The sequence below is a fragment of the Mustela erminea genome, chromosome 15, assembly GCF_009829155.1.
Source record: "Mustela erminea isolate mMusErm1 chromosome 15, mMusErm1.Pri, whole genome shotgun sequence".
Lineage (NCBI taxonomy): Eukaryota > Metazoa > Chordata > Mammalia > Carnivora > Mustelidae > Mustela > Mustela erminea.
Window position 1 is genome coordinate 42,614,517 of NC_045628.1, and position 144,179 is coordinate 42,758,695.

General features: G+C 34.6%; 1 long non-coding RNA gene, 2 other non-coding genes and 1 pseudogene across 3 annotated transcripts; 1 reads left to right on the forward strand and 3 right to left on the reverse strand.

The window, feature by feature from the left end:
* Positions 1-9,177: 9,177 nt before the first annotated feature.
* LOC116574224 lies at positions 9,178-93,169 on the reverse strand. The gene is made up of 4 exons (XR_004279156.1): positions 93,141-93,169; positions 89,879-89,970; positions 16,021-16,147; positions 9,178-9,364 (listed from the first exon to the last, which is right to left on the reverse strand). It is a non-coding gene; the product is annotated as an uncharacterized LOC116574224 (long non-coding RNA).
* On the reverse strand, positions 34,291-34,394 carry LOC116574642. The gene has a single exon (XR_004279415.1). It is a non-coding gene; the product is annotated as a U6 spliceosomal RNA (small nuclear RNA).
* Positions 69,740-69,865, reverse strand: LOC116574662. Its single transcript, XR_004279432.1, has one exon. It is a non-coding gene; the product is annotated as a U6atac minor spliceosomal RNA (small nuclear RNA).
* On the forward strand, positions 80,836-81,596 carry LOC116574223 (annotated as a pseudogene).
* Positions 93,170-144,179: the final 51,010 nt, after the last annotated feature.

Genomic DNA, 144,179 nt, shown 5'->3' on the forward strand with positions numbered 1-144,179 from the left:
ACAGTGGATAAAACACCTGGTCAGATAATTAGAGTTAATGTCTCAGGGTCTGGAAAACAAAGCATGCAGCCCAATAGTAGGTCAGGAAAAGAAGTGGGCACTGGTGTAAAGGAGTGGAGGAACTGAACAGTATACCTCACTAGACACAGATCTAGTCTGCAGACTCTTGAATATCCAACTTCTCATGTATGGTATACATTTCTTTCTTTGTGGTCGATATACCCTTTTGGTAGCATCCAAGCTGGTTACAGTAGGATTGCTCTATCAATCTGCAAACTAGAGCTTCTTAATTTTTTTTTGAAATAATTGGTGAAAAAAATTCAACTGGAATCAAATTAATTTATTATTTCAACATTATATTAATGAAAAAAAAAGGGAAGAGACATTTTAAAATCTGAAGATCTAATTGGCTTTATTAAATTATTCATGAATCAGGCAGCATCCCATCTATCCAATAGAGGGATGTTCCTGAAACATGGATTTTAGTAATGTAATTTTAAGTATTGTTAAATTTGAATGGTTGTAAAAAATGTTTAATTTTCGTCAGCTACTCATGAGTGTAGTTATTCCTGATATCAAGAATTTGAAGAGATTGGAGCCTCTAAGGATGGCGGAGTAGGAGTAGCATAAGCTCACCACATCTGGAGATACAACAAGGTAAAAGCCACTCCATCCAATTAATCCAGAAAATGGACTGAAGATAGGTACTAAAGACTTTCATGGTAAATTGTAGAGAGGAGGCCACATCAAAAGTGATAGGAGGGGCAGAGATGCAGTTGGTAACCAAACTCCTGGTGAGACTAACCACAAAATAAAGGGTCACAACAAGCATGGAGAATGAATGGGAACCGAATCCACACCAGCATCCCAGACATGCGGAACCTACAATGAGAAGATGTGTCCCCATGACATTTAGCTTTGAAAACAGGTAGGAGTTAACTTCATGAATTTATACCATTAGTGAGATTTAAATCCACACACTTTAAAAATCAGCAAGCTCCTCTCTGGAATAGCTGGAGGGTGATAGGAAACTGAGTCCCTGCTCTTAAAGAGACAGTTAAAGAACTAACAACTTCACTGATGTACAGCACAGAAGCAGCAGTTTAAAAAGTTCCTGAAGTCAGCTAGTTTTATAAGATTTATTTACTAATCTTAAAAAATGTGTTGGAGAGGCAGGAGACAGATTTTCCAAGAATGAAAGAGCTGTAGGCACTGTTTCCTTGCCCCTATCTACCAGCCTTGATATCCAGACACTTACAGGAACTGGCTCCAACATTCTCCACCTAGTTTGCTAATACCACACACCTCACTCCACATTCTCGTTCAGACCTGCCCCATGTAATCCACCCCACTCTGCAGGATCCCTCCAAAGTGGCTCCTGACACATTTCATTCTGCAAGCAGCCCTGACAGTAACCAGTGCCATTCCAAAGTGACTCCTTTCCTGGGCAGAGGTGAAGATAACCAATAAGCACACATACCAGTTTCATTGCAGGCCCAGCAGTAGGCTGGAGGCAGACATTAATCTGCCTGCTGGCTCCACCCACTAACAAAAACCTCACAGGAGGCAGTACAAGGAGAGAACCGTGCCATTCCATCAGACTGTATCCCCAGCAAAAGTTCTGGGGGCAGACCCGGTCTTTAGCTATAATCTCAAGGCAGCCCCAGACTGACCTCTTTAGATTATAGGGACCGAACTCTGCTCACAACAGGCAAAGTGGGCCATTGCAGCCAGCATGACTAAAGGTAAAAGCAGCTCAGCCACTACAGTAGGGCACAAACAGTCCACACAGAAGACATCTTTTCTGTACCAGGTTCTGGTGAACAGGGGACATTGCACCTCAGGGCACCACAGGACCTCTTTTTCATAAAGCCACTACTTTCAAGATCAGGAAATAGACGACTTTCCAAATACATAGAAACAAACACAGACAGACAAAATGAGAAAGAGAAATGTGTTCCAAATGAAAAAATAGGATAAAAATACAGTAAAAGGGCTAAATGAGACAGACATTGAGAATTCAAATAAATGGTCATAAAGATACTTACTGGACTTAAGAAGGGAGGATCTCCCTGAGACCTTCAATAAAGATAGAAAATATTAAAAAGAACCAATTAGAGATGAAGAACTCAAAAACTAAAATAAAAATAAAGTAGAGGAATCAAAACTAGATTAGAAGTAGCAGGAGAATGGAGCAGTGAGTTGGAAGACAAAGAAATAAAAACCAACTAAGATGAACAGTAAAATAAGAATTAAAAAAAAAATACATGAAAATAAGTTAAGGAAACTCAGGGAGTTCATCAAGCATAATGTTTGCATTTTAGGCATCCCAGAGAAAGAGAGAGAGAAAAGGAAGCAGAAAATTTACTGAAGAAATAATAGCTGAGAAACTTCTCTAATCTAAGGAAGAAAACAGACATCCAGATTCAGGAAGCAGAGAGACACCCCCCCACCACCACCACCAGCAAAATCATCCAAAGGACATCCACATCAAGACCAGTAATAATTAAGATAGCAAAAAGTAGTGGAAAAGAGAAAAAAATTAAACCAGCAAGAGAAAAGAAAGCAGTTATATACAAAGGAAACCCCATACAGCTATCAGCAGATTTTTCAGCAGTAACTTTGCAGGCAAAAAGAAAGTGGCATGATTTATTCAAAGGAAAAACCTAGGACACTCTATCCAGTGAGGATATCATTCACAAATGAAGGAGAGATAGTTTCCCAGACAAAAGTAGGAGTTCATCATCACTAAACCAGCCTTACAAGAAATGTTAAAGGGAATTCTTCGAGTGGAAAGAAAAGCCATAATCAGGAGAAATAAAAGTCCATAACCAAGAGTAAGAAAATTAGGAAAGGAAAAAATTTCATAAGTAAATGCAAACAAATAAAAGTAAATTAATCACTTATAAAACCATTAGGGAGGTGAAAAGAAAAAAAAAACAGTGTGGAGGTTAAAGCACAAAAGCAGTAAAATAGTAAAATCAATTATATCTATAAAAACAGTCAAGGGATTCACAAAATAAAAGGATATAAAGTATGGCATAATATGTATAAAATGTGAGAGGTTGTCAAAAATTTAGTATTATTAGAATGGGTTCAATTTAAGCAATCATCAACATAATATAGACTGCTATATGCATATGTTACATATCAATCTAATGGTACAAACCAAAAACCTGTAAATAGATATACAAAAGATAAAGGGAAAGGTATACAACTATACCACTAAAAATCCATCAAACTACAAGGGAAAAGAGCAAGAAAAGAAAGGAACAGATAAGAACTATAAAAGCAACTATAAACAAGTAACAAAATGGTGGTACATACCTATCAATAATTGCTTTAAATGTAAATGGACTAAATGGTAACTGAATAGATAAAAAAAGCAAGACCCACTTATAGTCTCCCTATAAGAGACACTTCAGACCTAAAGACACATGCATATTGAAAGCAAAGAGCACAACATAAATAAGGAAATACAGCAACATGAAAATCTAACAACTAAGTATTTATGCCCCCAACATGGGAGCACTCAAATACATAAAGAAACATATGAACAGACATAAAAGAAGAAATCAATAGTAATACAAAAATAGTAGAGCCTAATTACATCAATGGCTGTATCAACCAGAGAGAAAATCAATAAGGCAACAGTGGTATGGAATGACTAGTTAGACACGATAGCTCTAACAGACATATTCAGAACATTCCATCCAAAAACAGAGGAATACACATTCTTTTCAAGTGCACATGGACATTCTCTAGAATAGATCACATATTATGCCACAAAACAAGTCTCAACAAATTCAAAAAGACTGAAATCATATCATGCATCTTTTGTGACCACAACAGTATAAATTAATGAAATAGTATAAGTTAATGAAACTAATGAAAAACAAATCTGGAGAGAACACAAACATATACTATTAACCAATGAAGAGGTTAAACAAAACAAAACAAAAAAATCAAAGAAGAAATACAAACTACAGGAAGATAAATGAAAATGAAAGCACATTGGTCCAAAATCTTTGGGATGTGACAAAAAAACTCTTCTATGAGGGATGATTATAGTGATACAGGCTTATCTCAAGAAACAAACAAATAAAAAAAACTCAAATAACTTAATCTTACAGCTGAAGGAGCTAAAAAAAGAAGAACAAAAAAACCTCAGAGCTAGTATAAAGAATGAAATAATACAGATTAGAGGAGAAATAATGAAATAGGGACCAAACAAAAACAAAAACAAAGAATAGACCAATGGAACAAAGAGTTAGTGCTTTGAAAAGATCAACAAAATTGACAAGCCTTTACCCAGACTCTTCAAAAAAAAGGAAAAAAAAAAAAAGAAAAAAAAAAAAAAAGGAAGGACTCAAATAATAAGCCAGAAGTGAGAAAGGAGAAATAACAACCCACATCACAGAAATAAAAAGGACACTAAGTGATTATGAAAAATGATATACTAGCAAATTGGAAATCTAGAAAAAATGGTTAAATTCCTAGAAACATATAATCTTCCAAAACTGAATCAGGAAGAAATAGAAAACCTTAACAGACTGATTGCTAGTGATGACATGAAATCAGTAAAGAAAAATCTTCCAGAAAGCTCTAGGACCAGATGGCTTCACGGGTGAAATCTAATGAACTTTAAAAGGAGAGATCTTGTCTATTCTTCCCAAACTATTCCAAAAAACAGAAGAGGAAGGAAAGATTCTAAATTCATTTTATGAAGCCAGGCCTACCCTGATAGCAAAACCAGATAGAGCTATTATAAGATATTATAAAACCCAACAAAAATGAAAACCACAGGCAAACATCTCAATGGACAAATGTAAAAATCCTCAATAAAGTATTAGTAAACTGAAACCAACAATATGTTAAAAAAAATCATTTACCATGATCAATAGGTATTTATCTTAGGAATGCAAGAGGGTTCAATAATCATGAATCAATCAACATGATACATTACATTAACAAGAAAAACAGTAAAAAGCTTGTGACCATCTCAATAAATGAAGAAAAAATATTTGATAAAGTACGACATACATTTATGTTAAAAAATCTCAACAAAGTAGGTTTAGAAAGAGCATACCTCATTTAGAGCTATGTTTAGAAACATTTAGAAAGAACATACCTCAATATAATATAGACCTCAATATACCTCAATATAATAAAGACCATATATGTAAAACCCTAACATCATATGGTAAATCATAAACATAACATTAATGATAAAAAACCAAGAACTTTTCTTCTAAGATCAGAAACAAGACAAGGATATCCACTCTGCTGGCTTTTAGTCAACAGTACTGGACATCTAAGTCACAGCAATCAAACGATAAAAAGGAAAAAATAACATCCAAATTCACTATTCACAGATGGCATGATCCTATATTTAGAAAATCCTAAAGACTCCATCATAATCTATTACAATTGATAAATGAATTCAGTAGAGTTTCAGGATACAAAATCAATGTACACAAATCTATTGTATGTCTACCAATTAATAATGAAACAACAGAAAAAGAAAGTAGTAAAACAATCCCATTTACCACTGCACCTAAAAGAATAAAATATCTAACCAAAGAAGTGAAAGAACTGTACTTCAAAAACTATAAAACATTGATGAAAGAAACTAAAGATTATACAAACAAATGGGAAGACATCACAAGCTCATGGATTGGTAGAATTAATATTGTAAAATGTCAGTAATATCCAAAAAAATCTATAGATATAATGTATTCCTATCAAAATACCAACAGCATTTTTCACAGAACTAGAAAAAAATGATTTAAAATTTGCAAAGAACAAGAAAAGACCCCAAATAGCCAAAACAATCTTGACACAGAGAAAGAAAACTGAAGGTATTATAATTCCAGATTTTAAGATATACAAAAAAATGTAGTAATCAAAACAGTATGGTATTGAAAGAAAAATAGACACACAGCTCAAGAGAACATAATAGAGAGCTCAGAAAAATATCCAAACTTCTGTGGTCAATTAATCTATGACAAAGGGGTAAAGAATGGGAAAAAGTCTCTTTAACAAGTGGTCTTGGGAAAACTGGACAGCTTACTCGCAAAGGAGTGAAACTGGACCACTTTTTATACTATACACAAAAAATAAACTCAAAATAAACTAAAATCTATATTTGTGACCCGAAACCATAAAATTCCTAGGATATAACATAGGTCCTAATTCCTCTGACATTAGCTGTAAAAACATTTTTTCAGATATGACTCCTCAGGCAAAGGAAACAAAACCAAAATTAAACTATTGGGTTTTCAAAGACATAGATGGAACTGTAGTGGATTATGCTAAGTGAAATAAGTCAGTTGAGGCAGAAAAGTCCCAAATGGTCACCTCACTGAGATGAGGAGCCAACCACCAAGGATGACTTGGCACTTCTCCACCAAGTCACTTCTTCATAGCTTTGAGAACTGCCACATGACCCCTGAGCCAATCAGCTGTGAGAAACCAGGAGAAATCCCTGGTTTGCCTATAAATATCTGTCCCAACAAAGGCTGGGTGCTCAGACTTTGGGAGTGATCCCGCTGTGTCTGCTGGTGATAATAAAGCCAAGTTTTCCCTGATTTCCTGTGTGCCGCCTTAGTTTTCTCAGCCGCTTCAGATTTTCCGCATTTGGTTCCCTGACTGGGGAGCCCAACCCCACTGGCCCATTGTGCCACCAGCATACGACAGAAGCCAGGCCATGCAGGGCAAACAGAGTACCTACCCTAGGGTTTAGGCATGCCCCACTGATTTCAGCGGACCCAAGGCTGGATTCTCTGGGACAGCTTGCCTACACCCCTGGAAATAAAAGGCTATCTTCTTGTGTGCGTGGGTGGTGGGGGAGTAGTTTTTTAAGTACAAAGGGCAGGGGAAGTGTATATTAGAAAGACTATATGGTGCACCAATGCCTCCTAGAGGCCAGAGAAACATAGCGCCATACATTGCTTTTGACTTATTACTGCAAAGAAACTAATAATATTTAAATCTGCTGGTAAACATGTTTTGTGCTTAACTGATTCATAACTTTGCCATCTAAAGAATTCTGTTGTAACCATTCACAATTGGTTAATACTTAGCAATCACTAGAGACTGAGGTGTTTCTAAGAGTACAAAATTATGCTAACTGTAACTATGACTGATGAAAATAAGGGAAACAACTCTGTATGTGGAAAAGTAAGAGATATATGAGAAAGATATAAGGAATGGGAATGCATTTTGTCGAAGGAAAAGAAGGTAATTTGGTCTTATATGTGATGGTTATTTGGAAGGAAATGGCTTGGGACAAAACCTAAACGCAAAGGAAAGCTGTAGAAGGTTTGTGAAGGGAAATATTCAGCAAAAGAATTTTAAGTGTGGTCACAACGGACTAAGATTGAAATGAAAAACAAAACAAAGCAAAAAAACAGACACTGGTATAGAAAGCTGGTTTTCGCTCTGTTTAAAATGACAAAGTTCTCTTAGGTTAATTGATCTGCTGCTAAGAACAAAATGTAAACAGTTGTTTCCTCTTTGCCTATCCAGAAAAACCATTTTCCACATTTTGCCTATATCGGGTGTTTAACATCCCTAATTATATTTAGGCATGCGCTTTAAAACTGTCTTGATTTTAGCAAATGTTGACAAGATTTAAATTGTAAATGAAATCTCTTTAACTCATTAGGCTTTTCCTTGGTATGATAAGTTACTCAGGAAGTACTGCTAAACAAATGATAAACGTTGGGTTACATTTGGGTAAATGCTATAACTATACTAGAGATTCTGTACATTTCTGTAAGGCTTTACAGGCGAGATACACACAACACCAGGCGAGATAGGCGCAAGACAAGGTTTATTAAAGGCATCCTCGGGTGAGGTTCTGAGACTCAGGAGAGGAGAGTCAGGGAAGTCATGAGTGGGAAGGGGTTGAGTGAGTTTTTATTGGGCCAAGGCAGGGCGGGGGCTCATAACCATATTTGGTAAGGTTAGAGGTTGGGGGTTGGAAAGTTCCAAAGTGGCTGGTTTCTGTTTCTTGCATAAGTTTGGGTTTACTCAAGGTGACAGGTCGTTGACAGATGTCCTTCTGGCGGGAAAGTCCTGGGTAGGGGGAAGATGGTGGGCTGGCAGCCATTTTATTGTGCCTTCTGCATTCCCAGGGCCGCTGACCTAAAATTCTGACCTTTTTGGTATAATAGGGGCAGCGACTCAGATCTGGCTACTTCCTGCTGGTGGGGGCATCGTCATAGGGTTCCTCAGATGTGGGCAGGTGGGAGTACGGCTGCAGGAGGAGCTGGTTGACAGTGACTCTGGAAACCTCACGTATGCAAGCCTGGGCCACTGAGGTAATCTGCCACTGTAGGAATGCCAAGGACTTGGCTGAGGCCTCGATGGCTGTCTGGAGCTGTTTGGATAAATCTCAGGTAGCATCTATGGAGTGGGCTAGGGACCTTTTTGTTGGGGGAGGAGAGTACTGAGGATGGCCATTTCCATTAGGGCTGGCACCCTCCAGGCTGGCAACCTGTGGTGACCAGGTGACTAGAACGTGTGATATCCCCATGGGTCCAAGTTTCTTCCAGGAAGAAGCACCACATGAACCCAGGGTCACTGGAGGGGCAGCTACGGGGGGTGGGGGAGTAGAAGGAGGAGGGTGAGGAGAAGTGGTGCCGGAAATCCCCAACCATGTGGGCCCCGGGTCTGGGAAGTCCAGCTTGCTTTAGGCTAGAGATGTGTACCCATGGGTGGTGCCCCAGAAGTTTTGCCATGGTGGGAGTTGTAAGAATAACAGTATGGGGGCCAGTCCACCTGGGCTGTAAGGACTTTGGGTGAAATTCTTGTAGGAGAACCTGGTCCCTGGGATTTAGGGCCTGGGGGAAGTCTCTGCCAGGGCTGTTCGAGGCAGGGATGGTCGCATCTGCATGAGACCCTAAAAGGGCCTGTAGGAGAGTCACATAGGGCATATAAGATAGGAAGAGTGGAGGAGAAGCAGAGAGTTTGTGATTGAGCAGGAAGGACTGGTGGTACAAGAGTTCAAAGGGGCTGAGTCCTGAAGGTCTGCAAGGAGAGGCCCTGAGTCGTGTGAGTGCTAGTGGGAGAAGGGTTGGCCAAGAGAGGCAAGTTTCAAGAGTGAGTTTAGTGAGTTGCTCCTTGAGGAAGCCATTGGCCCTCTCGATCTTACCAGAGGACTTGGGTTGATAGGGGATATGAAGTTTCCAGGTAATGTTGAGGCTCTCGGACACTTGTGTGATGCTGGAGATGAAGGCTGGTCCATTGTCTGATTGTAGGGTTCGAGGGAGTCCAAATATCGGGATGATGTGCTCAATGAGAATTATGGCGAACATGTCTGCAGTTTCCTTAGTGGTGGGGAATGCCTCGATCCAGCCTGTGAAGGTGTCCATGAGAGTCAGTAGGTATCTGAAGGTTTTGTGTCGAGGCATGTGAGTGAAATCAAGTTGCCAGTCCTTGCCTGGCTGATGCCTGCGGAGCTGATGGGTGGGTCCTGGTCTGTGGAGGCTGCCCTGGGCGTTGACCACAGAACAGGTTCTGTAGGCCTGGTGTACATCCTTAATGGTCTTTTGGAGGAGGGGGTGGTGAAATAGAGGTTGGAGAAAATGGTATAGGGCCTTTGGATGAATGTGGAGAGACTGGTGGATGTCAGTAATGAGGGTGTGGATTAGGCCATTCGGGAGGGCAATCTTGTCCTGGACATAATACTATCCCTTGTTGCCTAACCTGCCACCTAATGTCTCAAGGGCCCGAATCTCCTCATCAGTGTACGAGGGACTGTGGGGTGTGTTGAGGAATAGGAGGGGGGCTGGTGAGGAGTTTAAAGCCGTTTGTGGGGCAATAGAGTAGGCCTCATTGTTACCTAAAGAGATGGGGTCCTTGGAGGTCTTATGGCCATGACAGTAGACAATAGCCACCTCGGAAGGGTGATTGAGGGCCTCAGGATATTTGGCAATGAGGGGCCCATTGACTATGGCGGTTTCCTTGGTTGTGAGGACTCCCCTTTCTCGCCAAAGGACAGAGTGGGTGTGGGTAATGAGGAAAGCATATTTGGAGTGAGTATAGATGGTGACCCATTGGCCCTTAGATAAGTGAAAAACCCTGGTGAGAGCTATGAGTTCTGCCTTTTGAGTAGTCCCGATGGGAAGAGGGGCCACCTCTATGACCGCGTCTAGGGTGACTACTGCATAGGCAGTGTGTCACTGTCCATCCGGCACTTTAAGGGAGCTCCCATCCAGGAACAGAGTGAGATTGGGGAAAGGCAGTGGCCGATCCAAAAGTTTTGGATGGGAGGGAGTAAGTTCTTCCAGGAGTTGAGAGCAGAAGTGGAAAAGAGTGGGGGTAGAAGAGGGTTTTGGCAAGAGGGTGGTGGGATTTAGGCGAGGGGAGACAGAGAGTGTGACCTGGGGGTTTTCTATGAACATCAGGTGGTAGAGCTGAAGATGGGAAGGAGTGAGTTGTGCCAAGGACTTATGGCTGACTGAGTCTCCCAGTCGAGGGGGGAAGAAGACTGTAAGGGGCTGTCCTAAGGTAAGTTTGAGGGCCTCCTTTGTAAGAGAAGAGGCTGCTGCTAGGGCCTGAGGCAGGGCTGCCATCCCTGGGCGGTGAAGTCTAGCTGCTTGTGGAGATAGGCCACCGCCCAGTAGGTGGGACCAGTCAGTTGGGCCAGGAGGCTTTTCATCAGTGAAAAGATGGAAAGGCTTTGAAGGGTCGGGAAAGGTCAGACTTGGTCCCAAAATGAGGTGGCTCCTGAGCTGGTAGAACAGACGTCTGACAGAGCCTGGGTCAGTTAGAGGTCCCTGTGGTGTGTCTTTGGCAGCCCGGTATAAGGGCTGGGCCAGAATGGCAAAATTGGGAATACAATATCTAAAAAAGCCCCCCAGTCCTAGGAATGACACTATGTCTTCCACATTCTGGGGAGGTTGTAGGTCTTGTAGGAGGTGGATACGATCTCCTGTTAGGGATTTGGAAATGGGAGTTAGTAATATTCCCAAGTAGGTGGCTGAGGGGGTACAGAGTTGGGCCTTGGAAGGCATCACTTGGTATCCCTTGGTGTCCAGGAAATTGAGCAGAGTGGCAGTATCCTCCTGAAAGGAAGGGAGGGAAGGGCTGCAGAGGAGGAGATCATCTACATATTGGAGGAGAGTGCTGGCCTGGAGGGTGCACTATTGGAGGTCTTTGGCCAGGGCCTCACCAAAGGTATGGGGGCTATCACAGAAGCCCTGGGATAGGACCATCCAGAGATATTTTGGGGGGGTTCTCCCAGGTGAAGGTGAAGAGAAAATAGGAGTCTGGATGGAGGGGGATAGTAAAGAATGAGTCTTTGAGATCCAGGACCGAGAAGTGGGTAGTGTGTGGGGGGATGTTGGAAAGGAGGGTGTAGGGGTTGGGAACCACCAGATGGAGTGGGACTACTGCCTTGTTGATGAGTCTTAGGTCCTGTACCAGGCGATAGGTTCCTGAGGGTTTTTTAAGGGGAAGGATAAGAGTGTTGCATGAAGAGTTAATGGGGATAAGGAGACCCTGCTGCCAAAGGTGGTTGATGATAGGCTTAAGTCCTTGGCGGTGAGTCATTGAGATAGGGAATTGTGGGCAGGATGGAAATGTACACTCGTCCTTGAGTCGTATCTTGACTGGGGTGTGGTGGGTTGCTATTACAGGTCTGAAAATATCCAATACCTGTGGGTCTACAGAGGGGAGACAGTCAGGGATAGAGAGTGACTCAGAGGGGAGTAGAGGGAGGAGGAGGTGAGCAGAAGTTGAGGGAGAGGTAGAGGGAGATCTTGGCCATTCTGATAGTCGCATCTGGTTCTACAGCTGGGATGGACTGAGCACCAATGGGCATGGTGGCATCAGTGGGATGGACCTGATCAGCATGTTCTCGGCAGCAGACTGAATGTGCTCCCTCTCCTCATTGGTGAGGGTGGTGATTTGGACCACATGTAGGTCATGCCAGGTAAGGTCTTAGGCCTGGGCCAGATATTAGAATTCCTTTATATAGTTATCAGGGTTGGCTGAAAAGAGATGTGAGGGGAGAGTTGGTGGGGGCAACACCAGGATGGGAAGGGGCAAGTTTTTTCAGGAGTCGGGATTAGAGTGGGGAGGGGTAAGGGTTGATAAGGGTGCCAGTTCAGAAAGCCTGAACATAAGGAACCTCAGCCCATCTGCCTTGGTGTCTGCCAAGGTTATTTAGGTCTGTGAGAATTTGGTAATCAAAAGTGCCTTCCGGAGGCTATTGGGATTGGTTATCTAATTGGTATTGTGGCCATGTGATGGTACAGTAATGTATGAGATGTTGCTTTCATAGGTCCTGGTCCAGTTCCAGGGTCTTAAATTTAGCCAAAGACACCCTAGGGATGTTTTGGGGTTGAATTTGCATTGGGAGGTCCCCATGATTCCTTGTTGGGCAATCTGAGGTTTGGAGGAAGGTGTCCCCACGTCCAACACTGGGTTGCGGAAAGACAGTGTTGACTGCCACAAAATTAGGACATCTCCCACTTCCCAAAGTTGCAGAGGTCACCTGGTGACTGGCGGGGTAGGCCCAGACACAGCCATGATTAGAACAGATCTTTCTGGAGAGATGCAGAATTGGGGGAAATTCACCATAGCTTCAGAAGTGGCGTTCGGAGAGGCAGGTCCAGGTCCAAGTAGGGAGAGAAGAGAGCTTCCTCACCAGGGTCGGGGAATGATCTCCTCCTGCGTTTTGGCACCAAATGTAAGATTTTACAGGCGAGATACACAAGACACCAGGTGAGATAGGTGCAAGGCAAGATTTATTAAAGGTGCCCTCGGGCGAGGTTCCGCGACTCAGAAGAGGAGAGTTGGGGAAGTCACGTATGGGAAGGGGTTGAGTGAGTTTTTATTGGGCCAAGGCAGGGCAGGAGCTCATAACTATATTTCGTAAGGTTAGAGTTTGGGGGTTGGAAAGTCCCAAAGTGGCTGGTTTCTGTTTCTCACATACGTTTTGGTTTTCTCAAGGTGACGTGTCCTTGACAGATGTCTTTCTGGTGGGAAAGTCCTGGTAGGGAGAAGATGCAGTCTGGCAGCCATTTTATTGTTCCTTCTGCATTCCCAAGGCCGCTGACCTAACAATTTGCCAAGGTTTTAATGTTTTGATAAAGTATTTATCAAACTTGATATTTAATTATTGAAGTGTTATGTGTTACAGAAATAACCTGATTTCCTTGCTAGCTAAATTGTAAACTCTCATTGCTTCAGCTCTTTAACCATATCTGTTCTAAGTTTTTTCATTTATAATTGTTTTAATTCTCCTGTAAAATGAGTTTCACCTTGAAGGAGATTCATATGAAGGACTTTCAGGAGAAATACAGGTATTCAATATATTAAAAATCCTAAAACTGAAATGGGGAAGAATTTCCAGAACTAACTAAAGCTGTGTTCAAACTAAGCCAGAATTAGTAGCATGGGACAAAATGAACTGAAAGATTATAGTGTTGTGTCTCTTAGTGTTGTGACTTTTCTTTGAAACATTACTGGTTCTCTAATGTTTTCTCTTCCACACTAAGGAAAATTTTACTTTAGTTACCTGTGACTTACAGAAATGTAAAATATTAATTTGTAAACAAATCAAAGTGTTCAAATATTCTATCGGAACCCTCTAAAACTCAAAAGGTAAGTATTCTTTCTTCCATGACAATGAGTTATTTGCATAAGTTCAATAAGAATCTGTTCTCCTGGGGTGCCTGGGTGGCTCAGTGGGTTAAAGTCTCTGCCTTTGGCTCAGGTCATGATCCAGGGTCCTGGGATCAAGCCCCACATCAGGCTCTCTGCTCAGCAAGGAGCCTGCTTCCCCCACCCTCTCTCTCTGCCTGCCTCTCGCCTACTTGTGATCTCTGTCTCTCAAATAAATAAAATCTTAAAAAAAAAAATCTGTTCTCTTTGTAACAGGACACCATTGGAAACATGGGTTATTTTACCAGGCCTTTGACTGGAATATAATATTTGAGAAAGACATGCATAGTCTCAGATATGACCAGACAGCTTAAAGGAACTAAGGTTGACTTTATAAAACATGGAGCCATAAAATCCCTTGGAACTATTGGCCTGAAACCTTGCTTACAGAGTTCTCAGCAGCCTCACCAGGTGAGTAAAGAATGTCACTTCTTGGCAGGTGCAGGGACCTCAGAATGCTTTGGGGACCTCATGAAGAGGAATCTGCCCAAATCTACAGACATTATACAGGCATGTCTGATGGCAAGTAGTTGGTTTGGCTTCCAGCCTAGAGAGGCTACTTAAAAATCCAACCTAGAGGGTGCCTGGGTGGCTCAGTGGTTTAAGCCACTGCCTTCGGCTCAGGTCATGATCTCAGGGTCCTGGGATCGAGTCCCGCATCGGGCTCTCTGCTCAGCAGGGAGCCTGCTTCCTCCTCTCTCTCTCTGCCTGCCTCTCTGCCTACTTGTGATCTCTCTCTGTCAAATAAATAAAAATTAAAAAAAAAAATCCAACCTAGAGATTCCTTATGAGAAGTTCCAGTAAAGCAGATTCTAAAAGATCTATATGATCACTCACTGTTCTTGCTGAGCTCATGAAAATAGTTAGTCCAAATCTGTTAAAAACTGGACTTGTTCTTCAAATAAACTAGTCCTGATTTGGCTATCTCTGAAAATGAGGGTCATTTTAGACAGAAAAATTATGTTTCAATAACACAACTTGTGGGTTCTAGATTCAATTGCATTTTAATGTTGTTTATCTAACCTAGACAACTTGAGGTAAACTTCAGAGAAGTTACAAAATAGCTCATTTAGATGATCTTCTTGCTTAATATTCTGTGGGGATAATAACAGGACCCCATGGTATATGATTAAACAGCTGGAAAATGGGACCGATTGCCCAATAGTTGTGTAACTTATCACCTTGACCAGTTCTGTGTGGCTGGGATAATGAAATCACTCCCCAAAAGCCAGAAGCATACCCCACTCCAAAAGATTAACTGTGGACTTGTGGAGATAATAGATGACCCCACTTGCTTTATGATTAGTTGGGTAATGCACTTGGAGATAACCTTATCTCCTGAGACAAGTTTTCTCCCACTTGCTAGTGATCCCTTGTAATTAGAATGAATGTTAATGCCTCAAACAAAGAGCTTAACAGTATTTTTCAGTTATATTTATCCTAGAAACCACCTCTATTGAGATACAACTGTAAACAAAGGCTTTCTAAGCATACAACAGTACTCCTGATAAAAGGACCCTCAAAGCTCATTATGGGACAGCCGCTGACTAAAATAACTTAACATTAGGTCCAAAGTGTCTTTAAAAAAAAAAAAAAAAAAGGCCACCAGTGGATGATGGAGTCTTTACCAGTGTAGCTACTGGCACATCAGGCCTCAGGACTTCCTTTAACTTTTACTTCAAGATTTCACAGGAACTCAGCAATGATATGGAATGTATCACAGATTCATTAACATCCCTCCAGACACAACTCTCCAGTCTGGCAGCAATAGTCCTCTAGAATCCACGAGCCCTAGATCTCCTCACTGCTGAAAAGGGAGGAACCTGTCTCATCCTGTAGGAGGAATGCTTCTGCTACATCAACCAGTCTGGGATCGTCACCTCCAAGGTTCAAGAGCTTCAAGACTGCATTCAACAACACCGAGAAGAACTTTTTGCCTGGGGATTTAATCCCCAGAAGTGGACATCATGTTTACTTCCCCTCGCAGGCCTTCCCATCCCTGTTCCTCTTGATAACCCTAGGCCCCTGCATCCTCACTGACCTCATTTGCTTTATCAGGGAAACTGTCTCCCAACCCACGACTGTGCACATCCTCGCCCTCAGAGGATATCGGCCTCTAGATATAAATGATGATCTTTATGTTAACTCTATGGATCATCAAGAGGGGGAACATGAGGCAGAAAAGCCCAAAATGGCCACCTCACTGAGATGAGGAATCACCAAGGATGACTTGGCACTTCTCCACCAAGTCACTTCCGCATAGCTTTAATAACTGCCATGTGATCCCCAAGCCAATCAGCTATGAGAAATTGCAAAAATCCCTAATTTACCTATAAATACCCGTCCCAACAAAGGCTGGGTGCTCAGATTTTGGGAGTGATCCCGCTGGGCCCGCTGGTGATAATAAAGCTAAGTTTTCCCTGATTTTCCATGTGCTGCTTGAGTTTCCTCATTTGCTTCAGATTCTCTGCAACACAATCAGAGAAAGATAATTATTATAGGATCTCACTGATATGTAGAATTTGGGAAATAAGGGAGAGGATCATAGGGAAAAGAGGAAAAAAGTGAAACAAGACAAAACTAGAGAGGGAGACAAACTATAAGAGACTCTTAATCCTAGGGAAAAACAAAACAAAACAGGGTTGCTGGAGGTGAGGTTGCTGAGAAGATGGGGTACCTGGTAATGGACACTGGGGAGTGTATGTGTTGAAATGAGCACTTGGTATTATATAAGACTGATGAATCACAGATCTGTACCCCTGAGACAAATAAAACATTATGTTAATTAATTGAATTTAAATTTAAAATAATTAAATTAAAAAAATTCTTGGTGAAGGAAACCATCACAAAACCAAAAGGCAATCTACTGAATGGGAGAAGATATTTTTAAATGACATCTCAAATAAAGGGTTAGTAGAAAAAATTAATAGAAAACATACAACTTACTAGCCGAAAAAACATATAATCCAATTAAAAAATGGTCAGTGCAATTGATAGACATTTTTTTCAGAGAAGTCACACAAATGCCCAATAAACACATGAAAAGATGTTCAACATCATTTATCATCAGAAACCGAAATTCAAAGCAACAATGAGATAACATCTCACATTTGTCAGAATGTCAAAAATAACTTAAAAAAACAAAACAAAACATAAGAAATAACAAGTGTTGGTGAAGACATGGAAAAAAAGAACCCTCATATGCTATTGGAGGGAATACAAACTGGTGTATCCACTGTGGAAAGCAGTATGGAGGTTCCTCAAAAAAATTAAAATACAATTACCATATGTTCCAGTAATTCTACCACTGGCTATTTACACAAAGAAAAATCTGAAATTTACTCTAAAATATACACATATGCATATCTAGGTTATTGGTTCGCAACTTTGGAAGTGGATAATTAGCATTTGAAGGTCCCTATTAATAAGTACATACATACTACATAAATAGCTATGACCAACCATTATCTAAATTTGCACTGGGAGGTTTTTTGCTTGTTTTGTTATGTTTGTTTTTTAATTTGATCATAGGGATGCTAGAACTAATTTCCCTGGAGAAATGGATAATATTCAAAAAATGTGTTTAGCAAAAAAGATTACATAGGAATTACCATCTTTGCATGAATGAAATATAAAACTCGATAAACTCAGCAGCCAAGTGCTTAATGAAGAACTCTGTCACCTGACCCAATTAAAACATAAGAGTAAACACTTGACTGTAGGTGCTTCTCAAAATGCCTAATAATGGAGGTGGTGGGGATGGGGGGTCGTCTGCTAGCTTTATACTGACAATTTGTATGGCTTTTTTTTTTTTCCTTTTTGATATCAAATATTTTTATCTGTAGACAAGCTTTTAGTGTATTATCCCACTTGCTAGAGTGGTCCTAAAGGATGAAGAAAACATCAGTATTTATTCAAATAATCTGAAAGTTGTTTATTTTATTCAAATAATGCAATCGTAGTTCATTTACCTTTGTTTGTAAAACTGATATTTATGTCTGCTTTCTATTAACTGAAAAGAAAATTAGTTCCCAGTGATAGTTCAACACCAAACACATGTAATAGTCCTTTAAGGATAATTAGAGCCATGAGTAGGAAGGCCCCTTTATCATAATGGATGCCTCCGCATTCTTATTATCTGACCAGTTGTTACAATCTTTAGATAGAGAGTACAATTCTCAGAACAAAGTTCCTAATTTAAAATTCTAATTTTTATTCATTTGGGAATTAATTCATTAAATCATTTAATATTCTTGCCTGCTACTGTTTGCCAATGGCTGAAGATAGGAAAGCAGAAAAGAAATAGTCTCTTTTTCTGAAAGAGCTTATAAGCTGTGGAAAGAAAGAGACAAGGAATTATTACACAGTGTATAATGACATGAATACACAGACTGAAACCTTGAGATTCAGAAAGCATAATTCTTTCAAGAATTACAAGGTATTCAGCGGATTTGGAGCATAAGCAGGGAGGGAAAGCAAAGAAATGTGAGCTAAGGGTGGCTGATACCTGGAGGTCAGCTCTAGTTTGGATTTTTCCTGAGGGCAATAGTGTGAAATTGAAAAGTTTTTAAATGTGAAGTGACATTCTCTCCATACAGCCCTGCCCAACAGCTCCTTTTCATAGCTCAGGAGACAGCGAACGCCTGAGGCATATTCCAGGGTGAGACTATTGTGTCCTTTACAGAAGTCATTGTCACTGTCACCCCAGAGGCTGTATCCTTCCTGAGTCTCAGGAGTGCCAGAAGCTCTGCCTTTATTCTCAGTGAAAAGTTCTCCATAACAAGGTATCCTTCCCTGAACCTCTAAGTAGATAGTTTTTTTGATTGTTTGCTATCTTTTCTTTTGACAATAAGACCCCAAAAGCCTTTTGCTTGGTGGAATGCTCCTCCTCACATCATAAATGTCTGGAGGGGCTATGGGCAGGTGAAAAATGCAAAGCAGTTTCCTGTTCTAATTTTCGACCTTCCACTTTTTCTGAAGAAAAATGGAGGTGCTGATGGAGAGGATCCCCAAACAGAATAGAGTTGACAATGCAGGATCCAGAAGCTAAGGTTAGACAGGAAACCTAGATCCACGGTTACCTGAATGCTGAAAAGCTGCCTCAGAATCGAATCTGAATGTAGATTTGGGGACAATGGTTGAGTTCATTATAGACATTAAATGCTGCTTTATTTCTTTTGGGGCAAAAGTGCACCAAACAAAATTTGTTGTTAAGCAGAAAACCCTATTTTAGATACCTGAAATTTCAAAAATTTTGATGAAGCTTTGTATGTGCTACCTGAAAAGATATTTCTTTTTATATTTACCTATACAAAACCTGAAATATGTTCCATGTCATACAGGTGTGTGCATCACAGCATGTATTGCATTATTTGTTGTTTCCTGTTTTTCTTTTTTTTTATTAAATAGCTTCAGTTTTCATTTTGGTGCTAGTGAATTGATAAGGAGTCATTTAATTTACAGATAAATAGCACCTGTTTTATAATCTATTTCTCTCGTCAAAATAAGGTGCCTTTGTTCTTGTTTCTCCGTCTGTAAATTTTTCTCAGTTGTTTAAAATGAGTCACTCTTAAAAAGCAAGGTATAAAATATTAAAGTGTAGTTTTTAGGAAGGCAATTTTTAAACATCATGATTGACAAAAGAATGTAAAAATTATAAAATGTACCTCAATTTCAGTGACTCTTAGGATGTCGAGTTTTTCACTGATAATTCTTTTATAGAGACATAGTTTCATAAATTCTCACCAAGAATGGAAATACTTTGTTATTTTTTTCCATCTTTCTTATAAACTTCCTCTTTTGTTCTGTAGGTTGCTATTGTGAGAATAATAAAAGATAAGGCACCCAAAAATCAAGTGTTATTTTAGTGTTGAACTTTCATACCCATTGCTATAATCAAGATGCTTTAATTTCATTTCTCAAAAAAGAGATAAATGTTTTCTTGACTGAAACTTTTCTTTTCCACAAGAATTTAATCTATCATATATGTTTTACCTCTAAAGACTGTGTGCTAGCATTCCCTCAGTAAACAGGAGAGTACCAGGAAGTTCAAAATACATCCATCATTCTTAGAATGAGAAAATAAAATACTCCCCAAAACTACATCCTCTTTGATTTGATGAGAATGCAGAAAGGTAAAGAAAAAACATTAAATCATAAAAACCATGATAAAAAAATCCAATATTTAACAAAGTTGATTTTTCCAGAATATAATTTATGATAGTTGACCTTAACATCTTTAAATGTCTATGAAATCAAAAGGAAGAGTGCCAGGGTGGTTCAGTTGGTTAAGCATCTGACTTCAGCTCAGGTTAATGATCTCAGGATTTTGGGATCAAGCCCTGTGTGGAGACAGCCCCAACCCACCCCCTGACCTTGGGCTTCCAGCTCAGCAGAGAGTCTGATTCTCTCTCTCCCTCTGCCCCTCCCCCTGCTCATGCACTCTCTCTCTCTCTCTCTCTCTCTCTCTCTCTTAAATAAAGTCTTTTTAAAAAGCTTATTCTTTTTTAATCCCTAAAAACAGACAGTATTGGTGTTCTACATTATTTCCTAAGAAATGTGTATGGATCGATAAATTGGCATAATATAACATATTTACACACACACACATGCATACATGTTAAAATAAAACAAAAATATTTTAACAGATTTAGTATTTTCTCAAATAATCTTTGAATAAAAGTATCCAAATGTTGGGAGACGATTCTCCATGGACTTTCTTCATAACTAAAATCACCATTTTCCAGGTATCATTTCAAGGATGTTTGTAAAGAGAACAGCCGTGGAAGATAGATATCCTGTCTCTACTCAGGGTAGAGAATAGATGCATTTCCTTAACAAAATAATACACTCCCTCTTTGCAGGTAATATGGGGGCAAGTTTGCTAGCAGCCTGCTTAGAAACTTGAGGGTTCCCTAGGCTTATGTTTCCTTAGCTCTGATACAAACCCAGGGCATTTTTGCAGCATCTACCTGGGCCCCTCCACATTCCTTTTATGGGACTTGGGGAGCAAAGAGAACTGATGCACACATACAGGTCATCCTGCCTCTTATACCATAAGTAATATGGGAATTTGACCCAAACCTAGAAATCTTGATTCTTCTGCCACCATCCGTAAAACTGGGAGGCAAACTTGTCCAGTTACAAATAGGCTGAAATCTCAAAATGTTTATAGTTCTTAAGACCTTACTACATAAAACTCCACAAGCACATAATATAAAATGACACATGTTGATATATGATGACTTGAGTAAACTACACAGTTCTGGAATGTAGTAATTTGTGAGCTTTCACTAATGTATACCTACCACATCCTCCACAAAATACAGATAAGTTCTATCACTTTGGCAATTTCTCTCGTATCTTTTTCAACCAGACTCTACTGTAAACATTATCAATAATTGTTCTTCTTTCCCCATAAATTAGTTTTGCCCGTTCTCTCTCTTGCTCTCTCTCTCTCTCTCTCTCTTTTTTTTTTTTTTTTTAAGATTTACTTATGTGTGAGAGAGAGTGTGAGCACAAGCAGGAAGAAGAGGGGGGAGATAATCTCAAGCTGAGATCCACAGAGCATGGAGCCTGAAATGAGACTTGATCTCAGGACACTGAGGTTATGCCCTGAGCTAAATAGTGAGATGCTTAACAGACTGAGACACCCAGGAGTCCCTTATTTTGCCTGTTCTTAAAGTTCATTTGTATTAAAACATTTCGTGTGGGTTCTTTGCAGTCTACTGCTTCTTCTCAAAATAATGGTTCCCAAAGTCATCCATATTGCTGTGTAAATTATATTTTGCTATTAATTGGTAAGTAGAATTTCATTACATTTATTTGCACAATTTGTTACCCGTTCTTATCTGTTGATAGGTGCCTGTATTTTTTCCAGTTTTTAGTTCTTATGAATAAAACTACACCAAATATTCATGCATAAGTTTCTTTATGAACATATGTTGGGTAAATATCTAAAAGTGTAATGAATAGATCACATGGAGTATTATAAAATGGGTATATGGCATTCATTTAGATTTTAAAGAAATCGTCAACTAGATTGCCAAAGTGGCTCTACCACTTTTTCTCCTACCAGCAAAATATGAAAGTTCTAGTTACTCTTCATTGTCTCCAACATTTTGGCTTTTCAGTTATAGCCATCTTAGTGGAAGTGCTACCTCACTGTGGTTTTATTTTACATTTCCCTGATAAACAATGTTGAGTAACTTTTCATGTGCCTACTAGTTATTGATACATACTCTTTTATGAAGTGTCTGACTGAATTTTGCCTGTTAAAAAATAAAACCTGTGCTATTTATTATTGATTTGTAGAAATCTTTTATACTTCATTTTTCAGATCCATATGCATATACACATATACATATATGTTATACATAAATATATAGATGTATATTATATATATAATGTATAGATGTAAATTTACAGATGTTAAATACTTTCATATGCATATATTATATGTATATATATGTGTATTAAATACTTCTAATCTATAGCTTTCATTTTTATGTTCTTAATGGTAAATTCTGATAAATGGGTTTAATATTTTAGAAAGTTCTATTTATCTTTTTTTTAATTTTTTTTCAAAGATTTTATTTATTTATTTGATAGAGAGATCACAAGTAGGCAGAGAGGCAGGCAGAGAGAGAGGAGGCAGCAGGATCCTTGCTGAGCAGAGAGCTGCATGTGGGGCTCAATCCCAGAGTTCTGCGGTCATCACCTGAGCTGAAGACAGAGACTTAACCCTTTGAGCCACTCAGGCGCCCCTCTATTTATTTTTTAAAAATTTCTTGATAAGGACACTATAGGTGTTTAATCCATTCCAAACTATTTTTTTTTTTTAGGGTTTGATGTATGAGTTAAAGTACATTGTTTTTCTTTACATACTGTTTTTCTTAAAAGATACCCAGTTGTTCTAATACATTTATTAAAGACTTGCCATTCTCCATTGAATTGTATTGGTGCAATTCAACTGTCTATGTATGTGTGTATCCTAACATATTACAGGTCTGTGATATCCCAAAATTGAACTCAGCAGTATATCCCAGATATGTTGACATTTATTTGGTGTTTGTGATTTTGATTAAGAATTTAGTTAAAATTTTGTCTGTATCTGAATATAGTATCTATATATATCAATCCAAGAACTATTTCTGCATGAAACAAGCAAGTTGATGATGGGTACTAAGGAGGGCACAGATTGCATGGAGCAATGGGTTATACAGAGACAATGAGCCATGGAACACTATATCAAAAACTAATGATGTACTGTATGGTGACTAACATAATGCAATTAAAAAAAAAAGAAAGAAAAAAGTTTTCCAAATGAAAATTTCAGTTTTGGTCTAACATGTCATGTTCAGATAAGTATCTTGATTGCCTCAAAATATAATGAATATTTTATAAAAGCTGTATATAGACAGCTTCAAAAAGGTGTTTATGATTTATGGACTATTTTTTAGCCCATATAAGAAATTAACATTAAGACTCATACTTATTGGCTTACTAATTCTCATAGCTCTTATTTTTAGTCAAATTTTCACAGGTTCACAGTGCTCCTCAATATAAAACATATTTTTATATACATGTGATATAAAAAAACATTGCAAATGTGAAGTAATAAGATTTTCTATTTCTGTATATATATATTTGCCAAAAGAAACACAATTTATAATTCTTCAAAGAACTACAGAGAGCTTTTAAGACACATTTTCGTACAGCATAGTAATTACTTCCTGAATTAAACCTTTAGTGGGTAATGGATTTTTAAAATTGTCTTTTCTCAAACCATTTAGTCCAAAACTTCCTGAAATTTGCAAAATCCTAGAAATATTACTAACGCTAAGGTGTTCCTGAAGTTTCATATGTAAAGTGCCTAATAGATACATTTCTATACCTCTCTAATAGAAAATTTCCACTACATTTTAGTAATCTACACAACACCACAGGAGATGATAATAGACATGGAAGCCAAACTTCATGTTAATGAACTTTCTATGTTTATTAGACACTTTGGGTAGAGTTTTTGCATGGTGTGCAAGGGAGTGGAAGTACAACTCTAATTGGCCTTAATTGGAGATGCATAATTAATTCTTTTCATACTGTGCTAAAAATCCCAGTGTCTGTTGTTTCAATTGGCCTCTAAATATGAAGATAAAAAAATTGTGGTACGGTAATAAAGTTTATTGAAATAAACTTTGTAATATAAAATATTTCTTATAAAATAATCATGGATCTTTTTATATTAATATGTGAATTATTTTTCCTTTCATATGAGACTAACAAATTAATATTTAAGGGTATGTGTTGGAAGGATGATTGCATCAGTTCTCCTTATACAAATAGCATTTTTAAAAGGCACTTATAGGAGTATAGTATTGTGGAACTTATAAATAAATAAAGTAAAATTAAGAATTGAGATTAAACTTTTAAAAAAATATTAAAATAAACCCATATTAGGGAGAATATTGAAGTAATATAAATTACTTCAGGATTGATTGCCAATCTTAAATAAATTCATAGAATAATAACTTGGATCCTCTATATTATTTTTGCCCACAAACATTAAATCATGAAAATTTATATTACTTTCATAATGAAATGAGAGAATTTATAAATGCAAAGAAGAAAGTATGATTATGGAAAAGAAACAAAAACAAAACATGATGTTGCAGCTATGAAATCATTTTAATCTTATTTAAAATCCATTTAAATGCATTTTTAAATCAATAAGAAACTGACTATTATCAGATCACATTATGCTGTAATTGACTCATTGAGTTTAATGTGACTAGAGGTTGTTAAGAGTCATGTCTTGTATATTATTAATTTGAAAGACCAATTTTTGGATGATCTTACTGATGCCGACAGATAAGCTGATGATGCAAAGAAGAGTTGGGGGTAGTGTTTTTTTTTCCCCTTTGACACTAGTTGTAATTAACATCTTTGTCTTTACCTTAAAACAATTATATATCTGTTATATTATTAAAATTATATATATTACATATAATATACATATACATTTTTATCTTAACCAAATTCATCTGTACTTTACCATTAGTTCTCCTTGAAATTTAAATATAATCGAATTACTGAAGGCAAAAATGCAATTTCCTCTCGTGCCGAATGTTTATCAATAATTGCGTATGTCCTTTGTTTTATCAAATACATTTATTAACATATGATATCAATTTATCAGTACAATAACAGAAAAGGTTGAAAAATTGCCCAGTATGTTTTATCAATAGAGAGGAACATTTTCATTGATTCAGTCAAAAATGTTTTAATGTTTTGACTATTCTCAATTTCTCACATATGGAAGGATGGTTATTTTTTTTTTCCTTGCCCAAATTTTCTGGTTAAATGCTTTAACATTATTTAACCTACCAAAAGGAAATAACGATAATTACAAAGTTTAGAGAAAATATGTCCACCATTCTAATTTTTTATGTGAAAATAGTTCACCCATATGGCTTCTGATGAAATGAGATTAGAAACTGAATTCATTGAGATACAAAGTGTACCTATATCATTCCACATACAATATGAAATATTTCAGTATTAAAAAAAAATGAGAAGACCCTCATTTTTAATATTGGAAAGAAGTGGGGTAAAAACCTAACAGAGTGAAATTTTGTTCCATCTAAGGGAGGATGGCGGTTTTACTCACCATTGTGTATGGCGTGTATTATGGTGCTGCCTCTTACAATGTGCTCACTATATATTTGTTGAACGAATGGATGGATGAGTAATGGTTAACAGCTAAATCAAGTCAGTCAGCTTTAGATCTGTATGTTTCAGTGAATACCAGTTTACTTGAATGTATTTATGAAACAATAGCAGTTTCTTTGTTGTTGTTAAAATCAATGCAATCATTTTCTAAATATTTTAAGGAAATTCAATGCAGATTGAGTAGAAAGTGCCAAGCAAATGGTGCTGTTCCTACTTTCACAAAAGATTTCAGAACAATCTGGTTTTAAATCATGTCCACCTACAATAATAAAGAATATTTGACCTTTCTTGGCCAGGGAAAACAATTGAACTCTCGAGCTAATGGATGAAACAGATGTTTATACACAATCACAAGACTTTTTTGAGGCCATTTCCACTACTCTGCACTGCAGCTTGTAGTAGATATTGACATTTGACCAGTACAAACAAATATAAAGATCGATTTGCCCTGAGTACATTAGAAAAAAAGTTAAATCTACAGTAGATATTATAGCTAAATTAGGATATTTATATGTAATTGGGTCTGATTCCCTTATATACATATTGTTTAATCCTATTTTACTAGCCCTCATGCCCATGATCTTTTTTGATCTATTATCATTCTCAGATCATTCTGTAAGTGCTTTTTACACTAACAATTTAAAAATGAACTTTCCTCAATATATTTTTTAACTGATGTGAATTATTTAGTATTTATCTACTACCACATAGACATGCAAATAAAAACATAGAACCCAACAGTTGTGGAATCACTAAGTAGTCATTTAGGTCTGAGAAATATTGAAAATACTGGAAGTTTTATCCTCAGAGAATAAAAGATCAGCTTCTTATCTTTTATTAATTTTTAAAAGATTTTATTTATTTATTTGTCAGAAAGAGAGAGAGAGAAAGCACACAAGCAGGCAAAGAGGTGGGCAGAGGCAGAGAGAGAGGCAGGCTCCCCACCAAGCAAGGAGCTCGATGCGGGATTCGATCCCAGAACCCTGGGATGGTGACCCAAGCCAAAGGCAGTGGCTTAACCCACTGAGCCACCCAGGCGTCCCAAAGCTCATCTTTTTAAAGTTTAGGCATTGAGAGTCAAAACCCTCTGTTATGTTGATGGTTTAATTCAATTTCCTCCATATATATATATATATATATATATATATATATATATACACACACACACACACACACACATATGTATATATATGTGTGTGTGTGTGTGTGTGTATATATATTCAGACTATATATAGATAAATATTTATATAAACTATATATATTATATAGTTTTCTTGGATGATTAGACTTTATGTCTTTCTAACCTAAGTAAATATACCCAAATATTCAAGAGTCCAATAATGAGATCAAATAATGCATGCATATGTCGCTTCACAGTTCTTTTCCTGGGCACAGTATCTGAGGCTGTGCTACTCTTCTATGATACTTATTTTCATTATTTCTTTAGCTACCATTCCAGACTGAATTAAGCCACAGTTTGAGCTTTCAGTTTATGCGATGATGATGACACTATTCTGCATATAATGGCCCCTTGTCTCTTTTTTTAGTTGTCTATTACTGATAGAGTATGAATAACAAGATCATAAACACTCCTAATTAAGCCATAAGACATGACAGGTTGTGAATTGTGTTGTAATATTTCACACCTAGTGTGTTGCTAAGCATGAGACTGAAGGCTCTGAGCCATCAATGCACCTGAGCGTGAATTAACACTGTGCAATTCGTACCCTGGAGTATCTGACTTAGATTATGAAATAGTGAATTTGTTTGGTAATTAAAGAAATAACTTTGTTTTGTGTTTTGTCCTAATTTAATTTTATGCATGCAGGTTAGACAATATCAATTTATTTTGGAAAAAGATTTTTCAAATAATTTAAGATAAACTATGGACTATAATACTCTGAAACCAAAGAGAAACACTACTGAAATTTCTTGAATACACTATGGTAAGCTTCTCACTTGTTATATCAATATATTTGTTTTGACAATGACTGACACAATTTTGTGAAAATGGTTTTAAAACCTCTGAGGGTTAGTAACTCTTACCTGATGCCCATTATAATGAAATGCAGTTTGAATGGTTCTGTCTCACCCAACTATTACCTTAATGCTATATGTATGGCAGGTTTAAAAAAAAAAAAAAAAAAAGGAAGGTCATGGATGAAAGGAAACACCACAGAAACAGGTGACTTCTCACATATAACAGAGCTGGCATTTGAAAAATAATACAATAGTATATTTTGTGCTACTCAGTACCCCTTATTATGTATGCATGTACTTTGAAATAAAATCACTGAAGATAAAATTACAGCTATAACATAGAGTTAAGCACCTTATTTTCTAAGTTACTAGGTTTTATATAAATATATAATCTATAAATGTTGATAAAGTGAACACTTTATCAAAGTGTTTATTTGAACACTATTTAATATCATCTTGCTTTTCCTAATAGTCCCATGGTCACAATAGAATCATAAAAAGTGTACCAAAAATTGTCCTAGATTCCAAAGAATATGATATTAAAAATATCTCATTATTTTTAACAACATAGGTTTTGGTGTGAGATAAAACTCAGTCTGTTTTCATGAATCAGAATCTTTACTTTAGCATAAATGACTTCCTTTAGCATTTCTTTTAAGGCAGATCTAGGGGTGATGAACTCCCTCAGCTTTTGTTTGTTGAAGTTTTTATCTGTCCGGTATTTCTGCAGGACAGCTTTAGTGGTTAAACTGTTCTTGTTTGATAGTTTTTTCTTTCAGTGCTTTGAACCTATCAGCCCACTTTTTCCTGGCCTGCAAGGCTGTTGCTGAGAAATCGGCTGACAGCCTTCATGGGCTTACTTGTATGAGTTTCTTTTCTCTTTTTGCTTTGCTTGTCTTTGATTTTTGAGGTCTATTATGTGTTTGGTTAGTCATTTTGGGACTGAATTTGCATGGAAACCTGTAAGCTTCATGTACCTGTACGTCAATATCTATCTCCAGCTTTAGATAGTTTTCAGCCATTATTTCTTTAAATAGGCTTTCTGTCTCTTTCTTTTTCCTCCTTTTGGCATTCTCATATTGCAAAAATTGTATGGTTGTTGATATCCTATAATCCACATAGGTTTTACCTATGGGGATCACCTAGAGATAATTATTGTATTCATTTGGTGGTGCCCTGTCTCCCTGATTATTTGTGTTTTCTACAGTCTTGTGTAGATGGCACCACATTTGATGGAGCAGTTACCTCTTCTGGACTTTACATACTGGTTTTGGTGGGGAGAGAATCTTCACCCGTGGGAGGTGGGGAGTGCCAGCAGCGTGGATGTGGGAATTCCGGCGGCAGTGAAGGTCCAGGGTGTAGGTGTCATGCAGCTCCATTACCAAAGTCAGCAGTAGCGAGGAATGAGGAGATTCTCAGTGGTCAAGACTGCTGGTATCAGCGATGATGGCTGAGAAGACAGAGTCTTCTCTGTCAAAGACTGGAGGGGGCCTGTTGATCTCTTTTATCCCACAGGGATATTGTGTCTGACGGAGCCCCCGTGGCAGCAGGTCTGGCTTGCGGGCTCATGAGCAGTGGTAGGAGCACTGTGTCTGATGCATGGTGTCTGTTAGGCAGCCGCAGTCCTGGCAGCTGGAGCACAGGGGCTCACAGAAGGAAAGCAGCTCCAGGGTCCAGGACACTGGCTTGCTCCCCATGTAGTGGCTCAGGTGTCCGAGCAGCTGTATAGCAGAGTGATAGAGCCATGGTTCTGAGGTGTGGGGTGTGCGCATGGTTTGGAGAAAGACTGGCTGCAGTGATCCCGAATAGAGCAATAGCACTCCTTCTGAGGGGCCACAGCAGCTCTCCCTCTTCTACAGCAGCAAAGGTTGCTGGTTACCTCCGTGGCAAAAACTGCCGGAGTCCTCTGTGGAGCAGGCTGCAGGGATCCACCATAAACACTGTGGGTCCTCCACTCTGACAGCTGTGGGGTGGGTGGCTTATTTTTGTCCATAGATTGAGACAGAATATATTGCCTATATATCAGGAAACCTTACACACACAAGCGACAGTACATGTATTAGAGCCATGACTCGAGGAATAGAAATAGAAAGTATAATTTTATTTGAGTAGTAGAATCAACAGAATTAGTCATTTATAAATGTATCAAATAGTAAAATTAAACTAAATTTTGAGAAAACTCTTTTCCTTAGGTTATTGTGGGTCTATTACCAAAAATAATTGTCAGAAGGTAGACCTAGCTTGTAGGTGTGTGAATAATTTTATTATTTTGATTTTGACCTAACAGAACTCAGGTGAACCTATCAAGCAGTCAGGTAGAAAATTAAGTATTTGTAATTGTTACTATTATTGTTATTGTATAGTATTATATATTGTATATATTGTATAGTATTCTGTGTATATATTACATACATTATATATAATATATTATATATAATATATACATTATATACAATAACATTGTGTGTATATATATACAATATAAATTGTATATATTGTATAGTATTGTAATTGTTACTATTATTACTAGAACAGAATGCTGAGTATGAAGAGCCTGTATTTTATGTCTGAGGTCACATGACCAGTGAGTCATGTATTAAACCATATCCTAACTCTAAAACTCAAAGTTTTCCCCATAAAGTCTTCGAATATTCCCTATCTGAAAGATCAGCTAGAGGGATAACTTTTATTTTGTTGTCTAAGACACAAAACTAAAGATCATCCCTGATCTTAGCTTGAGAATATCCAAAATATAAGTATTTAACTATTTTATTAATTCTAATATTATTTCTATCCTTTACACTTCTAGTTATAATAAAACACATTAGTCTTTCTCAACTGCACAATTGCAAAAACAGTGTAGTCACTTACCAGCCACCTGGCTGGATCCCCTATTACCCAAAAGTGAGGGCCACGGACTAATTTAAATTGTTAATTTAGAATAAAGTTAAATTTCCAGTCCAGAAATTTTTTGTTATGTGTCTACACTAGATAATTACTTAAATTGAAGATGTAAAATTTGAAATTTTATAGTAATCTGATAGAATGATCCTATGTCCATTGACTCTAATAATAAAAATTAAGGGCTTATAGTTTATTATCACTTCAATTTCACTTTTCTAGTAACTTCACTTCTATTGTATTTTATACAAGTATTAGTCCGTGACAAATTGGGAGAAAAACACTGATTCTTCATTACAATAGTTTCAGAAGCACCAACCTTATACTCAATGATTCTTGTGCTCTTATCTGAGACTCAGTTATTTCTAAAAGGAAGCCTGATAATCCATTATGTCCACGCTTATGTCTGTCTCTTTTTTTTGTATTATATTATATTACATTATATATTATGACATTTTTTATATTATGACATTTTGATATTATAAAATTTTATATTATGACATCTTTAGGAATTAGAGTGACATAACTCATAACTTTAACACCAGCCCACTTAGAATTTCCACTATAAACCTCTACATTTATGTTATTTATGCTAGCTCTGTTATTTGAATGTCCTTTCTCCAAAATGCCTACCCCAACACTAATGCAATTGGTTTACTTTCTCCAACTCAATATGTGGGCAGTGACACTTGTTCTTATAGCCCTATCATGACTCTGCTCATTAATTGTATTAATTAATTAATCTGTATTAATTGTGATTTGTATTTCCTCCCAAATACCTTTGTTTAATTTTAAAATTGACTTAATCCATTTTGTTGTTATATTTGCCCTTTTTTCCCCAAATAAAACATTTATTTTCCAAATAAGACATAAGGGAAGAGATTGTATCTTACTGATGTTAATGTGTCTACTACCTAATGTAATTATTTAGAATACAAGGTTTGAAGGTAAAAACAACACATCAGGAGGAGGATGAGATGAGAATAGAAAATTATTGGAAGTTAATAGTTAATATTTTTGCACAATAAACCACTTCAAATTTAATGAGTTACATTTAAATCATTATTTTTAAAGATTCTGTGGATCAGAAGTATGGGCAGGTTTTGACATGAAAACAATTTATTTAAAATAAATGCAGAAGATTTTGCTTCTCAATCACTATCTGAGGTTGGTCATTGGTATTCCATTGGTGGTTGGGTTAATTTGAATGGTGTAACATGGGTTTGCTGACCTGTTTCATGCATAAGCAGAGATGACTAAAAGGTTGAAAATATTATACCTGGAAATATTAAACCCAGTGGTAGTTTCAGGATAGTTGGACTTCTTACATGTCAACTAAATTTGCTCAGAGTGATGTTCCAACAGAACAAAGTTAAAGCTGATAGCCTCTTTTGACCTAGCCTTGGAAGATATATAGCTTTCTTCCCACATACTCTGTTGGTCAAAACAGTTATAAGCTTGTCTAGATTGAAAGAGGAGGAAATTAAATTCTACCTCCCGATGGTGAAATAAATGACAGGTTCATACTGAAAAAAGAACACTGGGATGGGAGATGTTGGTATCTCTTGAAAATACAATCTGTTAACCTGGAAATATGTGAGATTGCCAAAGTAAACTAGGAAAAATAGAAGGCTGATGTCTTAATTTTGAAAATGCGTTCACTTATCAAATAGTAAGAAAAGGGGAACCCATGAGTCAGACATAAGAAAAGTGAGTAAGTTAGGAAGAAAATTAGGAAATTCAATGAAATGGAAAATGAGAGAGGCCACTAAGAGTAAACAATTATGCAGAGGTATCTAGGAGGAGAAAACTATCATGATTATTTAATTAAGGGGACCAGACATCTGATAATAACCTCATGGTAGGTATGGTAATAGAGTCTTGAAAGAGAGAAAATCTCAATTTTATTGACAACAGTAAGAATCCCTCCCCAAATGCCAGATTCTATTCTCAATTACTCCTCTTACCAGCTATATGATATTGGGCAAAATACTTTCATGTCTGTGCAATGTGCTCTCATCCCTCATTGGCCTGTTATGAACATTAACATATGACATACATGCTTCAAACAGTGCCTGGAAAATCTTGTGCTTGTTAAATTAATCTATTTTAGAAGATTTTTAGTTCAGGCAGTTGTATTCACTTCTTGGACCCAACCGTCAGAGTAGGAGTTTGGATGTAACAACATAAGATTTTTAATCCCCAGGAGTCCAAGGAGTTCCTATGCTCTTACTTCAATAGTATCTCAAGAAAACCTCTGTCCCCATCTCTGAAAACGAATCATGTATATATCACAATGGTATAATACAGCCTATTGGGAAAATGGTTGACTTTTCTATGATATGAAGGTAAAGGGAGTAAGTAAGCTTTTTTTTTTTTTTTTAGTGCTCATTCATAGCTCAAAGAGCACGTCACCTCCATCAATCCATCAAGTAGTTTTCAGACATCTGCTTTTTTGGGGGGGCGTCAATTATACCTTGTTACCTAACACGAGAGCGAATTTATCCTATACCTAAACATACCCTCTTCTCTATCCCATACACAGCTATGTTCTTCACTGTTTCAACAAGTTATTGTTTATTTGCTACAACAAATGCGTTAGTCGAAAATTTGGCACAATCACCCAGGTTGTACTTTTCATTAATACTAATCTTTCATGAACCCTTCCACCTAAGAAGGCTGAGTCACAATGACCAGATCAAATTTAGGAAAACACATTTGCATAAAAGAAGGCCAGGATTTCTCTGGGTGTATCTCATACATTATGATTTAATTTAACTGCCACTCAACAGTGCAACGGCAAAAATAAAAGCGATATTGGTTTATTTCTCTTGCGTTTGATTATTAAGCAGGATAGAGAAAATAGTGGACGTGACAAAAACACTGGAGGTTTTGACTAAAGCAAAAGCCATACAGTATGGTTATGTATAGTAAGGTGAGGGTTGCTCAAGTGTAGAGGTTCAGACTGGCAACATCAGCATCACCTGGAAATTTGTTAAAAATGCAAATTCTCAGTCTCCACCCTGGGGCTCCAGCAATTTGTGTTTTACTAAAAAGCCCTTCAGGTGATACTGATTAAATGTAGGAAGTTTTGACTTGACTAAGGAGCTACCTACAGACATTTTCACAACATATTACAAATTTCAAGTGCATGAAATTTACACTTCTTTGAATCAGGTATGTATAGAAAGACATATCTTTGCATCTCTTTAGGTACAGATGATAGGACCAAGTTTTAATTGATTGCAGGACAGTTACTATTCTCCATTAAAGAAAGATAAACCTTGTGTTATTCCATTCGGAACTGAGTTACTTTTGTCATAACTCCTTGTTCAATCAAGCCCCTCAAATTTCTCTCCCTTCATCTTTATATTTGATTCCTCCTTAGAGTTTGTGGGCTTACATATGTTCTTTAATTCCAGGATGAAAGGAGAGAGAAGCCTCATAGCTCTTCTCTGTCTATACTGACCCCTGAGTGGGGGGATCTTCAAAGCTGTGTACGTCAATCATTATCGATACCTTGGACTTGCTGTGTTCTCAGATTGCCAGGTCCACATACTCTACCTTGACCTTACCTTTCTTCCAGAGTACTTAAGGGGCTCTTTTTAATCTAACCCACATTTTTATCCCTCAGAGGAGATGGAAGATTTAGAGAGGCTTCTTTACTGCACTTTGGTGTGCGGGACTCTGCAGGTTGTCCAAAGGGGTGAGATCTGTCTGAGCAATTCTGTTATTCTTCCTCTCTGACAATATGCAGAATGAAGCACTATTCTTGGTAGTACACAACCGTAGCCCTTAAAAACTGACTGTTTTTTTTTTTATTGCTTCCTTTTGGTTAGGAGGGATTTAGCTCAAGGGCTAAAACATTGCAGCCCTTCTCAAGAATATACCTCACATAGATTCCTTGGGTCTTCCTCCTGCCAGCTCCTGGACTAGGGAAGGGATAAACTCCAAAATCAATTTGGGTAATTCCCCTGTCCTTTGTCTACAGCATAACCTCTGTGTACCTGATCCTTAACAAATGTGTGTGCCAACCTTGCACAAGAGCCATGCTAATCTCTGTACCCTTCCAACTTTAGTATATGTGCTACCGAATGGAGCACTACACCTGATCCTTCAACTTACAATATTTAACAGGTGTACCTAAGCTTTTGGAACTGCCTAGCCTTATCTTTGAAGATTTTTAGACTTAACAATTGCAGCTTTTTTATTTTTATTTTTATTTTTTTAAAGGATTTTATTTATTTATTTGACAGACAGAGATCACAAGTAGGCAGAGAGGCAGGCAGAGAGAGAGAGAGAGGAGAAAGCAGGCTCCCTGGTGAGCAGAGAGCCCAATGTGGGTTTCGATCCCAGGACCCTGGGATCATGACCTGAGCCAAAGGCAAAGGCTTTAACCCGCTGAGCCACCCAGGTACCCCAATTGCAGCTTTTTTAAAAAAAGATTTTATTCATTCATTTTGTGTGTGTGTGTGGGTGTGTGTGTGTGTGAGAGAGAGCACTGAAGCAGGGATTCAGGGAGGGGCAGAGGAAGAGGAAGAAGCTGTCTCCAGCTGAGCAGGGAGCTGGAGGTGCTACATGGGGCTGGATCCCAGAACCCTGAGATTATGACCTGAGCCAAAGGCAGACACTTAACCGACTGAGCCACCCAGGTGCCCCTCAGCTTTTTTTGATATAGAAACATGCTATCTAATAAATACATAACTTAAATTTTTTTTTTTTTTAAAGATTTTATTTATTTATTTGACAAAGAGAAATACATAACTTAAATGGTTGGATTATACAATATCACCTTTAAAACTATTTTCTTCACATTGGATTTAAAAAATTATGTATAAAGAAAATCCACTGACTTTTTTATTCTAGGGGTGTTCATCCAACCTTTGAGACAATGAATGCCATGGACTTAACTAGCATCAAGGACTGTTGTGAAGAAAATGCCTGAAAACTGTTAGAATCTTTAAATGTGGTTGCAGAAGCAACTCTGGTTGAAGAGCAGAAAATAAGCAACAATACATTTATTTATTTAATTATTTAGCACAACACATATTGATTTGAAGAGACCATCTTTAAGTACTGGTTTTGGAAACTAGAACAATGAACAAAATTAACACTGAACAAAAATTAAAACAAGTGGGGTGCCTGGGTGGCTCAGTGGGTTAAAGTCTCTGCCTTTGGTTCAGGTCATGATCCCAGGGTCCTAGAATCAAGCCCTGCATCGAGCTCTCTGCTCGGCGGGGAGCTTGCTTCCTCTTCTCCCTTGCCTGCTTCTCTGCCTACTTGTGATCTCCATCTGTCAAATAAATAAATAAAACTTTTTAAAAAATTAAAATAAATAAGAATCCTTGCTCATATGTAGCTTTCAACTTAGTCTGAATTAAAGAATGTTGCCTCTTTGTGTCACTGGGCAGTCATCACTGTTAACTTCTAAAGGTCTTTAAAACTTGTTTTTGAGCATACTTAAAGAAGGCAGATTTGTTTTAGTCATTGCTTTATTAGTTTTCTCTGTGTAGAAATACATATTTCAATTGAAAAAGCAGGCCTTGGTTAGTTTTAACTCTCTGATAAGATTGTACAGATACTCCACAATACAATCTGTGAATGTAATTTATATGTATATTTTGATTTATAATAGGGACTACATATAGTCCAGTATTTGAAAATCTATTAACTATATCTATTAACAATATTATGGGAGAATTTAGGTAATTTAGAATCCTCATGTTTTTCAATCATGAATAAAATATTGTCATAAGAAAAAATAACTACTTATCGTATTATGTTACCTTCATTGTTATGAAAGTGGTTATGTCTAAGAAAAAATGGTGGAGAAAGAATAAATTATATGATTCTTTATCTTATGTCATCTAGAAATATAAATTGTTTATTAAATTATAAATGTCTTATCTTCTTAAATTTTTGAATCATAGTGAATACCAATAAAGATTTAAAGATTTAAAGATTAAATCCTACCAGTAAAAATATTCTTATCTAAACAGACTTGAAACATATCTTTCACTTTTACAAAAAATGTTTTTCTATCTAAATACTATTATGTATTTATTTCCTATAAGCAATAAGCGATTTTCTAGTATTTCTAGTAAATATTTTCATTATTTACTTCAAAACCAGCTAATATTCCATTCAATTTAGGAAAAATTGTAATTTACCTCATTGCAAAGTTTAAAATACTTGTTTTAATGCCAAGCATTTGCCATATTTCAAAGCCTAATTTCAAAGTGGGTATTGAGAGGAGGAATAAAACAAACTGTATATTTTGCTAATGGTGCAAACTAGTCTGAATGAACAGACAGGCTGGAAATAGAAAAGTCGATGGAGTAATCAATAAACTCAAAGAAGGATGAAATAGAGGATACTCAAGTCCCATGATTAGTAAGCTGACAACAGTTCATAGCAGCACCCCCCACAAAATACAATCTATTTCTCTAATATTCGGTGAAGGAATTAATCTGGAAACTGAACATAAATTCACTCTCAATCTAATAGGTACATTATTGGAAAAACAGAATTAAATATATAATCATATTTAAAAATTGTGTCCAGGTGCAAGACGTTATTTGAATTCATTATTGTTATCTTTGTTATTTTAAAATATATGCTATTTTATGAATAAATACTTCAAGTAATTTAGCACTTTGAAATTTCTACTCCTTGTGCTCAATTAAACTTTAAAATAAAGACTCTTAAATATCCTTTCTATATGGCACCACTGTGATTTTCCCTCTTTTAACTTTATAGCTATAGATTTTTGAACTTAACAAAGAACAAAAATGATTTCAAGTGTAAAGTCAAGAAAACGGGAGATAATTTCTAATGAGTTTAATATGTTTTGCTCAAATCCTAGATATATGTTAAATCTACTCTCAAGATGACCAGCGTCATATAATTAAACACCATTTTGTCCAATAAAATATATTTGAGTTGAGATCACATATTTTTGCAAATCTAAATGCAAAACAGAGAAAATTGTAATAGTTAAGTCATAAAATCTAATTATACTTAAATCACATTGCTCTGTTTGTATGCACATTTCTGTATTTATTCCTTTTAAAAAAGAATCAGAGGGCGCCTGGGTGGCTCAGTGGGTTGAGCCTCTGCCTTCGGCTCAGGTCATGATCTCAAGGGTCCTGGGATCGAGTCCCGCATCAGGCTCTCTGCTCAGCAGGGAGCCTGCACCCCACCCCCCTTCGTGCCTCTCTGCCTACTTGTGATCTCTGTCTGTCAAATACATAAATCAAATCTTCAAAAAAAATTTAAAAAATAAAAAAGAATCAGAAAGGACTGATGGCTAAAGAGTATTTAATTCTACAAATAAATATATTTCATATGAATGTCAGTCCTGGAAAGAATCAGCAATGAGGGAAATTCCTATTCCACACATTCATCCTTCTCTCTTTCTATAATACACCACCCTGGGAAATGTTTCCAGCCTCATCTTCTCTTCTTTTTTGCCTCTTTTCCTAATCAAAATATATTTAGAGGAAATTATATTTTTATCAGTCCTTTATGCACAAATATACAGTGTGTCAAGGTTACATGTAGCAGTCTGTCACTCTGCTCAAAAAGATAAAAATCCAGTCACCCAGGTGAGAGAGAGACATCTCTGGGTAGAAGTTTCTTTATTTTAGCAATAACGTAATCTATCAGTGAACAGCTTCCAGGCTAACCTGATAGTCTACCCAAATAAAATCAGCGAGCCAACATCAGTGTCTACCATTGTAGTGCACACTGTTTTGGCCTCTCTGGCATTTGCTCCTCCCTACTTTGTTCCTACCAAATACTCATTTTATGTCAGCCTCTTCCAGTGCCACTGAACTGCACATATCTGATGAAACTTCTCCAATACCCTGATCCTGCCCTTAAGGAGTAAATGTGGTTCATTAAGCCGTCTGGTGCATGGAGCACGTGACCAAGAAGTGACCAGTTTGAAGGGAAAGACTCCTATCCAATACCTGAGAAGGGGGGGTTTTCGCTTTCTCTGGGTGGGATCCAGGACCCAACATGTTTAAGTTTCTGTGCTTGACATCTTATGGCAATGAGGGAATTATCTTAGGGGAAAGGCATGCATTGATTAAATAGCCGGAGAGAAAGAAAGAAAGAAAGAAAAAAATGGGTTGTTGTCCTACCTAATGCTTTGTCAAATAATACACTATATTTTGGTTATTGTTTACATTTTTAAAGTTTGAATCACAGTTCCTGTTACTTGCAGCCAATAGCAAGAGCCGTGATGGCTCTTGATACATCAACGTTCAACATCCCCGTTTTAAGTTAACAACTTAGTTTCCAAAGGAGTCAGACTAACCTTCCAATACGACTTTCTTACCAGAATACATTTTAGATTTTATGTATATCTATTTTTTTCTAGTTTTTGTGGTGTAAGGTCATAGTGAGTGTTGATTTGAACAATTGTTTTTATGTCAAGCGCAATTGTGTACATTAACTAAACTAACCTACTTAATTTTTACAAAATAATAAGGAGGTGTTTCTATTCTCCCATCACTTTTTAGAGGAGATGACCCCAAGGAACAGAGTGATTGAGTGAGTTTATTAAGTGGCAGCTCCAAGATTCAGCCCAGCCTATCCGAATTCAAAAATCTATTCCTTGTATATCTCTTAAAACAAGAATATGCCATAAAAATTGTGAAATAATTCCCATGAAAAATTAATATTATGATGGATGGCATTTTACTCTGATAAAGTCTATGTTTTTAATAATGCTGACTGTGGCTTATTTCTGCATTTGTTTCACTGAATAAGAACAGATGCAAGTGATGAAAGAAAGAGCAAAACACTAGTGTTTACTCTCACGGTCTCCTCCCATCTAATCTCCTTTTTTGTTGTCACAGTATTTTTCACTTCATTAATTTTGGCTGCATAGTTCTAACTTTATTTTCTGGTAAATTCATGATACTATACTTCTCTTATTTGGTACATATTGGGCAGAAAGAGAAATCAAAGTTAGAAAGGTAACAAGATTCCTTCTAGATTCTAGATAGAAAAAGGAAAACAATAATTAGAATGTAATCAAGAGAGAAACTGGTCAATATTACATACATATGTTGCACAGAAATAAAGAACATTTTGTGAGTGTTTCTTGACTCTCAATGAGAGATAATTTAAGTAATCTTCCTAAAAATGAGGATAAATCATAACTTGTGACAGTTTTCCTGAATCCATGACCCTGTGTCATTTTATTTTTTTTTATTTTTTTATTTTTTTTTTTTTGGTGCAAAGCAAATTTATTGGCTAACTTTTAGGGATAAATTTTTTTTTAATTTTTTATTTTTTATAAACATATGTTTTTATCCCCAGGGGTACAGGTCTGTGAATCACCAGGTTTACACACTTCACAGCACTCACCAAAGCACATACCCTCCCCAGTGTCCATAATCCCACCCCCTTCTCCCAAACCCCCTCCCCCCAGCAACCCTATCACCTCACACCAGTCAGAATGGCTAAAATCAACAAGTCAGGAAATGACAGATGCTGGCGAGGATGCGGAGAAAGGGGAACCCTCCTACACTGTTGGTGGGAATGGACCCTGTGTCATTTTAATCTTTAATTTTGGAGCATTTAATGCCACTTTATGCTTTCATCTTTCCAAGATTTAGATTTCTGCTTAAAAGAAAGTTATAACAAAGAACTATATTATTAGTTATTCATTACATCTACTTTGATTGCTCCCTCTCTGACCCCTGTAGCATAATACCAGGAAGTGGGTAAATCACTTGCGGTTAACACCTTACGTGTCCCTCATTTCTCATATCTAGGTTCCTTGGTATTGTTTGTAAGAACTTACCTGGGTCAAAGCCCAATTTCCCAAAATTGACACTTAATTCTTAATTAAATTGTTATTAATTATAATACAACCTTTTTTTTTTTAAATTTGTCAAACATCTGTGTCCTATAACTGTCTGTCCCTCATATTTGTAGCCAGACTGTTTGTGAAGCTGTAATCTAGGTGTCCACTGGGATCTTTCCTAACCCTCTCACTACATGTCTTTGAAAGTAACAGCTAAGCAACCTGAGCTTTATCCTTCTGACTGCTGCTTGAAATTCCATTGGTATGGATTTCTGATCTATTAGAACCATTATAAAACTTATAGGAAAAATGCTTGAAAATTATTCAAAATAAAATTTAATCTCTTCTTAGTCATAGTTCATATTACCTGCTTTACTTTTCATACTTAATTATTAGATTACTCTTTCCCATGTTTCACCTGTTTCTAGTATGTAAAATATGTAGGTATACTAATTTAGTAAGATGCACAATTGTACAATTGTTGATTATAGTGAGATTTTTTTTAATTTTTTAATAACTGCATAATTTTTTAAATTATGCAGTGATGCATTCCACTATACATTTCCTGAATAACCATAATTAAAAAAAAAACAACAAGAAAAGACTTTGATTTATTTATTTATTTTTTTTATTTCCAGCATAACAGTATTCATTATTTTTGCACCACACCCCGTGCTCCATGCAATCCGTGCCCTCTATAATACCCACCACCTGGTACCCCAACCTCCCACCCCCCGTCCCTTCAAAACCCTAAGATTGTTTTTCAGAGTCCATAGTCTCTCATGGTTCACCTCCCCTTCCAATTTCCCCCAACTCCCTTCTCCACTCTAAGTCCCCATGTCCTCCATGCTATTTGTTATGCTCCACAAATAAGTGAAACCATATGATAATTGACTCTCTCTGCTTGACTTATTTCACTCAGCATAATCTCTTCCAGTCCTGTCCATGTTGCTACAAAAGTTGGGTATTCATCCTTTCTGATGGAGGCATAATACTCTATCCCCAGGGGTACAGGTCTGTGAATCACCAGGTTTACACACTTCACAGCACTCACCAAAGCACATACCCTCCCCAATGTCCATAATCCCACCCCCTTCTCCCAAACCCCCTGTTCAAATATTTTTTTAACAGTTGAGCTACTCAGCAGGTCTTGGCTGTCCAATACTGTACATTCTGAAGAAAGTTTTGGTCTTTGCCTGGTTTCTGGTAGATAATCTCTAAACCCTTGGACTATCCTGCCTATTAAAAATGTCTGTTCCCTTCCTTCCTTCCTCCCTCCTTCTTTCAGTCTTTCCGTTCTTCCCCAAAACAAAAAAATAGGACTTCTTGTTCTCATTTCTACATGTAAGGAACATGTATGTTGCCATTGTCCACTGTCCTGCCAATACTCAAAAATTGAACAGACTGAAAATTCAACAACTCTTCATGAATCTATAAGGGAGGACATGGGGAAAACTGCTGCCTCTTAAAGTGGAGAGATGGTGAATTTAGAGGTCATGGCTTAACTAGAGAAGAAACTTGGAGCAAAAAATGCTGTGGAACCAGTGCTGGGATAGAAAAATCTGGACTGCAATTGACAGATTGCCAGACTCTTGGTGTGCACAGTTCTGTAAGTAAAAATTTCCAGCGGAACAAAGTCATAGGGAGGCCCCCCCCCCACTTTTCTGAATTTTATCTCCAGGAGCTTATGCAGATTTTCACAATAAATATTGAATAAAATTCCCCTCATGCTTCAAGGAGGGAGTAGGGGGGAAAGGATGCATCTTAAAATACGCTAGAACACTCTTTTTTTTTCTCAACAAGGCCTACCCTCAGGAGGACCTAGTTAAGATAAGCCTAACCTTCTGGGATATTATCTGAGCCTAAATGACCTGGTGAAAGGAAATACCCAACTCTAGTCCACTCTGGCCAATACTGTCTCCAAAGCTGAGTTTTATGAAACCTTTGGTAAAGGTTCTAATTCAGATTTCATGAAGTCTTGTAATGCTTGAAATATCATTTAGAGTTATTGTGAGACATTCTTATTTTGAAATTAGTTTTTAGAAATAACACAAAATCTTGTTAAAGAAGCATATATATTACTAGATCACGAATTTACTTTTTCAGCATTTTATAAATTATATTCAATAAAATTACTTCTATAATTATTCTCTGTATTATTTATTTTAATTTTAAAATACTATTCTCAGAAGGGATCAACTGGTTTTACCAGACTGCCAAAGGGGTCCATAGCATAAAAAAGATTAATCACCCCATTCATAAGCCACGTGTTTTGGAACTTTGAGTTCAAGATGGTTGCCTTGGTTATGTGAAGCTTGGGCCCTGGGGTAAGCACTAGGAGGATACTTGAAGCTGAAGGAGGAAAGACAGATACCTGCAGGTTTCCATAGTATCTGCAATCCATAGCAGGCATCAGAGTGAATAAGTCTTCTAGAGTGAGAGTGCTGAGTTTGAATCCTAACTTCCACTCTCAATCTCTATTCTTCATCCGAGGAATGGTAGCATTAATACCCATAGCAGAGTTGGGTTAAAGATTACATTGTTCAATATATGCAGTACACTGAGAAAAATATCTGTTCTATCGTAATCTCTCACTAAATACTTATTATTTTTTAAAGATAGAATGTTCGTATTTGCATTTTATTCAACAATTATGATTCTTCTCTCAAAAGTAGCAATATTTGATATTTTTACAAAACTAAAAAACAGTTAAATTTGGGGAGATCACATTTTACTTTGAACTTCATAAGTAACGGGGGTGGTCTTTTTTCATTTTCTGACCGTATTTACTGGTTTGTGAAATTATATTTCAAGTTATTTTTACTGGTTTGTGAAATTATATTTCAAGTTATTTCAAGTTATATTTCATTATATTTCATGTTATCCTTATTACTATATTATAGAATTGATCTCTGATATTTTTTTATTTATAACATTTTTTTTTTCACATGTTGTTTTAGTGTGAACTCTCAGGAAGCAGAGCTTAAGACAAAGTTTATATGATGTTATTTCTTTGAGGAAGTATAAATCGGAGAAGTGGAAGTGAAGGACAAGGGAATAAGAAGGCCAAGAAAGAGAGACAGTGCAAGGATGCTTATCATTTGGTACAAAATGTACGGACTACTTGATCTCATGACAGTACTCTAAGTAGCAATAATGAGTGCATCTCAGCAAGGGCTATGTAAGAGAGGAAAGGGTAAGAACTTATGTAACTGGCTCTTAAATCTCATTAGTCAAAGATTTGCACTCCTAGATTTTAACTGACCCCCAAATTTTAGTTGCTTATGCAAATGAGTTGAGACATTTCATGCCTCAAGGTCAATAGGCAAGCCCTAGATTTGGAGGCAAAAATGTATATGGGCTAGGTGTTGGTAAGGGTCTATCAACATGAAATCAGTTGCAGTTGCTACAGCAATCTCTGAGCTGGGTAGACTGGGTAGACAAGGCAGGATCTGAGGTAGCAGTTACAAGGTGCTTCAGACATATATCCAGATGTTACTCCTTTGTCGTAGATGTACTTTCTCTGTTTTTTTTTTTTTTTTTAAGTTTAGGTATAGAAATATTTAAATGTATATGATCTCATATCTCTGTTTAAAAGAGTCTTCACTGGGTTGAATTTATATCATATCTAGTTATATATATGGTACTTGGTTCATTAGCATAATTTTATCACTTTTCTTTAATGTCAATTAAAAGAAATTACTCTTTCTGTCTGTTAAGCTTATAATTCTAACCTATTTAGAAGAGAATCTTTTTTTTTTTTAAAGACTTTATTTATTTATTTGACACAGAAAGAGAGAGAGATCATAAGTAGACAGAGAAGCAGGCAGAGAGAGAGGAGGGAAGCAGGCTCCCCGCCGAGCAGAGAGCCCAATGTGGGGCTCTATCCTAGGACCAGGAGATCACGACCCAAGCTGAAGGCAGAGGCTTAACCCACTGAGCCACCCAGAGGCCCCTCTTTCTAACCTATTTAAACAGAATTATAACCCAACAGTGATACTGTGTTGCTGTTAAAGAAAACCAATACAACAATACCTCTTAACTGAGATGGAGCTAAATTTAACATAACACTTCCTGACTACTTGTAGTTAGGAATTAAGAATGACTTTTGTAAGTTTAATTAATTAACTAACATTTTTTGCTAGGCATTTTTCTTCTACCACCATGCAGGCATATTTTTTTCTTATTTTCTTTTTGTTAGCACATTTTAAAATAAAATGCTGATAATGATTACACAATTATGTTATTTCCCCAAAATAGTCAAAATAAGCATTTTTAAAGAAAAATAATTATCTCCTCCTATGAAGGGGCTACAGATTTACCTATTCCTTTGTTATACACGGCATTAGAAATGGAATTAAGTTCTAAAATTATCACTATAAATTCTTGTCCTTTATAGGAGGGATATTTTATAGTTGATTGCAAGCTCAATGTCCCATATTAGCAATTCATCATTTTACAATATTAATATTCATTTTTACTAAATATGGAAACTTCATATAATCAGCAATTTCCTCATCAATTTGGGAATATCAAATTCATTATTAAGAGTTAGTATAATACTAACAGCAAAATGCCATTCCAGGTGTAAAAATAAATAAGTCCTGAGTTATATATTACGTCTAATTTTACATGTTATATGAAGAGAAAAATTTTATAATGTAATTAATTTATACATCATTTTAAAGGATATCTTATTCAATCTATGGGATAAATGAAAAGAAGGAAAGAGAAAAATAAATAAAGAAAAATAAAGTTTGTATTTTTTTCTTTCTGAAGATACAAACACAAACCACAAATGTACTTCTCATATTCTAAACATAGCTTCATTCTTAATCAATATCAATCTTTTTTGCCTAAAATAAATGCAAAATTAAGGCTTACTTTTATCTATTCATATCAGAAAAATATCTAGAGTTTTTGGGCAAAACTTTTGACCACATAAAAATACCTATTTCTATTCCAAGAGGATACATGACACAGAAGGGTACAATTACATATATTAGAGTAAAAGCAAGGGCTTTATGCTGCTAAAGATAAAGAATAAAGTGGTTAGAAATCTTTCATAAAATCTTTGTGAATCTTAACATCTTATTGCCATATTCTTTGATTACTGATTACATAGCTAAATTATAGTTTATATTTAAAATATAATCTTTGTCTACATAATGGGTCCAATGTTTATATATGGTACTTAAAATAACCCTTATTCTTTCTGAAAGAGGCATGCAAAGACCTTTCAAAAGAAAAAAAAATAGCTATAATTCACAACAAAGATTTACATTGTCTATGACTCTTTTTTAAATAAACAGACTTAGAAAAGAGGAAGCATAGTATTTTGCAAGAAGTAAATAAACCGAATCAATTGCCATTCCTGTAATATTATACAAATTCTTAGTAATTCCTCAGAGTATTGTAATATGATTTGCTCTTCTCTGCCTTGCTACTAAACTTTCAAACTCTCACATATATGTTCAACTAATATTTGACAAGGGATCCAAGAATACTCAATGGGGAAAAGATAAGTCTCTTCAATAAATGACGTTGGGAAAATTGGATAATTATGTGCAGAGAAATTAAATTGGACCTAGTATCTTAACATCACTCACAAAAACTAACTCAAAATGGATTAAATACTTAAATAAAAGACCTGAAACCATAAAATTCACAGAGCAAAACATAGGGAAAAAAGCCCTTTGACATTAGTTATGGCAATGACTTTTTTGGCTATGATACCAAAAGAATAAACAACAAAAGCAAGAATAAATAAACAGGGCTTCATCAAACAAACTTTTATTCAGCAAAAGAAATAATAAACAAAATGAAAAGATAACCTACGGGATGGGAGAAAATATTTGCAAACTACTATGTCAGATAAAGAGTTAATATCCAGAATATGAAAGGAACTCAGAGAATGCAAATACAAAACAAAAATCTGATTAAAAAATGGGCAGAGGAACTGAACATATATTTTTCCAGAGAAGACATCCAAAGGGCCATCAACAGATCTATTAACAGATGTATGATATCACTTATATGTGGAATCTAAAAAGCAGAAACAGAGTAGAATGGTGGTTGCCAGGGGTTGGGGAATGGAGGAAATGGGGAGATACTGGTTAAACAGTATAAATTTCCAGTTATTCAATGAATAGATTATGGATCTGCAGCTCATGGTAACTGTAGTTAACAAATCTATGTTATTTACTGCAAGTTATAGCTCAGTAAAGCTGGAAAAAATTTTAAACTATATTGTTTAAAATAAAAATTATTAAATTAATAATATGGCTAAGGTCACATGATTTAAAAATGATATCAACAGAACAAAACAGAAAGCACAGAACTAGCTCCACAAATAAGTGGATCCTTGCCAGATTTAGCATTACACACCTGTATAAAAATAAGAATTTAATATGTGATTTCAGATAATACACTATCTATAAGGAATAAAATGAAACTAAAGCACTACCTCAGAATATGCCCCCAAACAAATGCAGATCTTCCTCAATTTACAATAGGGTTATGTTTTGATAAATCCATCGTAAGTTGAAAATATTATAAATCAAAATGTATGCAACACACCTAACCTATCAAACATTGTAACTTAAACATTCTCAGAACACTTACATTGGCCTACAGTGGACAGAATGATATAACACAAAGCCTATTTTAAAACAAAGTGTTGAATACTTTACATAATTTATAGAATACTGCACTGAAGGCAAAATCAGAATGGCTGTACAGAATGGTTGTAAACATTATCAGTTGTTGACCCTTGTGATTATGTGACTGATTGATAGTTGTGGCTGGCTACCCAGTATCATGAGAGAGTATCATGCAGGGGTATCACTAGTGCAGGAAAACACTGGTATTCAAAATTTGAAGAATGGTTTCTATTGAATGTGTATCGCTTTTGAATTATCATAAAGTTAAAAAGTCATAAGTCGGACAATTGTAAATCAGTGATCTACAGATATATTAAATATTTTAATTTTTAAAAATATTTTATTTATTCATTTGTCTCAGAGAGGGAGAGCACAAGCAGGCAGAGTGGCAGCAGAGGCATAGGGAGAAGCAGGCTCCCTGCTGAGCAAGGAGCCTGATGCAGGACTCAAACCCTGAACCCTGGGATCATGACCTGAGCTGAAGTCAACTGCTTAACCAACTGAGCCACCCAGGCACCCCTAAATATGTTAAAAATTTTAACATAATAGAAATATCTTTAAGATATATCTTTAAGAATTGGTATAGAAAAGATCTTTAAAAAGTACAAGCAGCAGAAATCATAAAATAATAAACTGATGAATTTTGCTACATTTAACAAATTGCATTAAACAGGCATAATAGTCAAGATCATAAACAGAAAAGAAATATGTCTCCACAATGTATAAGAAAGCCTTCGGTCATAATAAGAAGAAAATTGTTTCAACGAAATTGGAAAAAGTTAATAGACAGGAATTCACCTCTAAATAGATATGAACAAGTAAAGCATCCAACACTAGTCATCATGAAATTTAAATTAAACCATGTAACAATTATCAGATTGGGAAAAAAAACAACAACAAGTTAAAGCATGCTAATGCTCAATGTTGGTGGTAGCATAGTAAAATGGAAACTATCATAATCTGTTTTGGGAAATGTAACTTTGGGAGATTAATTGGTACCATCTTATAAACTTACAAAGTTAAAAATGCACATCTTGAATCAGTGCATATATATGTACTTACTAGAAATTCTTGTTTATGTACACTAGAGGAAGTGTTCAAAGAAGTACACTGCAGCATTAATTTTTTTTTTCTAACAGCAAACTTGGAACTAACCTACATAGTTATCAGTAGAGAAATGAATAAATCAATATGATGTATTCATGTAATATTATTCAAATTTAGGAATAAAATAAACGAAGTAGTTTATGTGATTCAAAAACAACACAAAAGCCAAGTTTTTCTCTGAAACAAAAGGTGGAGTAAAAAATGTAAGTCTTATAAGTATTCATCAGGTATGTAATTTTAAAATGTAAACATGATTGCATACATATCTTAAAATGTACTTACATATGCAGATTGAAGTTGTTTTTAAAATTCTTATTTTTAATTAGAGAAAAGAAGAGGAATGGGAATTAGTAAAGAAACAAAGGATACATTATGCCTGGATTAAATATATATATGTATATCAGCATGAAAATTATATCCTAAATATATTTATATTTATTTTTCCCTTCTTTCTTTCCTTCCAAGAAGCTGTACTATGTGTATGCATATCACAAGTGTGAAGAATTTATCAGTGAATGAAATCTCTTCCCTCAAGGATTTCAAATGCTGTTGGAATAAAAAGACAAAATATATAGCATATCAGATATGACAAATTCTGTGGAAAAAAAAGTCAGTGGGGAAGGGAGTAAAGAATACTGATTGGGAAGTGGGAATACGACCTTTTATTCTTCAGGAAGGCCTTGATGTTAAGGGGGGAATTTGCACTGAGTTTTAGTTACGCTTTTTCTAAAATAATCTTAGGAAAATATTTTTGTAATTCATAAAACATTTCCAGTTTTTGTAATTGAGTAATTGAAATTTGGTTTGTTGTCAATAATTCAAATTACCTAAGTAAACTAAGTTATGCCCAAGAAAGCACCATTTATTGATTCTTTTCTTTTTTTAATTCTTGATTAATAGCAATTTTGATTGATAGTTGCATGTAGAAATTGTTCATGATAGCCTATTAACTTGTTCAATAGGAAATTCTTCGAATCCAGTTATGATGTGTTCTCATTATAGTCTCCATCCAACAAAAAACTGAAAAAATGTTATTCCAGGGGACGCCTGGGTGGCTCAGTTGGTTAAGCAGCTGCCTTCAGCTCCCGTCATGATCCCAGCATCCTGGGATCGAGTCCCACATCGGGCTCCTTGCTCAGCAGGGAGCCTGCTTCTCCCTCTGCCTCTGCCTGCCATTCTGTCTGCCTGTACTCGCTCTCTCCCTCTCTCTCTCTCTGATAAATAAATAAAATCTTAAAAAAAAAATGTTATTCCACTCCACATCGCAGCAAGCCAGGGTTATTTGAAGGTTATGTTGTATTTTCTACAAGGTTGGTTTGAAAGCATTTATAAATCTTTTTTTTTTTTTGAGATAAAACTGAATATTTATTCAGGTAATTCAGTAAATAAAGTACAAACAAATTTTAAGTACAATTTTTCCATATCCATTTAAATAGAATTTTTTTTTAAATTTTTTATTTTTTATAAACATATGTTTTTATCCCCAGGGGTACAGGTCTGGGAATCACCAGGTTTACACACTTCACAGCACTCACCAAAGCACATACCCTCCCCAATGTCCATAATCCCACCCCCTTCTCCCAACCCCCTCCCCCCAGCAACCCTCAGTTTGTTTTGTGAGATTAAGAGTCACTTATGGTTTGTCTACCCTAAAGATACAAACGTAGTGATCCAAAGGGGCACGTGCACCCGAATGTTTATAGCAGCAATGTCCACAATAGCCAAACTATGGAAAGAACCTAGATGTTCATCAACAGATGAATGGATCAAGAAGATGTGGTATATATACACACAATGGAATACTATGCAGCCATCAAAAGAAATGAAAGCATTTATAAATCTTTTAATCCTTGTGTACCACTAAGCTTATTAAAATTTGGCATGTTAATAGTTGATGTTTGAAGTTTTTAATCTGTTGGAAAGTTACACGTTGATTTCTATTTTTTGTTTGTTTGTTTGCCAACCTGGGAATGATTATGGAATGATGAGTAGTATAGTAGAAGAAATCACCCAGTTCAGATTATAACAAGTTCCCACAAACTTGCTAAAGAGTATGCTTTTACTGTTTGTTTACTATACTGTTGTTTTACATATGTGCTTTTGGTGAGTTGACTCTTTAATTTGGAGATTAACTCTTGTTGGGTGAATTGGCTATATTCAAAACCTACTATGCTGTTAAATTGAAATAAATATTAATTTCTTGAATCATAAAAAGAATCATATTTACTAATTCTAATAGTAATAATACTAAAAATACTACTAGGGGTGCCTGTGTGGCTCAGTCGATTAAGCATCTGCCTTCTGCTTAGGTCATGATCTCAGCATCCTGGGATCAAGCCCCTGCGTCTGGCTCCCTGCTGAGAGTCTGCTTCTCCTTCTTCCTTTGCCCCTCCCCCCGGCCATGCTCTCTCTCAAATAAATAAAATATATTTTTTTAAAGTTTGTATTTATTTATTTATTTGAGAGAGAGAGAGAACGAGAGAGAGAGAGTGAGAGGGGAGAGGTCAGAGGGAGAAGCAGACTCCCTGTGGAGCAGGGATCCTGATGTGGGACTCGATCCCAGGACTCCAGAATCATGACCTGAGCTGACAGCAGTTGCTTAACCAACTGAGCCACCCACTGGGCCCCAGTAAATAAAATCTTAAAATAATAAAAAATACTTCTAGACTACTAAAAATACTACTACTACTAAAACTAAGTTGGAATCTAATAACAACTAATTGATTTACTAAGAATACTGCTTCCCATGTTCCAGACATTACTGGAGAAAAGATGTCTTACAGCTGTTAACTCTCATTTTAAAGGTAATGGAGCTGAGAAATAGTTGCCCAAGCATGTTAATGCTCAACACTGTTGTGGTGGTGTAGTAAAATGGGAATTCTCACTATCTGTTTTTAGAAATATGACTTAATAAAAGCATTTGAGTGATAAATTGGGTATTATCTTATAAAGTATAAAGTTGTGATGGTGTTTGGATTGGACCCAGAGACCACACATCTGAACACACTGATCTACAATAATTTTTTTAAGGAAATAATATGAAACTTAAAATACTTAGTGTAGTTCCTACAAATCCAAAATAATTATGTTTAGAACCTAATATAACAAAAAAAGATTGAATAAGAGAGAACTTATTTCTCCATTTATACCATCTCTACAGGCTGGACTTTTCAGGTTATGTGATTCATTTATTTTTTATTTTTATTATTTTTATTTTTTAGATTTTATTTATTTGTCAGAGAGAGAGAGAGTGCACTAGTAGGCAGAGAGGCAGGCAGAGGCAGAGAGAGAAGCAGGCTCCCCTCTGAGCAAGGAGACGGATGAGGGACTTGATCCCAGGACCTTAAGATCATGATCTGAGCCGAAGGCAGCGGCTTAACCCACTGAGCCACCCAGGCATCCCTCAAGTTATGTGATTTAATAAAATTTTTAAGATACAGTGATTTGAATTATGTTCTTGAATAAACTCTTTTTTTTATTTAAAAAAAGATTTTATTTATTTACTTGAGAGAGAGAGAGCTTGAGAGAAAGATCACAAGCAGCGGGGAGGGGTAGAGGGAAAAGCAGACTGCCTGCAGAGCAGGGAGCCCGATGTGGGACTCAATCCAAGGACTCTAGGATCATGACCTGAGCTGAAGGCAGATGTTTAACCAGCTGTGCCACCAGTGGGGCCCAAATAAGCTCTTCTTCTAATCAAAAGTTTATACTACTGGTATCTCTCTAAAACAGAATTTAATTTTCAATAATTTAATGAGGACGTCATCAAAAAACAGGTGAGATATTTAAACACTTAAAATGTCATTATTTTAAAACAGCTTTATTGAGATAAAATTCACATGCCATGAATTCACTATTTAAAGTGTAGAATTCAGTTTCTAATATACTCACAGGAGCTGCACAGCCATCACAACTATCTAATTTTAGAAAATATTACTTCACCCTAGAAGAATCCCATACTTGTTAGCAGTCATTTTCCATTCCCCTAACCCTAGTATCTAGCAACCACTGCTCTATTTGCTGTCACTTTGGATATGTCTGTTCTGGACTTTTTATATGAATAGAATAATGCAATATATAGTCTTTTGTGACTAGCTTTCACTTAGCATAATGTTTTAAAGGTTCACCCATGTATTTTATGCACCAGTACTTCGTTTTTAACTGCCTAGTTATATTCCAATGCATAGCTAGACCACACACATTTGGTTATGCATTATTATTGGAAGGACATATAGGCTCTTTATACTCTGGCTGGTATGAAGAATGCTATTAACTTTCATTACAAGTTTTTGTTTGGACATATATTTTGTATTGACTATATAACTAAAAATTGAATTGATTAGTCATATAGAAACTTTATGTTTAACATTTTGATAAACAACCAGGTTGTTTTTCAAAGAGCTGTAACAGTTAACATTTTCATCAGCAACATATGAGAGTTCTAATTTCTCCAATTCTTAGCCAACATTTGTTATTTTATGTCTTTTTGGTCATAGTCATCCTATAGATTGTGAAGATATCAGTTTGCATTTCTCAGATGGCTAATGAATTAGAGCATCTTTCCATGGTACTTTATATGTATTTTTGAAGAAATCTCTATTCAAACCACTTAAGCAATTTTAATTAAGACTATTTATCTTTTTTTTTTTTTTGGTTGTAAAAATTTTTTAAAATACTTTCTGGACACAAGTTGCTTGTCAGATATATGATTTGCAAGTATTTTCTCTCATTCTATGAATTTTCTTTTCATTTGATGGTGCCCTTAAAGCACACTAGTTTTAATGTTCGATGAAGTCTAATTTATATAATTTTTCTTTTGTCACTTATTTTTTTGGGACCATATCTAAGAAATAAAATGTCTAGATATGGATAGGAAAAAAAAACCTTTTCATTACTGAATACCTCTCGAATGTCAGTGGTAATTTTAACAATGAAACACAATGTACATTCACAGAATGTCATTGCCTTTAGAAAAAAAAAATCAGTGATAAATGACAGCTTAACAGTTTGGACTCATAATGCAAAATCAAAGAAAATTAGTTTTTTTAATTCTTCATATTCTATATGAATACCCAACACAGGTGGGCATATTACTGGCTGAAATTTTAATAGGAATGAGTAACTTATAATGTTGTAAGAAATTAAAATAATTTTGTCAAATAACAAGGGTTAAAAAAATACCTCTCACTGATTGACTCAAAATTAATCATTTGTCAATAACAGAATATAAAGAGTACTTACACAGTTACTCTTTCAAAAGAGGAGTAAAAATCATTCTATGATTCTGTTTTGGATTTCAGCTACATAATTTTTGAAGTTCCTAAAACTGAAAGACATCCTTAAAAAAAAAAACTTTTTATTTATAGCTCCTTCTTCATTAAAAAAATGTATTTTATCAATATTAATATATATAACACCAATAGATATATTGGAAGATAAGATTGATATGTAACTTTAACACTTACTCTTTATCACATATTTCAAAATTTATGTGTATGAAAATAGACTAATTACCATTATTAATTGGCTTTATGAGCTAAAGTACCCATGATTTTGAACTAATCAAATATACTCATCTTAACAACATGCCATATATTACGGACTGAATTTTATTCACTCAAAATTGATATGCTGATGCCCTAACACCCAATGTGACTGTATTTGGAGACAGGGCCTTTAAGGAAATAATTAAAATTAAATGATATTATACTACTAGACCCTAATCTAGTAGGCTAGTGTCTTTATAAGAAGAGGAAGAAACACCAGAAATCTCTCTGCATTGGCACACAAAGGAAAGACCATGTGAAGACACAATGAAAAGGCAGCAGTCTGGAAGCCGAGAGTCCATCAGAAACCAACCCTAGTGACAACTTATCTTGGACTTCTAGCCTCCAGCAATGTAAAACAAAAAATAAATTTCCATCATTTAAGAAGTCTGTGGTACTTTATTATGGGAGTATGCAGACTAATTCACCACTGATATTCATAGGTTGAGCCCAACATCAGATTTTATTGATACAATATACAGGAAAAGAACATTTGCAGAAAAATCACATATCTGTTTATATATATTGAAGTCAACTCTGTTGCATGGAATTTTTATAAGAATTTTAGTTCAGTCTTTTTTTAGTACTAAACATAAAAATCTAGTTTATTTTAGCAAATTCAGTAATTTTATTAATGACATTTAACCTTTTCTCTAAAGCATCCTGTTTTTATCAATTAAGAAATTCTATTATATTTGAGCCAGATATCAAATAGGCTTGATGAAGCATAGATATTTTATTAAATCTGCAGTTCCAGCATATTCATCCAAATTCACTGTCATCTTAGTCAACTTTGATCAGATCATTATAGAGAAAGCTTTGCCATATTTGTCATTTAATGATAATCATCAAATTGTATCAACTAGAAGAGTTGTCATAAAAATACTCATAAAATAAGTGGTCAATATTTCTAGTTATTCTATTTTCCTTTTTTTTTTTTTAATAGCCAACTTAATTTTTCCCTTTCATCTAATTTCAAACTGTGCTATTTCCCATTTGCTTCTTCAGCTTTATTCCTCATCCTTCTCCTAACTCCTTGCCCTAAGATGCTGGCCTATAGGTACTCCATTACTGGATTTCTTGTTTTATAGCTACTGCTTTACATCAGCCAGTGAGATCCCTAAAGGTGGTCAACCAGAAGTAGAACAGTAAAGAGAGGGCATTCATTCCTCTGGCTCTTTCCCTACAATGTTACCCTAGTTTGGTTGCATTAGTTGCTACTTTTCTTCTAGGTTTTGGCAATTGTTCCCCACCTTCCTTCTTTTAGTCCTAGAAGTGGTAACAGCCATAATAAACTCCTTAGACTCATACCACCCTTTCTGATATGCCATACTCCGCTCACACTTTTATAAATATTCTCTTTATTACAAACTCCCAGAAGTATTCTAATTTGACTGTGCCATCTGTTTCATGCTGATACCCTGCCTGAAACAGAGCTCTAACTTCCAAAGAGATACTTTCAATTTTAAAGAAACTTATGTAAGTTATATTAGTAATACGATGCTAATGTAGTCAAATTAAAACATCACGAAAACATTTATTTAAACTGATTTTCCCCAAATTATCTATGTGCCAGCTTAGAATTACTAACCTCAGTAATCACAAAGTATGAGTCAGATTTCTGTAATGAGCCTTGTAGACAGACCTTTCCTGATACTGAGAAATTATTTGAAACCTACAAAGTCACAATATTAAAGAGAGCAATTAAAGATCATGACATAGATTCATGAAATTTGGAATTCTATTGTAGTGATCAAACTGGTGAGTTTTTATACTAAAAGTTCACTTGAGCTCCCTATATTATAAAAAGAACACTTTGTGAACCAGGGGAAGTAGAACATTCTTTTCACCATATAAAGAGCTACATAAAATGGAGATACTATATTTGCAGCAAACATAAAATGCAGGGTACTATATTTGGCAAGTCTCATTTCATGGGTCTAGGATGGAAACTTGTGCTTATACTTATAAAAAAAGAAACTCAAGATTTTGATGAGCCAGTTTTGGAAATCATTACTCTATCCAGCCTTCCCATCCCGAGAAAATGTTCATCTTTCAAGTCTGAGCTTACATTCTGTCACTTCTGCACAACTTCCTGTAAGTAACCCGAACTTAAAAACATTTCCTTAGGAGTCTAGTCTTTTATTCTTATGCAGACTTGATTCTCTCTTCTGTCCTGCTCTTTCTTCTTTTCTTTGGTTATTGAGGAAGGAAAAAGAACGAAGTTAAAAAAATAAAGCATGATAATGTGGTGTGGACAATACTATTAATGCTCAGAGTATTCCCATCCATTCTTCTAAATTTCCTAGCTTTTAGTGAATTTGGGTTAGAGTCATAAGGCCCGTTCTGTCATGTAAAATATGAGTAAAAGCAATATAGAAATTAGTACCAAAAGAAGGGGTGCAGCTCTCAAAAACAGTAACACTTGGCCTAATATCTGAGAGGACATCTGTGACGAACTGATTCTTGAATGTTGAAAAGATGATTATCTGTATCAGGTAATGATAAAAATATTTAGTAACACTGCTGTATGTTCTAAGAGGAAAAAAGATTATTTTGTTAGTCAAGAGCTTTAAGGGAAAAAGTTGGAAAACAGAAGGTAAAAATGTACACCAGTTGCTATTGAATATGTTGACCAAGATATTACAAGGAAGAGTTGAGACTTAAAAAGTAACTGGCAAAAAAAAAAAAAAAAAAAGTAACTGGCAGATTCAATAGTTAAGAATACAGACAGGAGCCTTAAAGAACAGGACAAAACTACTGCTCCTAGATCCCAAATAGGTAAAAAAGGGATTAACAAAAGCTTTGAACAAAATGATCAAAGGACTCAGGGATAAATAGATTAAAACTGAAGACTTTACACCTATTTTTCCTAATACCTTCAATGCAGACAACATTAGACTAAGAGAGAGGTTATGAAGCAAGAAAACTAAGAATAAAGCAGAATTGAGAACTATAGAATATAAAACTCATTAAGATTAGAAGACAATTAAGGATCTGTGGGAAATGTATTTCCAAAATACATTTAGAATGTATGATAAACTACAAATCTAGGGGCATAAGAGTCTTTACATGAGACTTAAAATCATCCATGATCCCTGAAGCTACACTGACAACATAGGTTCAGATTCCTGGTGTTTCTCTTTCCTCACTCACTGCTCTCTTTATTCTCATATTGGATTCTCCCCTATCTTCCAGCCTGATTTAGGGCCCAACCTATTCTTTCTACATTCCCTTCAAGATATTGGTTATGCAACCATTTCAACTAAAAAATGCCTTACGACAAATTTTTTAAAAACTATCTAAATCTACAAAATCTTTAATAAGTTCTACAACTGATATTCTAATATTTATTTGACCTTTCCACTTAGATATATAATAAGTCTCTCAAATTTAAAACGTACCAAAACGAAGGGTGCCTGGGTGGCTTGGTCAGTTAGGTGTCTGCCTTTGGCTCAGGTTATGATCCCAGGGATAGAGTCCTGCATCTAGAATCCTTGCTCAGCAGAGAGCCTGTTTATCTCTCTTCCCCCTGCTCTTGCTCTCTCTTCCTATCTCCATCTCTCTTTCTCAAATAAACAAATAAAATCTTTAAAAGAAAGAAAACAAATGTACCAAAACAAAGCAAATCAAACAAATAGACAAATAAATAAAACGTACCAAAACAAAACAAAAACACATATTTTTTTCACACTCAATCTACCCCTTCAGGCTTGTGCTCCCAGCTTTCTCATCTCAGTAAATAAAACCACAATCAACCAGATTCTCATCCCAAAAGAAAAAGTAAAAAAAAAAATATATATATATATATATATATATATATATATATATATATAAACTTCTGGGACAACAACCATAGAGTCCTATTATTCCCATAGCACCCAGCGAAGTCATATAATTACCCTGTATATATGCCCAAGTCACCGCTGGGGCTTGAAATAAACTCTTTAGTTTTATAACCTCAGTGTCAACTAAATCTCCAATTTATTCAACCCCTTACTTTTACTTCCTTTGTTCCAGCCAGATCAGCTGATCCCTCTTCTTTACCTTAATCATAATGCATCACCTCAAATTAGTACTCTAGCTTCTATAGCTGAACCATTCTCATCCATTGGGCTCAGATTATGCCACACCTTCTCAAAGAGGCTTCCAGATTGCTTTATATATAATAGCAACATCACTTCTTTGAGGTTTCATCACTTAATTTCCACCAGCTTTTATTAAAATTTGAATTACCTTATTATTTATTGCCAGGAATGGCCAGCAATTCCTGTACAGATGATGAAAGATTATCCCAAACTTTGTTAGGAAACAGAGGAGAAGACAAGGGCGTCCGCGCTCACAGGCGAAGACCCTTTGCTCTTCTTTGATCCTGCTTTTATTGGGTCTTCAGGATAATGACAAATCTTTATCACTGTTTCTCAAGCATATGATATGTGACAAGGGGTCTTAATGAAACTGGAAGGATCTGTTTATGGGAAAGATATGATATATGCGTGGTCTACAAGGTCTGGTAAACAAAGCCTGGGGGACAATGCATACACCTCGAGATCACAGGGTGGCTGTTTAGGCTAAGAAAGGTTCGGGGAAGGCAACTCCCTGTGGCATTCCTACAGCAGAACGGTCATGCAGGCCTCTGCTTTCCAAAGGCTTATGCCCTTCTCTGAAACCTTCCCTCGCCCCCAGCAGCCTCTGTATTACATTTTAGCAAGCCAGTTATTATGGCTGAGTTCATGCTCTACACTAGCCCCGACAATTTATTGTTAGTCTTCACGGATTGAATAATGATTTACTTGGGATTCATCTCTTGACAATGTTGTTTACCATCGTGTCCCAAATGCCTCACTTTGAAAACAAACTGTTGAATGAAATAAGAAATATTATTAATAGATTGAATATAATCAACCAATGTTCTTCATTCTATTATTTTAGAATAAGCTCTAATATGAATACAACTATCATTCTTTTCTTTCTCACTTAAGTCTACATATTCTATTATGAAAATTGATAAGAGTTAACATTTTTGAAAATTGTTAATTTTTTTTTTTTAGTATATGAAAACTTGTAAAAGCCTCTTCCTTGGGACAATACCTCCAGACCAGTAATAATTGATGTTTAGAAATCCATGCTATGTTTTTAAGAGATTCTCTGTGTCTGGTTATATATAAATAGCAATATAGTGTATGTACTTGCTAAAATGTATGATAACAAATCTACCAGCCAATGACATCAATACATTATATAACCTGTAATGTCAAAAGTGCTCACTGTATGAAGAAAAGCCTTTCTGTATACTGTACTCTACAAAGGATATGTATTTGACTTTTGTATTTTTCGTAAGGAGGTAACATTAACTGCGTAGTTGTTAATCTGGGTCTTATTACATCAGGTGAGAAATGGGATAGCAGAGTAATGCCAAGGAATTAAAAAGCAGTGGGACCTAGGAGAGCTTATTTGGACCAAGGATTTCAGGAAGATAAAGCAACTTAAAATCTCCTTTCTTATCACTGTAACTGGTACACAGTCACGTAACAATCAATACCGTGCCAGATGTTTTGCTCCAACATTTAGAATGAACATTTAAAGATCCCTTAAGAAATTAAAAATAGAGCTTCCCTATGATCCTGCAATTGCACTACTGGGTATTTACACTAAAGATACAGATGTAGTGAAAAGAAGGGCTGGGGCGCCTGGGTGGCTCAGTGGGTTGTACCCTCTGCCTTCAGCTCAGGTCATGGTCTCAGGGTCCTGGGATCGAGCCCCGCATCGGGCTCTCTGCTTAGCAGGGAGCCTGCCTCCCCCTCTCTCTCTGCCTACTTGTGATCTCTGTCAAATAAATAAATAAAATCTTTAAAAAAAAAAAAAAAAGAAGAAGGGCTATCTGTATCCCAATGTTCATAGCAGCAATGGCCACAGTCACAAAACTGTGGAAAGATGCCCTTCAACAGAAGAATGGATAAAGAAGGTGTGGTCCATATAAACTATGGAGTACTATGCCTCCATCAGAAAGGATGAATATCCAATTTCTGTATCAACATGGACAGGACTGGAAGAGATTATACTTAGTGAAATAAGTCAAGCAGAGAGAGTCAATTATATGGGTTCACTTATTTGTGGAGCATAAGGAATAACACGGAGGACATGGGGAGATAGAGAGGAGAAGTGAGTTGGGTGAAATCAGAAGGGGAGACAAACCATGAGAGATGTACACTCTGAGGAAGTAACTGAGGGTTTTGGAGGGGTGGGGGTAGGAGGTTGGGTGAGCCTGGTGGTGGGTATTAAAGAGGGCACATATTGCATAGAGTGCTGGGTGTGGTGCATAAACAATGAATTCTGGAACACTGAAAATAAATTTAAAAATAAATAATTTTCAAAAAGAATGAACATTTAACAATAATTATTTTATATTTGTATTTTTAATTCAATTATTTTTCTTATATCATAAAAAATCTAGAGTTGTAATATATACTTTCTTGATGAAAAAAAGCAAATGATTTGCAATAATTTTTAAAAAATGGAGAAAGAAAAGAGCATAAATTTAGACTGGGTTGCAATTAAATCTATTAACATATAATGCATGTTTGTGGCCATTGCTAAAACACTCAAAGCCTGTGGAGTGTATACACATGGACCCTGGAACTTCACAGCCTTTAATATGTTTCTAGATGTCTCTGTGCCTCTGAGTTCCCTCACCTTTATTCTATCTTTTAAATTTTAAAACATTTATTTATTTTTAAATAAGTCATCCATGATCCCAAGGTGAGGAGGGAGAGAGTGTGGGCTAAGGAGCAGGGTGAGGGGCAGAGAGAGAAGCAGACTCCCCGCCTGAGCAGGGAGCCATACATGGGCTCAATCCTGGGACTCTGGGATCATGACCTGAGCTGAAGGCAGACACTTAACCAACTGAGCCTCCCAGGCACCCCAGTTCCCTCATCTTTAAAACAGACATAAATTTCTACCTATCTCATAGAGTTACTGCAGGAATTAAATGAGTAAACATACATAAAGGACTAGAAACTCATGCTGTCACTCATCCTAGTTTAAATCTATACTGAAATTTACCTTTCCTTAAATGTTTTCTGAGAGATACTGTGCCTGACTTTCACCTTGTGATGCTGTAAAAAACAAATAACTAACAAAGTAAGGGCAGAAACTGCATATTAATTTTAAAACAATTTGTTAAAACAATATATTACCATATTGAGGCTCTGCTGCTTATTTGTAATTTTAAAAAAACTGATGGAAAAGTACAGTCAGTGAAAAACAAGTTTCTGAATGCCTGCTATACTTGTAAAAAAGTCGAGCTATAGTCTTACAATAAGTCTATTGTAATCATCAATACAGGATAAAGATAGAAAACTTTTGAGCCCTATAAAGGACAAAAGTTTTTTGAAAGTGTTATGGGACTTGGCCTAATAATGTATACAACTTTTTGTAACAAATTAAATGTGCAACATAAAGCCAGATGTTATCGTCTAAACTCTAAACATTCCAATGTTAAATCTGCAGTTTTCCTAAATATTGCTGTTGGTAAGAACCACAAAGTTATTTTGTAGAAAGAAAGAAAAAGGAGAGACAGAAAGAAAGAAAAAAATAAAGATTAAGAGAGAGACAGAGGGGGAGGGAAGGAAAAAGGGAAAGAAGAAAGGAAATAGGGAAAAAAACTGTCAAATATCCTTAATAATTCTGAGTCAGTGGGTATGCTGTGATATCCAGAATTGTGTTTTCTAAATAAACATGCCAGGCAACTACAAAAATTACTATATTATGAGAAAACTGCTTAACTCTTACAATGGATTACAAAACAGATTTTAAAGGATTATTAATAAATTAATAAATTATAAAAACTAAAACTTAGTATCTGACTTTTATTTTAAAGTAGGATTTGTCAAAAAATAAGATTTGTCAAACTGTTGTTTTGTATCTTTATATATAGATGTTAGCCTATCTTTGACATAATTTTATTTAGAAAAAAGTTTTAATAAAATGAGGGCACGGATTGCATGGAGCACGGGGTGTGGTGCAAAAATAATGAATACTGTTATGCTGGAAAAAAAAAAAATTAAAAAAAAAATATTTTCCTTAGCTTCTTGCTCATTAAGTGATCAAATTATATGAAAATTTTTCGACTCTATTTCTTTAACTAGTTAATACAAATTCTATTCAATTGGAACTAAAAGATGTATATTTAAGTATATTTGTCATAAGATATGAATGTAAAATAAATCTAAATAAAATAAATATATTTTTGTACAATGTATCTGTGACTGGCTAAAGAATCTATTTAATATATGAAATAAGACATCATTCATCATTTTATGAAACTTAATAGTTTGCAATTTAGTAATGATAACAAAACCAAAAATTCCCCCCCAAAATGCTACTGCTTACAAATCATCCAGCTCAAATAAAATAGTTTGTAGATTAGGACACTGAGTCTGGGAGATGTACTGTTTTTAATTTCAAGGATTAGATCCTTGTATCATATTGCATCTTAACATATTATATTCTTCATATATGTATATATCTACCTATATACATGGATGTGTGTATATATACACACACATATATACTGAAAGTGCTCAAACAATGAAACTAAAGATTAATGAAAACCGAAGTACTACAATTAATCCATAGGTATTACAATGTTACATAAAAAAGTTTTAAAATAATTTTATATGATTCAGAATCTTTTTAAGGATGCAAGTGATCACAGAAACACATCATATGGTCATAAAGATTTATAAGCTGTTAAATGAACTTCAGGGCAGATGCAGAGAACATGCAACACCTGGCATAGATAGTACGTCTAACGATAATACAAATCCTTTATGGTACATTAACACCTTCAAAAATGAGTAATGTCCCAAGATTAACTCCACAGAAAGTTACAGATGAGGGTCAAAATGAAATGTAATTTCGCGAAACTAAATCAGCAATGGAATTCATCTAACATTCTGTTATATCTGTTGCCATTAATATTTTCCAATAAATATAATTTAAGGTATGTCTATGATGAATGATACTTATTTCTTTTAGGATCTGGGCTATTTTGCTATTTATCTGAATTAGAAATATTATATATTCTATTTCTCGTTACGTGCCTAATTAATTCACTGTATTAAAAATTTATCTTACTTTGTTCAGATCAGGCAAGCTAAAACCCTTTAATTTCATTGTGCTCAAAAATTAATTCTTTCTGCTACTTTAAGGGCAAATAACTTATTCACATTACTCAAATTATCAGAAAAGCATAACTTTCTTCTTAACTATCTTTGTGAAACTAAGAATTCTCTGAAAGTTTTTCCTTCTTACAAAATATTCAAACTTAGATGGGTCACTGAGAATAAACTGAGTAATATGATATTTTACTTCATATGTGATTTTTTTTGGAAGATTTTATTTATTTGTCAGAAAGAGAGAGACAGAAGAAGGTGGGAGAGAGCACAGCAGGCAGATGGAGAAGCAAGCTCCCTGATGAACAAGGAGCCTCATGTGGAACTCTATCTCAGGACCTTCAGATCATCACCCGAACTGAAGGCAAACGCTTAACCCACTGAGCCACCCAGGCATCCCTCATAGGTGATTTTTATTGTTTGTTGCATTATTATGTAGAACACTGTAAAGAATGATTCTATGTGCCAGATTTCCAAATAACTAACTCTAATCATTTAAAAATATAAATTAATCCTTGGGTTAAAATTTCAATATTTTTCCTTTTAAACATTCCTAGAAAGTTATCTCTTATTTTTTTAATATATGTGAATAAACTGGAAAAGACACGATGAAATCTTGCTAAGCCTAAACAGCTTCCTATCTATCACAGGAAAAATCACATCACAGTATTTGACTATTGTATAAAGTTTATTATAAGGAATATCAAAAGATCCATCTCCCATTAGTTGTTCCATGGAATTTTTTAGTTCTATTAATTGTTCCATTAAAGTCTATCATGATAACTGATAAGTTAATTATTATAGACTTTAAAGTTTAGTAAAATCTGTGTTCTTGTCTACTCAAACAGAATCTATTCTTCTCATTGATTAATTTTAGTGTCTGGAATTATTTCTTATTTTAAAGACTTCAGGTTGCAGAACAGAAAATATAAACGGATCAACTGTTTATGTTAGTAAAGTCTACTATTAGTGGAACACCAATTTTTTGTTTAATTTTTAAACCTTTTATTTTTTACTATAGTATGAAGTTGCTTTAAATACCTACTGTATTTTAAAGTGTATTTCCAATTTTACAGTTGCCCATGAGTTCTTTTATGTGAAATGTCCAGGATAGACAAATCATAGAGAGAGTGTATTAGTGGTTGCCAAGGCTGGTTTGCAAGAGAGGACAGTACTGTGCCCTTATTCATGGGGGATATTTTCCAAGACCCCCAGTGGATGCCTGAAACCACGGATAGTACTGAGCTCTATATATACTGTTATTTCATGTATATACATGCCAATTATAAAGTTTTGTTAACAAGGGAAGCACAGCAAGAGATTAACAACAATCATTATAAAATATAACATTTATAGCAATATACTATATTAAAAGTTATGTGACTGTAATCTTCCTCAAAATAATCACATTTTACTGTATTCAGCCTTCTTATGATGATGTGAGATGATAAAGTGTCTATATGATGAAATGAAATGAAGTGAATGAGGCATTGTGATGGACTGTTAGGCTACCATGTGTCAGAGGAGTCATCTGCTTGAGAATCACTGTCGCTCTCGACCCGCGCAGGCATGGCTCCCCACAAATCACTGTTGAACTCAGGTAACCAAAACCACAAAATCAAGCTGTGAAGGGTTGGGGACTACTGTAATGGGAAATGGGTACTAACGTATATTGGGATTTTAAGGAACAATGATAAAATGTTCTAAAGTTAGTAATGATGATCACACAAAATTGAATGCTTTTTTTTTTTTTTCCTTAGGGGAAGAAAGAAAGCAGAAGAGAGTGTATGGAAATAAGAGGGAGGGTCTGAGGAAGAGATAGGGTCTTACACAGGCTTCACACCCAGTGGGGAGCCCAGCTTCAGAGCTCCATCTCAGGACCTAAGCTGAAATCAAGAGCCTGATGTATAAACAATGAATTGTGGATCACTGAAAAAAGAATTAAGTTAAATTAAACTAAAAAAAGAAAAAGAGCCTGACACTTTACCAATTGAGCGATGTAGGGCTCCCTTGGATTGCACACTTTTTAAAAAGTGTATAGTTTGACATGTGAGTTATATCACAATAAAACTGTTATAAAATAAATCCACATTGGATTCTGAAATCAGTACTCAGTGATGATGGGAAGTAGACGGACACATGACATGGGGAGTAGGTAGACCAGTGCAATATGAAAAATATAATCTGGCAAGAAACATTTAGTGTGGGGAAATGAAGATTTGGAACTGTGCAAATTAGTTAGAATGGAGTAGGAAAACAAATTATGTCATAAACCGACATGATTTTTTGTTTCCTATGTAGATGAGATAAGTGTATGTTGTAATGTAAGACCCAAAGAATGGTTAAAAAATGTAGCTTGTCTTAGGTAATCTTAGAACAATATCGTAAATTTTATGTAAATTAAAATAGAAAAGCATAAACCAATCATTTCAGTTAAGTATCATTATCTATGTAGTATTCAACTGGAGCTTCTTTTGTAGTATATGAAATTCTTAAAGACAAATGGACATTAATCATAAATTTCTCTGTGTATAGTTATAAATTTCTCCACATATGTGAGTGTGTGTGTGTGTGTGTGTGTGTGTGTGTGAAAGAGAGAGTGTGTGTTTCATTGTATTTGGAGAGTGGGAAATGGCAAAGTAGTTTGGGAAGAAGGAGGCTATAGCTTTGCTTGAGGCTCACACATTACTCACCTGTTATAAAAATGAAGTATTCAAGGGCAAAACATTAAATCACTGAATATGACTGAGAGAACTGAATATTGTTGGGGTTCCATAGCTCGACAAAAATTTAAGAATAGAATAAGGTTGTAAACAAGGAGAAATATCAGATTCACAATCGAATAAAATTCTTAAAATTTTCTCCTTTCAAATAACTTTAAAATTTACACTTTTGCATTTGGGGATCAAGCTGATATTCTCTTCTTGAAGGTTTCTTATGTCAAATCCAAGAGCAAATCTGTGTGGCACACTGGCTGAACCAAACTCATTATCAAGCTGTTATGCCCTGGGGATACAATTTTTAGGCAGGAAATTCAATTTATGAACAGAAAGTCAGTTGATTTTATTGAATATTTAAAATGTATTCCTTTCTACAGAATATGTATTTGTAGATAATCAGGATACAGATATTTATCACCAAAATTGAATATAGATCTCATAATGATGGTGAACAAAACCAATGAGGGTAAAAAAAAAAAAAAAGTAGTGATTAAGTGTGCTGTAGTTTTTGGTATCATCGAAATAAATATATCAGTCAGGTTAGATTGTAATGTTGTATTGTATAAAATATAACCCAATATCTTGTTGGCCCCAAAACACCAAAGTTTATTTCTTATTTACACCACAGGCCTAAAAAGGGACAGGCAGGTGTCAAAGGAATTGAGGCTAATGAAGACCCAATGTCCATGCAATTATTCACTTGTGTCTATATAGAGAGATGTGCACTGGCACTTAAAGTTTCAATAATATACTGACAGCTATTTCTTGTTCTCACTTTTTATTGGCCAATGACATGGCTATGCTTATCTTTGAAAGAGTTGGGGAAATACAATCCCATTATATTCCCAGAAGGAACAGAGTAGGGCTTATAAGGTAAAGAGCATTAGTGAATACTCTTAATAGTTCCTGAGATCAAATTTTAATACACTAAATTTAGACTGAAAATAATTGTTTATCTTGTAAAAATCTGAGAATGGCAAAATTTGAGGAATGTTCAAAAGTCACTGATAAAAGCTCACCATACAGCCAAAAATATTTATGATTAGGGTTAGGATTAAGTTTTCTAAGTAAGATCCAAGAGTAATTAAAACAACTAAACTTCTGCCTAATAAAGAGGCATTTTTAATCCTATTTCAATTATAAAAAGTAAATATAATAAACATATTTAAATAACAATCTGTATTTCAGTTCTATTAATTGGTATAAGAAAAAAACTGCTACAAAAAGGAAACCTGGATAAATTTTATTTTTTTGCTTCTGGAGTATTAAGATACAGGATTCTCTCAGAGATGGCTCATAGCAAATCCTAAGTAAAAGCTAGAATTATAAATAAAACCTCTTAAATTTATTCCTCACCTTATAAACAGTGGCAAAGTCCTTTTTCAGGGTATTTATTTTCTATTGTTGCTATAATAAATTATAAGCTTGGTGACTTAAAACAACACAGAGTTAGTATCTTCTAATTACAGAGGTCAAAACATCTAAAATCCATGTATTGGCAGGCTATGTTGTGGAAACCCTAGGAGAGTTTCTTTTTCTTGCCTTTTCCAGACTTTAGAGGCCTCCTGCATCCTTCACTCATAAATCCCTTCCTCCATTTTCAAGACAACTGTGCAATAACTTCAAATCTCTCTCACCTCTGCTTTTACCATCCTGCCCCTTCTTCATCTCTGACTCTCCTGTCTCCTTATCAGGGTCCTTGTGATGATGATAACTTGTTAACAACATATTGAATTTCCTTATACTAGTTTTGTTTTTGAATTTTCAAAAAAGTTTACAAATTATTCAATTAAATGTCTTCTTCAATTATAAAAAAGTTTTACTAGAATTCTCATTTATGAGGTTATCAAATTTATCATTCATAACCTTTCATTACAAATTTCATACAAGGATTTAAATGTACCCAGAAGGATTGACTAAATAAAGTTGATAGTAATTGAGTGTTATATTTTCTTCTGATAAACCTCTTCATATCATTTTTAACAAGTCTGAAAGGAGATTTTTCTCTCAAAAACAAACAAGATAAACAAAAATGGACCTAGTAGTTATTTAGCAGAAATGCCCGAGCTTCTCTATTAGCATAAGGATAAAGAAAGATAACTTAAACAAATTAAGTGTTTCAATGATATAGAAAACTGAAGTGAATACTATGTACAGCAGCTGGAACAAACTGGTACGTGGCCAGTAGTAGTCACTGAGGTAATATGTTTTCTGCACAGCATACTTTCTGTTATAGCACACATTATATTATTGCCTTATTATCTGAGTGGATCATACTTCATGCTTATAAAATTAAGGTGATGGACTCAACTTCTCTAGATGCTACAAGAATCACTTCTCCACTGAGAGTGATTCTAGTGGAGTACTAAAGAAGTAGAATATAAAGAAATTTTGACGTAAAACTTTTCTGACTTCAAATTTTACAGTAGTAGTGTTAGTAATAGGTTAAAAATCCATTTAGACCAGAGGAGATATTATAGTGACTTAATTCAGACTGATGGGTGATGGGTTTAGGGGTTGGTATTAGTTTGAAAACAATATAGAATGTGATTTCGAAGATGGCGGAGAAGTAGCAGGATGAGATGACATCAGGTAACATGAGATCAGCTAGATAGTTTATCAAACCATTCCACACACCTACAATTCCAACAGGATATCAAAGAGAAGAAGAGCAACAATTCTAAAAACAGAAAACCAACCACTTTCTGAAAGGTAGGTCCTGCGGAGAAGTGAATCCAAAGTGATAGGAAGACAGACCGCAGGGGGAGGGGCCGGCTCCTGGCAAGCAGCGGAGCAATGGAGCACAAAATCAGAACTTTTAAAAGTCTGCTCCACTGAGGGACATCGCTCCAGAGCCTAAGCCGGGGTGAAGCCCACACAGGGACAGTGTGGTCTCAGGCCCACGGGGTGACAGAAGGATTGAGGGTGTCTGAGTGTCACAGAGCCTGTAGGTATTAGAGCAGGGAAGTGGGCTACAGAGACAGAGGAGTGAGCTCTCAATTCCAGGTTACCTTAAACTGTGATCTGTGGCAGAGTCAGGCCACTGCTGTGTGAGCACAGATCCCACAAGATCCAGGGAGACCCCCCTGGAAGAGCACAGGGATCTGCTGGGTTTGGAGACTCCAGCCAAGGCTGTGTGCCAGAAACAGAGATGCTTGGTCAAGGCTGGGTGAGCTCAGAGCATGGCCGGAGGCCAGGGAGATGGGAGTGATTGAGCGCTTTTCTCTGAGGGCATTTTGAGGAGTGGGACCCCAAGCTCTCCGCTCCTCCAGACCAGAGATTGGGAGACCACTATTTTCATTCCTGTCCTCCACAGCTCTGTGGAAAGCATTCAGGGAACAAAAGCTCCCAAAAGCGAACCTGAGCAGATTACTTAGCCCGGCCACTGTTAAGGGCAGTGCAATTCCACCTCAGGCAAAGACACCTGAGGATCACTACAAGAGGCCCCACCCCCAGAAGATCAGCAAGAAATCCAGCCAAGACCAAGTTCACTTACCCGGAGAACAGTGGAGTTACAGAGGAGGAGAAAGCAAAGCATGGAATTCATAGCTTCCCCCCATGATTCTTTAGTCTTCCAAAGTCAATTATTTTTTTTATTTTGTTTTTTCTTATCCTGAAATTTTTTTTAACTTTTATTCTTTTCTCTTTTAATGTTTTTTAACTGGTTTATCTTAACAATACCTTTCATTTAAAAAATCTTTTTTGAACCTTTATTATTATACTCATATTTTATCCTTCATTGCATCTAACTTTATTTTTTGTAAACACATAGGGTTTTCTCTTCTAAAAAAAACTGGGATACAATTTCTGCTAATAGATCAAAATATACCCTAAATCTATCACAAGGCTTTGTCCTAGTCTCCTGCCTGAGCAAATTCTCTCCACTTTCCTTTTCTTATTTCTCCCAGTCAACTTATCTACTCCTTCCTAAGAAGTGTTTTAAAAAAGATTTTCATCTTTATAGTCATATTCCATCCCTTCATCATGTTTACTCTTATTTTGTGTGTTTGTGTGTATATATATATATATGTATATATATATATATTTCATTCTTTAAAATTTTGGGAGGTAGTTTCTTCCAAGAGACCAAAATATTCCCAAAATTAACTGGGTGACTCTGTTCTATTGACCAGTCTAATATACATATTTTCTTTTTTTATGTTTTTTTTCTTTATTTTTTTAATCTCTTTTTTTTTCCCCTGAACTTCTTCTTTTTTTTTTTTTTTTAAAGATTTTATTTATTTATTTGACAGAGAGAAATTACAAGTACACTGAGAGGCAGGCAGAGAGAGAGCGAGAGAAGGAAGCAGGCTCCCTGCTGAGCAGAGAGCCCGATGCGGGACTCGATCCCAGGACCCTGAGATCACGACCTGAGCCGAAGGCAGCGGCTTAACCCACTGAGCCACCCAGGCGCCCCAAAAAACGTTGGTTAGATGCCACGAAGTAGGTGGCAATGCCTTAACCGTATGCGTGTTGTCAGGCCCGAGGGCCTCTTCCATCCTTGTCAAGGGGAGTGCTAACCTTCTCTCCTTTCATACAACACTCCCTGAACTTCTTTTTACTCCTTTCTTTCCCCACAATTTGGGGTCTCTTCTGATTTGTTTAAAGCACATTTTCCTGGGGTCTTTGCCACCCCTTTAGTATTTTATTTGCTCCTTCATATATTCCTATCTGGATAAAATGACAAGGTGAAAAAACTCACCACAAAAAGAAGAATAAGAGCAGTACCAAAGACTAGGGACCTAATCAATACAGAATTGGTAATATGTCAGATCTAGAGTTCAGAATGAAGATTCTCAAGGTGCTAGCTGGGCTCGAAAAAGGCATGGAAGATATTAGAGAAATCCAGTCTGGAGAAAAAAAAGCCCTTTCTGGAGAAATAAAAGAACTAAAATCTAACCAAGCTGAAATCAAAAAAGCTTTTCATGTGGTGCAATAAAAAATGGAGGTTCTTCCTGTTAGGATAAATGAGGCAGAAGAGAGAATTAGTGATATAGAAGACCAAATGACAGAATAAAGAAGCTGAGCAAAAGAGACAAACAACTACTGGACTACAAGGGGAGAATTTGAGAGATAAGTGATACCATAAGATGAAACAACATTAGAATAATTGGGATTCCAGAAGAAGAAAGAGGGGAGCAGAAAGTATATTGGAGAGAATTTCCCTAATATGGCAAAGAGAACAAGCATCAAAATCCAGGAGGTGCAGAGAATCCCCCTCAAAATCAATAAGAATAGGTCTACACCCCATCATCTAATAGTAAAATTTACAAGTCTTAGTAACAAAGAGAAAATCCTGAAAGCAGCCCTGGACAAGAAGTCTGTAACATACAATGGTAAAAATATTAGATTTGCAACAGACTTATCCACAGAGACCTGGCAGGCCAGAAAGAACTGGCATGATATATTCAGAGCACTAAATGAGGAAAAACATGCAGCCAAGAATACTATATCCAGGTAGGCTATCATTGAAAATAGAAGGAGAGATAAAAAATCTTCCAGGACAAACAAAAACCAAAAGAATTTGTAAACACCAAACCAGCTCTACAGAAAATATTGAAAGGGGTCCTCTAAGCAAAGAGAGAACCTAAAAGTAGTAGACCAGAAAGTAACAGAGAGAATATACAGTAATAGTCACCTTACAGGCAATACAATGACACTAAATTCATATCTCTCAATAGTTACCCTGAAAGTAAATGGGCTAAATGCCCCAATCAAAAGACACAGGGTATCAGAATGGATAAAAAACCAAAACCCATCAATATGATGTCTATAATAAACACATTTTAGACCCAAAGACACCTCCAGATTTAAAGTGAGGTGGTGGGAAACAATTTATACCATGTTATGGACATCAAAAGAAAGCTGGGGTGGCAATCCTTATATAAGATCAATTAGATTTTAAGCCAAAGACTATAATAAGAGACAAGGAAGGACACTATATCATACTCAAAGTGTTCAATAGTACATTAAAAGGATTGTTCACCATGACCAAATGGGATATATTCTAGGGCTGCAAGGTTGGTTCAATATCCACAAATCAATCAATGTGATACAATACAATACAATAAAAAGAAGCACAAGAACAATATTATACTCTTAATAGATGAGTATTAGAAATAGAAATAGACCCTCAACTCTATGGTCAACTAATTTTGGCAAAGCAGGAAAGAATGTCCAATGGAGAAAAGATAGTCTCTTCAACAAATGGTGTTGGGAAAATTGGACAGCCACATGCAGAAAAATGAAACTGGACCATTTCCTTATACCACACATGAAAATAAACTCAAAATGGATGAAAGCCCTCAGTGTGAGACAGGAATCTATCAAAATCCTTGAGGAGAACACAGGCAGCAACCACTTTGACCTCAGCCACAGCAACTTCTTCCTAGAAACATCACCAAAGTCAAGGGAAGAAAGGGCAAAATTGAACTATTGGAACTTCATCAAGATCAAAAGCTTTTGCACAGCAAAGGAAACAGTCAACCAAACCAAAAGACAACCGACAGGATGAGAGAAGATATTCGCAAATGACATATCAGATAAAGGGCTAGTATCCAAAATCTATAAAGAACTTATCAAACTCAACACCCAAGGAACAAATCATCCAATTAAGAAATGGGTAGAAGACATGAACAGACATTTCTGGAAAGAAGACATCTAGATGGCAAACAGACACATGAAAAAGTGCTCACTATCACTTGGCATCAGGGAAATACAAATCAAAACCACAATGAGATACCACCTCACACCAGTCATAATGGCTAAAATTAACAAGTCAGGAAATAACACATGTTGGCAAGGGTGCAGAGAAAGGGGAACCCTTCTACACTGTTGGTAGGAATGCAAGCTGGTACAGCCACTCTGAAAAACAGTAAGGAGGTTCCTCTAAAAGTTGAAAATAGAGCTACACTCTATCCAGCAATTGCACTACTGGGTATTTACCCCAAAGATACAAATGTAGTGATCAGAAATGGCATGTGCACCTGAATGTTTATAGCAGCAATGTCCACAATAGCCAAACTATGGAAAGAACCTAGATGTCCATCATCAGATGAATGGATAATGAAGATGTGGTAATATATACATATACATACATACAATGGAATACTATGTAGCCATTAAAAGAAACAAAGTCTTGCCATTAGCAATGACGTGGATGGAACTAAAAGGTATCATGCTAAGTGAAATAAGTCAATCATAGAAAGAGAATGATCATATGATCTCTGATATGAGCAATTTGAGAGGCAGGGCTGGGGGTTGTGGGTTGTAGGGAGGGAAAAAAATGAAACAAGATGGGACCGGGATGGGAGACAAACCATAAGAGACTCTTAATTTCACAAAACAAACTGAGGATTTCCAGGGTGATGGGGGCTAGGGAGAGGGTGGTGGGGTAATGGACATTGGGGAAGGTATGTGCTATGAAGTGTGCAAACCTGGTGATTCACAGACCTGTACCCCTAGGGTTAATAATACATTATATGTTAATAAAAAATAAAAAACTAATTAAAAGAAAAAGAAAACAATATAGAATGCATACCTCATCCCACCATACACTATGCAAAGTGATATAGGAACAAAGAGAAGTTTTAGACATTATGTGAATCTCTGAAATTGTTGCTCCATTAGGAAGTGTGAGTAATGAAGAGAAAGTACTTGGAGAATCATCAAAAATTTCAATGTTTGTATAGACAGTAAATATAATATAAATTACATCTGAAAATGCAGAAGGAAGTTTGGATCTAATTTAAACAGAAAAGATTAAGTCTGACTTTTCCAAAAGTGTTGTTTATGGATAATGTGTAGGACATAATTTTGTTAAGACGTGATTTTAAAATGTAGGCATTTGTTTTGTGTGAATATACACTTTTGGCTATGCACCCACAATCAGTTAAGAATTACATGCATATTTTTCAGAGTTATTGGATTACACTAAGTACCAAAAAGTCACATGAATAAATTAAATTGAAGGATTTCATCTTATAAAAATATTGGGATATTAGTAACATCCTAAAATTATTGTGTAGTATATGACATCAATTTTTTTCTACATCTAGTTACTTTTAAAAACTTAAATTTTCTAGTATTCTCATCAACTGTTCTTTTGTAAATAGTAAGCGATATTTGTTTTATATTTAAAACACTGAGTTCAATTTATATATTCACATAAATGTATGCATACTGTATTGCCAGACACACCACACAATAACTTCATGAATACTTAATGCTTTTTATTCAGAATGTACATAGATTTCATGAAGTCCCCCCACTGCTGCATAAACAGTTCATAAAACCAGCATGATCTGACTGTGCAAGTACTTTTTAAAATTAACTCGATAGTAAATTTTAATTATTTATCCAAAATGTATTATGAGCTTATATTTTGCCAGTAGTGTTTGATGGCAACATTGTGACTAGGCTTAAACTCTTACACAACATAAGTTATATAACATAAAATATAGAATATATTTAGATTATTATGTCATCATGTTATGGTTCTTGGTTCTTATCTCAAATAATTAATAAAAGCATATTGCTAGAGTAATGTGTATGGTAATTTTTTTCTAATAGCATATGTATACAGATATACTGTAAAAAGAAAAAAAAGTAAGGAAAAAGAAGCCACTTAGCACTCTTATAAAAAGGCATCCTACATAATGATCATGATTGGGCATGATTCCTTGAGCTATGCTTTCACTATTTTCTTTTCAGCTTGTTTACCATTAAGCAGGCAATTGGGTTATTTTGTGTGATAGATCTATTTCCTGACACAATGTCTACATATTGCCAACAGCTCATTGAGTGAAAACAAACTGCATGACATACCAAAGAAGCCTGCATATATATATATATATATATATATATATATATGCACACACACACACACGAGACATATATATATATATATATATATATATATATATATATCTTATAAAACTTAGTGATACTGGCAAAACTTGTAATTCTTCAGCAACAAATGCTACCTAAATAATGACAAATTGCAATAAAATGTATAATGAGCAAGGCTGTTGCAGTTGACAACAAAGTGATGGTCGTGTTAGAGAAATGTTTCAGGAGAAAAGAAAATAATTTAAGTGGAATCAAGTATCATAAAATGAAATATACTAGAATTCACAAAATAATACAACTTGAGTTAGTGATAACAATTTCTGGTAATATCTACTTGATAATGGAATTTATTACACAAGTTCTAATAGAAAGTCCTGCTGAATGCAGTTAAAAGCCATTTAAGCTGAACAGTGATGACTAAATGTCATCATGTCTTCTGTTGAATTTTATGGACGAATAAAACCAGGAAACACTGCATTTTCAATAAGAAAACTGACAGGGAGAGAATCCTTAGATATCTGCATTTAGATAGACTGCCCAACATTGTATTTCTGCCACTTGTGACTCATCCTCTTTTGAATCCAAACCCTGAAAGCTAAAAACTTGTGTTTATAACTACAGAAATGCAGTTTTATGTCATTTCACACAGTAGACAATGAAAAATCATACTTGCAAATATTTGAAGACAATTTATAATCTTTATCACCAGCTGATAATTAAAAGTATATAACTAAATTATTTTTATTTATTTTATTACTTGACTAAATTTAATTTAATTTGGTTTTCAGGCTACATATAAAAATTTTAGTTTGAACCTCAAATTGAAAGAGAACATAACCCAAGGCCAGTGATTCTTAAACTTTGCTGTACAGTAGAATCACCAGGGGGAAGAGGGAGAGAGGGGTCTCAAAATACTGAGGGGCTCCTGGGTGGCTTAGTGAGTTAAGCATCTGCCTTCAGCTCAATTCATGATCTCAGGGTCCTGGGATCTAGCCTTGTGTCAGGCTCCCTATAAGCAGTCTGCTTCTTCTTCTGGTCCTGCCCTCACTTGTGTGCTCTCACTCTCTCAAATAAATAAATAAAATCTTTAAAAATATATTGATATTTATTTTTTGCTTTTATCTGCAGACTTACAGACTTGATATGGGCGATTACCTTGTCAACTGTTTTAGAAGTTCTCTACATGATTTCAGTATTCAGTATAGTTTGAGAAGCTAAAGCCCTATTCTTTTTCAAAGACTGGTTTTGGAGAATCTGAAAGGAACTGAAAATTGAGAATACAACTGAAACATTTTGGTATTACTATCAAACTGTACGTTGATGATCACTATGCCTTCTGAAACCCCATTAACTATATTACCAATGATGAAGGAGGCTTAAAATAATAATTCAAGCTCTGTTCATGATCTTGATCTAACAAAACCTCATATTTGGCCTTGACTATCTATATCAAACCCAAATTAAGCTGCTACATGTAGTGTATGTTCTAGACAAAAGTCAATGACTATTGATCCTAGTTCAAAGTAATGAGCAGGAGTAGACATGGTGAAAAGACCGAAACTAATAATCCTTAAAAAAAAAAAAAAAAACTAATAATCCTTGATCACATACTGCTGTGTGTTCTCCTTCTTAAATTTTTCTTATAGCAATATCATTAGAACTAAGCAATATCATTAGAACTAAGTTCCTCATTATTTGGTAGATTTTAAAAATTGGTAATTTGGAGAGTTAATTATCTTGTTCAAAGTATGGGCTTAGGCAGGAATTATAAAAAATTCTGACTCAAAAGACTTTCATCTTTTTAACTTGCTGGATTTTCATTTTAGTTCCTTCTAGAACACAAGAAATCATAAAAATGATTGAGATGTAGAATTTTTTTTTTAAAAAAGATTTTATTTATTCATTTGACAGACAGAGACCACAAATAGACAGAGAGGCAGGCAGAGACAGAGAGAAGGGGAAGCAGGGTCCCTGCTGTGCAGAGAGCCCAATGTGGGGCTCCATCCCAGGACCCTTGGACCAGGACCCGAGCAGAAAGCAGAGTCTTTAACCCACTGAGCCAACCAGGTGCCTCAAGATGTAGAATTAAAAAAACAATTTGGATCATAGTGCCATAAACCATAGGATAGATGGGTCTCGTCATTGTTAAAGATGTGGAGGAGAAAAAACATATATGTGAATTAACAAAAGTCTCAACACGGCCCTTAACTTAACATCCAAATTAATGCAATTGCTTGAATCTAATGTAACTGAAATATTGTGGGGTAAACAAATCAAATATATACTATGGACATAAACACATATATATAATTATAATGGGGAGTCTATTTTCATTCTCTAAATCCCTTGTAATTTCATCTTACAATTCAACTTTCTTCTTACAAACTCAATGAAAGCCCTTAACAGTCTGATTATAAATAACATTACAAAATGTATTTGGACTGTGTGACATGTCTCCTAAAAAATTATCAGCCTGTATATCTCTGCCCATAATAATTTCTCTGTTCACAATATTTTCTATTGTTCCCTCCCATCTGGCTTAGAAATATAATGTTCCTTTTCTTCTAAATGTAAAAGTTACTTCAGCAAATTCTTTCAGATCAAGAGAGGAGTAAGCACTGCCCTCTTCCACCTTTATCCATCCCCTTGATGCTCATTCCTTAAGTAAATGGGAAAATTAGCAACTTTTTGAGCACAGAACCTTGGTATCAGAAAGAAAGACTGCCTTGAAATCCTAGCTGGAAGCTTATTAGATGCTTAATTTTGACTACATTGCTTTGACTAAATACATTGTACTCTCCCCATAGTAAATTAAAAGTTAGTATTTTATAAAGATGTTGAAAAAATATAAATAAGGCATATAAAGTACACATTTTATTATGCATTTAAGCATCAGTTTAATGTATACTATTTATAATATAATAATTTAATTTAATATAATATAATAATATAATAATTTATAATAAAGTCAACTTGTTGAGATATACCTTTACTATATATTCTATTATATATAAAATATATGAATATACTTAAAACATTTTTGAATTTTTCACCTTGTTTCATTTGTTGGAAGAAATAAATTTCATAGTATTAGCATTTCTTTGAGTCACCAAGATGTGATCTGTTTTTCAATATTGATTTTTTTTTTTTAATTTGACAGGGAGAGAGAGATCACAAGTAGGCAGAAAGGCAGGCAGAGAGAAGGGGAAGCAGGCTCCCCGCTGAGCAGAGAGCCTAATGCAGGGCTCAATCCCAGGATCCTGAACCGAAGGCAGAGGCTTAACCCACTGAGCCACCCAGGCACCCCTCCAATATTGATTTTCTAACAAGTTCATATTCATATTCTATTACCTTTCATTTATGCACACACACACACACACACACACACACACACACACAAACACATCCTGCTGTCCTTTCCAAGTTTGGCAACATTGTTAACTAAAGCAACTCCTGTGCTTATGGACCAAATTCAAATTCCCTATTTTACTGACTGCTTAATTCCTGCAAAATTAAGCCACCTGCTTACTTAGTACAACATTACATTAACTCATTTTGATTATACTGCAGACTGCAAGTGCCAATGTAAATAGTGACTAGGCAAATCTCCAAAATATTTTCTAGCAGCATATTCTGTGCTCTATGGACATTTTTAACTGACCTATGTGTTGATAGTCATTTAATATGCAGTAAAAATGTTAGCATAAAATAAATACTCAAAAAAGAGGGAAAGCAACAATAAAAGTTATCTAGCAATAATAAGGAAATTTATATGGAAGTTGGAAATTCAGTATGTGGAATTATACCATCACACTCCCCAAGGACAAAAACAAAAATGCATCATAAAATGATCTCCATTTGTTAGTGGAGTTAGGTGCCTCTTCTTTTATCAACTTGATTAGAACAATACATAATCAGAGGGTTATACACACATACAAACACAAGTTCAAATATTTAATAAAGAGTAATCCTGGATTTTCATGACCTAAATTCATCAACATATTGCCAAATTTTCTCATTTCTTCTAGTTGTTAGAAAATGTGTATTCCACATATAGAATGTACTTGATTGACTTAATATTTCAAGAAATTTTAAGATCTATATTATATTCCTCTAAATTTCCCCTCACTCTCTAAATTACATTTAACAGTTTAAAGATATCATCTTATATATACATACATAAAATGCATACATTATGCCATATATGGATACATATATATACATGCACACACATATATGTATGTGTGTATATGTGTGTTTCTGTATGTATATATCTTATCTGTGACAATGGCATAGTAGGAAGCACCAGGAATGTGTCTCCCTACTGAGATAAAATTGCAATGGCTGAATCTGCCTATTGTAACTATATTAGAACCTAAGTCTATTGAAGGCTTACAATTTCAAGAAGAAAGCTTTTATGGTAAACAAGTTAATTTTAGTCAATTTCAGCTTTTAGCACAGTAGCATCTACTATCCTGAAGCCCTCTGGCCATAGTAGCAGCTCAGCAAGTGTTCCAGAAGCAGCTTGGCTACATAGTTTGGGGGATTCAGGGTGGGCAAAAAAAGACCCTGTCCTCTGAATATCAAGTATCTCTGCCATGATTGCTGATTACTGATTCTGAAGCCAGAGAAGTGGAGAAATATTATCAAAACTAAGAATGAAGGAAGGAAGGAAGGAAAGAAAGAAGGAAATGGTTCTAAATACTTATTGAAGATATACTTTATTATCAAATATACTAAAGCATATAGTGTAGAAAACATTTATGCAAATCTAAAGGACAATATCAAGCAAACAAATAAATGTACTATTGTGAGCAAACATTCTATCCAATGATTGAAACTATGTGGCTGCTCTCATTATCTCTAGAATTGATTCCATACTTTATTCTGACACTCCTCAGATATTTCGTCACACTTATCACTATTTTGTTACACAATTTCCTTCCCCACATAAATTTCCTTATTAATTATTTTCCTCTCTTTTAAAATGTTTCCCATTTAGCTTAAGTATAAATACCTTCTATAGTCCTCCTGTTATAAAAAGCTCCCATAATAAACTCATATTCATTTCCATTTTCTCAAAGATTTTATTTTTTATTTAAAAAATAGAGCAAGAAAGAAAGCAAGAGCATGGGGGAGGGGTAAAGGGAGAGGGAGAAGCAGACTTCCCACTGAGCAGAAATCCTGATGGGGGGCTCCATCCCAGGACCTTGAGATCATGATCTAAACCAAATGCAGATGCTTAACCAACTGAGCTGTCCAGGCACCCCCTGTTTCCTTTTTTTTTTTTTTTTTTAAAGATTTTTTTTTTTTTTTAATTTGTCAGAGAGAGAGAGAGCGTGAACACAGGCAGACAGAATGGCAGGCAGAGGCAGAGGGAGAAGCAGACTCCCTGCCGAGCAAGGAGCCCGATGTGGGACTCGATCCCAGGACGCTGGGATCATGATCTGAGCCGAAGGCAGCTGCTTAACCAACTGAGCCACCCAGGCGTCCCCCCTGTTTCCATTTTTTAATTGCGGTAAAATAACATAATATCCACCATTTTAACTATCTATAAGTATAAAATTTAGTAATACTAAGCACATGAACAATGTTGTGTGACCTTTACCATTATCTTTTTCAATAATTTTTATCATCCCACATAGAAACTCTGTATCCTTTAAGCATTAACTTGTTATTCCCCTTTCCATTTAGCCCATAGTAACTTCTATTCTACTTTTTGTATCTATGAATTTGACCACTCTAAGAACCCCTACAAGGAAAATCATATGATGTTTCTTTTTGTGGCTGAGTTACTTCACTTATTTTAAGTCTTCAAGGTTTATCCATGTGTTACAATTTCCTTTATTTTTAAGACTGAATAATACTCCATTGAGAGTACATACCACATTTTGTTTATTCATTCATCATACAATGGACACTTGGGTAGTTTCCTTTCCCCTTTTTGACTTTTGTGAATAGTGCTGTTATGACTACAGTTCTAAAAATATCTGCATAAGTTCCTGTTTTCAATTTTGGGGTATATGCCCCAAAGTGAAATTGATGGATCAAATGACCAATTACATTTTAATTTTTTTGAGGACCATCATACTATTTTCCACAATTTGCATCATTTCATGGTCCCACTAATAACAGTGCATGAGGTTCCAATTTTCTACATCTTTACCTAACTTGTTTCTTTTTTTTTTTTTAAATAATAGTCATTCTAGTGAGTATAAAGTGGTATCTCATTGTGGCTCGATTTGTATTTCTTAAAGATTAGTGATGTTGAGCATTTTCTTTCCTGTGAGTACTGACAATTTACATACATAATTTTGATAAATGCTTATTCACTGTTTGTCAATTAAAAAAATTACAGCAAAGAATATATAATATTTATTACCTTACCCCTTTTTAAATGTACAGTTCAGTAGTGTTAAGTATATTCACATTAGGTGCTGGTGTGATTCTATCCTGCACGGCTGTTTATGGAACAGTAGTCATTTATCTCCATCTGCCCTCTCTCCCACTGAAGTGTGGAAGATTTGATGCACATAGACATTAGGTCCCTGGAGGCTCCAGAACTATCTTTTTGGTTGTGAACTAAAGGCTGACAAAAAATTACCACTTTAAGGTGGATAATGTTGAAAATTAGGAGCTGGTGCAAAGGATGAATTACACATTGTTGAAGCAGAGGCAATGAATTATGTAGTCAGTCCAATTAAAGTCACACTGACAACTCTAAAAATGTCTGTATAGCCAACAGTTTCCCTTGGGGGCTTTGAAATAACACCATGTGTGGTCTTATAGCTGAGATGTGGTTCAGGGCCTGTGCGTATTTACACAGCTTAGTAGCTCTGGAAGAAGATGTGGAGTCAGAAGACAAATGATGTAAAACTCATTAGTAGATCTGGAAAGTGTTCTGTTCCTGGTAGTGGTAGCAAGTTTCCACAGAAAAACGTAAAACTTGCTGCTCCTGAAGATGATGATGAGAAGGAAGCTGAAGTAAAGCCTCCAGTAAAGAAATCTATACATGTTAATCCAGATAAAAATACAATATCCAGAAAGAAAAAATCCAGAAAAATCCAGGGGGGGAAATCCAGATAAAAATACAAAAACCAAACCTGAATGGAAAAAACTCAAAATCATCAACAACAAGACTGAAAGGTCAAGAATATTTCAAAAAACAGGAATAGCTCTCAAAACATCATATGGCCTAGTTCTGTAGAAGACATTAAGGCAAAAAGGTAAGCAAGTATAGAAAAAAGTGGTTCTCTTCCCATAGTGGAAGCCAAGTTCATCAGTTATATGGATTATCACTTCCAGATGACTAATTAAGAGGCTACTGAAGATCTCTGGCAGTGGAGGAAGTCTCTTAAAGAAAACAGTTTAAACAGTTTGTTAAAATTTCAGTCTCCTTTCATTGTATAATAGTTGATATCTGGCTATCCCTATAGCAGAGTGAGAACTTTCCCTCCCGTGTCTGATAAATGTTGTCTAGGTTCCATTACCAAGAATGTGTTTTCCAAAATGCCTGTTTAGTTTTTAAGGATGGAACTCCACCCTTTGCTTGGTTTTAAGTATGTATGGAATGTCATGATAAGATATAGTAGTAGTGGTGGTCGGACAAATGAAAGTGTGGAGATAAAAATATACACGTGAAATAAACTCAGTATTTTAATAAAGTTAAAAAAATGTATATTCACATTATTGTTCAGCAGATTTCCAGAACCTTTTCATTTACAACATTGAAACTTTATAACCACAAAATACTAATTACCTTTTTCTGTCTCCCTGTACCTTGGCAACCAATTTTCTACTTTATGTTTCTTTTTTTAACCTTTTTTTCTAAAGATTTGATTTATTTATTTATTTGTCAGACCCAGAGAGAGAGAGAGAGAGAGAGAGAGAGAGAGATCACAAGTAGGCAGGTAGAGGGGAGGGGGAAGTAGGTTCCCTTCTGAGCACAGAGCCCGATGTGGAGCTCAATTTCAGGACCCTGAGATCATGACCTGAGCTGAAGGCAGAGGCTTAACCCACTGAGGCACCAAAGGCCCCTGTTTGTTTGTTTCTTTCTTTCTTTCTTCTTTCTTTTAAAGATGTTATTTATTTACCTGTCAGAGAGAGTGAGCACAAGCGGGGGGGTGGCAGGCAGAGGGAGAAGCAGATTCCCCACAGAGCAGGGAGCCTAATACGGGACTCAATCCCAGGACCCCAGGATCAAGATCTGAGCCCAAGGCAGACATTTAACCAAATGAGCCCCCCAGGCATCCCCTATTTTATTTTTCTATGATTTTTTTTCTATTTTAGACATTTCCCATGAGAGAAATTATATGGTTATCTGCCCTTTTGTGATTAACTTCTTTTGCTTAACTATCAATGTTGTATTATGTTATAGGATTTCCTTCTTTTTAAAGGATGCATAATATTCCATTGTGTGTGTGTGTGAGTGTGTGTGTGTGTGTGTGTGTGTGTACACACATTTTCTTTCTTTCTTTCTTTCTTTTTTTTTTTTTTAAGATTTTATCTATTTAGTTATTGGAGAGAGAGAAAGAGAGAAGCAGAGGAAGGACAAGCAGACTCTGTGCCCAGCATGGAGACTGATGCACAGTTCAATCTCACAACTCTGAGATCTTGACCTAGCAAAAATCAAGAGCCAGACACTTAACAGAGCCACTCAGGTGCCCCTCACAGTTTCTTTATCCATTCATCTGTCCGTGAACATTTGGGTTGCTTCTACCTCTTGGATATTGTGTATACTACTATAATGAACATAAATATACAAATATTCTTCAAGATTTGAATTCTTTTGGGTATATATCCAGACGTAGGACTGCTGGATCATACAGTTATTCTATTATTTTTTAAAAATTGTTGAGGAAACTTCATACTGTTTTCCATAATAGCTTTAACATTTTACATTCCCACCAACAGTGTGCAGGTTTCCTTTGTCTTTGTATCCTCACCGACACTTGCTAGTTTCTGTTCTTTTGATAACAGCATCCCAGTGGGTGTGAGGTAATTATCAGTAATGCTGGTGATATTAGTAGTATTAAACTTCTTTTCATGTGCTAAAGATCATGTGTATCTTTTTTGTAGAAATACATACTCAAGTTGTATGCCAATTTTTTAAGTGAGTTAATTTGTTGTTGTTGTTGAGTTGTATTAAGTTTCTTATACATTCTGGATATTAATCCCTTATCAGATATAAGATTAGGATTTATTTTCTCGCATTCCATTGGTTATTTTTTCATTCTGTTGTTTCCTTTAATACACAGGATTTTTAAACTTTGTTGTAGGCCCACTTAAAAAAAAAATTTTGGGGACGCCTGGGTGGCTCAGTTGGTTAAGCAGCTGCCTTCGGCTCAGGTCATGATCCCAGCGTCATGGGATTGAGTCCCACATCGGGCTCCTTGCTCTGCAGGGAGCCTGCTTCTCCCTCTGACTCTGCCTTCCACTCTGTCTGCCTGTGCTCGCTCTCGCTCGCTCTCTCTCTGACAAATAAATAAATAAAAGCTTTTTAAAAAAATTGTTGCCTGTGTTTTTGGTGTCATATCCAAGAAATCAGTGGCAAATCAAATGTTCTGAAATTTTTCTGTATGGTATTAGCTAAGGGTCTTAATTCATCCTTTTGCATAGGAATACCTGTTTTTCCAGCACCATTTGTTGAAGTGTTGATTCTTTCCCCATTGAATGGTCTTGAAACCATTTTCAAAAATCATCTGTTCTTATATGCAAAGGTTCATTTCTGGACTTTCTTTTCTGTTTCACTTGTTCAATATTTCTGCCTTTGTGCCAATAAAATACAGTCTTAATTGCTTTTGCTTTAGTGTTTTGAAATCAGGTAATGTAAGTCCTCCGGCTTTGTTCTCTTTCAGGTTATGGCTTCAGAGTCCCTTGACATTCCACATGAATTGTAAAATGTTTTATTCCTTTACCACAAAACAAAAGTTGCCATTGGAATTGTTAGGGATTACATAGAATCTTGGATCACTACGGACATTTTAAGACTTTAAGTATTCCAATCTACAAACACATGATGTCTTTCGTATCAGCTATGAATCATCAGTAAACTTTCATATTCTTTGCTGCTTGATTTCATACAGAAAGGACATTCTCTTCTCAGTCTTATCAATATTGTTTTGGTGCTTCTGAGTATCTTACATTTCCATATAAACTTGAGAAATAAGAATAAATAAATAAAAATAAACTTGAGAATTAGGCAATATCCACAAAATAACTTTCTGGAATTTTGATTGGGATTTCACTGAATCTATAGATAAAGTTGAGAAGAATTGATATCTTAACAATACTGAGTCTCCCCATCCATGAACATCTCTTGATTTATTTATATTCTTTGCTCTCCCTCATCATAGTTGTTATTCCCTCATTTAGATTTTAGACATATTTTGTTGGTTTTATACCTATGTATTTCCTTTATTTTGGTGCTTATATAAATTGTATTCTGTTTTTAAATTCAAATTCTAATTGTCGAATTGTTCATTGATCATTATAAAAAAACAACTGACTTTAGGTTATTAACATTGTATTATGCAAACTAAACAGAGTTAATCCTTAGTTCCACAGGATTTTCGTTGTTATTATTATTGTTGATTCATTGAGATTTTCGACTTAATCGTGTTATTCATAAAGAAAACAGTTTTCTTTCTCCCCTCCTTATACCTCTTTATACCTTTCATTTTATTTTCATATCTTTCAGCGTTAGTTAGGACATCCAGCACACGGAGTCTGCCTCTAAGAATTCACCATGTAAGCGGTCTATCAAGGTTATTGGATTCAGCAGTTTCTGCTTCAGGAAAGCTGATCTCTCTCTCTCTCTCTCTCTCTCTCTCTCTCTCTTTCTGTATTCTCCTATTTCCTACATTTTCAGAGTGATGGTTTCTCCTGTGACCAAAACAGCCTTAATGCCCCCCTAAGCTTGAGTAAATTTCAGACAGGTTTTTTTCCTGATTATAGATTCCTGAACTCCCTTTCCTTGAATGATTTACTTTAGAATACTTACAATTGCCACTTCTCGTTTTGCCCCTTCGTAGTTAATGTAAATATTCTTCCAAACTCTTGCTTATTTTACAACCCAGTAACGTCCCTCTTAAAGACCTTGGGAATCACCTCTTTGAAATATAAATATCAAAAGAGTTTGGACCCCTATCTCTCAGTTTCTGAAGGATGGTGTAGAGTATAACTTCGATGAGTGACAAACAGCAAACTCAGAAGGCCTAATTAATCAGAAAAATATTGGCAAACTCAGAATAACTTAATGTGCCCTCCATATCTCACTGATTAACCTCTTCCATATTTTTACTTTATGAATAATATTCTCCAGGTTTTTCACTTGTTCACCCCAGTACTTAAAAATTCTGCTTTCTATTTCAGTGGGGTTGAATTTAGTCTCTCTCCCATATTTCAGAAATTTTGATGAAAGTCTTCTTTGCTTTTTAAATTCTGTACAGTAGATTTTTTGTTTTGATACCTGTAACCTCAATATTCTAATGAATCTAAGAAAAATCATTGGCTTTCAACTGTTCAGCTTTCTTTTGTTGTTGTGAAGGCAGAACTTATGATTTGCAAACTTTTCAAATGTTGGAATATAAAGAGGAAGTCTAGATAGACTAATCCTTAATTACAAACTTCTTAAGCAGCAAGGATCTGAGGGAATGATTTTTGTGTCTTTCTCTCTCTCTTTTTTTAAGATTTTATTGATTTGAGAGAGAGAATGAGAGAGACAGAGAGAGCATGAGAAGGGGAGTAGGAGAGGGAGAAGCAGACTCCCCACTGAGCAGAGAGCCCGATGTGGGACTTGATCCCAGGACTCCAGGATCATGACCTGAGCCAAAGGCAGTTGCTTAACCCACTGAGCCACCCAGATGTCCCTTTTGTGTCTTTCTTAAAAGGTAGTTAGAATATACTCAAGTAGTAATGGTGACCAGAAAAGACACTAGGGAATGTATTTGGGTCTTGGGAATTCTCTGCATCATCCTCTGTTAAAGCCTAATAGGTTTTGCATGAATATAGCAAATGGAGACTGGTATTATTATAAATTTGACCTAATTTGTGTCTTTAGATTAATGAAACCCATAGAATGTTAATGCTTTTAGTTCATATTTTCTTTTTGTATTTTCTCTCATTTTATCAAATGTGGTGCATGGGCCAACTCTTGTGCCTTTGCTATCTATTTACATGCTTTAAATAGTTAATTGGATTGACTTAATCAGTTAAGTCATATTCATTGATGTTTATAACTTCTATTAAAACATAAAGATATCTTAAAATATGAATTTCTGGAAATGAATATTATTTGTAAGGAAAACTTTAATATTTAGATTAATACTGACAATTCAAATTATGTTTACTTAATCATGTTGGCCTCAAATTCTATTTTATAATATAAATTTTGTTGTGTCACTAATTATAACCACAACTCATATTTTAATTGAATTTAACAGCTATTTTTGTAAGATTTTTAGTTCAACAAATAAGAAAAGTAGTATCACATGAAAAATTATATATTTAACATGTTTTAGTATTATTTATGTAAGGAGTTCTAGAATAATTAAAATGGCAGTTGAAGCAACTATTTTGATTTATATATAATTTAAAGAAGATTTTGGAAACTTTATTTGGACTGCTTTAAAATATATGACTTGTTTTTGGTAGAGTTGTAAGTCATATTTCTTTTGAATTTTCAGTTATTTTTAACATATTTCAAAGGAATATAACATGAATAATCATCTCCAAAATTTGTATATATTTAATAGTCATCCTCTTAGCAGAATTTCTTAAGTAGTCTCTAATGCAACTGTAAGCTAACAAAAATAAAGTATGTGCTACTTAATAATAAGTAAAGGGAACATATTCATCCTCATTCCAGAGTAACTAGGAATAATAGAAAGATCTTCATCTTTGATTTATTAATCTGTGCGGTTTAAACAATTTCATGTTAACTTCAACAAAATTCTGGCCTGAAAATTAGCTGAAAACAATTTAGATAATCATGACAAAAATCTTGATTATTCCATTGGGACTAAACAGGTGATATAACAAAATTCTATCAATATCAGGTTTTCTTTATGCCCCTCGATGTCTTTGACCAATAAGTAAACATGTATTTAAATAAATTTTTGTCTCAACTACATTTTGGGGTTAGGTAAGTGGTAAAGTAATCTCAGAACACTTCAAAAATATGATTAAATTTACAGAGAAACTTTCTGAAATTCTATCCTCCAAAACATTTCTTAATGGAGCTAAGTTTTGCATCTATGTGATATCCTTACATCTGTCTCCTTATCTTTCATAAGAAGTGTGCCTTTAAGGGTGCCTGGGTGGCTTAGTCATTAAGCATCTGCCTTAGACTCTGGATATGATCCTGGGGTCCTGGAATCAAGCCCTGCATCAGGCTCTCTGCTCAGTGGGAAGTCTACTTCTCCCTCTATCACTCCCCCTACTTGTGTTCCCTCTCTCAGTGTCTCTATCAAATAAATAAATAAAAATCTTTTAAAAAAGCCTTTAACTGGGAACCTATTATTCATATTGAAGGCTAATAATCAGTTCCTTATTTCTGAATGACAGTAACTCTATTTTTTTTATAAAGCAGAAATAAATTGTGACCTACTTCTTTTAACAGAACTGTGGCATGAATATTGCATTCATCTATAGGAGAGCAAGTTTTAAAATCTTCTATAATTCACATCTTCCAACAAATAAATCTGTATTCTATGATAAATGTTTGTCTTTGACCTACATATTAATATCTATTATTGAACAACATGGGATAACCTTTAAAGAAATTAAATTGACAATTGCTAATAACATCAAAAACATAATTGTTATTTGATGTAATTGCCTTGGCAATATTGCTATCTGAAGCTCAATGGAGTTTTTATTCATTGCACTTTTACTTTGATTTTTTAATATATTACTTTGAACCCTAAGAAGTAGCTGCTGAGACATTCATTACTTTTGACTACAAATAGCTTCAGAACTGATGGGGAAGCTGATTTAGACAGCACATTCAATACAAAGACCTCTGTTAAGATGTCTTGGTGACAGACTTTAGTGACAAGGAATTCATGTGTCTTCCTTCATATCATAAAACAGAATTCTCTCATTGCAATTTTAACTTCCAGAGAAATAAAGATAGAATTGAAGATTATACATTGATCTCTGGCATAATCATATTCAGTGTAAAACTATTTCATATAACGGCATGTGTCTCAGAATAAATTTAATACTAAAATTAAACATTCACCTACACTTGGCAATAAAGAAGAAAAAATGAAAACAGATTCTGAAAATAAAATGCAAAATGAAAAAATAATACAGATATTTATCACCAAGAGCTAATGTAAGAAGACCAAATCTATCTATCTATCTATCTAGATCTATCTATCTATCTATCTCCTGGCAAAGGGAGAAAAAAAAAGTAGCTCTTAAATAAATGCAACTTCACGGGATCCTAATGTCTCTAAATAATGATGTTAATTGACTCTCTGGAATAACTGTAACATTATCATTTGTTTACTGTGTTGATTTCCCAAACAAAACTTTTAATATCCCCCTTAACTAAATGAGGTAGTTAAAAGTTCTGGTTATGATTATGCTTGTAGACTGAAAGATGGAGGTGATGAATGTCTCTGGTGAATTTTTAACTTCTATGTTTCTAAGTTATCCTTTTCCTTACTGATTGTAAAGTGATTCTGCTATTTTTTTTTAAGTCCGGAATGCTTTTATCAATGTAATACAATGGTTGTATTTTTGTATGTATTTTTGTGTGGAGAGAGAGAAAAAAAGATTTTTTTAAAAAAATTTCAGGAATATTATCAACAGCTGAATATAGAGTATAAACTTTCAAATCAGATCAAAAAACAAAAAAAAACTGACTCTGATCAAATTAATATTATAATAGCATTAGTAGAAGTGGTTGTAGTAGTATACCAGTAACATAGGTAATAGTATTAATTATCAGAGTAAAAATACTGAAATAGTCATAGCAGCAATGATACAAAATAATAAATTTTGCTTTAGTGAAGTTACAGAAAATAAGTAGGAAATTACTTTAAAAAATAAAATATAATTACATTTAAATTTAAATTTGATACAGTTAAGCTTATATTTGAGAAATATACTTAAATTTTTAAGTATAAAAATATTTGTTTTTTATACTTGTATTGGCTAAATTTCTTCGTAATTATATTTTCCTATAAAGTAAGAACAGGAGCCCTGTGATTTCTCATTCTGCAAATGTTTCTCCAAATGTGCTACAGTGGTTGGGGGTATAAAACCAGACAAGGATCCAGTTTTCATATTTAAACTTCAACAATTTATTATTTTTTCTTTTGTAAACTATTGAACCCTTTTTATATAGTTTAGTTAAAAAAATTGACTACCAAATTATTTTAATATTCTTACTAGTCTAATAGAACATATAAAATAATTTGGTAATATGCCCTATATCTTATCACAGGGAATTAAAAGATATATATACACATATACACTTACTATGTACTCATATGTACACATATATAAGTGTATATATATGTGTGTATATGAGTATTTGATTATACACTAAAAGAATTAAAAGTGTACTTTAGTTTTCATTATTAATTTGGTCTTAATTTAGTATTCATAAGTTCTTATTATAAAACTCATACATGCATAAATGCATATGGAAAATGCAAAATTCAGGAAAGTCAGGAATACAAAATTCTACCTTGAGCTGTTATGGAGAAACAGTGCAGTGGCTTCCAATTGCCATATTCTTTGGCTGACTAAATGAAGAGTCTTCTGAAGGTAAACTTAACTCTGATAGAAGAAGCAGAACAATGTCTTAGTATTCAAAAGAAAGAGACAGGGGCATCTGGGTGGCTCAGTGGGTTAAAGCCTCTGCCTCCGGCTCAGGTCATGATCCCAGGGTCCTGGGATTGAGCCCCGCATCGGGCTCTCTGCTCAGCGGGGAGCCTGCTTCCTCCTCTGTCTCTGCCTGTCTCTCTGCTTACTTATGATCTCTGTCTGTCAAATAAATAAATAAAATCTTAAAAAAGAAAGAAAGAAAAAAGAGACAATGCACCATGGTCGTTGCAAACCATGGTAGTTTTTACTCTTTGACCTACAACTAAGTCTTATCAGGTGATAAGGAGGTAGAAGATATTTAAAATTTGGAAGATGAATCAGCTGTTTTGATGCACACATCATGACATTCAATACTTATCTATTAAAAAAAAAGTAAGTAGAAGTTATTTCATTCCCTAAAACAAATACAATGTGAGCCACATAGGAGATTTTAAAGTTTTTAATGGCTACAGTTTTAAAAAATGAAGTTAATTTTTTAAAAAGATTTTATTTATTTATCTGACAGACAGAGATCACAAGTAGGCAGAGAGACAGGCAGATAGAGAAAGAGAAGCAGGCTCCCCGCCGAGCAGAGAGCCCAATGTGGGACACGATCCCCAGACCCTGAGATCATGACCTGAGCTGAAAGCTGAGGCTTAACCCACTGAGCCACCCAGGCATCCCTGAAGTGAATTTTAATATATCTTTTATATCTAAAATACTATCATAACAAGACATAATGAATATAAAAACTAATGAGAAATTTTTACCTTCTTTTTACATACTAAGTCTTCCAACCAGTAGGTGTTTTATCCTCACAGTATATCTCAATTTGTAGCCACATTTCAAGTGCTCAATAACCACATGTGACCAGTGGCTTCATTTCATCATACCACTGCCTTCATTACTATCATTGGAAATCTTGCCCAATCTGATAATTGAGAAAGTTTATCATTCTCCCATCTTTAATGGTTGATTGCATTTTACCTACATAACTGACAATGATTCTGAACTTCCAATACTCAAAACTAAACAAAACAAAAAACTTAATGTAATGTATCAGCATGTATGCCTTGCTGACTTTCTATCCATATTTTACAAAGATAGGTTTTGATTTTTCTAGTTCACTTTTTCTTTGGGAAATGGATTCAACCCGGGGCAATTATTAAGTTTTTTTCTACAAAAATATTTTGTTTCTAATCTATGTCTTCAGTCCATCCTGAAGAGTAATAATAGAGAGAGCATCATAGGAAAAATATAAAATTTGTACTTCCCTGGGTGTAATCCTGTCTTCTCCTCACCTCAAGAATAACTAAAAAATAATAATATTCTATATTCAAAGTGTTTGTTATCAACATTTACTTATCATATGCACATTTTTCATATAAGCTCTGACAAATATTAATAATCCCACTTAACAAGTGAAACTAACTTATCTTCAGAGACAATGACTATTTTGCTCAATATTCAACATGGATTATTATAATACTTGACAGCAGAGTTTTTGACTCTAGGTCCAATTACTAGTTTAAATTATGGCAGTCCTTAATTTATCTGGATGTATTATTTTTCCTTCCTTTTCTTCTCTTAATAATATCACACAGTTTTAACACTTACAATGTCTTCCCCATATAAATTTGGCCCAAATTCATGCCTGTAGCTACTAATCTTTTTTTTCTGTGCATAAAATCAAAATCCCCAACAGAAGCCCAAATATTTTCACATGCATAGTTCATTTGCCCAGAACAGGACTCATCATTTTGACCTTTAAGATGTTACTTTGCATATTAAATAAATATGACTTAGTATTAATTGAGCAATGTCTGTATTTCAGAAATTGTTACTTTAGAATTTCTTAATCCAATGGCAAATATACTGGCTTTATAGAACTTTATATCTGAATGTGTACCTGAGGAAATAGAGAAGCAAAAATTGTGAATAGCATCTCCCAATCCTGATTGCAGAATAAATACCTGGGGATGTTTAACACTCACTTACGCCCTGACCACCACCCAGAATATGACTTAATTGTTTTGAGTGGGGTTCTAGGAGTTGTTATGGGGTATTTTTGTTCATTTCTTTTGGTTTGCTTTGTATGTGTGTGTGTTTTTTTCTCCTGTAAGTAGTTTTTATTATAATTCCTTCAAAATCAGTAATCCATTTGATTGAGTTTCCTTTTGGGTACAGGTAAAAAGTCCATAATTTAATCTTACATATTATTTTTATTTTCATCTTTAATTGTGTTAAAATTCATTATCCTAGCCATCAGGGAGATGCAAATTAAAACCACATTGAGATATCACCTTACACTAGTTAGAATAGTCAAAATTAGCAAGACAGGAAACAACATGTGTTGGAGAGGATGTGGAGAAAAGGGAACCCTCTTACACTGTTGGTGGGAATGCAAGTTGGTGCAGCCACTTTGGAAAACAGTGTGGAGATTCCTCAATAAATTAAAAATAGAGCTTCCCTATGACCCTGCAATTGCACTCTTGGGTATTTACCCCAAAGATACAGATGTAGTGAAAAGAAGGGTCATCTGTACCCCAATGTTTATAGCAGCAATGGCCACAGTCGCCAAACTGTGGAAAGAACCAAGATGGCCTTCAACAGATGAATGGATAAGGAAGATGTGGTCCATATACACTATGGAGTATTATGCCTCCATCAGAAAGGACGAATACCCAACTTTTTTAGCAACATGGACGGGACTGGAAGAGATTATGCTGAGTGAAATAAGTCAATCAAAGAGAGTCAATTATCATATGTTTCACTTATTTGTGGAGCATAACAAGTAGCATGGAGGACAAGGGGAGATGGAGAGGAGAAGGGAGTTGAGGGAAATTGGAAGGGGAGGTGAACCATGAGAGACTATGGACTCTGAAAAACAATCTGAGGGTTTTGAAGGGGTGGGGGGTGGGAAGTTGGGGGAAACCAGGTGGTGGGTATTGGAGAGGGCACGGATTGCACGGAGCACTGGGTGTGGTGCAAAAACAATGAATACTGTTATGCTGAAAAAAAATAATTAATTAAAAACAAAACAAACAAACAAAATACATAGCATACTATCTTATCATTTTGAACTGTACAGATCAGCAATGTTGATTCACATTGTTATACACAGCACACACTGTAACACTCACATTATTGTGCAATCATCACCTCCTTCCATCTCTAGAACCTTTTCTATCTTGCAACATCACAACTCTGTAACTGTTACACCATAACTCCCAATTCCTCCCTCCCCTACTCCCAAGTAACCACCATTCTACTTTCTGTTAGTATGAATTTGACTAGTTCAGATACCTCATGTAAGTGGAATCATACAGTATTTAGTATCACTTTGTGCTTTTTGTTTCTCTGTTTTAAGCTTTTTAAGTACAGAATGGGATGAGAGCCACTAAATTAATGTTTTTTAAATATGATTTTAAAATAAGTCAAAAGGAAACTTCTGATTTGGGTTACTAAGAAATATATTTGCCAGTAGCATAAATAGGAAATTTAAGGGAAGAAAAAACTTGTTAGTTAGAAAGAAATAATGGATACCTACATTATACCAGTTGAATAGGGAACAGATGAAGAATTAAATTTCAAGTGTAAAACTGAAAAGATGGGAAGCAGGAAGGAAAAAGACTAATGAATGATAGAGAAAATTTTGCCGACAGAATGAATTCAATGATGCTGTGAATAGAGAAAAGAAATATGAGAAAAAATATGAACTTTTTTTTAGACATTCTATAAATTGCACAATAGGTACAGAAAACTGTCAGGCGCATCTATTTGATATCTCACTTGATCTAGCTCACTGTAATGTAAGTAGTTACATTTCACAGATGAGGCAGAAAATGAGGCTCAGAAAGATTACCATGGCCAATTGACAGCATATACATGAAAAGATCATTCAAATGTCTTCTGAATGAAATTCCTCTGCTCATTTCATGTGAGCACCACATGTAGAAATCTGAATGGAAGACACTAAAGATAGTTTGGGAAGTGCTTTTAGAGTTCACGTTAGAGATAAAGAGTAACAATGCACTTTGTTTCATTGTCAGAATACAGATAATAGTTGAAGTCACATATATATTCTGAAAGTGTAGATCTAGAGAGAAATACTAACTAGAGAAGTGTCAGGGCATATAGGGCAAAAAAAGTGTTGATAACTATTAACATCATCATTATTATCACTAGCATCACCATCTGAGGATTAGAGAAAAAATAATAGTGAATAAGGATTTTTAAGGTGAGAATATAAGCAAACACTGAATTGGAATTCTCAGATATTTAGAACTAATACAATTACAAATAAGAACTAATAAAAGGCACCTCCTTACCTTGTTGAAACAAGATTGACTTATTATTAGATACATTTGTGTTGATGATTTATAGTGAGCCCAGTTTCAAGAGATCATGGAGATTTTCCCTAGTCACGCGCACAGCAGTCACAGAGAGCATAGGTGAGGAGCTGAACGTAGTGTTGCAACAAACCGCTTAAATATTTCAGTATTTTTGATGAGATGCCATCCTGATGCAGTCTTAAATCATTCCACAAATAAGAAAATATCAAACATATCTTTAAAAAAAGACTTGGTATTTCACTTAAGCATTCTGTTTATAAAATTTTATTACCAACAAAGAAGAACCAAATTCTATGCATATGACTTCATATCAACCAGTGGATGCTTTATAAGCAAGCAGAATGGTTTTGTTTCTTTTCTAAGTATATGAAAGGTTTTAACATGGGATTTCACCATGAGATATAATTTTACACTACAAGAATACTGTTTAATACTCCATTATTTTATATTGGCCATGAACCAATGTCATGACTCTTTTGTAAATATTTTATTATGTCCACATTTCTCAAATTGGGTTTCGTGTGCTATCAGCAAATGTTTCAGGGAAAGAAAGTCAAAAAAGATAAAACAGCAACACATATACCTTCACAGAAATTAAAGAAGATCGGAATATGTATAGAAGAGAAACTTTTTAAAAGATATTTATTTATTTTTAAGGAGAGAGAGAGTAAGCATCGGGAAGGATAGAAGAAGAGGCAGAGAATATTCAAGGAGACTCCCCGTTAAGTGGTACTCAATCCCAGAACTTCCGGATCATGACTTGAGCCAAAATGAAGAGTCAGACACTTAACTAAGTAACCAGGTGTCCCAAGAAGAGAAATTTTTAGGGACCTTTGTTAACCTAGAATTTTACATAGGTTTCTGAGCATGGGATACTTATTTACATAATAGTCACACAATTTTTAACATTTGTTCTTTAGGACAAAATACTTTTTGTAAATTGCTTCATATTTTGAGGGAAATATTCTTTGGACATAAATGTGAAAATGTTAGTTGGGGATAAAATTGATTAACAAAGAACATAGCCCTGAACCTCAGCAACAATGATTACTGTGTCTTATCTTCAAAACCTTATCACTTAAATCAATCCATCACTGAATGTATACTTACACCTATGGCTAAAGTCACATCTTCATTCTTAAACTGTGCTATGAAAATCTTTTTCAACCTTTGCTATATGCAAAATTTAAAATCTGTAATACTTTATATATTTATATATATATATATATATATATATATATATATATATATATATCTAGATTAGTTAAAAAAAACAACCAAAATATTCAATAATATGTGAAGGGATATCTAGCTTATTGGTTTTGGAAGTATTTTGATCATCTTATCTTCTTACTAAACTTTAAAAAGAGTTTCTGTATATTTTTAAATGTTGCTTTCATTTTGTATTTTAAAATCAGTTCTCTTCTACATTAAGGGCACCAGCAAATCTATTTTAGGTACTTAAAAGACAACATAAGGCTATATTTATTATTTTTTTAGGCATTAATATAACTTATGGATTTGCAAAAATGCTTTCCATAATGAAGTGTTTTACAAACTGTTTCTTCTCTGTTGATGTTAAAATATGAACCCTGAATGAAATATATACCTATGTCAAACCATTAAACAGATCCTTAGATTATTTAAAAACAGTTAATTATTATTATTGATATATTAATAAAAAGTCATAGAAATGTAGAACTTTTTGAAAATTTCAGAACCCAAAAAGGTACACACAAAATCATACCATTAGACCTCGCTCCTGCTACAGTTTTAAGTGAAAAAGAGAAAGGCATGATATTTTCAAGAACATTTCCAAAGGTCATTATGTCCAGGCAAAATTTGTGAGAGGTGGAACATAGCCACCTTTCTATTTTTGGTACTGATCTGAAAAAATGAGTCTCTACTGTTGTGCTGTTCAGAAACAAGTAACTAAGATATCAGATATTACAGAATTCAATGCTATTTATATCAAAATGCATCTGTTTTGGCACCTATATGGAAAAAAAATGCAAGTGCTTATTTTTAGTCATACAATTATCACTTTATCTTTCAACTGTATATCTGAGTCAAACAGACTATTTTGAGGGCTTAAAGAGTTTAAAAATGTCAATTACACGAAAATGGGATGGGCTGTAAGTTTATCAGGGTATATACACCATCACTAGAGTGGTTATCATCCCATTATTATTAATAGCTCCTTTTTCATGGCCAAATACACCAATAAATTATATGGTGATCTACTCATAAAGGAAGTGAAAGTAAGAGTAAGGATATTTACCAAGTAATGGAGGAATGGTAGTAAGAAAGAAATATCATAAACCAAAAAGAAAAAAAAGAACTAGAATAATGAAAAATGTTAAACATGTTATGAGAATTAACTCCACTAGTTTCAGTAGAGCAGACATGCTCAATAAGGTCAACTGGATGACTCCATACATCAGAGACTAATGGGAAGATTCTTATGTGTCTTCTTGAGAACATGGGGGCTTATTTCCAAGGATAAATACAGAAAGCTGAAAATAGAAACCCACTAAAATTCATGGGAGCTCACTCCTAAATGAATTCTTTCTTGCCAAGACTCTATTTTGCCTTTCTTTTTTTTTAAGATTTTATTTATTTATTTGAGAGAGAAAGAGAGAAATGAGAGAGAGCATGAGAGGAAAGAGGTCAGCAGGAGAAGCACACTCCCTGCTCAGCAGGGAGCCCGATGCGGGACTTGATCCTCGGGCTCCAGGATCATGACCTGAGCTGAAGGCAGTTGCTCAACCAACTGAGCCACCCAGGTGCCCTCTATTTTGCCTTTTGATTATATACACCAGTGTTGTCTTTATGTGCCTGTTGAATCTGAGCTCCTCCCTCTTCAAGGTTTACTTCTTCTGTGCCCCATCCCTAAAACACAGAGAATCAACCAATATTTATAACTCAACCCCTAACCTCATGAGGTAGCTACAAGATGAAACAATAAATATCTCTCTCATATATTTGTACCATAAATTAACTTTGTTAGAAAAAGAAAAAAGAATTTATAGATACTCACATAGCATTTTTATTTTCCCTAATTACATGTAGAAAAATTAGCTAGATTACCTTCATGATAGAATTACCTTCCTAGTCCCTAACAAGGATATGAATGTCCATTTGCTGTTCATGCAAGAAAATGGTAATATGGTCTCTTCCTTTTACAAAGAAGGGGTCTATCAACCATTATAGTAATGAAAAGGGACTGTGGATTAGGCAGGTTAATCTGTATGAGAACTGCAAAACTGTACGACAAGCACAAAACAGAAAGGTCAAATGAATTCCTTATTCAGTTTTTATTCTCATTCTTATTTTTCTGTGCAGGAGAATGATTGGAATTGGTTTTTAGAATGATTTATTTGACAGCTTTGTGGAAAGAATACTCTAGAATCAGAAACCAAATGCAAGAGGAGAAACAAAGATAATTTTTCTTTCAAAAATAATAAAAATAAAGATTTATAGAATTAAGTGTTTTTGTGTGGGAGTGGATGGGAACAAAGGGTGGTATTCTATGTTTTATATATATTTCATCTGGAATTCAAAAAATATATTCAGATTATCATCTGAAAAATCAATGGATGCAAATAACAATTGTGTTAAAGGTAATTTCAGAGTACTAGTGAGTGTTATTTAGAAACTTGATTGCAACTGAGCTTACAGAATGCAAGTTTTTAACAAATTTGACAATAAAATTTTATTTATAAGATAATTTGTTCAAGAAAAGTAGCTGCTGAGAAGTGATTATGGGAATGAAAAAGTTATGAAACAACTGGATGTGATGTTGGTCATGGAAACAGTATTTTATGGAAAACTTCCAAGGTATAAAGCAAACCAGCTAGCAGTGAAAATTCAGAGGGAACAAAGTGAGCAGATAGATACATCCTCAACATAATGGCAACAGAAGCCTTATACTAAGAAACGTGAAGAAAGGGGATTTTTAGAAATAATTTATGCTAAAATATTCATATATATTATCCAACGAAGATACAAAAGAGAATTGATCACTCTAGGCTAACCATATAAATATCTATATATCTAAATATTATATTTATTTGTCAGAGACACCAAGTAGGCTGTTAGAAATTCCAATTTGACAATCAGGAAAAAGGAAAAAAGAAAGCATTATCTTAATAGAGACAACTGCTAAAGACAGAAATAAGGATTATAGTGACAAGGCAGAAAAAAAACAAGGAACTTAAGAAAAATTATTTTAATTAGTGAATCAAATAAATATCAAAAGGTAAGTTATTCATACCAAAACCTTAGAAATATGTATACATAAAGCATTTATAATGTACTCTATATAAATACTTCAGGAAATTAAAGATTCTAATTTATATTTCTCAGAAAAATCTCCTTTTATTTTTTATTTGTTTTGTTTTATTTTGCATAATAGTAGCTACTTATCCTTTCTTTTGCTTTTTCTGCCTTATCTTAATCAGGCTTTTTTGTTTGTTTGTTTGTTTTTTCAATTCTTTAGTTTCCTTTCAGACCTCAGAAAGGGAGAGTTCATAACTTGTCCTATGCCACTCAAATGTCTTTTCCCAAAACCCATTCCAAAGTATTTAAATACCATCTAGTGACACTATGACTCCCAATGTATTAGATGCCAATCTCACCTTCTACTTCCAAGCTATCTGACCTGAATTTTCTCTCTCCAGTGGAATTAATATCCTCTTAGACTACTTACTTCTGTTAGATTACTTAGTAATTAGTAGTAGTAAATTACTAGTAAATTACTTAGTAGGTAAGACTACTTACCTCCGTTCTGGAGTGCTACATAACTTCCATGTACCTGAAAAATCACCCATGACCATTTTCTACTTTGGGGCCTCAGATAAAAAAAACATCTTCAGGAGCGCCTGGGTGGCTCAGTGGGTTAAAGCCTCTGCCTTTGGCTCAGGTCATGATCCCAGGGCGCTGGGATCGAGCCCTGCATCAGGCTCTTTGCTCAGCCGGGAACCTGCTTCCCCACCCCTCCTCTCTGCCTACTTGTGATCTCTGTATGTCAAATAAATAAATGAAGTCTTTAAAAAATTTTAAAAAATAAATAACATCTTCAATGAGAAGTCTACATTGATGATTCTATTCCAAATTAGGTCATGCCCTTTTCCCAGTCATTTTCAAACAATGCACTTCCTTTGTTTCCTTCAAAGCACATATGGCAATCTAAATGTATGTAAGTATGCATCCATTTGTTTATTATTTATTTTCTACTCCCTCCAATGTTTTCTATTTCTGGGATCAAATATATGGTCTGTACATAATGGGGATTTGAGAAAAATGAATGAAAGAAGATATTTGATAGAAAGCTAAAGCCAAGAAAAAATTCCAGTCATAAAAAATACGAACCTAAAACACATACTTGATGGTACTATTATTAGAGAAATTTGCTAGTCTCTAAGCACATTGTAAATAAATGGTAATAATATGGCTACCCTACCAAATACTTCTGCTAACACTGTTGCTACTTTGTGACTACTAATAGAATGTAATTGTACTGGGTATTAACTATATTCCAATCAATGTGCAGGCACAACATAGGGATTACTTCATTTCAATTCTAGAAAGAACCTCAGGATAAAAGTAGTTGTAAATATCATTTTTCAAACTGAGAACAAAACAGGTGATCAGGTAGATTGAGCAATTTATTTAGCTCATAATAACAATAAGAATCAGAAAACCTGACTTCAAGTCTCTATGTTCTTACCTGGTATACTACACTGGTAACATGAAAATTTAAAAAATATATAATATTACATGCAATTTACAGTTTTATATTTAATTAATTAATATTATGGAATACATTTTTTGTGAAATCTAATAATACTCAATACAACTTCTCAAGTCTTAGACTTTATCACTCTCAGTGACTTTTCAATGAAATAGAATTTAATCATGTATTTTTAAAATATTTTAATTTCAATTTATGTAGAATCATCTAAGAAATAAAATCAATCCCAGTGATCTAAATGACAAATACATACTTTATGGTCATTAATATTTTCAATTTGAGTCCCTTGTGGTCAGGAAACACTAAAAAATGATTTCAATCATTTTTAATTAATTAGAAATTCTTTTATGCAGTCTAGATTTGTGAAAGTATGATATACATTTAAAAATACAGTGAGCATTCTTCATAGTTTGAGTTAATTTTCTGTAAATCTTAATCTACTCATGTTGATGGACAGTTATTAATGACTACTGCTTTATTTGTTCTGAGAGATTTGTGAAGAAAACTTTAATTTTCTTTTTCTCTTTTTAATGTTCTGTGAGTTAATATTCCATACATTTTGATACTCTGTTATTAAGTACATAGATATTTAAAATTGCTAAAATTTTACTGCTAAATGAACTCTGTATCAGTAAGAAATGTCACTTTATAGATCTGGTAACATTCCTTATTCTTAGACTTAGATATTAAATGACATATCTCTTTCCATACATTACTTTCCTGTTTTCAAAAGAAACAATAGTTTTTTCTTGAGTATACACACTATGGAAATATTTACCTTTATATATCTAGAGTGTTTAGGTCATTCATATTCATTGTGATGTAGTTGGGTTGATAGCTATCATTTTACTTATTTGTACTTTGTTTCATTACTTTTTAAAACATTTTCTTCTTTTCCTTCCAGAATTTAAATCAATTAAAAAATACTCATTTCTGCATCTCTTTTTCATCCTCACTATTGTCTTACTGGCTATATCTTTTTTTATTTTTTGAAGTGGCTATAAACACACATATATTACACATGGCATTCCACTTTTAAATAACATAAAACCATATATAATGCAAATGTGATAAAGTAATATGTTTTATTTTTCCCCTCCAATTCTTTGTACTACTGTTGTACATTGTATCTTCATGTTACAAACCCTTAATACATTCATTGTTTTTCCTATAAATAATCAATTATTGTTTAAAGACAGTGAAGTGGAAAAAAATATGCTTTTTTTTTTTGGCCCACATATTTGTCATCTTCAGCATTTTAAAAAAATCCTCTTTGGGAGCTGGTCAGTTTTTTATCTAGTAACATTTATTTCTGTGTGAATTGTTTAATATTTCTAATACAGCACATCTGGCAATTCATGCTCTCAGCTTTTGGTTGTTTATAATGTATTGTCTTGCGGTCCCTGGGTGTCTCAGTCAATTAAGCACCAGCCTTTGGCTCAGGCCTGGAGAACCAGGATCAAGTCCTGCGTCAGGTTGCCTGCTCAGTGGAGAGTCTGCTTCTCCCTCTACCCCTCACCCCGCTCTTGTGCTCTCTCTCTTTCTCAAATAAATAAAATTTTTTTTAAAAATTGTATTGTCTTTGTTTCAGAAGTTATTTTTACTAGTTATGAAATACTAGATTGAGAGTTTTGCTTTTTAAACACTTCAGGAGGGGCGCCTGGGTGGCTCAGTGGGTTAAGCCTCTGCCTTCAGCTCGGGTCATGATCTCAGGGTCCTGAGATCGAGCCCCGTGTTGGGCTCTCTGTTCAGCAGAGAGCCTGCTTCCCCCCCCCCCCCACAACCCGTCTGCCTCTCTGCCTACTTGTGATCTCTGCCTGTCAAATAAATAAATGAAATCTTAAATAAATAAATAAATAAACACTTCAGGAGTCTCTTCCATTTTATTTAAACTGGTTAGAGTCCTACAAGAAATCCATAATGATTCCTATCCTGTTTGTCTGTACTAAACTGGTTCTTTCCCCCAACACAGGCTGACTTTTTTTCATTCTTTACCCCGTATGATGTAGCTTAAATTAATTTTTTTATTCGTCTGTTGTTGTGATTCATTGGACTTTGTGGATTTGTGGATTGTGGATTTGTGGGTTATGCTTTCAAAAAAATGTGAAAATTTCTGGCCACTGTTTCTTTAAAAACTATTTTCTGTTCTTCCTTTTTTCTGTTTCCTTCCTCCTCCAGTCACACATATGTTATACTATCCCAATATTACTAATTTTCTGTTTATTTTGTTTACTCATTTTTCTTTATGTGTTTGAAATTGGATGTTTCTGTTACTGTAGTTTTAATTTCAATGCTATTTTCTGTAGTTTGGAGAAAATCTTTGTGACTCTTGATTAGACCAAGATTTCATAGATAAAATACTAAAAGCATGATCCATAGAGATCAAACAGAAAAACAGTACTTCATAAAATTTTGAAAAAAACTTCTCTTCATAAGACAGTGTAAAGGTAATAAAAAGAGAAGGTACAGGCTGGGAGTTAAGTATTGCAGTTAATATATTTAATAAAGAATGTGTAACAAATATTCAAAATTCAGTAGTAAGAAAGAAGAAAATTTAAAAATGGTCCAAAATATTTGACCAAAACTCCATCAAAGAATGCATATAGACGCAAAATAAGCTTATGGATGTAAAAACACACATCATTATTCATTCAGGAAATGTAAATTATTACTACAATGAGATACTATAACACATTCAACTAAAAAAGACTAAAATTAAGAAGACTATCCACACTTAGTGGTGGTGAGGATGTAAAGAAACTGGAAGTCTTTCACTGCTGGTAGGAATGCAAAATACTACAGCTTCCTCGAAAAACAGTTTGGCAGGGATTTATAAAATTAAACACTCAACTACTACATGAGACAGCCATTCCACTTTTGGTATTTATGCAAGAGAAATAAAAGTATATGTCTATAGAAAGACTTTAAAAGACTGTTTATAGCATTCCTATTTGTAACATCTCCAATCTGAAAGTAACTCAGATATACCTTAACATGCAAATTGATAAGCAAACTGTGGTATTATCTATATAATGGAACAATACTCAGAATGAAATCAATTGAAATATTGATATATATTTCAACATGGAAAAAAAATCTCAATGCTGAATGAAAGAAGTCATACAAAAAAGAAACATCGCATAATTTTATTTGTATCATACTCTAGAAATTAATAACTAATCTACTGCGATGGCACATCACTGTTATCTTGGGGATGGAAGGCAGGTGTGAGTATTGCTACAATGAAAAATGGGAGAAAGAGTATAAAAGGAGAAAGGGAAACATATGGACATGATGGATATATGCATTATGATTTCTGTGATGTTTTGCATATACATAAGTATGCCAAAACTTTCCAAATTTTGTAATTTAAAAATACATATTTTGTTGTACATTAGTTATACTTCAATAAAGTTGTTTTCAAAAGATGGCAGTGAAGCAGTGGTTTAATGGGCTGAGGTAAAAGTCTTGAAAAATGAGGAGTATTCATTTGATTATAAAGCTGGTTAATCATCAACATAGCATGAGTGATTTTGAAGGGGTAGGTCAGATGGGAAACTAGATGAGCAAAGGAGAAAATGTCAGTGGGAAATGTGTAAATAGATACAACATTTGTAGAAAATTCCCATGAGAAGCTTACATTTAGATAAATGAATAGAGATCAGATACCAGCAGAAATGAAACTAGGGAATGTTGTTGACATGTTACTGGTTTATTATGAGATGAGAAATCTGAATGCATTGTAAAATGTTGCAGTAGAAAGGCAGATTTAGAAAACCCAGGTAAGATTTAAAAGAAAGTAAATTCTCTTGAAGTCATTGAAAAGATGGGGAAAAGATACTATTTTCATGATGAAAGGATTTGCCTTGGATACAAGAAATAATGAATTCTCATGGTCACTGGAGAGAGGAAGAAGAGCAGAGGATTAGTTATAAAAGACTGAATAAAATGACCAACCTTCTTCATGGAACACTAAGTAATCTCTGGTGTTGGAATTACAGGAAATAATTCTAAGTGAACTGCAAGAACAATTTCCTAAAATGTAGAATTATAGGTAATATTTGTACGTGTATTTTAAGAAATATTTTCCTGAATCTGCTGTAATAAAATATTTCCTTTAAAACTGGTTGTTGTGTGCGCCTGGACAAATTACATAAAATCTTTAAGTCTACTTCTCCACAAACATAAATAAAAATAATAAAGATATGTACATCACAGCTTGTGATGTTAAATTAAATTAAAAATATGAATGTTCAAAATAATAACCACTCTTAAATACTCATGGCAAGAAGAAAGAGGAAGGGCAAATGTCATCTTATTATGCAAATGTAATAAGTGATACACACAATATTTGACATAGGGATTGTGAAGTATTAAAATAAGATTTTAAATTTGTATATCAAAAAATATGCATTTTTTATTCAATTGGATCAAATACGGGCACTGATGAAGGCACCATAATTTGCTACAGCGCATAATTAATACATTTTGTTGATCAATTCAATTTTTTAATCAGGTAGTCCCGTAGGTGAAACTTTCCTGGGACTGCCAGATTGTGGCTTCATAATGGGAAAAATAAAAGTTGTTGTTCGAATTGTTCTCGAACTGACTACATGTGGCTGATAACTGTCAAATCAATATAAAATTTTGCTTTTCATTTAATACTTAATATAAATATTTATAAAAATAATTATGCTACCTTCTAACATACTTTTTCTATATTTAAACAACAATCATCTCAAATACACTTTCTTTTATTTTCATAGGAAAAACTGACAAATTGTGCGCATGAACGAAATACATGAACATATCTTTGATTAGTTATTATGATGTACAACATTACTCTTCTGTTGAATACATTTAAAGTCACCTGACAACTTTTACAATTTTATAAATCTCATTTTCCATTTATTCGTGGTGACCTACATAAATAGTACTTAGTACAATAAAAATGGCATCTGTGAAAAAATGACAAAAAAGAAGTAACACAAACTGAAAAAGCTGTCAACATCAACAATTTCTTAGTCTCCACATTTTTTGCCCTGTTATGTTTTCTCCTAAATTAACAGAAATAAAAACGTGAGGTTTTGAGATTCACAGGTTTTTGAATCAGACTTAATTAAAAATATTTCTATATATAACTACTGACACTCTCAAAGTTTCTTTAGAGTAACTGAATAATTATTTTCCAGTTAAACCTAGAAAAATTCATTATGCCTTAATTTATTATTATTATTTTTAAATGAAGTATTTGCAGACTATAGATTCACATAATTGCAAACAGTTTTATTTAATATTTCTCCACTGCTAGTCAGTGAAGATGTTTTTTTTAATTTTCAGATTGAATTCTGTAGTTTACTATGCAGTACCTAAGATGGTAAATAACAGATGGAAGAAATGCATCTTCCTACAAAACCATGGGGGAAAAAACATAAAACAGAGAAAATGTAGGTTAAAAAAACTAAATACCATGTAACTCATCAAACTTCTTTCTCCATAAAACTTTTGATCACTAAAGATGTGTTTAAATTACTTCCTAGAGGGCTCCAATGATTCCACACCCACAGTTTGCTTGGTGGGTCATTCCTGATGTTTATTGGTCTCTGTATGATGAAAGGTTTCTCGACATCTGTTTTACATGCTTTCTAAACCCATTTGTGGCACATTGTTTTGTTGATGATGGAAATAGCAAACTATCACCTTGAGTGCATTGCTTTTCAGAAACACTAAGTTATGAAAAACTTACTTGTTCTTCCTGCTTTAAAGCCTTACTTCTTATGTAACTTTTCCTTTTCCTATTTCTCATTGTTTATTCTTCTTCACTATTTCTATAAATGAACAATCACCTTCTTACTTAAAGTCGATCCCTCCTCCCCTGCACTAAATCTTACCTATTCTTATGTATTCTGGAAGATGTAGTTCCAGTAATTCTTCCTTCTCTCAGAACATCATTTTCTCTCTTGACAATTTTCACTGACACAAAAACACGTTTTTATTTCCCCGTCCTAAATAAGAACAGCCAACAATCATGTTTGACCAAACTTTCCCTGCTAGTTAAAGCTCTAATCCACATTTCTCCTTTGCCACAAGAGTTCTGAAAAAGTTTTTTGTATTTTGTCCCCAATTCCACTCATTCCTTTCTTTCTTAAATCTACTCCAAACAAATCTTTCTAACCATCACTCCAAGAGAATTGTTTTTATCCAAGGTCAGCAATGATCTCCACATTTGTTAATCGAGTGGTGATGTATCAGTTATTTAACACACCATCAACATTCAAATCATTTAATCATTTCTTCACCTAGCACTGTTAAAACCTTGTCTTCTTTGTGGTCTTCTTACATAACCAGCTTCTCCTACTAAGTCTCTATGTTCCCCTCTTTTCCCTTTTATTTAGGTTGGCATGTCACCGTCATTACTCATTGCTCCATTTTTTTTTTTTTTCTCTATGTTCTTTCATTGTTCGGGTGATCAAATTCCAACCGGTGGCTGTAAAAATAACCCGTAAATGGAAGATTCTCATTTCCCTGTTTTCAGGACAGATTTTGTTCTGTACCCCAGATTCTTATATCCAAATGCTTACTTAATATCATACTTGGATTTCTAATAATTATCTGAAAGTGAAAACATCCAAAGGTTAGCTTCTAAATTTTACTCCTCAATTTCTCTAACTATAGTTTGATTCCTACCTCATTTGATGGCATTTCTGAATTGCCAGTGACATGCACTAATCTTAACTTCACTGACACCTCTTGCTCCCTCCCTCTTTCTCAATTACACATACACACAGGCATGCAAGCATGTGCACCAGAATCTACATCAAGAATTTCTGTGCACTTTATCTTTAAAATATATGCATATCCAGGAGTTTCCTACCTCCAGTATCACCGTTTCACCTCAACGACGCAGACTGCTCCCACTGGACTCCCTGTTTCCACTCATACCTCTTCTCAGCATCATACTATTAAACATAATAGTGTGATCATGCTGTTCCTTCATTCCGTGAGTAGGAGTTGGTCAAACTGTCTCACCACCCTTAAAGTCTGCATAATAAATAAATTTTTATTGGAGCACAGACATGACAATTCACTTAGTGCATTGTCCATGACATTTTTTTTTTCCAGATGAAAACCTACCCTCTATTTATTTTTTAATTCTAATTCAATTTAGTTAACATGTAGCATGTTATTAGTTTCAGGGGAAGAATTCAGTGATTCATGAGTTGCATATAAAACCCGGTGCTCACTACATCAAGCACCTGTTTAATGCCCATCACCGAGTTACCCCAGCCCCCCATCCACTTCTCCTCCAGCAACTGTCAGTTTGTTTCTTATAGTTAAGGGTCTCTTAAGATTTGCTTCCCCCTCTGCTTTTATATTATTATTTTATTTTTTCCTTCCATTCCTCTATGTTCATTTGTTTGGTTTCTTAAATTCCATGAGTGAAATCATATGATATTTGTCTTTCTCTACCTCATTTCACCTAGCATAATACCCTCTAGTTCCAGCCACATCATTGCAAATGGTAAAATTTCATTTTTTTTTATTTTGTGAAGTGAAAAAGGGCCTTTCTTCTTTTTATTTTATTTTATTTCTTTTCAGTGTTCCCAAATTCATTCTTCTTGATAGATAACTAATATTCCATTGCATCTATATCCCACATCTTCTTTATTGATTCATCTGCCAATGGACATCTGGGCTCTTTCCATATTTTGGCTATTGTGAACACTGTTGCTATAAATACTGGGGTGCATGTATACCTCTAAATCACTATTTTTTGTATCCTTTGAATAAATACCTTGTAGTGCAGTTGTTGGGTTGTGACTCTTTATGCTACATTTGCAGAAATCAGAGGTTATGATAGAGACTGTATAGCGTGTGTCAAAAATTATTTATTATTGTGTTTTTTACAGAAAAACTTCGCTGATTTCCAAAGTTCACTAAAAACTTAAATTCCCCACTTTCCATTAACTCAGTTATGTTAAATGCCATAGCCACTTAAGTATTTTATAGGGCCCTTCATAACTTGACTCTCCACTACCTCTCTCCTGCTCTAGTCACACTTGTCGCCTTACTCACACTTGTCGCCTTACTGTTTCTCCTTAGACTTTCTACATTGGATGTCTACTTTGTCTAGAATAATCTTTCTTTAGGTAGCCACAGGTTAAACTCCTTATCTCTTTCAAGTCTTTGCTCCAATGTTAATTAATGAGGGCTGTCTTAGGTTCTCTTTTAAGTTACAACTAACCTCACTTGCTCTGTATCCACAAAAGTCATGATTCTCTTTTCACGCTATTATTTCCACAGCATTTTAGGCTCTAAAAATAAAGTTGAAATCTATTCTTTGTAATTTGGTGCAATCTACCTACAATAAAATATAAACTTAGTTGTATTAGGTTTTGGTGTACTGAACCATTCTAAGGACCTAATTCAGTGTCGGCCCTAAAGTAAATGTTCAGTACATATATATGTAATGATCTTATAAACTTGTGTTTTGAAAGCATAGCAAAAAAACAACTGGTATAGAACAGACATAAGAGCTGTAAATGCATGTGTACATGAATGAGTGAATAAATGAATGAATGAGTGAATGAATAAAGAGTTTCACAAAGGACATTTGGAGATATATAATGAGAAGTAGCTTAGAATATTAAGAAAATTATGTTCTGATATATAGTAATTAATGTTAATTAAATTTGCAAGTAAGTATTAAAATGTTAAACATTATATTAGCAATATGAAAATTGAATTTGTAAAAGTTAATTACAACAGGTTTTAAGTGAATTTGCAAAATTGTTAGGCTGAATGAAAAAAAAAAAGAAGAATGAAATAATGTCACAAAAGTTCATAGAATGCAGGGTGCCTGGGGTCTCAGTGGGTTAAGCCTCTGCCTTCAGCCCAGGTCATGATCTTAGGGTCCTGGAACTGAGCCCCGCATAGGGCTCTCTGCTTAGTGTGGAGCCTTCTTCCCCCTCTCTGCCTGCTGTTTTTCTGTGTTCTGCTCTGATCTCTCTCTCTGTCAAATAAATAAAATCTTTAAAAAAAAAATTCATAGAATGATTTCATACCTGTGGAATTTAATCTTATTTAAACCAGGCTTTAACCTACAAAAATCATAATCAAGAGAGAAATATTCATAGTTTTCAGAGGAATACTTTTGTTTTTCAATTTATAGGTAGAAGAGGAGTATCTGCAGAAAAAAATGCTAAGTTGTGTGGGAGTGGGGCAACAGCTGGAACAATGTTCTGATAAAAAGAAGGAATGACGAAAGTATTCAGAAAAGGAGACATACAGAAGAACAAAATAATTATGTAGACATTAACTAATACTGGGCAGTCTCTGGGATATAAAACATGCTTCATTTTATTTTTACTTAATCCTAGTAGAATGCCTGGGACATGGACGTTGCTATCTAAAATTGATATCTTCCTATTCCTCAATAACCCTGGCATATTTTTCTCCTCCAGGCTCCCATCTTTATTAAAAGGCTCCACCATTCACTTAGTCTCTCAATCTTGAAGAAATGGAGTCATAGCTGTTTCCCTTCTTTCCCTAAATCCCATATCCGTTTATTCAATCCTATGATATATATTATTACAATGGCCATATTTGTAGCCTGTATTCATATGACATGCTTCCCACAGACAAAATACTTTGCAAACATTGACTAATTTAATTCACAAAATAACCCTATGATGTAAATATTATTATTACTAATATTAATCTAGAAACTAATAATTTAAATTTTAGCCAAAAACTTGTTGAAGCATACATACTTAATAAGTGATAAAATCCAAATTTAAACTCTAATTTCTCTGTCTCCAAAGTGCATGTCGCTAATCAATTTCTACTATTGCTTCAAGTGTTTCTGTATTCTCCTTAGATGTACTTTAAGTGCCTCTTTATAGTCTAAATTGCCATCATGTCTCACTTGCACAAATGCAGTAACTCAGTAATTTGACTTTCTACATCCACTCGACCCTCAAGCACATTTTCCCCACTGAACTCCGACAAATATTTGTAAGCTAAAATTATATTACTCTCTTGTTTCAAAACATATCACTGGCTATCCTCTTTTTCGAGCTAAAAAGTCCAAAGAGACCCCTCATGTAGATTTTTTCTTACCTTTGGAACTACTGTTGGCAGTAGTTCCCAAATACAGTATTTGGGTAAAATACTCTAACTTCTCATGTTCTAGCTACACTAGATCTTTCTTCCTTTCATTTCTCTGTGACAGGCAATTGCGCACATAGTTCCACTGCCCATGTCAGATACTCACTTCTCCCACCACCTTTGTTCAGTTAAATCTGCTGAGTCTTTAGATTTCGCTTTAAGCACCATGCTCTCAAAGAAGTTTAAATTTCACTACCCTGTGACCCAAAGTTTATTTTATAAACTATTATTTTTTTATGTAAGTATTAAATTTGTGGATTTCCCATTACTTTATAGCTTCTGTGAAGATAGGGATCAAGTTTATCTTGCTTATTTCTCCCCCACTCCACATGCCTAATGTCCAGCATACTGTTTGCACATGTACATGTATGTGGCAAGAAGAAATCAAATGCAAAGTTTCTCTTATTTTTAATAGCTACAATTTTATGACTTGTACATTTCATGCTTTTAATCATGTGACAAAAATAAAATGTTTATTATATTATATTGAATTTATTTTTGTATTATCAGTGTGCACTTTTCAAAGTAAGGTGAAAACATCAAAAATGTAATTCAATAAAAAAAGACAGTGAGCAATACTGTCCTTAATTTATATATAAAAACAAATATATATCTCATTTTTAAATAAAAAAGTTTTTATCTTTGGTTCTTATGAAATCTGCAAACTTATATGTACATATCTTCTATATTGTTACTAAATTAATTTTCAACAATGTCATTGTCTGCACTGGTGGTGCAAAACACACTATAAGCATCACTGTATCTTTTGTTGATTAGGGTAGCATATGATCATCACAAGAAAAGAAAATAAATCCATTCAAATTTTAGCAGTCTGAGGAGAAGGCACTGAATATAAGCCAATCATTTTAATTGTATTTATTACAAGAATAATATTATGAATTGCTAACTATCATCAGGTGACCTACCTCCTTAATATGTGATCTACCCTCTTAATAAATTTTGAATTTCATAATATCATTTTGTTACCTCACATCTATTAGGATGACTATTATTTTAAAAAATGATTAAAAAGTGTTTGCAAGTTACTGTAGAAAATGGGAACCTTATTCATTGTTGATGGGAATGTAATAGTTGTACAAAAGGTATGAAAATAATATGCAGTTTCATCAAAAAATAAACAAGATAGAACTAATATATGATCCATCAATCTGGATTTATATCCAAAAAAGCTGAAATCAGGATATTGAAGAACTATCTGAATATCCATGTTCATTGCAGCATTATCTGTAATAACAAAGACATGAAAACAAACTCAATGTCCTTTAACGGATGAAGGGATAAAAAAAAGTGTGGTATATGCTTACAATGAAATACTATAAAACCTTAAAAAAGAATGAAATCCTGCCATTTGTGACATCATAAATAAACTTTGAAGATACAAGTGAAATAATCCAGTCACGGAATGACAAATACTTTCTGATCGCACTTATATGAGGTATCTAAAACACTTAAAGTCACAGAAGCAGGGAATACAGTAGTGGTTACCAGGGGTGAGGGGGTGGGCTGGGAAAAGGGAATTGTCATTCAATGGATATAAAGTTTTAATTATGTTAAATGAATAATTCCTGGAGCTGCTGTCTTCCTTCATTTCAAACTGTAGTGCTATTACGTTCATTCACTACACTGTGCATTCACTACACTTTAGTAGTCTTCTCCAGCGGACGCCCACCCAGATTGCTTAAAATTTCCTGCAACCTAGCACCCCAAACAACACAAAGACATTTCTTTTTTTCACCCCTTCATAGTTAAGATTCTATTTTATCTGTTTTATCTGTTTCATAGGCGGAATAGCCCTCTGAAGGCAGAAAGCCAGAACTCCAAGAGATTAGTAAATAATCTATGTATCAAAGAGAAGCAAAGATATTTATCGAGAAAGCAACATAAAACAATTGGGTCTCATTCACCAAAACATAATGGGAGCACATTTTATAAAATCTGACATTTACTTTTAGTCACAATTGTTTTAAAATGAGCTATTCTCATATCAACCATTCAAAATACATAACTTGATAATTTAGCATATCTTTCTTTTAGCTTTATAGTGCCTGAGAAAGGGCCTTAATTTTTACTGTGGTAAAGTAACCAAAGAGACAGAGTTACTTATATACAGAAATCAACTGTTGTACCAATGAAGAAACAGAGAATATCATTTCAACAGATGGAATAGCTGGAGTATCCAAAATGTGGACTAAAAAAAAAAAAAAAAGAAGTAATAACTTCTTAAAACTAGCAGCTTCCTTAAGATTGATGGAGAGTGATTGTTAAAAAACAGTAGTGTCTAAGATAACGTAAAGACAGTACGTTCTTAGTATTTCTTCACATTTGGATTAAATATTCAGTCAATTCTTTCATGTATACATTTGTTCATTCAGCCAGTATTTATTGAAGCTTCATAATGTTTGAGGCTTTGTTTTACATGTTATGACAGAGCAATTAACAAAACTGAGAAATCACTCTCCCTCAGGGGCTTATATTCAACAGAAAGGCATGCAATAAACCAAAACAAGATAAACATGTAATGCAAGGTTAGGTAGACAAATTGTGGGAAAACAATGTAGTATGCCAATGATGCAAAAAAGGTGTCAGCCAGCTACAATCCTCCAGCTAGCCGCCTATTTTATTGTAACACAGACACACTCATTTATTTGCATATTGCCTATGGCTGTTTTCAACCTACAATGATTAAATTTAAGTAGTTGTGATAGATATGACCATTAGAGATTAACATATTACTATCTGTCCTGTTAAGAAAAAGTTTGCTGACACCTGGGGTAAAGCAAGGCATTTGGATACTGTAGTTAGGGAAGGTTTCTTTAAAGAGGTAAACTTCGGGTTTATGTATAATTTGAAGAAGTAGATTATGAAAATTATGGAAAATAGCAGATTCCAGGCATAATCTAAAATCCTGGATAGGGACATGCTCAATATTTGGTCAAAAACACATAGTAACTATTTTAGCTAGAATACAGTGAGCCAAAACATTATTGACAGGAAACATACTGAAGAAGTCAGGTATAATACCTTGAAGAACTCTGTAAGGTAAGTAAGCTTTTCATGTTTTTGTCTAAATATTTTTGAGAAGGCTTTGAAGGTATTTGATGGAGGAGCATGTCACTGAGAGATTTAATTTTATTCCTGTTTGGAGACTGTGTGATAGAAGTCTGGAATAGAAGGAATAACGGGAGATTGGATGTAAGCAGCGATGGTGCTTTAAACTTGGGAATAATTTGGAAATGATGAGAAGCTGTCTGACAAGATAAAATTTGAAAGTAGTTAACCAGTATTGGTAATGCCAAGGGGGGCAAAGTCACCAATAACTAGTTAGAAGGGAGGATGCTTACTTGAACTGAGTAGGGACATTTTTGGAGATTGTGAATTGCAGGGAAGAAACCAATGGAGGAGATACGCATAGAATAAAGAGAAAGAGTTCCAAGTATATTGCCAAAGAAAGCCAACAAAGCATAAAAGAGAGCAAAAGAAGAAAAGATCAGAAAATACTTATAGAAACAGCCTAAAATAAGTAACAAAATGGCAATAAATACATATATATCAATAATTGCTTTGAATGTAAATGGACTAAATGCTCCACCCAAAATACAACATGACAGAGTGGATAAATACAAGACCCAAGTCTCTGCTCTTAACAGACCAAAAGACACCTGCAGATTGAAAGTGATAGGATGGAGAAACATTTATCATGCAAACAGATGCCAAAAGAAGGCCAGGGTAGCAATACTTAAACACAGAAAATATCCTATTTTCGTGGAGCCTACTTATTATTAGGTAGATATTTTAATAAACACAATAAATAACACTGACCTTTTACTGCATTTAAAAGCAAACAAACAGAGATGCCTGAGTGGCTCAATCAGTTAAGCGACTGACTTGATTTTCAGCTAAGGTCATGAGCCTGAGGTTGTGAGATTAAGCCCTGTGTCAGGCTCAGTGCTCAGTGGGGAGTCTGCTTTTCTCCCTCTCCGTCTGGCCTCTCCCCCTCAGCACGTGCTCTCTCTCTCAAATAAATAAATCTTTTTTTTTTTTTTTTTAAACAAACAAATCCTTGAGAGTGTGTGTGTGTGTGTGTGTGTATGTGTGTGTGTGTATATATATATATATATATATATATATATATATCTTTTTTTTTTTTTATCCCTTAGCTGTCTGTGGGTTGTTCTTGGTTCAGATGGACAGTTCTTCCTTGGAATTCCTCAAGTAGCTGTAGTCTCTTGTCTGCTGACTCTGCAGAAGTTATGAGAAAGTTTAACTAAGCTGAATATCCAAGAGGGTTCATTCAGCAAATGTTAACCATCAGCTGAGGTGGAGTTGTGGACTGGTGCACATACATTTTTGACCACTCCATGTGACTAATGTCACTCAGCATGGAGGTTAAATTAAAAAATGGAGAGACCCAAGAAAAAACATTCTAAAAGAACTCAGTGAAACTGACAAGATTCCTTATGACATAGCCATGGAAATACCAGAGCATGACTTCTGCACTTATACATCAAGAGGTGACTTATCTGGCAGCTCAAATTCAAGAGACAGGCAATTAGGATCCACCAAGTTCCTGCTGCAGATAAGTATATGGGATGGGAAATAATACCATGCCCCTTTGGAAAACATAATTTGTCACAGTTACTGTATCAGAAGTTGGCAAGTGTAAGGGAGACAAATAAATCAGGGAAGATGAAATGGAAGAATCTCGGTGGTTTGTAATTTTACATAGGAGGGTCAGGGTAGGTAGATCTCAATGTAAAGCTAAAATATTAGTGAAGGCTTTGTAGCAATGTATTGCTTAAAAAATAATCCATGTGCTCCTCCAATCAATGACACTGTAGTAAAATGAGAGCAAGAAAAGAAGACAGTGATCCCAGAATTATATTTGATGATCTTTTCAGCTGGAGTCCCATTATACCTATATGAACCTTTTTTTCCCTCAAAATTAGGTGTATTTTGAACAGAAAATCAATATTCTAACTTGCCTTATATTTAAAGTGAAATACAATTGTTATTGACAATGATCTACAGAGGACAAGATGAAACCAAGACCAGTTAAGAGATAATTGTAGTAATTCAGATAACAGATGATAGAAGCATGCACAAAATGGTACCAAAGAAAGTAATAAATGGTGGTAACACTCTGGACATATTCTGACAGAATAACCATCAGGCTCTCCTGATAGATAAGAGGTGACTGGCAAGAGAAGAAGCAAAGATTACTCCAATGTTAGGGGCAAGAACAACAGAAAGAATGATGTCTCATTTAAAGAGATTTTCAGAGATTTGGCATTAGGGCAGCATAATTATTCTGGGAGTAGGCAAAGTACTTGTGATTGTAATAAAAAGGTCAAAGAACTGAGAAGCACTGAAAGAGACAGAGTGGTAGGTATAAATCCTTACAAGAAGAGACCATATTTAGGTCTGCCTGCTTACTACTTAGTACATTTCAATTTTTATATTAATATTGAGATAATGTTGGATATGTGACTCTGTTAATTTTACCCAAACTCTTGAATTATCTAACTAAAAATACTGTCACATTGATTGTGCTTCAAAAATGACTTAAACCTATACACCAGTTTCACGCATTTTTCTGCAATTTCACACTCTATAACTTCTTGATGGATGTGATTGCACAGTAAGGAAATGCATCTAAAGTTCTGTTTAACTGTCCTGACTGATCTTTTTTTAATGCAATTAACAATAACTTCAATTAAACCACTTCTGCTTTATTACACATAAGTATAATTATTTTAAGAACTCAAAGAGATCAAAACAAGTATACTGTTTAATTGCAAGTAAATTTGGTCAATAATTAAAATAAAACATAAGGCTCAAATGTATTAGCTATGTATGCACTCTGAAAATACAAGTATATTCCTAAAGAGAAATTAGGAATTGGAGGGGGACCATTCATAAAGGAATATCACGTTCAGGTGGCTACACATTCATTTGCTTAGAGCATGTCTGAGGTGGCTTGTGTTTGGAAAATTGATTAAGGGTTCATTTGTACCTTCAAGAGGAATTAGAGGGTGCAAAATGAGAAATGTGGTCAAAAAATGGAAAATTAAAAAAAATCTCCTCTCTGTGCCATCCACTATCTGTCCTCAAGTACATCTGCCCTGATAAAGTAGAAATATGCTAATTTTTATTGTAGTTATTTAACCCTCAATTCATTGTTTTATTTAGCTTTTAATTCATTTCTAATTTTGAGCTAATATAAATATAATATGAAATATATGATAAAGATACTTTATGTATATATACTGTGATCCCTGTGGGATATTGGTTATATCAAGTTGTACATGAGTATGGGTTTTAAATACCCAGAAATCTTCCTTCAAAAAAGCAACTACTAATGAGGTTTTTCAACAATGTAAGGGAAATCCCACCCTTTTCACAGGATAGCCTATTTTGAATACTGTCACTTTTGAGATTGCCCATCTTATCATTTAAAAATGGTATTGTTTTTTTTTTAATTTATCAGGGTTGAGAATCTTTTCATAAGTATATTAATCATTTCAAACCTTCCTTTAATTTGAAATCTTTGTATTTGTCATTTTTATCAATTTTTAATTGAATTTTAAAGCTATTAATATTAATACGTACATATGCAAAGATATTAGGAGATACATCTTATTTTAAAAAATGACAGAAGGCCAGTGTAACAGAAACAAATAGAGTGGAGAGAGACAAATCTAAAAGGGAGAGGCCATTTAAAACAGTGTAATTTTTTATTACAAGATAAAATTGAGTCTATTGAAGGATGTTAAGCATAGATTAAAAATTACAAGATTTACATTTTACAAAGGTTAGTCTGGAGAAATAAAAGAACTAAAATCTAACCAAGTGAAATTTAAAAAGCTATTAATGAAGTGCAATAAAAAATGGAGGCTCTGACTGCTAAGATAAATGAGGCAGAAGAAAGAATTAGTGATATAGAAGCACAAATGACAAAGAATAGAGAAGCTGAGCAAAAGAGGGTCAAACAGCAACTGGACCACGAGAGGAGAATTCGAGAGATAAGTGACACTATAAGACGAGACAACATTAGAATAATTGGGATTCCAGGAGAAGAAGAAAGAGAGAGGGGAGCAGAAGGTATACTGGAGAGAATTATTGGAGAGAATTTCCCCAATATGGCAAAGGGAACAAGCATCAAAATCCAGGAGGCGCAGAGAACCCCCCTCAAAATCAACAAGAATATGTCCACACTCCATCACCTAATAGTAAAATTTACAAGTCTTAGTGACAAAGAGAGAATCCTGAAAGCAGTCTGGGAAAAGGAGTCTGTAAAATACAATAGTAAAAATGTTACATTGGCAGCAGAATTATCCACAGAGACCTGACAGGCCAGAAAGAGCTAGCATGATATATTCAGAGTACTAAACGAGAGAAACATGCAGCCAAGAATACTATATCCAGCTAGGCTATCATTGAAAATAGAAGGAGAGATTAAAAGCTTCCAGGACAAACAAAAAGGAAAGAATCTGCAAACACCAAACCAGCTCTACGGGAAATATTGAAAGGGGTCCTCTAAGCAAAGAGAGAGCCTACAAGTGATACAGAAAGGAACAGAGACAATATACAGTAACAGTCACCTTACAGGCAATACAATGACACTAAATTCATATCTCTCAATAGTTACCTTGAATGTTAATGAGCTAAATGCTCCAATCAAAAGACACAGGGTATCAGAATGGATAAAAAAAACAAAACCCATCTATATGTTGCCTACAAGAAACTCATTTTAAACCCTAAGACACCTCCAGATTTAAAGTGAGGGGATGGAAATGGACATCAGAAGAAAGCAGGATTGGCAATCCTTATATCAGATCAATTAGATTTTAAGCCAAAGACTGTAATAAGGGATGAGGAAGGACACTATATCATACTCAAAGGGTCTGTCCAAAAAGAAGATCTAACAATTTTAAATATCTATGCCGCCAATGTGGGAGCAGCCAACTATCTAAACCAATTAATAACAAACCAAAGAAACACATCCACAATAATAAAATAATAGTAGGGGACTTTAACACTCCCCTCACTGAAATGGATAGATCATCCAAGCAAAAGATCAAAGGAAATAAATGCCTTAAATGACACACTGGACCAGATGGACATCACAGGTATATTCAGTACATTTTATCCCAAAGCAACAGAATACACATTCTTCTCTAGTGCACATGGAACATTCTCCAGAATAGATCACATCCTCGGTCCTAAATCAGGACTCAACCGGTATCAAAAGATTGGGATCATTCCCTGCATATTTTCAGACCACAATGCTCTAAAGCTAGAACTCAACCACAAAAGGAAGTTTGGAAAGAACCCAAATACATGGAGACTAAACAGCATCCTTCTAAAGAATGAATGGGTCAACCAGGAAATTAAAGAAGAATTGAAAAAATTCATGGAAACAAATGATAATGAAAACACAATGGTTCAAAATCTGTGGGAATCAACAAAGGCAGTAGAGGAAAATATATAGCAGTACAAGCCTTTCTCAAGAAACAAGAAAGGTCTCAGGTACACAAGCTAACCCTACACCTAAAGGAGCTGGAGAAGAACAAGAAAGAAGCCCTAAACCCAGCAGGAGAAGAGAAATCATAAAGATCAGAGGAGAAATCAATTAAATAGAAACCAAAAAAACAATAGAACAAATCAATGAAATTAGGAGCTAGTTCTTTGAAAGAATTAATAAGATTGATAAACCCCTGGTCAGACTTATCAAAAAGAAAAGAGAAAGGACCCAAATAAATAAAATCTAAAAGAGGAGAGATCACAACTAACACCAAAGAAATACAGACAATTATAAGAACATACTATGAGCAACTCTACACCAACAAATCTGACAATCTGGAAGAAATGGATGCATTCCTAGAGACATATAAACTACCATAACTGAACCAGGAAGAAATAGAAAAGAAAATAGAAAGCCTGAACAGACCCATAACCAGTAAGGAGATTGAAACAGTCATCAAAAATCTCCAAACAAACTAAAGCCCAGGGCCAGATGGCTTCCTGGGGGAATTCTACCAAACTTTTAAAGAAGAACTAATTCCTATTCTCCTGAAACTGTTCCAAAAAATAGAAATGGAAGGAAAACTTCCAATCTCACTTTATGAGGCCAGCATCACCTTGATCCCAAAACCAGACAAGGATCCCATCAAAAAAGAGAACTACAGACCAATATCCCTGATGAACACAGATGTGAAAATTCTCACCAGGGGCTTCTGGGTGGCTCAGTGGATTAAGCCGCTGCCTTTGGCTCAGGTCATGATCTCAGGGTCTTGGGATCGAGTCCCACATCGGGCTCTCTGCTCAGTGGGGAGCATGCTTCCCTCTCTCTCTCTCTGCCTGCCTCTCTACCTACTTGTGATCACTCTCTGTCAAATAAATAAAATCTTAAAAAAAAATTCTCAGCAAAATACTAGCCAATAGGATTCAACAGTACATTAAAAGGATTATTCACCACGACCAAGTGGGATTTATTCCAGGGCTGCAAGGTTGGCTCAACATCCACAAATCAATCAATGTGATACAACACATCAATAAAAGAAAGAACAAGAACCATATGATACTCTCAATTGATGCTGAAAAAGCATTTGACAAAGTATAGCATCCCTTCCTGATCAAAACTCTTCAATGTGTAGGGATAGAGGGCACATACCTCAATATCATCAAAGCCATCTATGAAAAACCCACCGCAAATATGGAGAAAAACTGAAAGCTTTTCCTCTAAGGTCAGGAACATGGCAGGGATGTCCATTACCACCACTGCTATTCAACATAGTACTAGAAGTCCTAGCCTCAGCAATCAGACAAAAAAAAGGAAATTAAAGGCATCCAAATTGGCAAAGAAGAAGTCAAACTATCATTCTTCACAGATGATATGATACTCTATGTGGAAAACCCAAAAGACTCCACTCCAAAATTGCTAGAATTTGTACAGGAATTCAGTAAAGTGTCAGGATATAAAATCAATGCACTGAAATCAGTTGCATTTCTCTACACCAACAAGACAGAAGAAAAAGAAATTAATCTGTCAATCCCATTTACAATTGCACCCAAAACCATAAGATACCTAGGAATAAACCTAGCCAAAGAGGCAAGGAATCTATACTCAGAAAAGTATAAAGTACTCATGAAAGAAATTGAGGAAGACACAAAGAAATGGAAAAATGTTCCATGCTCCTGGATTGGAAGAATAAATATTGTGAAAATGTCTATGCTACCTAAACCTATCTCCACATTTAATGCAATTCCTATCAAAGTACCATCCATTTTTTCAAAGAAATGGAACAAATAATCCTAAAATTTATATGGAACCAGAAAAGACCTCGAATAGCCAAAGGAATATTGAAAAACAAAGCCAAAGTTGGTGGCATCACAATTCTGGACTTCAAGCTCTATTAAAAAGCTCTCATCATCAAGACAGCATGGTACTGGCACAAAAACAGACACATAGATCAATGGAACAGAATAGAGATCCCAGAAATAGACCCTCAACTCTATGATCAACAATTCTTCGACAAAGCAGGAAAGAATGTCCAATGGAAAAAAGACAGCTTCTTCAATAAATGGTGTTGGGAATATTGGACAGCCACATGCAGAAAAATGAAATGGACCATTTCCTTACACCACAGACAAAAATAGAATCAAAATGGATGAAGGACCTCAATGTGAGAAAGGAATCCATCAAAATCCTTGAGGAGAACATAGACAGCAACCTCTTCGACCTCAGCCGCAGCAACATCTTCCTTGGAACATCGCCAAAGGCAAGGAAAGCAAGGGCAAAAATGAACTATTGGGATTTTATCAAGATCAAAAGCTTTTGCACAGCAAAGGAAACAGTTAACAAAACCAAAAGACAACTGACAGAATGGGAGAAGATATTTGCAAACGACATATCAGATAAAGGGTTAGTGTCCAAAATCTATAAAGAACTTAGCAAACTCAACACCCAAAGAACAAATAATCCAAACAAGAAATGGGCAGAAGACATGAACAGACATTTCTGCAAAGAAGACATCCAGATGGCCAACAGACACATGAAAAAGTGCTCCATATCACTTGGCATCAGGGAAATCTAAATCAAAACCCAATGAGATATCACCTCACACCAGTCAGAATGGCTAAAATTAAGAAGTCAGGAAATGACAGATGCTGGCAAGGATGCGGAGAAAGGGGAACCCTCCTACACTTTTGGTGGGAATGCAAGCTGGTGCAACCACTCTGGAAAAAAGCATGGAGGTTCCTCAAAATGTAGAAAATAGAACTACCCTATGACCCAGCAATTGCACTACTGGGTATTTACCCTAAAGATACAAACGTAGTGATCCGAAAAGGCACGGCACCCAAATGTTTATAGCAGCAATGTCTACAATAGCCAAACTATGGAAAGAACCTAGATGTCCATCAACAGATGAATGGATAAAGAAGAGGTGGCATATATACACAATGGAATACTATGCAGCCATCAAAAAAAATGAAATCTTGCCATTTGCGACAATGTGGATGGAACTAGAGGGTATCATGCTTAGCGAAATAAGTCAAGCGGAGAAAGACAACTATCATATGATCTCCCTGATATGAGGAAGTGGAGATGCAACATGGGGGGTTAAGGGGGTAGGAGAAGAATAAATGAAACAAGATGGGATTGCGTGGGAGACAAACCATAAGTGACTCTTAATCTCACAAAACAAACTGAGGGTTGCTGGGGGGAGGGTGGTTGGGTGAAGGGGAGTGGGGTTATGGACATTGGGGAGGGTATGTGCCATGGTGAATGCTATGAAGTGTGTAAACCTGGTGATTCACAGACCTGTACCCCTGGGGATAAAAATATATGTTTATAAAAAATAAAAAATTATAAAAAAAAAATAAAGATACTTTGTCATTGCACCAGAAACAAACAAACAAACAAACAAACAAACAAAAACAGTAGGGAGTGTCAAGCAAAATGAAGAAACAGAGGAACATGTTCCAAATGAAAGAACAAGATAAAGCCTCAGCAGGTGTGGGTGGAGAGCCTTAATCAAACGGAGATAAGTAATTTGTATAATAAAGAGTTTAAAGCAAAAAAAAAAAAGCATATATACTACTTTGCCTCAATACTATGCTCATTCTGTTTCAGACCTACTTAAGATCTCACAATAGCAAAAACCATTATGTAGAAATTAACACAGCTGGCCAATGTCACCAAATATTTCCAGTTTTAATCTTTGTTGGGCTATGTTGGCTAAAAGCACATCACTGCATGTTTAACAAGTACTGGAACTAGAATACAAAAAATTGATCTACTGAACAATATCTTGCTATGGGCAGATCTGTTATCTTAGTAAACTGATGTCTTCCTTCAAAGTCTCCATGATACTATCTACAGCCAATTTTGGCCCACTGTCATACCGTTATTTATTTTCTCTTCTTGGGAAAAAAAGATCTTTAGATAAATTTATGAAGAAAAAAAATGAGAAGAAAAATTGGCAATGAATTTGCCAATTCATTTTAACTTTAACTACTGAAGGTAAATTTTGGACTGTTTTTTTTCCACCCCTAACTCTGTCCCTAAGTTCATTTCATGCTTTAAGAGTCCTAGAAAAAGGGAAAGCCCTATATGCTGTTGTTCAGAGATATGAAATGTAACTGAAATTCTAAAATTCTAGTGACCAGAAGTGGTTACAGCTAATATTTTGGTGCACTTTTTTCTATAAACATTCAAATGAGTATATGTAAATAAACTAGATCATACCATACTTTTTGTTCTATAACCTATATTTTAAAGCCTTTTCACTTAAATATAATTTCCTCAATTTCTTATCAGTCAACAGTATTGGTATTTCATATGAAATTATTTGGTTTTATGATATCTAGGTTTCTGAACTGTATTATTTATTACACTATTATGAAATTTTTATGCATCAAATAGGCACTGGTGAATTTGGATGCCTATTTCCTCAGTGGTCAATAGTTAGCAAAACCCAAATCTGAAATCAATTATATTCATTAATTTGAGTATTCCTGAATATGAAATCATAAATAAGTAAATATTATTTATAAAATATTTAAGATATTTTTATCCTTCCTCTCCTAGTTGAAAACAAATGTTCTGAAATGTTAAAAATGTATTTTTGATTACTCAAGATAGCCTTATTTTTAAGACGTTTGAAGATCCAATTGTGCAGACAAATGGATATTATCAGTTCCACAAAAATTTCTTATAAATGAATTACATATAATTTAATTGATGAAAATTTTAATCAGAAGAGACAATGTGGCTAATTGGTATATAATTCGTTTCCTAAAAGAAAAAAAAATCATATTTGAAGTATTAATGCGTATTGTTCAAATAAGATAATTATACTTATTTTCAGTATAACTTTATTGAATAATTTTAAGATATACTTCAATGTGTTTAGTTCAATAAATTCTATTTCTGAGAAAATAATGAAAATCTAAGTAATCTATAAACTGGAAAAGTTGTACTATTTCCTTTACTAAAAAATTCATAAAGAAAATATATTATTTTTAGTAAGACTTCAATATTTCTTTTATTTCTATATATATCATTTTTGTTTTTTTTTAATTCTGGTTTCTTTTATATAATAACTAAAACAAAATAAACACAAAGGAATAAAAAGGATCCAAAATGAAAATTTTTTTTTCAATTTTATCATCAGCAAAACACATAATTTAATACACAACTTGGTAGATGTTCCTATTGGGCTAATACTGAGCATTAGAATTGGAAGATGACTTATAACATCTTCTAGATGCCAAATAGATGGTAATAACATTGTTGGCACAATAATGTCATGTGGAAACAGTTCTTTTATGTGGAGAGTATATACAATGCTTAAGTACAAATAAAAAAACGCATGCTGATTTTACATTGTAACTATTTATAAAATATAGCATAACTTGAAGTCCTTCCAAATTGTTGTATAAAATCCCACACTATTGTTAAAATATATTTCAAAATATAATTTTAGAATCTCACAGGACTTTCAATTAAAGGGAAACCAAATGTATTTAGTAAAAATAGTAAATGTGCAGTAATAATAAATATGTGGGTACTAATTACTAGAATCAATTTATACATAATGGGGAGTTCAATTTTTAAAAATCTATATGGAATGGACAGGTTTCCCAAGTTATTTATTTTAAATATTTTGGGAATTAACTATTGACTTACTGCCATTGGCCATCTTGATTTTGGATTTCTATCCTCCTTATGACTGGAAGAAAATGAATGTCTATTGGTCTCAAGCTATCCAGTTTGTGGTGTTTTCTTATGGCAGCCCAAGAAGAGTAATGGAAGGATTTTGCAGTTAGATCAAATTGAAGATCTTGAGCAGGAAGATGATCCTGGATTATATGGGTGGGCCCATTTAATTAAAGATTTATTATAAGAAGAAAGAAGGAAAGACAGAATCAGCAGATGTGATGACAGAAGCAGAGACTGGATACAAAAAGCAATGCAGTCTGAAGATGAAGGGGCCATGGAGCAAGAAATGTAAGAGGCCTCTGGAAGCTGAAAACATCAAGGGTGGATTGTCCCTAAAGCCTCTAGAATGAACGCAATTATGCTGACACCTTGATTTTACTTTTAAGAGGAATTTTATACTTTTGACCTCCAGAACTGTAAGATAATGAATTTAGAAATTTTGTGCTATAGCAGCAATAGAAAACTAACACATCTTGGTAAGTTAGTCTTCAAAACACACACACACACACACACACACACACACACACACACACAGAATTCAACAACATACCAAAGAAAATAATTATTTTCAGATTAAGGAATAAACTTTTTTAAATTAAAACTAATAAATGCTCAAACATTCTTTACAGTTTCTCATATTTTCACATAAGAAAGGCATCAGATAATAAACTGTATATTCATAAGCAGTCATATCATATTATTCATGAGTTTATAGAGCTTCTTAGAAGTTATTTAAATGTAGTATCAATATATTTTGTCATCTTTTTTAACATTTTATAATAACACATTGAAATCAATAGTGGTTTTAAAAAGTTGCAGAAGATCTTAGGCATCATTTCTAAAAAAAAAAAAAAAAAAGGACAGTTAAAAGATATAACTTATAGGTTCAACTTCTTGCTTATTATTATTATTTTTTTAAGATTTTACTTATTTGAGAGACAAGGACCACTAGCAGGGGTGAAGTGGGGTGAGGGGGAGGTGGGGCAGAGAGTGAGGGAGAAACACACTCTATGCTGAGTGGGGAGCCCAAGGCAGGGCTCAATCCCAGGACCCTGAGATCATGGCCTGTGCACAAGGCAGATGCTTAAATGACTGAGCCACCCAGGCACCCCTTGGCTTCTTGCTTCTTAAAACTTTCCAGGTTGGAGAGAGTCTCAAATATTGAAAAGAATTTGAGTAAATTTTTAAATCTTTCCTGATACTGGAAAAGAATGCTTGATTAACTTTTTATCTCCTGTGTCTGGTACATAAGATGTTTTTAAATAATAAGCTGTCTAATTAATTATTTTGCTTGATAATATTAACACAATACAACCTACTTTTCATTTCTGAGGGTCAATATTTACTAAGATATTTTATCATGGTAACATTTTCTTAGGCTTATTTGCTGGGATGAAAATAAACTAAAAATCTCTTTCTTTTTTTTTTTTCCAATTTATTTTTTATTTATTTATTTATTTATTTTATTTCCAGCATAACAGTATTCATTATTTTTGCACCACACCCCGTGCTCCATGCAATCCGTGCCCTCTATAATACCCACCACCTGGTACCCCAACCTCCCACCCCCTGATATGAGGAAGTGGTGATGCAACATGGGGGCTTAAGTGGGTAGGAGAAGAATAAAAATCTCTTTTATTCTATGTCTCTTGACAGTTAAATATTTCATTTAAAAATAATATGAAGTTATAACTCAATTAAATAGATATTTACTGAATTTCTGCCATAGTCTAGTGCCTGTGTTTAAAGTGGGAGATGGCAATAATAAAACAGCCAATAGGTTAAAAAATGGGAGATAAGCAAAAGGAAAATAAATACAATAATATAGCTTCAATTATTTTTATAGCTTATATACACAGAAACAGAGAAGAGAGGCAGCTTCCAATCTAGGCTAGAGAAAAAAAAATATTGTTAAAAGAGTAAGAAATTTTCAGTGTGTCTTCATTTAATGTCTGAACAGACCATACAACTAGAGTAGAAGTCTTCCATTGATGAATGCTACAAAATTTGAGAGAATCTAATTAAAATTATAAGTCTGCTGATTTTAAGGATATAAAATATGTTGAGGGAATTCATGTGAAGCCTCAAATGAAATGTTTTGTAATTAGAATTGTATTCTGAATAAGAGAATCTATATACATTTTTATGGCAAAAGGAAGTATCAAAAATATCCAAGGTGAAGTTTATGTTTCCCTTGAATATAATGATATAATAACCTACATTATTAATATTGCATTAATAATCTGGATAAAATTTAAAATAACTAAGAAGATAAAGTGTTAGGGAAAGATAAATGCACTGGTTTCCTGTTTATTCCATAATGGAAATAGTGTGAATTGACATTATCAACAACCTGGAAGCCCTACTGAACTCAGTTTTAGTGATTTCTTCTAAAGGGTAACCACTACCTTGACAGCTGTTAGCACAGACTGATTTTCCAACTTTTGTACTTCATTTAGGGGCGCCTTGGTGGCTCAGTTGGTTAAGCATCTGACTCTTGGTTTCAGCTCAGTTCATGATCTCAGGGTCCTGAGATGGAGCCCTGCATCCAGCTCTGCACTCTGTGGGCGGTCTACTTATCGCTCTTGCTCGGCTCCTTCCTGTTTTCTCTCTTGCTCTCTCTCTCTTTCATAAATAAATACAATTTTTTAAAAAGCCCGTTTTTTGTTTTGTCTCTCTCTTTTTCCTTTTGTTCATTTGTTTTCCTTCTTAAATTTCACACATAAGTGAAATCATATGGCATTCATCTTTTTCTTGCTTATTTTGCTTAGCATTATATTCTCTAGCTTCATCCGTGTTGTTGCAAAGGACAGGATTTCTTTCTTTCTTATGGTTGAATAATATTCCAGTGTATATAACATATACACCAAATCTTCTTTAGTCATTTATCTATTGATGGACATATAGGCTACTTCTGTATCTTGGCTATTGTAAATATTGTTGCAATAAATACAGGAATGCATATATATATTTAAACTGGGGATTTTTTTTCCTGGTTTGTTTTTGTTTTTGGTGTTTTTTGGGGGAGGGAGTAAATACCCAAAGGTGTGATTACTGGATCATACAGTAATTCTATTTTTAATTTTTCAAGGAACCTCCATATCATCTTTTAGAGTGGCTGCACCAGTTTGCTTTCCCACAGTGATGAGACTTCCTTTTTCTCCATATCCTCACCAAAACTTGCTGTTTCTTATATTTTTTTATTTTACCCATTCTGACAGGTATAAGGTGATATCTCACTGTTTTAATTAATTTGCATTTCCCTGATGATTAGTGATGTTGAGCATCTCTTCATGTGTCTATTGGCTATCTGTATGTCTTCTTTGGAAAAATATTTGTTCATGTTTTTTGCTGTTTTTAACTGGATTTTTCTTTCTTTTAGTGTTCAGTTGTATATATTTTTTACATATTTGGATAATAAATCTTTATTAGCTATGTCTTTTGCAAATACTTTCTCTAATTCCATAGTTTGTTCTTTAGTTTTGTTGGTTATTTCCTTTGCTGAAGAAGTCTTTTATTTTGATGTAGTCCCAATAGTATATTTTCATTTTTGTTTCTCTTGCCTCAGGAGACATATCTAGAAGGATACTCTTAGGGCCAATATCAGAATATTACTGCCTGTGCTCTCCTCTAGGATTTATATGGTTTGGGGATTCACATTTAGGTCCTTAATCCATTTTGAGTTTATTTTTGTATGTGGTGTAAGAGAGTAAAGAGCAGTACAGTTTCATTCTTTTACACGTTGTGTCCACTTTTCCCAAAACCATTTGTTGAAGAGACTTTTTCCCATTCCATTATCCTATTCTCTCCTTTGTTGAGCACTAATGGACCATACAATTGTGGCTTAATTTCTGGAAATTCTATTATGTTCTATTCATATATGTGTCTATTTTTGTGCCAGCACCATACTGTTTTCTGCTACATTATTAGTGTATAGAAATGCAGTGGGTTTCTATACTTTGATTTTGTATCCTGCAAATGTACCAAATTCACTGATCACTACTGTTACTTTTTGGGTAGCGACTTTAGGGTTTTCTGTATTCAGAGCCATGGTACCTGCAAATAGTGAAAGTTTACTTCCTGCTTTTCAATTTGGATGTCTTTAGTATCTTTTTCTTGTCTAACTGCTGTGGCTAAGACTTCCAGTACTATGTTGAATAAAAGTGGTACAAATGGATATCCTTCTCTCTTGACCTTAGTTTTTCACTATTGAATATGATGTTAGTTGTGGACTTTTCATAAATGGTCTTTATTATATGGAGGCATGTTCCCTCTAAACCTACTTTGTTGTAGGTTTTTATCATGGATGGTTGTTGCACTTTGTCAGATGCTTTTTGTGCATCTATTGAAATAATTATATGGCTTTTAGCTATTTTCTTATTGATGTGATCTATCACATTGATTGATTTGCAAATATTAAACCACCCTTGCATCACAGGAATAATCCTATCTGATCATGGTAAATGATTTTTTTAATGTATTGTTGGATTCAGTTTGCTAGTTACTTTGTTGAAAATTTTTTGCATCTATGTTCATCAGAGATACTGGCCTGGGATTTTCTTTCTTTCTTTTTTTTTTTTTTTTTGTGGGGTCTTTATCTACTTTTGGTATCAGGGTAATACTAGTTTCATGGGATGAATCTGGAAGTTTTCCTTCCTCTTCTATTTTTTGGAAGAGTCTGAGAAGAATGGATATTACCTCTTCTTTAAATGTTTGGTGGAATTCACATGTAAAGCTGTCTGCTTCTGGACGTTTTTGGGGATTATTTTGGTTACTAATTCAATTTCATTGCTGGTAACTGGTCCATTCAAATTTTCTGTTTCTTCCCGCTCCCATTTTAGTAGGTTATATGGTTCTAGGAATTGATACCTATCTTCTAGGTTGCCAATTTGTTGTCATATAATTCTTCATAATATTCTCTAATATATTATGAAAAATATGTAAGAATATATTCTTTAAGATTTTATTTATTTATTTGATAGAGAGATCACAAGTGTCAGAGAGGCAGGCAGAGAGTGAGGAAGAAGCAGGCTCCCTGCTGAGCAGAGAGCCCAATACAAGGCTCAATCCCAGGACCCTGAGATCATGACTTGAGCTGAAGAAAGAGGATTTAACCCACTGAGCCACCCAGGCGCCTTAAGAATATATTCTCTTATATTTGTATTTGTTTGGTGTCAGCTGTCATTTGTCCTCTTTCATTTCTGATTTTGCTTATTTGATCATTTTTTTAAATTTTTGATGAGTCTTGCAAGAGTTTTATCAATTGTGTTGATTTTTTCGAAGAACCAATTCCCGGCTTCATTAATCTGTTATTTTTGTTTATTTGTTTGTTTGTTTCTACATCATTAACTTTACTATTTCCTTCCTTCTACTGGTTTGGGGTTTTGCTTATACTCTTTGTAGCTCTTTTTAGTGTAAGATTAGGTTGTTTATTTGATATTTTGTTTGTTTGTTTCTTGTAGTAGGCCTGTACTGCTATAAATTTTCCAGCTAAGACAGCTTTGGTTTCACCAAAGATTTTGTACCACCCTGTTTTCATTTTCATTCATTTCCATCTATTTTGCTATTTCTGCTTTGATTTCTTGGCTTACCCAGTCATTGTTTAGTAGCATACTATTTAACTTCCATGCATTTTTGCTCTTTCCAGGTTTTTTTCTTGTGGTTGATTCTTAGTTTCTTTGTGTTGTAGTCAGAAAAGAAGACTGGTATGACTTTGATCTTTTTGGATTTGTTTTGTGGTCTATTATGTGGTTTATTCTGGAGAATGGTCCATGTGCAGTTGAAAAGAATACATATGTTGCTGTTTGGGGATGGAATGTTTTGAACATATCTGTTAAGTCCATCTTTTTTTTTTTTTTTTCATTCAAAGCCACTGTTTCCTTGTTAATTTTCTGTTTAGATGATCTGTTTATTGATGTAAGTAAAGTGTTACAGTTCCCTACTATTACTATATCACTATTGATTAGTTCCTTCATGTTTGCTACTAACTGTTTCTTATATTTGAGTGTTACAACATTAGGTGCATAAATACAATTTATATTTTCTAGTTGGATTGTCCCTTTATTATATATTCATCTTTGTCTCTTGTTACAGACTTTGTTTTAAAGTCTATTTTGTCTGCTATATTTTTTGCTATTCTGGTTTTCTTTGTACATCCATCCAAAGTTTCTCCATCCCCTCACTTTCAATCTTCATGTTTTTTTCAGGTGTGAAGTAGGTCTTTTATAGGCAGCATTTACATAGGTCTTGTTTGTTTGAATCCATCCTGTCACCCTATGTCTTCTGATTGGAACATGTAGTCCATTTATATTCAAAATAATTATTGATAGGTATGTATCTATTTTGTGACTAATTTTGTTGCTATTTTTGTGTTCTTCTCTTTTCCTTTCTGTCCTTGGTCTCTTCTCACATGATAAATCAGCTCTCTTTAGTGATATCCTTGAATTTCTTACTTTTCATTTTTTGCAAATCTATCATTAGTTTTTGATTTGTGCTTACCATTAGTTTTATATGTAATATTTGCATATAATAGTCTATTTTAACGTGATGGTCATTTAAGTTTGAACCCATTCTTTATTCCTTTCCATGTTTTAAGAATATAATATCATATTTACATTTTTTTAATCTTGTGAGTTTTTGACTGATTTTTACAAATGTACTTATTTTTATTGCTTTTGTCCTTCCCACTCTTCCTTCTTTTACTTATGGTCTTTCCTTTCCACTCACAGAGTCCTTAATACTTCTCATAGGGCTGTTTAGTGGTCATGAACTCCTTTAAACTGTGTTTGTCTGGGAAACTCTTTATCTTCTATTTTGAATGACAGCCTTGTTGGATAGAGTATTCTTGCCTGCAGATTTTTTTTTCCTTTCAGCACTTTGAATACATTATGCCACTATCTTCAGGTTTGCAAATTTTCTGCTGAAAAGTCTGCCAATGGACTTAAAATGTTTCCCTTTTATAACTGTCTTCTTTTGTCTTGCTGCTTTTATAACTTTATCACTACTTTTTACCTTTTTATTTGTTATGTTTCTTTGTATAGAACTTCTTGGATTAATTTCATTGGGAGATTTCTGTACCTCCTAGTTCTAAATTTGAACCAGATTCAGTAATTTTTCAGCTATTATTTCTTCAAATACATTCTCTGCCTTACCTTTCTTTCTCTTCTTCTTCTGAGTTTGCTATAAAACAAATGTTATTGTACTTGATGGAGTCACTGAATTCCCTAAATCTATTCTCATTTTGCATATTTTTTCCCCTCTCATCTGCTCACCTTGATCACTTTCCATTAATCTGTTGTCATGGTTTCTGATTCATTTGTTATGGACTCCTCTAGCCTGCTACTTATTCTACCTAGTATACTTTTAGTTTCAATTACTGTGTTCTTCATCTCTGATTGGGTTCCTTTCTTATTTTTGTTAAGGGTGTTACTAATATCATGTACTTTTTTCCAAGTCCAGTGAGTATATTTATGATCATTACTTTAAATTCTCCATCAGGCATATTACTTATCTCTGTTTTGCTTAGGTCTCTTGCTCTGGTTTTGTCCTCTTCTTTTAATTTCATTTCTCTTTCTCATTTTTTTTTTTTTTTTTACCTCTCTGTGTCTATTTCTGTATGTTAGGCAAGTTAGCTATGCCTCTCGCTCTTGAATGTACATGATGGGGCAGCTTTTAACAAGGTATGTGCTAATTCTCTTCCAGAGAGGACATATCTTCCACTGCTAAGAATGCACTGGCTAGGGGCTGATCCACAATGCAGATGGGGGTAGTGCTTACAGTGCCCTCTAGTTTTGTGTGCTGGTCCTCTTCCACCAGAGACATGAAATTATTGCTGAAACCAGACTGGGGCTGGCCAAGGCTGATCTGCAAGGTGCACATGGGCTAGGCATTCAGTTTTAAGGTTCATGAGACCTCCAAGAGCCATAACTGGTCATCACCACCACAGGGATAGAAACCTCACAAAGCATGCAGTTGAAAGACATCATGTTGGCAAGATCTGCACCAGTCTTCTGGGGGAGAGGACCAGCAGTCCTGGGACTGGGGCAGATCTGGCTGAAGGAGTAAGGTTTGTTGTAACAGCTTGGTAGTGAATGCCAGTGCCATGCTAATTCCCACAGGTGGACTTATGCTTACGCTGGGGGGCAAGGGAATGAATGGTTCTTGCCAGCACTTTTGTTCCTGGGAAACCTACCTTTTAGGACATGCTCTGAGATGCATAATAACTTTCCTTCCTGTATGCCTCAGGTGCTTTTATGCGTAACTTTGTGAGCTGTTTGTTGTGCTATCTCTTTAAGGGCAGGGACTCAGCTTCCTACCACCCCAGGCTGTCCCAGAATTTAGCACACTGTTTTTCAAAAATTCCAGGTTTTAACTCCCACTGGTTGTAAAAATTCACAAAATTCAACCCCTTTGGTTTCAAAGTCAAATGTTATGGGGATTCATCTTTGCCATGTGGGCTCCCCAGTGTAAAGGTCTGTTTCTCTCTTCTCTTTGCATCTACAGGTCCTTCCCTCCCTCCTGCAAACAGACCCACATTCCCTTTAGCTCCCAACCAAATCTCTTCCCTTCCTACCCTCCTGATGTGGCCTCTTCTCTATATTTAGCTGTGTAGTTTATTCTGCTAGCCTTCAGCTCATTTTCTGGGTTATTTACAATATGACTTATCTAGTTGTATCCCTGAGATGAGGTAAGCTTAGGGTTCTCCTATTCTGTCATCTTCCCCAAAAGTCCCTTAACTGTACGAATCTTTAAAAAATTCTATTTATTGAAAAAACAAGTTGGATTTTGGGGGAGTATATGAAGACAACTGAAAATTAACACAGAACTTAGGGATGGAGTACCCTAAGGAATAGGATGAAGCTGTTTTTAGGAAGTACAAAGCTGTTTTTAGGAATAACATTTGGGAATGTTATTATCACATGTTGGTCATTAGATTTAATTGTGTTATTTTTTATCTTTTTCTTCTCATTTGATGTGTTATATTGCTTGGCCATATGAAATACAAAATAGTATAAAGGTAACAATTCAGAAATTATAAGTAGTATAATTTGTCTATTTGCCAATTAATGGATATTCACATTATATTTATGCTTTATCTTGAAGCAATTTTGAGTAATAATCACTATTACTCATGTTGGATATGTGACCTTTGACAAAGGACAAGGCTAAAAAATTCAAATATTTTAAAAAAGAATATATGTTATATATATTAATTGTTTTGTAATAATCTCTGTGGTTTAAAATTAAAACAATAGTAAACATGAGAAAAATAGAAATAATATGAGGATTTATCAAAACTTAAGAAGACTGGAATTAACCAGTATTAGAACAAATACATAAAATTTAGTATCTTCAAACAACATTGATGATAGTGAGAATTAAAAGTTACTTAGTAAGCATTTGAATGTTTATAAACAAATTAACATATTTTGGGGCATGTGCACAAAGATAAAAATCCTACTTCCCTGTGGTCTACTCAGTTCCTTTTAGAATGTCATTTTATATAAAAACATAATTTTTTTTGAAGATTTTATTTATTTATTTGACAGAGAGCGATCACAAGTAGGTAGAGAGGCAGTCAGAGAGAGAGAGAGAGGGAAGCAGGCTCCCCGCTGAGCAGAGAGCCCAATGCGGGGCTCGATCCCAGGACCCTGACACCAGACCTGAGCCGGCAGAGGCTCAGGCAGAGGCTTAACCCACTGAGCCACCCAGGCAACCTGAAAACAAGTAATTTTTTTTTTCATGATTTTCACTTATCCTTTAATACATTAACAATCTTCTCAAAAAGAAATAGTTATTAATCAGCTTGGTTCATCCTTCCTGATTTAAGATCAAATCATTTATTAAATTCTTCATTTATTTTCACCTTTTATTGTGGCTATTTCACTCTTTTATTGATGATATTTCCATCTCCTTATTACTTTTGTTGTTTTCAATACATTATAGAAAAAGAAGATTAAAAATGCCTTTATTCTATCATTTTAACAGAAGGAACTATCCTACAAATTTTGAACTATATCTATTATTGTTATTATCTTGATATTCTTATAGATGAGTTTAATTTTTTCATTTAAAGATTTTATTTATTTGACAGAGAGAGAGAGAGAAATAGCACACAGGCAAGGGGAACAGCAGGCAGAGTGAGAGAGAGAAGCAGAATTCCCACTGAGAAGGCCAATGTAGGCTTGAGCCCAAGACCTTGGGATCATGACCTGAGCCAAAGGCAGATGGTTAACTAACTGAGCCACCCAGGTGCCTCATCTTGTAGATGAGTTTTAATTTTCTCTTCTACTTAATATATATTTTTTAAATGTCTGTTTCCTTTCTCCAAAATATATTATCCTTAGGTATATTTATTTGTAATGTAACCAGGAGAATATCATTTTCTGTAATTCTACATTTACCATCAAATTTTACTCCTAGTTAAATACAACTTTCTTCAGAACTCTATGTGAACAAAATCAAGTCTTTGTTAAAACAAAGATGGGTATTGAATGAGTTTTAGATAGCCTACCAAATAAGGAACATCTTTTTTCTTTTGGTCCTTTAGATCAAATACAAGGTGTGAACTCCATGTTGAGAGATGGGTGTTCATTTTGGAAAAAGCTTTTTCATATTCATATTGATTAACTATGCTTTTTTCAAGAATCTTAACTGAAAAATCTGACTGTTACAATTATACTTTGTGTTATGAGATGATGCCTATGTAGGTTTTTATAGTATAATTTTATTTTAAAATTTTATTGAGGTTTATTTCATGTATAACATAATTCACATTTTTAAGTGCACAATTCAATTGTTTTTAGTAAATTTTCCAAGTATAATCATCATATTATAAAAATGTATATAACCATCATATTATAACCATCATATTATAAAATAACCATCATATTATAAAAATATATATAACCATAATATTATAAAAATCCAATTAGAATATGTTCATCATTCCATTATGACCCTTCATGGAAGTATTGTTAGGTAAATATATGTCCTTATTTCCAAAGCCCTTATACCATTGTATAATTCCACCAATAATGTTAAAAAAGTTATCATTTTTCCATATCTTCAGTATAATTTATTACTTTCAGTTTCCTTTATTATAATCATTCTAGTATGTAATACTTTATTATAGTCATTCCAGTAAAAAGTGTTTCTGAAATTAAAAAAATAAAACATTGTGATGATGTGTTACTGACAGAAATTACCTAAAATATATCTAAAATTAAATAAAGATCATAATACAAATATGCAGATATTAGATATTTTATATAAATGAAACTGATCTTGTTTTATAGCTATTTATTCTTTTTGGGGGATTAGGAATTTCAGTTAGAAAAACGAAGTATGTTGCCTAACAAAATAGACTTATTAAAATTGCTTCTTGAAGTTTAGTTCTATAAATTAAGATTAACTGTATTTCATCTTAAAGAAGGCACCACTATAAAATTTGCAAATCAGTTATAGAAACAAATTTCCTTTTATTCTATTTTCCTCGATTGTGATAAGGTAGATGAAGATATGCAAATATGAAATTATTTTAGTACAGAACAGTACTTTTGAGAGATGTCAAAGAAAGTATTTAAACTATTTACAATATCAAAATTATAATTTCTTTCATCATAAGAAAGCAATGTTCTTTAAAATATATCAATGTTCTTAGTGGAACAAGTTAAATCTTATCTCAAAATGGCCAACCTACACTTTGAAGCAGCAGTCTTGGTTTTCACTTCAAAATTATGTTAAATTAGATAAAGCTGCATTATCATAATTTTACTATAGTGTGATTAAACGTTAGCGGTGTTATGTTACTGAAATTACACAACCTTGCTCTATGATCTTAATACTAACCCCATTTCTGTACAAGTAGCAGAGAACAGCTAAATGTTAAATTCATCAAGAGAGACATAAAATACTAATGGGAAGGATGTTTCTTGTTAATGAATTTTGAAAAGCATAATCACTACTGAATAACTCAAAGGCAGACTAATTCTATATAAAAGAATTTATTTTTAACTTGAAGAACAAAAAATAATCATTGAACCATAACTTCAAAAATATTCTAATCGGTTCCTCAGTGTTTGGACATGATATTCATGGACTATTTTTAGCACTAACTTAAGAAGCTGGCTCTGAAGCTAAAGGTTAAACAAAACCCCTTAGGAATGTATGACCTATAACACTGTATGATTTTTAAATACACATAGGGACTCTACGAACCTATTAGGCTACCTTTTGTTCCTCTTAGGACAGAATCAGGAGAAAAGTTTAAACTCTGGTCATTGATGTTAACTATTCTTGTACTGAGGTTGAGAGTGATAATGAGAAAACCTCAGAAGTTCTTTCTAAGGTCATTATAAGAGTACAGCCTGAGTTTCAAGCCTGGTTCTGCCATTTGCTAGCTGTGTAATTTGGGAGAGATACTTAACAGTGTATGTTTCAATTCTCTCATTTGTGACAATGTAGATTGAAAATATCTCATAAGATTCATGGGGATTTAATGAAATAATATATAAAAAATTTAGAAGAGGGAGTAACACATAATAATTGATGTTACGGATGATACCTTTGTTCTGCCATGCAACATATGGCAGGGCTTGTAGGGGCTGGTTTTTATTATTGAGAACACAATACTGGTAATAAATTAATATAAAGATAATGAAATACTTTTTTTCCAATCAAATTCTATTCAGTTCAAAGGACAGTGTAGAATTGGTTAACTAGTAGGAGTCCATTTTAGCTTTAGTTTCCCCGTTTGCTGTCCTTCCTGTCTTTTCTATCATTATACATTTCTGGTCTCTAAGCAAAAAAATACCTCTTCTCATCCTATCCCATTACGGCTCTAGGAAAATCACTGGACACTGGTCTCAGGGTTTGAAAGTTCCTCTTTCTTGTTCCAGGGAGATTCTATTTCTACAGAAGTTTTGGATCCTCTCCTAGCCTTCTGATACATAATATGCCAGCAGATGCAAAATTTGAGGTTTCTTTCTAAATTAGCTTGAAGGATTTGCTGCCTATATGGCAATGATTTTTACAGTATTTGCCTTGGGTGGACCTCTCCCATCCCCTTACTCTAAAAGCAAACAGGATTATCAACCACTATCTTAATAATTTAGGCTTGCATTCTAGGCATTACTTTCTAGGGAAGCATGGATTCTACCCAGTGTACATAAAAAAATGAAGTCTACTACTAACAGTACACTACCAATACTCAATCTGAACTCATAAATTTAGCCACAAGTTTCTGTATTTGGATTTCATTCCTGTCACCTTATATAAAGGTGGACATGGTCTCTTTCCTGACATTTGTTTTTATAATCAGCAGCCAGGTTTACCAGCAGATGGAAAGCTTAGTGATTAATCCTGTTGAATTACATGCTAGGTGAGGCACAGTATTAGTTTTTTGTTTTGTTTTTGAAGTCTATTTTTAAGAGCAGGTTTGGAGTCACAGTAAAATTGAGAGCATGGTACAGAAAATTCCCACATAGTCTCTGCCTCATTATCAACATCTCCCACCAGAGTGGTGCACTCATTACAGCTGATAAACACCTGCCTCCTCCCACAGGTCCATCATTAAAGAATACAAGGAAAACATGAAATAAGATAACATTATTACACTTATTCATGCACACATTTTCTTCCATGATATTCTTTAGAAAGAACCACTGGTAAGACCAGATTTTTACTTACAAATAATGTCCATATCTTCTTGAAAAACTCTGGTGCTATATTACCCTTTAATAGGCTCCTTCTCCTTATGTGAAATCTAAAATCAGGAGCAGAGAAAATCTTGTTCAGCCCTGCACAAATATCTACTCTCTGCAGGTTTCATGAATAGTATTTTCAATGCCACTCCCAAATTATTAACAAAATTATTTAGTAATTATAAGTTATTTGTAATGGCTCTTATATTGTGGAAATGCCTAATCATTTTCAAGCCAAGATGGTAAAGAGAGAAGTAAATTATTATCTTAAAGATAATAGCTCACATCACTAAGAGTGACTAAAATAAATCCAGATTTCTGACTCTTGTGCTTTATGTGTATGAATTGGATGGTACGTCTTTGGGTGTCATTTTTCTCAATTTATCACTATGATTTTATGGACATATAAAAATGTGACAATATATACTTTTCATAATGAATTATATCAAACTAGCATTCTGAATTATTTTTTTAGACTATTCTAAGTTATGAAACAACATTGATTGTATTTTTTAAATAAAACATATTTTTTTTAATTCTCAGGATTATATTGGAGGTTTCCATTCTCTCTGTTGGTCCCTGATATAAACTGTTCATTTTAATCATGTTGAAGTATACACTGTTTTCTCTACTTAATATGTGTCTTTATATATTTCCCTTATTTTACTCATTGGATTGGGAGGTGAAGAAGGCAGAAAAGAGGGAAAGATAAAGGAAAGGGATTTTTTAAAATTATTGAATAAATATGTATTTATATTTTTCTTAAATAGCATTAGAAAAGTATTGAAAATAAATGTAAAAATATTGATCAAGTTTTGCTGTATAAAGCCATATAATAGGTAACATACAAAATTTATCTTATGAGGAAAAAAAAAATCTCCTTTTTTGTATATTTAAACAGCCCTGGGCATCTTTGGGCAATATTCACATAAAATCCATTTCTGAATACTTGGAGTCAAGAGAATGAAAGGGGTATGAATATCATAAGAATGTGGTTATCTCTTACAAGAATAAAGCAAAGCCTGGCACTTATGGGCACAAAATGAAAGAAATGTGGAGTTAGGATGAAGGCAGCCCAGAATAATGGAATAACAAATGCAATTTCACTAAAAAGACAAAGGTTGAATACTATATTTGCTTATTATATAATAGAGGCTTATAAAGTAATTATTTAGGTAAATCTGAGCTTTAACTTATTCTCAAAAGGCAGAAAATTGATTAATAAGTTTCTTGAGTATTAAATATGTTAATGATAAGCAGATATTTTTATGATTATTCAATAAATATAATTTATTGAGTGTAGTGATTTTATAGTAACTTTAGATATGCCATCTCATCTCGATACTAAAATGATGCTAGAAAATGTGAATGCTACAAATTGTAACATGGAGACTCTGAGGCCTTTTATAGGAACATTCAGCTAGCAAAACTTAGACCTGGAGTTTATGCCAATACTGACCACCTCCAGATTGAGACACATTTAGTGGATATTAAACTATGTCTTTTTTTACATAAAATTCATAAATAAGGGGTGTGTGGGTGGCTCAGTCGGTTAAGCATCTTTCTTTAGCTCAAGTTATGATCCCAGGGTCTCAGGGTCCTGTGATCCAGCCCTGTGTTGGGCTCTCTGCACAGCGGGGGGTCTGCTTCTCCCTTTCCCTTTGCCCTCCCACCTCCTGGGTCATGTTCTCTCTCTCAAATAAATAAAACCTTTAAGGAAACAAACTCATACATTAAAAAATAATAACATAATCAGTTTTGTATTTTATCTATATTTTAGCTGTAATTTCCTCATTTTTACATTTTTATAAAAACATTAAACTGTCCGATGGGGTATTACTGAATTTGGTCTTTATTTGATCTAAAAAACTTTAAAGTCAACTAAATTTTTAAAATTCTATTTAAATATGAAACTTGTTTAGTGGACACAGTACCAAATAACTGATTCCCAAAGAATTGATTTGCTCTCAAACAGAAGTGATAACATATTTATAGTATAATTTTTATGTATAAATTATTTAATACAAAGTATAGTATTTTATGGCACAGTAAATTATATTCTCTAATCTGTTTATAAAATATGGGATACGGTATAATTATAGAATTAAATATATAAACTTATTCATAGTTACTATAAATATTAGAAATGGGCATAATCACTTAGTTTTATTAAAAGATTAGAAAAAAATGTGTCTAAAAAGATCTGTTCCTCCCCAAGTAAATATATTTACTTAGGTTTTTTTTTTTTTTTTTTTTAAAGATTTATTTATTTATTTGACAGAGAGAGATTACAAGTAGGCAGAGAGGCAGGCAGAGAGAGAGGAGGAAGCAGGCTCCCTGCTGAGCAAAGAGCCCGATGCGGGACTCGATCCCAGGACCCTGAGATCATGACCTGAGCCGAAGGCAGCGGCTTAACCCACTGAGCCACCCAGGCGCCCTTTACTTAGGTTTATTTATGATGCGGTTGTAAGTAAATACTGAAAGTTATCCTGCATGAAAGTACTAATTTCTAATTTACTTTGTCTTCATTATGACCCTTAAATTTTAAGAGTCATATATAAGGTAAAGTATAAATTACTTTCATTCAAGGTGTTAATAAATGTTAGGCTCAGTTATTATGAAGAGTAAGTTGTTGAAACGTAGCCTGAACTTAATAAGATTTATTTGACTTAATACACATCCTCCTGGTCATATTAGAGAAAAAAAATAAAAAGAAGTTTCTTTCCAACTTAGTAATAGAGCACCTGCACCTGCTGACTATTTTTTTTTTTATGTTATACTTACAGAAAGCAATGTATAAATAAACGCTGTTTAGTCTATTATGCTACTTCTTTTTACAGAGATTACAAGGGATTAGGAGTTTTGCTTGTAAACATTTCACTCTAATTTAGCTGAGCCCCAGAATGTGACATTTACTGAAAACTCAGGATATAACATTTAGGGGATCAATATGTGTTTACAAGTAGCTTGCCAAATTAACCTCCCCTTACAAAACAAAAGAAGACTGCATAATGTTCCCTTAATATGCACACAGGAAAAAAATTAAATGGCAGGATGTAGTTATGACTTTAATATTTACTTTTGAGAACTCTTTTAATTACATAATATTATTTTAATATATTATTTAAATGAATATTTTAGATTGCTAAAAACTTTCAAATTATATTAAAACAAAAAAATAACTTGGTGATATACAAATTAAAAGCACTTTATAGGAAGTCTGAGGGACTCAGCTGTTCAGTCAGTTAAGTGTCTGCCTTCGGCTCAGGTCATAATCTCAGGGTCCTGGGATCAAGTCCCATATTGGGCTCTCTGCTCAGTGGGGAGCCTGCTTCTCTCTCTGTGGTTTTCCTTGCTCCCTCTCTCTCTCAAATAAATAAATAAAATCCTAAAAAAAGAAATAACAGCACTTTAAAGCAACAGCACACAATATAAGGCAAGAGTAAAGGTTATCTTCTACTGTTCAAAATTGCAATATTAAAATTATTGGGGGACCACATAAATATAAGATGCTTCATATAACATAAACAAACAAACAAAAAAAAACAAAAAACAAAGACAAAAACTTGAATATTAAGATATTATACTTGCCCCTGAGAGTTTTCTGTCTAAAAAAGCATTTCTCTAAAAAGAGGAGTTTTTAATCATTTCATTTTTTTAAAAATTTACCTTTGTAATATGATACAATCCATAATATTTATAATGAATGAGTATTTTTATAGGCTGGTTTGAACCAACACATTGTTATGAGCTGAACTGTGTATTCATAAATTCATATGTGGAAGTTCCAACCACCACTACCTCAGAATGCAACCTAATTTGGAGTTAGGACCTTTAAAGTTGTAAGTAAGTTTAGAAGATCACATGGGTGGGTTTTAGTTCTTGGTACTGTATTTGAAGATTGGGCCTTCAAAGAGTTGATTAAGTTAAAATAGGGCCTAGAGGCTAGGACCCTAATTCAATAGGATTGGTGTGCTTTTAAGTAGAGAAAGAAACACCAGAAATGTAGAAGAGGAGAAAAGGCTATGTGAAAACATTTGAGTTCTACACTCTTGGAAAATTTCAATTATACAATACAATGTTATCTATTATAGCCATCAGGTTTTACATTAGATGGTCAGACTTTATTCTTATAACTGAAAAAGATAAATGTGCAACATGATAGATGTGTTAATTAACTAGACAAGGTATCCTTTCACAATGTGTATGTATAGCAATATAATGTATGCTTTAAATATCCTACAATTTTGTCAATTACATCTCAATAAAGCTGAAGCGGGGGAAGCCTATGTGAGGACACAGCAAGAAGACAGCCGTCTGCAAGCCCAGGAGAGAGACCTCAAGTAAAACAAAGTCTGTTAATGCCTTGAGAATTGAATTTGGACTTCTAGACTCCAGTACTGTAGAAAACACATTTCTGTTCAATCCATCCAGTTTGGTATTTTGTTACGGCATCATTATGAACTAAAACACAGGTTTATTGTTTCTAGTGTAAGTAATTGTAATATACACATAAATAAAGTGAATAGAACAGAATAATGAAATTCTCATGTATCTACCATAACAAAGTTCAACAATGATCAGCTCATGGTAACCCTCATGTAAGTTCTCCCTATTTGTTTTATTTAGAGATCATTGCAGACATCACAACATTTAATTCCTATTTTTTAAAGCATTTATCCCTAAAAATAAGGACTCTCTAAAAAGATATAACCATGATGCCATACTCCAATCATCAACAATACTGAACATCTTTTAACAATCTGTATAGAAAGATGAAACCATTTTTGACAAATAAATGTTCTTTTTTTTAAAAGATTTTATTTATTTATTTGACAGGCAGGGATCACAAGTAGGCAGAGAGGCAGAGAGGCAGAGAGAAGAGGAAGCAGGCTCCCTGCTGAGCAGACAGCCTTGATGCGGGGGCTCGATCCCAGGAGCCTGGGATCATGACCCGAGCCAAAGGCAGAGGCTTAACCCACTGAGCCATCCAGGCGCCCCTGACAAATAAATGTTCTTAAAAAGTAATCCAAAATTTAATCAGTACAAGAAATAATTTCTTTGAATTAAAAAATGTGAGTTTGCTCATATGACTTTGTTAAATGCTCCTATATAATTAATGTTCTATTAAAATACTGTCAAATTTTGAGGGTTAATTCAGTAAGTAAGGGATTGACAAAGTATGACTTTTCAACCAAATTCAGTCCATGGCCTGTTCGTGGAAATAAAGCATTACTGTATATTGCATATTATTATATCCCTCCTGTGCTCATTCAATTATCATGGCTATGTCTATGCCTATTTTGACACTAAAGCAGGTTGAGTAGTTATAGCAAGAAACCCTAACATGTGAAGTCAAAAATATTTACTTTCAGTCCTTTTACAGGAAAAGTTTGCCAAACCCTGAAATAGATTGTTAATTGTCGTTCTCGACCCGCAAGAACGACCCGCAGATGAGGTTGAGTGGCAAACTTCTTTATTGTCAGTCTTCTACATATCTTGATCCGGGAACCCCGCTCCTCAAATTAAGCCCCTTATTATAGTATCAGTAGTTACAAATGCCCAATCACCATATCACGCGATTCACCTAAACACCAATCAGAAGGATTACTAGTGACCTTATCCATGAGCATGTGAGATGCTCGTGAGCACCTACGTGACTCCATAGGTTTCTATTGTTCTACAGATCTTGTGCCCTTCCCAAAACTACAAGTTAATCCTATACCCTCCTTGTGACTCCAGGCATTGAACGTGCGTCGTCCATGAGCGCACCCATTATCTTTGGGTTAAACATTCACAGCCCCTCCTCCTCAGGCATATCCATCTACGTGACTCCCAGCTCCTGCTGCATGGCTCCCCACATCTCCCCCTTTTTTATTATTTATATGGCAGGGATCGTGCCTGTCTTAGGTTGCCAATCCTCAACACGCATGCTTACCCGTCATCGGGTA